The following is a 144,179-nucleotide window of genomic DNA, read 5'->3' as shown; positions in this document are numbered from 1 at the left end:
GTAATCATTGATTACCTAATAAAATCTAGAACCTTCTACGACATTCAGATTCAGAAGTCGCTTTATTAGCGGAGATTCAATGCGGTAAAAAAGTGGAACATAGTGGCTATTCTTTAAAAATGTCGAGAATTGTACTAGTCCAAAATATTGAGTGAAAATGTTCAAAACATTTATTAAAATTAGTTCATCATACGTTTTACGTAATTGTAAACATTTCTTATCAGAATATAGTTTTGAAATATTTGAAACAAATTTACTAATTATTTAATTAATGAATTAAATAGTTTCTTTATTAAAAAGTTGTTAAAGAAAAAGTTTTTCTTCTTTGTTTTCTAACCACACTGCTTTAGACTAAAATCTTTTAAGATATTCAGAAGTTGAATTATTTGCGGTGATTAAGTGCGCCTGCATGCTAAAAAGGTACAATTTTGCCCTGAATCGCGGAACTATTGTGCTTTGATACTCAGACCTGCATGACAAAAAGGGAACAACCGTTTCTCACGCGTGCAATCGCGCTCAAGGGGTATGGTAGGATATGCCAATTGCATATCATTTCTGATAATAACTTGTCTACGCTTGTTCCAACGTTCTGCTTGTTGATTTGATTTTTGACCTATGTCTACTGCTAGGCCTAAACAGTAAACATCATCGGCCTGGTCGTATAGCTTAATACACTTATTGTGTAATTACAAACTATGGCATATATGTATGCAAGCCTCTTGATTTATATAAGGATTATAATATCATAATTGATAATGACAAAAGCCCAATAATAAGGATGAATTTAAATTTTCCGGCAAGATCCGGCACAGTACGGCAAGTTCCGGCAACCTTATATTTGCCCTTCGTAACAACCGGTTCCGGTCCGGCAAAATCCGGCTAACCGGATAATAGATCGATATCCGGAAAAATCCGGTCCGGCAGCCAAAAGCCCATTCCGGTCGGTTCCTATTCCTGTAGGTCACAACACCATCATCTCCACCCTGACCTGGGTTCCTGTAGGCCGTCACCACACCATCTCCTCTTCTGTTCCTTACAAATGACACGTCAGCGTATATTGGTTCTTCCCCAGCTTCCAGACTGCGTGTATTGTTTACAAAATCTATATCAGCATACGTTCCCTCTTCCTCAATTTTAACACTGTGTTGTTCAATAGATTTTCCTCCATGTCTGTTCTTAACAAACGTTACAGCAGCATATATGTCACCTTCCTCATTGCTAAGATTGTGGGGCTCTTTAGATATCTGTTCAGGTCTGTCCAGGCGCGCACAAAGGCCTTCGTTGTCATCAGTTGAGGGTCCAGGCTCATTTGATTGAATTGTCGAGAACAGAGCGTTTTGGTTTGCCTCCTGTTCTGAACTTCTCTATCAACCCCTTCTGTGTCTTCTAAGGCGTGGACAGGCTGTGTGTTTACTGTGGAGACAGAATGTTGCTTGTTGACATTGGCATGGACTGGTTCTTGGTCTTGGTCCCTGTTACTGTGGTTGACTTCTCCTCCTTCAGGTATATCTTCTTCTTTATTTCTGTCTCCTCGCAATTTGAAAATAACGGCAGCCACCAGTAGAAGCAGCAGCAGCCCGCCTCCACCTGCCCCAGTTATCAAAGGAGTACTGTTTCTCCCAATGCTTTCACTTCCTTGTTCTGGTTTCCTGCATCGGTTTGCAGTACTTGTTGTGTTGTCAGTACAGTCCTTGCTCCCATCTTTTAAGCACGTTTGTAATGCTCAATATCTGGCTTGCAATATATTCCACAATCGTCTCTGACATAATCTTCCCTGTACTTTTCGCAATCCTGTCCTATCTTTTTGTTTTTACACTCATCACAATTTCTTCCATTCTTCTGTTTTTAACCTTGAGTAGCTGATCTAAATCGCTGGGCTGATGAAACTGGATTTAGTGCTGTATCACTGGGGACGTGATGTGATTTTGCTAGCGCTATTAAAGTCACAATTCAGACGGCGTTAATATTCGACCCGCTCACTGTCCCAAATATAACGACAAAACCCCCCAGGCGACATCACCTGCAAATTACAAATCAGCATGCTGAGTTTCGGGTCGTCCCTAACAATAACAACAATACTGGGACGAGCAGTGCGGATCATCAGGATATTCACAGCCACTAATGTGACGATTGAGAGTTTTCTGGTGTCCTTGAAGCATCAGGCGGTGTTCATATCGGGGATTGTGTTGACTCAGACGGGACTTGCTATCCTCGCAACTTCTGGGTTAGTGATACTGTACTTTGAGAAGATAGTGCCTTTTATTAGTCTGTTCCAAACTATTTATTTAGATACATGTAATCGCGACGAAATCTTTAAATTGAGTGAGAGTTCCCTGCATGATAGTGGGACAAACTCACGTTGATATGTTACTAATGCACTTAGATCGAAATATTGCGCGCTTTTAAAATTCAGATGATAAACTAACATATTAAAATGGGGTATTCTTTTTTAATTCCACTACTTCCAGGATGGGCCTGGATACTCGAGTTGATTTTGACGAGAGAACCCGACTGCAGCAGCTGGAACAACCCAAAGTACACGCGGTGTGTCAGAGCCCTGATAGGACTTTCGTGTTTGTGTTTCTAGCTGGGTTCCTTGGTCTGTGTGTGATTACAAGCGTGATTTCCTTTCAGGTGTGATTTCAATTTACGAACAGCAAAATCAAGCAACCGCTAGGGTTGCCGGGGACAGATATTTATGCATATCGATCGTATCACCGTCTTTTAGAGCAGTTATTTATAGTGAATACAAAGCTCTTAACCTGACCTTTTTTCTAAGGTCGTCCCTGTTTATAAGCTTGATGACAGCAGACCAAAAGAGCTAGTTACCGATCGATATTTACAAACCGAGTATCGGAAGTTAATTAACGACTGCGCTTTAAATGGTGTTTTATTTTTAACAGGGAAATTTTATTGTGACTTCTGAGCTAAAGATCTGGTAGAGGAGTAAGAAAAAAAATACAAAATTTTGCTCTTAAATATATCCTTTAATATTCCCTTCTTTCCCCACTCCCCACTAGGCACGGAAACTACCAACGAACTACAACGAAGTAACTTACACCTACTTTACAGTCTTCACCATGGATACCATCCTTGTAGCGTATCTCTCCATATTGTACACAGCTGACCATGCTCACAATACTATGGTTACAACCGCTATTGTCACTCTTATAACAGGTAGGGTATAGCTAGAATTGCAACTTAGTCTGTCGTATCTGTTTTATTTTATAAATTTGTTACACCAACAACCACCAAATGTTGGAAATTATTGAATTTATGGGATCCGAGTGTCTATCAATAATTTTGAGTGATAAACATTTAGATAACATGACAATCCTGACAGGTTACCTGATTCTGTTCATGCTCTTCTTCAACAAAGTCTACATAATCTACTTCTCCCCGGACCAGAACAAAATCCACAACATCCCGGAGTCTCCGACTCTCAAGTTTAAGAGGCACAGAAGGGAAAGCACCCGACTTGTACCTGCTCTGGTTTCTACTCTCAGTGTTAGGACACTTGATATCAACCCTCCTCTTAGTCTCCGGCAGTAAACATGCTTATGAGATTCATTATGTCCCTTTTATTAACAGTGTTAAGCTGAATGATTGATGCAATTGATGTTTACAGTTTACAAGATTATTTTATAATCGGGTTCGTTTTCGTTTTATATATTACTGGAAAGCCCGTGGTCACTGGGAAGAAACTAATATGTGATAGAGTTAAAGCATTACCAAATACATCGTTTGAGGCAACGAAAAGTTCACAATTTTGCTTTAAAAGTACGTTAATAGTGCGTGGTGCTTTAAAGTACGTTAAGTGCGTACTAACCAACTATGAAGATAGGTAGGTGAGGCACCGCATATCAATATGATTATGATGCATCTCATCCAATTTGTAAGTGGGTGGTCTTCCGTACAGAGAGAGGGAAAGTTTTAAATCGTTCTGCCGAATCTGGACGATTTTGTTATATCCTGGTATCCTAGATATTGTCTGTTAAGCTGACATTAAGGCTTACTATATAATATGTCATGTTATTCAATTTCATTCTCTGCCATGACAGGGAATGACCGAACATTTTTTTAATTACAGATTCCAGCGGATTCCGAATCATCAGCGATAAGCGGCCAAAATTCCGGAATTAAAAAATTGAACACATTGCATTAATAATAATCGTCAAACAGAAGTTAACAAACTAAAAATTATAAAACAAATCTATCTATAAACATTCATTTACTACAATTCCTATGTGAACGCTAAATAAAAACCGTTAAAACAATAATCTAATTGGTATAAAACCAATTTATTTATAGTCCCAACACAAAATCAGTTGAGTTCTAAAATTTTAGTTCATTTGAGAGTCATATGTACAATGCAAAGTCGTATATCTACATTTCAGATTCATAATATGATCAACTCTGGTAATGCCCATTTGTCACATTTATGACAAAAAATGCTTTATTTTTTGTCACACTTTAGCGATTTTATTTATTGTGACATTATAGCTATTGCTGTTATGTCGCATTCCATAATCTGATCGTTTTCATAACGATAAATTAGAATCCAAATGCAGCCAAGGCATTCCTGGGAGTTTCCAAGGAAAATTAGTTTAATTAACAAACTCCAGTGCCAGTTATCTCTGTCGTCTGCCAGTAATGACGGTATGCATTGGGCTGACTTGTGGGGTTACCGGAGGACTCTGAAACTTTGGGTCGTTAGATTTAATGGTGAGTAGAAGGGTCTGAGACATTGAGAGTATCGAGATGACCTCCGTGAAGCTTTTACTGCCGACACTGTGTCCGTTCACGTTCAGCACTTCATCTCCAACCTGGAAAATAAGAAGTTTAGATTAAAAATTAGATTGCCTTGCCGTCATAGTTTAGCCTACATGACAAAAAGACGTCCTTTAGAAATCAGTTCAAGTTTGAAACCATTTGGCATTTAGACCCCAATTATACTTCAGCCATAATAATGACACGAATTTGGAGACACTAATATCCTTACTTACCGCTATAAGACCAGTAAAGAGTTTGTCAGTAAGACCATGTCCGAACCCGCTGATAAAAACCCGGAGTTTATTATCTTGTATTGTAGGGGATATCTGGAAACCAAAGTACCCATCGTAGGGTCGGTACAGTTCTATCACTTTCACCTGGACAATGTCAGGAGTTAATCGAGGTGTTAATGATCACAATGATCACAATGATCACAATGATCACAATGATCACAATGATCACAATGATCACAATGATCACAATGATCACAATGATCACAATGATCACAATGATCACAATGATCACAATGATCACAATGATCGCAATGATTACTATTTAGTTGTGAGTGGTTCAGAAGTATAATGATTTCCAGGCTCCCAATTCATATTGGAAACCGAAACCTTTTGAGCTACCCTTTGAAACCCCCGAACATACATTTAATTGCCTGGAAGTGGAATGTAATAACACAAACGCTACTTAAAGAACAAATAATCACAACACAAACTGTTCCGTACCTTGCCAGTAGTACTGTAGATAATCTTGCCAATACATCTGAAGTTATCCGGATCGCTGACAGGGGTCTTCAGTCTCTTCTTGCTTTGTTTGTAGTACGGTACACTGGTGTAGTCAGGCTGTACTTCTGTTAGTTTCTGGGACTTCATGTTCGGGAGTAACGCGTCTGAGGTTTCGTTTTGCGCCTGCAAAGTCTGACGTCATGTTAAGTTATGTAGCAATATAACTTATGTAATTAATTTAAGTTATGTAAGTGATTTAGAAGGCTGGGGTATTTTGGAAGGTGGTGCAAGTAATAGTATTGGTGTACGTGGTGCAGCTGTGATAATTCACTGTGCAGGTGACCTGGAAACAGCAGTTACGAGGCAGATAGTTTGGGCAAATGATTACAAAATGATTGCACGAGTTGAACATATTGTAATGTTTATCAAACTTGTGTTGTCTCTCCGTATTATACGGTTAGGAAATAGTAATGGATTGGGAACTTTCTGAAGTTTTGATAGTGCAGGTGTAAGTGACCGGGTAACTGATTTAATAATTACAGTCCACGTGCATAGTTGGTGCATAGTAGGTTAGTAGCAGGTTTTAGTGATATAGATTTGTATGTTGCCTGCAGTGGTACAGAGATGATATTAAAATTAGTTTGACAAGTCCTGATACACGTGGTTAATATGGGTTACAAATTACAAAATGATTGCAATTTCAGTTGAAGTTTACAAAACTCGCAATATCTTTATAACGCGATTACTTAGTTAATTAGATTAATTAGTTATTTCACCTTGACGAGATGTTTGAGAATAAGTTTGTGAAGGTTGGTAGGATCTTTAGAGTCTTCAAACAGATCAGGAAGGTTGGACTCCAGCACGGAGAGTTGATCAGAGTACATGTCTAACAGCACATTCTTCTCGTGAGCCACGTCTATAAACTGCATCGGGTTGTTCATCATTTGTTGTTGTTGGATGGGTTCAGCTTCTGGTCTGGGGTAGAGACTACTTTATATTAGAGACAGTCGTGATTAGAGAGAGTTTTTTTGGGAGTTTGAATTTTAATTTCCTTTACCTAATATCCTTTAGTTTTAAATATATTTTCTGATGTAAATTGGAGTATTAACCCTTTATTAGGTACTGAAGATGTTTTTTACATCTAATGTTATACAAATTTTGTTGGAACTTTTTAACTCATTCGTTGTCTAACTGTGGGAACTATTGATTTTTGATCAGTGGTGATTAGTGAGTAGTTTAGTTGTATTAGTTTAATTATATTAGAGTACGTTTATCTGCTTCTCAAGGAAGAGAAGTGTCGAAATAATTGTTAGTGCTGTGGTTTTAATGGGGCCGGTAAAATTTACTAAGCTAGTTTATCCGTAACTGGTATATTCCAGTTCGAATAGATTAGAAATAACGTACCTGTTATAAATCATGCAAGTCATACAATTAATCTAATCGCTATTAGTTTACATTTACACATTTGTTTGGTTGTATTTTTAAGTGCTCCCTTATCAGTTATTTGTTGCTAAATCGCGATAAGCGAACGCGTGCTATTGTACATTTATTGTACATTGCTTGTATAAAACTCAAATAGTGTGTGTAACTGACATTTAAAGGTTCAATATGCAAGACAAGGAAAACCTGAAATCAGTAAGCGATGATGCTAAGAAACGTGTACTTGGAAGCCTACTTAACAAAGCTGATGCCCCCAGCAAGAAGGTTCTCAGTGTGTATAGTTTCAGTGCAAGTTATAAGACCAATCTGAAAGATATGAAATCACTCACCGCAGTTCAACTAGAACCCTGTGCAATATTTCTAGGTTTTAATGTCAGAGATGGTGTGAAGAAACTGTACACGAATAAACAGACTCTATGTGATAGAATGATTCTCAAGATCGAGTCCTTGTTCGACATAGAATGCGAGGACTGTAACGATGTGTACTGTAATGAACTGGGAAAAGAACCGCTCTTAAGATGCCGGCTATGCTTACAGGGCTCCCACGATTGTGAAGCCATGGCCGAAAAAGCCAAGACCTTCAACGACCTCATTCAGAAAGGACTGCTTCCTTTAGGAGGATCTTGGCTCTGCTACGAATGTTCAAAAAAGAACGAAACACGCTCACTTCAACCTCCCCAGAAACCTACCAAGAAAAGGAACACAGATAGTATAACAGATCTATCCACTATTAAAGAGGTTGAATCTGAGGTAAAGGGCGAGGGAAACGACGATGAAGATGAAGATGAGGATGAGGATGAAGACAGGGAAAGCCCTAGAAGAGGTAGACATAATGATACCGAAAATAACCCCCAGATTTGCCGGGAATACACTATGAGGAAGTGTCCCCACGGCCTCACTGGCAAACGTCTCATTGGTGGTAAGAAATGCTCATACCAGCACCCCATCAGGTGCCGCTTTTACTCCAATTTCGGAGACGACAAACGCAGAGGATGCAGGAATGGGAAGAAATGCACTTTTTTCCACCCTAAACTGTGCCGTAATTCAGTTGCGAATCACGTATGTTTAAACAGCGATTGTGGCTTCCATCATCTTAAAGGAACGGCCAGAAAGACTGTTGGAAACGTGAATCTCACTGACAGAAATCGCCTGCCTCAGCAGCAGCAGCCCAAAGATAGGAGAAAAATAGAATTCAACACGAACAGAAGTTCCTGGCCGCCTCCTGGTGGTTATGATGTGGACAGAATGGGTAGTCTAAACTCCCTCAACACCCCCTACCCACCCACTGTTGAATATCAGAAACCCCTCAGACAACGTAAAGACAGTACATCTGAGAGGGATAGTGCTTTTTTAGAGAAGCTCATGGAAAACATGAAAAACGGAATTATAACCCAGATGAACTCCAAAATGGAGGAACTTCGAGGGCAAATTCCAGCCCTTGTCCAAGAGACACAACGGAGCCAGCTGGACCCGAGATCACGCCAAACATCCTCTCAGCAAATCTCGACACAGTTCCCACCACCAGCACAGTTCTCAGCCCAAGTGCCACTCCCAAACCAGCCAATGCGGATGCCGATGCCACTAAACTTCATTCCCAACTATCAAGGATCTTGCTACTGAATGCTCGGTCCATCTCCCCAGCCGCAACCAGCACTGTAAAATGGAAGATTCCATTCATCCAAGACCACATACTTGACGACCTAGGAAGACCCCCGGTCCCTATTCTCGCTATCACTGAATCATGGTTGAAGCCATATATCAGTGATGCTCAAATAGCTATAGATGGGTACAACAGTCTTAGAGCAGACCGTCATAGTCGAAAAGGTGGTGGTTGTGTGCTTTACGTTGAAAACTCGCTGCTAGTATCAGATACTGTAAATTTTAGTGACAAACACTGCAGTATGCTGCATTGTTTCATAGACTCTATGAACGCCCTTGTCTCCGTGATATACCGCCCACCAGATGCTCCTCCCGGATCCTTCAAAGCAGTCCTGGACCAGGTGCAGGAGAAACTAAATAACTTGACATCGAACGATAGATCACCTGACATCTACATTATGGGGGATTTCAACCTCCCAAATATAGATTGGGACTCTTGCCAAGCTTTACCTGGTCAACCGCTTTGTGACCAGCAAGCTTGTTCCGAACTAATTGATTTCATGGAGAGAAATTTCTTGACACAAATGATCTGTAAGCCCACGAGAAATAACAACACCATCGATCTCGTCCTCACAAATAAACCACAGGACACAGTTGAGACAAATATCTCCGAATGCCAACTATCTGACCACAGGCTAGTCGAGCTCGTTCTCGGACATAACCCGCTCTGCCCAAAAGAACATACTCCTATATCTTTCGACAGAAACTCTTTTCGGGCGACTGATTTTCATAGAGCAGATTTTGAAGCAATGAACGATCGTTTAGAAGCTGTTAACTGGATCTCTTTGAGAGAACTCTGTTATGAAGATGAAGATGGAAGTGCCTTTCTGGAGCTGATACGCCTAACTGTCCTCCAGATAACCCTCCTAAACTCGCCTTCTAAAGACCCTACTGGATCTGGCCCTTCCCGCCCCCGTAGAAGTCGCCAAGTCCGTGAAAAATACACAATGAAGAGGAAAAGAAGAAAACTCAATGCCCAAATAAGTGCACTTACTCAAAACAACCCAACTTCGAGAAAAATCGAAAAGCTGAAAACCGAAGTGAATCTTCTGACCTTCGAAATAAGTGAACTTGTGATCAAGCAACTTAACGAAAAAGAAGTTAAAGCTGTAAGTACAATAAAGACGAACCCAAGATTCTTTTATTCTTACGCTAAACGATTTGCAAAGGTAAAATCATCCGTCGCCCCAATTAGAGATAAAAACGGAACTCTGAAAATGGACCCAGCGGAAAAAGCAGAAATTCTCCAGACTCAATATGTCACAGTCTTCAGCAACCCAAATTCTGCAAATGTTGAAGAATGCCTCGCCGGATTAGATCCTCATCCAAAAGAAGATCTCAACACATTCACCTTCACAGCAGACGACATATCAGATGCCATAAAGGAACTGGACCCGTATGCCTCCACCCCTGATGGTGAGATCCCGGCCAAGATCCTAACTAAATGTCGAAGGACAATCGCTGAACCAATTTATCTACTCTGGAAACGCTCATTTGATAACGGAGTCATACCATCTGGCATGAAGACACAGTACATCACGCCTGTGTTCAAGAAAGGAGACCGAACATCTGCCGCTAACTATCGCCCTGTCTCGATAACCTCTCACATTATTAAGATATTTGAGAGAGTGGTCAGAAATCATCTTGTGGAACATATGGAGTCAAACAGCTTTCTCTCCCCCCATCAGCATGGATTCCGCAAGAAAAGAAGCTGCTTAACTCAACTAATAGACCACGTAGATAACATCCTGAAAACTCTCAACGACGGCAACGAGGTTGATGTTATATACCTTGATTATGCCAAAGCGTTCGATAAGGTAGATCATCAAATATTACTTGCAAAGGCAAAACGCTATGGAATAAAAGGAAAGACTCTGCAATGGCTGACTGAATTCCTGAAGGATCGCCTGCAAACTGTGGTCGTGGAAGGAACAAAATCATCCTTTCAGCTAGTAATCAGTGGGGTACCCCAAGGAACAGTATTGGGACCCATTCTTTTCATTCTATACATTGACGACCAACTTGATACATTGGTTACCGCTCTGGGAAAGGTGTTTGCTGACGACACCAAGCTCATTGGAAAAATCATGGACTTAGCTACCAAAAGCCTACTTCAAGACGACCTCCTAAATGTAATCGCTTGGGCCCTGAAGAACAACATGCAACTAAATGAGGCCAAATTCGAAATATTAAATTACAGCTTGAACAATTCATTACTGTTAAGAGAATTGCCCTTCACCAGTCAATATTCCTGTTACAATTTAACAAATGGAAGAACTATTGACCCAGCCAAAACTGTGAGGGACCTAGGGGTTCTCCTGTCAAATGACTGCTCCTGGTCTTCTCACATACAGCAGATGGCTAAAACAGCAAGGACGATGACGTCATGGGTCCTTAGCGTATTCAGATATAGGTCACGCTTCCTCATGCTCACACTCTACAAAACCATGGTGAGAAGCAAACTCGAATACTGCTGCCCGGTGTGGAACCCTGACAAGATCAGCGATATAGAAGCTATTGAAAGCATCCAACGACACTACACTCGTCGAATCAGTGGCTGCCAGAACCTTGATTACTGGGAACGCCTGCAGAACCTGAATCTTCTCTCATTACAGAGACGCAGAGAACGATACATCATAATCCATACATGGAAGATGATGAATGGATTAGCTCCGAACGACATCAACATGCAGTTCAAGGAAAGCTCCCGACACGGTGTAAAGGCCACTGTGCATGCATTTAACAAAAAGGCACAATGCTCAATCTCGACCCATTATGAAAACTCTTTTGGAGTAAAAGCAGCCAAACTATGGAACCTGCTCCCCAAGGAAGTTAACACAATCCAAGTCTTGGAAACTTTCAAATCCTCCCTTGCTAAATTCCTGAAAGGCTTCCCGGACACCCCGCCCACAAAAGGGTATACCGCCATCACAAATAATTCTCTTCTGGAATGGACTCTACAAAAAGATCTAAGCCAGGAGTGATTGGAGGACGTACTTGATACTGTTGTCCAGAAGCGATCCCTGCCGAACCTACCTAAAGTAACCTAAAGTAACCTATTCAGACAATCCGGATAAATTCGCTGTTCTCTTTAATTAAGCTTCGAAAATAAACGACCAAGTGGCACCAGGCTTTTTGTTTTGGCAGCAATCATGACATTATAAAACAGAGTTCATACTTAGTTTCAGAAATAAACGACCAGATGCCATAAAGTTACAATAAGATTTAATAATAAAGCACAATTATATCTTGAAAAGATGTCCAAACTGTCTCCACCCAGCTTGTCTCCGCCAACAAAAGCAACAATTAATCAGTACTAACCCGTGGGATCCGGGCTGATATCGCTGTGGTACAGACTGGACTGGGTTTCTAGGGTTACCAGGGTTACCAGGGTTACCAGGGTTTCGGATGCTTCCATTCTTACCGGGTAGCGTGCTATCCAGGTTCGGGTTGTAGTAGTTACACAAACTGAGGGGGTCATTATTTTACCATTAATACCATAACTGCCAAATTAGGAGAGGTAACTTCACAAACGAACATTTCAAGTGTCAAGTGATCTACTTGAATTACCACTATACAAGGCATCTGCCTGATTAAACACGTCTAAATAGCCAACCTTTGGTCGCCTGTCAGGTTATCTGATAAGAATTCAACCTGTGCTCCATTACATTGGCGGAGCGTCTCGGACCAGCACATGTCAGTAGGTTATAACACTTATATGAACCGTCATGATTTATGAGCATAATATTATTTTCTACGCACCTGCTATTTTTTTGCGCATCAGTCAGCTGATCGGTAGTCATTTTGGGTTCTTTCTTTATCTTGAGCTTGGCTACTGCTGCGTCGATGTCGAAGTGATAGCCTCTGACTTTGCCATTGACTGGTTTTGCTTCGACTTTTCTCTCTGAACTCACAGTGCTACTCGTTTCGAGAGGACACCTGAAATGACGAAGTTACAGATTTAACACCTTTCATCAAATAAATTGCGACGCTAAAAAATATGCAGTATACTTTACTGTCCCATTGAATTGCGTAGGGCCCTTTGAGCTTTGATGATTAATTTCACAAATTTAATACCTAAGTATATTCTTGACTACATGACGTGCATGATCGCCTTTCATTCGTGGAGTGCGCGTGATTTGTGGGACCACTTCTGGTCAACGTATATACTCGTATTTGAGACTTAGTTTTATTTATTTGTCGTTCTAAAGGTCGGCTGAAAAATAGGTTGAAAGGAGAATATTCTCCACTTGATGAATCTAAAGAATTTTAACAATGTTTGACGTAGTTCCAACCTGCCGTCGCTCCTAACATTGTCCTCCACGGAGGTGGTGTTACTCCCAGAGTCTAACCTAGCGTGGTTTATCGTCTCTCGTAACCAGTTGTGAACGTCACGTGGTATAGGGGACGAGGGTGCTGCTTCCTCTGAGGAAACGTACTAGTTAGTGCCAGTGGTATGGGGTTGTCAGTGGTTAACGACTAGACTAAAGTAGAAACCAGCTCATATAAATCCATTACATTGATCTTAGATCTTTAACATTTCTAGAAACTTAACACAAAGTGCTGGATATTGGACAATGTTTGTATCGTTAACATCATGTACAAAATCTTTAGCCAATGTTAACTACATGTTGGTGACAGTTACGAAGTCATTTCCATAATCCTCTTCCGTTTTTAGTACCTTTCCTGTATCCAGGTTCAGTTATCCTAGTGAGCTCATCCTCAGGATCACTTGAATCAGAACAACTGTCTACGTGTAGAGACACCATGCCTCCTTTAGAGCGAGTATCTGAGATGTGAGCTTGGTCAGTATATTTTGGAGGACTTCACCGCTTTGACGCACCGCGCAACTTAAATCATACTTACTTCGCATCGAAGACGAGATCTTGCAGAGCAACGATCTGGAAGAGTTGACATAGTCAATCAAGGTCAGTATTACTTATAAATTACCTTGTAAGCAGCTTTTAGTTGTATGTAGCATCCCTCTCTGCGCCGAATATTTGATTAATTTAATAACTATTGTATTTGTACTACAGATTGTAGTAACAACTAAGTATTATCAACTAAGCGTGAGGTCCACTGATCAAACAGTCCGTGACTGAGATAGATTGCTCTTCTTCACGAGGTCTCCAACCAGTTTGAGTTTGTCACGTGTTAAATCACCTCATAACAGTGATCTACTTGTGATATAACTCTACTTGTAATATAACTCTACTTGTAATATAACTCTACTTGTGATATAACTCTACTTGTGATATAACTCTACTTGTGATATAACTCTACTTGTGATATAACTCTACTTGTGATATAACTCTACTTGTGATATAACTCTACTTGTAATATAACTCCCGATATTGTGTCAAGGTCCTTTATCCTAATATTATTGCTTGTTGGACGTTGATATATTTAAAATATTAGTAATGTTATTACCATCAAAAGTTATAATTGTTACATGCCTTGTTCATTAACACTGAGTGGGGTCTTACGTGGTTCCGTTATATTTGAGATTTAATTTAACTAGTACTAAATATTTGTATTAATACTACAAAATATTTGTATTATTATTTAACACTAGTGTAACCCGGCCTACGGCCGGGATTTCACTGCCGCAGTTAAAAAGGGTAGGAGTAATTACCCGCTGAGTCAAAACCCGCATTAGGTGACCCAATAGTTTCTTAAACAATAATCTCATAATCAGTTATTTCTTGTGGATAATTAAGTCATTATTAGCCATGAGGCACCACACTCCATGATCATAAGGTCTGAACACCGAGTATTACACCTCATCACTCCCGTCTTGAACCGCTTTCTATTTTTATTTAAATCGTTATAGAAATTAACCCTTGTTAACTCCGCACCACACCCGCATATTATATTTGAAAACACGCATAACATTGTCGTATGAACTCTCTCTCTCTCTCTCTCTCTGCAGTCCAAACAGACCCCAAACACTAACAGTCCCCCCTCCCCTAATAAGCTTAAGGTATAACATTACAGCGAATCTTCCAGGCTAATCCAATTATGACGCTACTTAAATGCAGCTATAACATATTACACAGTAATGAGAGAGAGAGAGCAAGCCCCGTAACTCTTGCCGTTCTGCTCACGCAATTTTATGTAACATTTGTGGTACAAAACCATCAATTAAACCACTTACCATCGGCCGATTTAAAAAAAAAATTCCTATGGGCTTCATCAGAGTTTTGTCGACACTATACCGAAAAAATCAGTCCCGTAACTCTTACCGTTTTCTTTGTATAACCGACCGGAAATTACACACGGACAGACAGACAGACAGACACACACACACACACACACACATTCTGGTGTTATTAAGGTGATTATGGTTTATGTGTCCTACTGAAAAACCGACAGCAAGGTCAAATTAACAGTGATTGGTTATCAATGAATTGGACAAATCAAACTAATGCGAGCTCTACAATCTAATTGGGCTCAAATTGTGGCCAATTTTTTGTAGCCTATCGTCTAAAAACTTAATTTCTACATTTCTCACCGAAGTTTTTATCTTGAAGCTTTGCGACGTTTTCGTAAACTTGATCCGTTTTGATGGGAACTCTAGGCGGGACGTGTGGTGGCTGATAAGGGTAGCTAGGTGCATCAGGTCTTTTCATTGGATCTGATCTATCAAGTGGGTCCGATCTGTCGAGTTTATCCCGATCAGATCTATCTAGTGGATCAGATCTTTCGAGTGGATTATATCTGCTTTGTCCATCAGATCTATTCAGTAGATCGGGTCGAGTAAGATCTTGTCTGCTGCGTTGATAATTCGGACTCTGCAGAATAAGAATTATTATTTACATACTGTGATCTGACTCCCAATACAGTTATCAAATTATTGTTATTATAGGATATTAAATATTCGTCTTAATTTAAACGCAGTTGAGATCCCTCTTAATTTCTGTCATACTGGATAAGAATAATGTTTACTAACCAATGCGGGATTACTTCGCATGTGATCCTCATCACATCTTCGTCTAACGTTGCGCCTATCCAAACTTCCGTACAATCTCCCGTTCTGCTGTTCCGGCCCTCGTGAGTACCGCTGAGAAAGGTACAAACTGGTCAAATTCAATACGTTGTGGAATATAACTTTAATGGCACAACTTTACAAAAGGACCTAAAATGTCCATCAATCAGCCGAGGCATAGAATGGTATTTGGACCCAAATTTTCTATACTTCAGAGAAAACGCTTCTTCAAAACTTACCTCACGCGGGGACATGTTGGAGTAGTGATCAAGATCTGATGCCATAGAGTTAGATTTGTTGTAGACTGGTTGTCTAGGATCCCCTTGCCGTGGTGTCCCGTACGACAGAGGTCTGGAGTATTCTCTACCGCCACTGCTCGGGGGTCTCTGACTGTTCATCTGTATGTGACTTATCAAGGATTCAATAGGATACATTTCAAATAAAATAGGTTTTAATGAGATTTAATATAGAGCCTGACCACTGAAATTTAAGTAGATCTTCCATTGCAAACCGAACTAACTAGTTTCAATCTCCCACCTTTCTGAGAGAAGTAGGGGTTGGTGGGAATACGGTCTCTGCTTCCTGCTGTGAAGACCGATGTCTGGATCTCTCCGAAACCCTGATGATCGCGAATATTAAAACATCAGTCATTAATGAATAATGAAATATACGTTTGCTTGCTAATACCGTCAAAGAATTGGTTTTGAAAATAAAAGAATTAATCAATAAGATAAAAGGTTAACACAACTAACGTAGGACTGGAAGGTATGCTGCCGTGAGGTCTACTCCCACTCCTCCCACTTTGTCTCTGTCTCTCCTGCCTATCAGTTCCCTCATATCTCTCTGAACCGTATGCATCAGGCTGTCTCTGTCTGTCTTGTCTCTCAACCACTTCACACCGAGACCTGTCTCCGGACGATTCAGGACTTCTCCCCTGATCATTTACCACCCTCCTGCCCGAGTTTGGAGTTCTAGGTGTAACATTAGGAGATCGTCTGGAATTATCGTCGAAACTAGCTCTGCCGTGAGCTCCCCTGTTAGGTGTGACTGGTTGTTGTGAGGGTGGAGGTTGGTAGCTGTTCCGACCGAATCCTAACCTACGAATCTCCTGAGTGCTCTTACGGACATTTTCCTGGGCTTGGTTCATGTCTTGCAGTTGAGGCGAATTCTTTGCTCGTACGGGAGGCACCGGTTCCTTCTGGGCGCTAGGGTTAGAAGATTTAGATTTGGAGGAATCAGAGCAGTCTCCGCTAGATCTCACACTAAGTTGAGCATAACCGGCAGAGTTAGCAGGTGAGATTGATCTGTTGCTTCCGCTCTTCCCGTACATAAACGGAGAGGATCTTAACGTTTTCGAGCTAGAACTCTCACGGTCACTGTTATCCGACTTCCCGGATATGTCCGATCTCCTGTTTTCCGGATCAGATTTCCCGGACACCTCGGATCTTGATTTAACACGTGAGCGTCCGACAGTTGATCGAGAGGAGCTATTAGAACTGACCAGACTGACTGGAGTAGCTCGTGAGGGGGTGGGGACTGTTGTCATCTCTGTGTTCTGAGGTTGGGGTTCCAGAGTTTCTAGAACTTTCCGACCGAGCTGCACTTTGTAGGACAGCTTTCCGCTGTAAGTCGAGTTGTTTGCGGGTCTTATCATCCGCTCCAACAGGTGGAACACGCTGAGCAAGTGCTTGGGAAGCTCCGATTGGCAGTGGAGTTCTGTGTCCACGGTCAACCTCTCTGGTGGGTGCAGCTCCGGGAACAATTCCGCTACTGATCCTTACCACTTCACTTTCACCGTCACTGAAAAGTGAGGTGACGGAATACTTTCTTCGATAAACAATCATAACAACACTAACCTTACTCTGTTATTACTTATTATGATATCTGCGACTATGCGACTATGATATTTTCCCACAGAAAAGAAAGGTGATAATGAAACGATTACTCGCCAGCTAGAGCGAAGTCGTGTTTAAAGATGATATCATGACAGGTACAAAATGCTTTTATAATCACAAGGAGTTGTGGATAAGGCCTCGCCCTGAATACAGACGGTTTCTTAGTTATGTTCCTGAGGTATGTTGGTTTCTGGAAAGTGCTGAGGACGTAATGAATTTTTCTCAGACTAGTTCTTTGAATATTTTTAGCTTAATTTTGCTGTAAGCAGCTTCTAATGCATAGGTAAATCATAAACTGTGGTTCCGGTGGGTAACAGTAAAATCTTTTATCATCGTGGCTGCTCCTAGTTACCTGGTGGCAGCATCGTCAGGATCGTCAACATAAAGACTGATAGCATTCTCACTAGGCGCCACTTCTTCTTTATCTGCTGCTCCTGAGGGAGAGTCAGGTTTAATGTTTATCACATTATATAAATGATTTTCTGCGACTGATGTTTCGGAAACTGATGCTACCACTGAGATTTTAAATTCATAATATAATGTAAAATAAGTGTAAGACCATTGACCAAACATTATGACACACTTGTTAATATTCACCAGGCCATTATTATACAATTTATCACGCGACACACGTTAATCACACATGTTAATGTTACTGTGTAATCCATCATGCCATGAATTTGCTGAAGGATAATTTGTTGCCCACGTGCCACTTGGGAGCGCGCATGTCATGTCAAATGTAATTTAGTTTCTAACCCTTATCTTCCGTTTGTTTCAAAATATCACTATCGTTGCATAGACGAATTCTTCCCGGTCGGTAAATCTTATCTATTGGGAATTGTTTGTGTCTTTTATCGAATTCGTTACTTTAAATATAATTGTAAGCCGTTTAATCGTTTACATAATATCAATTTTTCTTAATATTCAGTTTTGACAACAGATAGAAAACCTGATGTTATATATTGTATTTTAATAAACATAGCCACGAATTTATTAGATTGACCAAATTACAAAGCAGGAGCAGTTACATTATACCAAAGTTTAAAGATTGTTTCCCTGACGAGTTTAATTCAGCCAACTCATACGTTTGTTATGTTTTTTCTGCTCCCATACCGAATTTACCTAGTCCTGAAGACTACCATGAATACTTGCAGTAAACTGAGTCGAGTGATTAAGATTGAATGTCGGCTTTGTTTCATGATACGACGTTTAACACTTTTAAGTAATTCATCGATTAACAAGACCAAAACGTTAAAACAGTCAGAAAGATAGTTGAAATTGCTTCTTTGCCATTCTTATGTTTCTCAGTACGTTGAGATTGTTGACTACTATGGATGTGTTTTTTTTATTTCTCGAAAACTTCAAGTTTTAAAATATTTGTCATGCCACTCGGTTGCAGGATGTTATGATCATGTGTCAATTTGGTACGTGTTTCCACACGGCCGGCGTTGCCGTATAAAGTGGCATAAAACATCTGTGGCGCTGTATGCTGTAGCTTCTCTCGGTCCTAACAGTGATAGATAATAATAATTACAACTGCAACTGAAGCGCATCAATATAGCGACACTACTACACTACTACTACTACAATAGATCCAGCTGATAAGAAGGAGCGATATGTAGCCCGGGCTTAGTAAGGGTTTGTTCACCACAAGTTTCACTAAAGGTTCCACCGGCACCAGTGGATAGCTGCGGTCCTTATACCACTTGATAACGGTTTATCAGAGATGTGAGGCTTCTTATCCCTCTAGAGTAATCAAATGACCCCGAGTCTTGCACTGTCCTTATTTTGGATGCCGCCAGGTTTGAGATCACTTATTTTCGGTGGTATCGTTAAATGTGGTTTGAACGCATAACTGATGGCTGTAAAATTCCTTAATTAATAGCCCTTGGGTCTTGAAAGATTTTTCAAAAACAAAGGATTAATTTTGGCAGACGGCAATTCTATTCCACATAATCAGTTGTGAAAATTAATGGGACGAAGACATCTGCGGCAGTTCTATCACCTCTAGCTCTTTGCAGGTTACTGAGTAAATTGCTTAGCGACTGAAGACATCTGATGATGTCTATGGCTCTGGAACTGTGCAGAGTCCCAATACAATTCATTAAAACATTTTCGCTCGATTTAACAACGGTTATCTTTATTCTCACTTTTAGCAGGATAAAAATGCTATATTTCATTTAATATGCTTTGCATATTACTTATACAGGTGTTAAAATAAAAGCTTCTAAGGTTTCAAGGTATGGGGCAATATTTATCACAACTCCCACGAAATGATTTCACAGAATTGTGCTCGTCTGCCGAAGAAAAGAATTCTCAGCAAAGTTAAACAATGTTTAACTTTGATGAGAATTCTTTTGCACATCTATTGTTTTTGCTATAAGATTGTAACAGCTGCATTGTATGTAAAGAATGTGGTAATTGTCTTGAAATAACTCTGGCGAAACTGCTGAAACAGTGTGATTCATACTTCTTGCTCAATTCTCACCGTTATTGTTTGTTGATAACCGTGAACCAGCACAGAAAATTTGCTGTGTTCACCTCTCTTTCTTATATTGTTCTGTAATTTCTATGGTTGCGAAGTTAATTTTAAAGAAGATTAAATAACTTAAGTTATCAAGGAATGGCCCAATCTTAACCGTCTTCAACAACTCTCGTGAGGCCGACAAGAATCTGAAAAGAATTTTTCGAAGTTTAACTATGACATGACTCCATATTATGCACTTTTATTAATGCACTTTTATCGTCGTTGATGTATGCTCATATCTTTCGCGACCTGTTTCGAAAGAATAAAATAAGTGCACCGGAATATATCTGTTAAAATAGTTTCACAACTTGCCCACGCGATGCACGAATTTCCCAGCATTCTCTCACAGATTTCCACCATAATCAGTGATTTGTACCGTTGTACGTTCCAGGTTCTTGTGAACTTAGCTATCTTTGGGTACGGCCATGAATGTACGAAAACTTCACAGTTTCACTGTAGGAAACAAACTATTTTGGGTGTTTATCATTCCATCACATCAGCAACATGTCACCATGCAGATTCTTTCAATTTTTCAGTTAATACTAATAGCTTGGTCTGTTCAAATCTTTTCATTTCTTTCTAAGAAACGTGTTGATTAACTAGCAGGTCTGTTAGATTTCAATATTTTAATTATTTTACAGATTGACAATAACTGATACCAAGTTAGTTTTGTGATGCCTTTAAACCGAGCTCTCGGTCGAAGTGGCTCAATAGTCAATAACTATAAGTCATTGATAAAGTTTATACTTTATTCTCCAAGTCTTTCATACCTTTATATTCCTCTAAATGCTAGTTTGTCAATATTTTATAAATGAGTTTGTTAATATTTTAATTTGTTACAGTCTATTAACGAGACCTGTTATATTAATACAAATGTGACATGCTAGGTATCTGAATTGTTAATAGTACTGAGATAAAACGTGCTGATACCTAATTGTTATCTGTCTTCAGGTACATGGAAAATGTGTTGAGCTCTCGTGTGCGCTGCTAAACTTGTAATTATATTGTTCTCGGAGAGTTTATTATCATAAGTAATAAGTTCCCCTTTGCTACCTGTCAGTTATGTTAGTTAATTTATAAACATTTGCATATATAATCTATATGCTTGGTGTATACCGAGTGGTAAATCTTATCTATTGGGAATTGTTTGTGTCTTTTATCGAATTCGTTACTTTAAATATAATTGTAAGCCGTTTAATCGTTTACATAATATCAATTTTTCTTAATATTCAGTTTTGACAACAGATAGAAAACCTGATGTTATATATTGTATTTTAATAAACATAGCCACGAATTTATTAGATTGACCAAATTACAAAGCAGGAGCAGTTACATTATACCAAAGTTTAAAGATTGTTTCCCTGACGAGTTTAATTCAGCCAACTCATACGTTTGTTATGTTTTTTCTGCTCCCATACCGAATTTACCTAGTCCTGAAGACTACCATGAATACTTGCAGTAAACTGAGTCGAGTGATTAAGATTGAATGTCGGCTTTGTTTCATGATACGACGTTTAACACTTTTAAGTAATTCATCGATTAACAAGACCAAAACGTTAAAACAGTCAGAAAGATAGTTGAAATTGCTTCTTTGCCATTCTTATGTTTCTCAGTACGTTGAGATTGTTGACTACTATGGATGTGTTTTTTTTATTTCTCGAAAACTTCAAGTTTTAAAATATTTGTCATGCCACTCGGTTGCAGGATGTTATGATCATGTGTCAATTTGGTACGTGTTTCCACACGGCCGGCGTTGCCGTATAAAGTGGCATAAAACATCTGTGGCGCTGTATGCTGTAGCTTCTCTCGGTCCTAACAGTGATAGATAATAATAATTACAACTGCAACTGAAGCGCATCAATATAGCGACACTACTACACTACTACTACTACAATAGATCCAGCTGATAAGAAGGAGCGATATGTAGCCCGGGCTTAGTAAGGGTTTGTTCACCACAAGTTTCACTAAAGGTTCCACCGGCACCAGTGGATAGCTGCGGTCCTTATACCACTTGATAACGGTTTATCAGAGATGTGAGGCTTCTTATCCCTCTAGAGTAATCAAATGACCCCGAGTCTTGCACTGTCCTTATTTTGGATGCCGCCAGGTTTGAGATCACTTATTTTCGGTGGTATCGTTAAATGTGGTTTGAACGCATAACTGATGGCTGTAAAATTCCTTAATTAATAGCCCTTGGGTCTTGAAAGATTTTTCAAAAACAAAGGATTAATTTTGGCAGACGGCAATTCTATTCCACATAATCAGTTGTGAAAATTAATGGGACGAAGACATCTGCGGCAGTTCTATCACCTCTAGCTCTTTGCAGGTTACTGAGTAAATTGCTTAGCGACTGAAGACATCTGATGATGTCTATGGCTCTGGAACTGTGCAGAGTCCCAATACAATTCATTAAAACATTTTCGCTCGATTTAACAACGGTTATCTTTATTCTCACTTTTAGCAGGATAAAAATGCTATATTTCATTTAATATGCTTTGCATATTACTTATACAGGTGTTAAAATAAAAGCTTCTAAGGTTTCAAGGTATGGGGCAATATTTATCACAACTCCCACGAAATGATTTCACAGAATTGTGCTCGTCTGCCGAAGAAAAGAATTCTCAGCAAAGTTAAACAATGTTTAACTTTGATGAGAATTCTTTTGCACATCTATTGTTTTTGCTATAAGATTGTAACAGCTGCATTGTATGTAAAGAATGTGGTAATTGTCTTGAAATAACTCTGGCGAAACTGCTGAAACAGTGTGATTCATACTTCTTGCTCAATTCTCACCGTTATTGTTTGTTGATAACCGTGAACCAGCACAGAAAATTTGCTGTGTTCACCTCTCTTTCTTATATTGTTCTGTAATTTCTATGGTTGCGAAGTTAATTTTAAAGAAGATTAAATAACTTAAGTTATCAAGGAATGGCCCAATCTTAACCGTCTTCAACAACTCTCGTGAGGCCGACAAGAATCTGAAAAGAATTTTTCGAAGTTTAACTATGACATGACTCCATATTATGCACTTTTATTAATGCACTTTTATCGTCGTTGATGTATGCTCATATCTTTCGCGACCTGTTTCGAAAGAATAAAATAAGTGCACCGGAATATATCTGTTAAAATAGTTTCACAACTTGCCCACGCGATGCACGAATTTCCCAGCATTCTCTCACAGATTTCCACCATAATCAGTGATTTGTACCGTTGTACGTTCCAGGTTCTTGTGAACTTTCTTTGGGTATCTTTGGGTACGGCCATGAATGTACGAAAACTTCACAGTTTCACTGTAGGAAACAAACTATTTTGGGTGTTTATCATTCCATCACATCAGCAACATGTCACCATGCAGATTCTTTCAATTTTTCAGTTAATACTAATAGCTTGGTCTGTTCAAATCTTTTCATTTCTTTCTAAGAAACGTGTTGATTAACTAGCAGGTCTGTTAGATTTCAATATTTTAATTATTTTACAGATTGACAATAACTGATACCAAGTTAGTTTTGTGATGCCTTTAAACCGAGCTCTCGGTCGAAGTGGCTCAATAGTCAATAACTATAAGTCATTGATAAAGTTTATACTTTATTCTCCAAGTCTTTCATACCTTTATATTCCTCTAAATGCTAGTTTGTCAATATTTTATAAATGAGTTTGTTAATATTTTAATTTGTTACAGTCTATTAACGAGACCTGTTATATTAATACAAATGTGACATGCTAGGTATCTGAATTGTTAATAGTACTGAGATAAAACGTGCTGATACCTAATTGTTATCTGTCTTCAGGTACATGGAAAATGTGTTGAGCTCTCGTGTGCGCTGCTAAACTTGTAATTATATTGTTCTCGGAGAGTTTATTATCATAAGTAATAAGTTCCCCTTTGCTACCTGTCAGTTATGTTAGTTAATTTATAAACATTTGCATATATAATCTATATGCTTGGTGTATACCGAGTGGTACCGACTATACGTAATGCCGACTAAGGAGTAAGGACGCTACATTGAGCTGAAGGAGAACTAACTGCTTATATCGTAACTCATTAGTCATTACTGCTTATCACAACTTGCGCCAGCTAGCATTATCATAATATAGCATTATGCGATTGGAGAAGGTAATGAACAGATTCTCAGATTACTTGCCGACGCTAAGCACAACAATAGAAGGTGTTACCACTTTCCACCTTAACGTCTCCTCGAACAGGTTTCCGATTAACTCTGTGACGAGCACTGCTATAATATTAGAGCTTTTCATTAATGTGTTCCAGGTTCTTGAAGATTCAGCAATTTTAGGAGCTAGGTACGGCCTTGCATCCAGTAACACTTCATAACATCACTCCAGAATAGTGTTTGGGTTTCTCTAATTCTATCTAGAGAGTTTACTAAGCTTTTTTAAGTAATCTTTTCCTATTTTATCAAGGAACAAGGAACATACTAGTTTAATGGCAGGCAGCTATATAGCAGATGACCATAATCAAATGAAGGCATCCTGTGCACGAGTTAGACAATGAAGCACGTTTACTGTTACGTTTTTCCACGCTTTATTTTTTCGTTAGTATTCGATCATGGTTTCTTGGCTCGTGTTTGCACTGAAGATTCGCGGCAAGCCGGCCTCTTTAGTATTATTGTTGATAAATAGTTGATGAATGACTGGTTATTTATCATAAGTAATTATAGTTGTATATCATATGAATATCTTTTGTTGCAGCTAATGAACTTTATATCTTGAATAGAAAGCAATCTTAAAGTACATCAGAACGATACGTCATATACCGAGTTGATTGAAAGTGCTAATTACGCCAAACTCGTACTTGATCTGTACGCGAAGCGGCGAATGATATGCTTTTGCATTATTTTTGCGTATTCTTTTGTTTGTATTCTTTTGTGTTTGCATATGGTCACTTTTTCGAAATCTCTGTATTGGTCATTCAGCCAGACCAAATTTAACCCGAAAAACTATTAACAATTGATAAATATTTGATGTTTAGTTTAGTTGGAGAAATAACCATTTTATTCGGTCTCAAACCAACCACCTACCTTTATCTATTTTGTAGTTGTTACTAAAGTTCATCCCAAAAGCCCTCTGAGTCCCAGACTTGTTTTTAGCAGCTTTAAACCGGTCCCTACTCTTTACAACCTCTGATCTGGGAGTGAGGGGAGGTTGTGGGGAGTAAGAGGGGGAGTGAGGGGTTGCTTGCGGAGATGGGGTGTTGCGGAATGCTTGCGGAGGTGGAGGAGGGGAGGGGGAGCAGAAAACTACTGGTGGTAGTTGTTGTTGTGTTGGTTCAGCAGGTGGAACATCCGGGGTCTCTAGTCCTGGAGGGGGGTTGTAGATGGTTAAAGGGGTTAAATTAAATCTGACTTTATGGTAGGTTTGGTCCAGTAAGACCTTGAAAGCAAACATGCCAGCACATTCTCACTAAGTTCCTACTGATAAGTAGTACGAACTACGAAATTAAATTCGAACGGACGGTATGATAGTGGAGTTTATAAAGCTATAAAACATTCCATGAATATGTGTTTCGTACCAGTACTACTTAAGCTTCCCAAACTACTGATCCCATCATCTTCGTCCAGTAACTCATCATCTGTTCCATCAAGTGTGTCATCAAATTCACTCAGTATCACATCACCTGAAACAGAGATATATGTTAAGAGTTACAGATATCAGATATTGGTGGTCGACGCGTCCCTAACCGTAAAGGCCCCTACCCTTACGATGACCATATAAAAACGAATTTGCACTGCAGACTCAGTAGAACGTAGTCCAATCTAGTACGTGACCCGACTTAGTACGTGACCCAACTTAGTACGTGACCCGACTTAGTACGTGACCCGACTTAGTACGTGACCCGACTTAGTACGTGACCCAACTTAGTACGTGACCCGACTTAGTACGTGACCAAACTTAGTACGTGGCCCGACTTAGTACTATGCGACGTTCCTTTTTATTTAAATTTTTTGTGTTTAAAATCTAAGATCCTTATTCACCCGAGTCTTATTTGAACTTTAAGGAATTTAAGTACAATCATCATGTAATTTCCCTGTATTTATTTGGGTTGTACGCTGTTTCACTTCTTTATCCGCTATCAAAGTTTGATTGTTAAATGTTAACCATGATCTAAGTTTCCTTTTGATAGAGTCTACAATAATAAGAGACATAACTTGGAATTTCATGTGCAATCAATCTTCTAATCTCAAAGGAGTTGCTTGAGTCAGGAGCCACAATACTTTGCATAATCATAAGAGAGTAGAGACATCATTACCTTAATTATCTCTGGTATTCTAACCACTGCAACTGTTCTGTTTAACTATATATGTATATAAGTGATTGATTTTGGACACGAAGGGAAACACACAAATTTGGCTTGGAAACTTCGTTTATTACATCGCTAGAGCCTACAAAAAAGAAATAAATTAGTCAGATAAAATCAATCATAATACTCAGTCAAAGAGATTCAAAAATTTATAAAAAGGTCATGATTAGAGAATATCATGAAAGTCGATCAGAAATTGGAATACGATAAAATTGTTTCACTGATAGCGTGGTAGATAAAATTTATAAAGGAAAATGACGCAAAATTGGCACAAAATTGTTAAAATTAATTAATTACAGATATTGGTAAAAACCACAAAAAAACTACCTTTTAATTTCCATCCTATTTAAACCCCAAACATTAGTTCTAAACTTTGCACAAAATCTAGCCTCTTCCCTATCTAATAGGGAAGGTTTAGTCTTTTTCACAATCCCGAATTTGAAACAGTCAAAACTGAAAGTGTCCTTGTGTACATCGTAACAATGCATTGATAAGGCTGAGTGCTCGTAGAGGGCACGGTCGTCAATGTTGAACTTGTTCCGGTGCCCATTGAGCCTAATGTGGAATGGAGTCAACGTCTGCCCAAAGTAAGTGTCCTCAGATCCCTCAATAGCCCTACACTGCTGGCATTGTGCAACGTAAATAATGTGCTTATCTTTGCACGTGAGGGATTCGTCTAGATTAAGCTCCATGCCGTTGACCATGATCTTAGAGTCAAGATCGAACAATACCGGGCAAGTCTTGCATCCAGGGGCTGAGCACTTCTGTGATGTTTTTTGGGGACATTCAGCCTTATTTCCAAGTTGTCGATTCACTACCCTGTTTCCGATTGAAGGATGTTTTCGTGTGGCAAATATCACACGTATATCTCCACATATCCTCCTGATGTCCGGTCCAAGTTCGTGAATCAACTTCTTCAGCTGAATGTTGTCCGAAGAGTGTTGTACTGAAAAGACTAAGTTATCAGCGTTCTCACTCTCCTTAGACCTGTTGGCTCCGTGGGTGTTCTCCAGTACTCTGACAACTGCTCTCGGCTCGATCTCCTCTAACTTAACGCTGTTATGTCCGCTTTTAGATAAATCTGCTTTCAGCTCCATTAAGTCTTCTACACAGGTTGAGTCTTGCGAGTTCCTTTCTATGATTCGTATCATCTGGGAAAACGCCACAGATTCGAATACATGGTGAGGATGAAAGCTATCCGTTCGCAAGTAATTCCTAGCATCTGTCTCCTTTCTGTAGAGTCTATATTGGATCTGGTTGTAAGTATCCAAGGTTAGAGTGATGTCAAGGAAATTAACAGTTTTACCGATTTGTTGGTCAGCAAATCTGATTCCAAATGGTTCTGCCAGTTTGTTCAGTTGCTCCACGAATAGATTGAACTGTCGGACTGTTCCTAACCACACCCCAAGTACATCATCAATAAATCTCCTCCAGAGGTCTATCAAACTCCAGTTTTTCATCTTTCCTTTGATCTGTTTAAACAATAGCCAATGCATCGTCACATCTGCCACTTGTCTTGAGATACAATTTCCCGTCGGGATACCCTCCTTGTTAATGTATCCCTCTCCCTGATAAGTGACAAAGGACTCCCGGAAAATCAGGTCAGTGAACTCATGCAAAGCCGCTTTTAGCTCTTGTGAGAAGTTGGTATCACTATTGAGGGCATCCTCAAGAGCAGTAAGCGCTAGTTCAGGCCTGATGCTAGGATATAATGCTGCCACGTCTAGAGTAAAGAGCTGCAAGTTTCTAGAAGCGCCCTTTAGCGTCTCCTTGTTGTAGCTGTTGATCTGAGAAATAATGTCTGGGGTATCCAAGATGAACTCCTCCTCACAGTATGTATATAAGTAGTAGCTTAGTAGAGTGCAGCAGTGATCAGCATAACAATTCGACTGCGAGTGACCAATGTTCATGCCACATGGGTTCCTTTGTGTAGTGATACACCTACAGTATACCCCAGGCGAAGCTAGTGATCTAAGTTTGTCTGACAGTGCCAAAACCTACATTTCTCTAAATGGCTCCCCACCAATTAATGAATAAGAGGTTCGTGTATAATAGCGTGACAAGTCTAACATTTAGTTGGCACAATGCCAGAACAACCCTGGCACATTGCCAGTCTAACCCTTTTATCAGTATCACCAACCTGTATCATTAGTTCCACTGGTCGTTAGTTCGCTGTTGTATGTTATATCCCGCTCTGATATATCCTGATCTTCTGCAGGTTCTGTCATCTCCGATATTATTGACAACCTGGTGAGGGGAGAGTCAGAATGGATGGAAAAGAGTGAAGGTGACGGTTTAGATTCTTTGATGAATTTATTAAATCACCGCTCATCTTAGGCTCGTTTATGGTTGATACAAGATTGCTATACCTTGATGATAGTCGCATAAGGATCTCCTCCTCTATTGACCTCGTTACAGGAGGTTTGGTGTTGTGGTTAGCGTTGTAAGGTGGCGGGGTACCTGAAATAGGTCTCTGTTTAAATTATAACGACTGGCGTATCGAGAAATCTTACCCACTGATATTTTAAACAACCCTTTAATACTAAGTTTTTTGTCCGGTTTTGGGTTTTGTTATGTATCACTTGTTTATTTCCATTTGGGTTCGGTGTAATTTAACATTTAAATTACTTTAAAATGGAGAGCAATCGCCGTGATGTTAAATTTCGGAGGATCAAATGTCGTAGAGCTATCAATGGAGCCTCGTACTGACATTGTCTAGATTAATTATTGTAAAAAACTGCCGATACCACTCATGACATGATCTAACTTGGCATCATTCCAATAAACTCTTTCTTCAGAAATCTGGCCGACAGCTTCTAATATTCCACCAACACACATTAAGTTACTACTGTTGGTATCACGGACGTTCAGGTAATTTGATGAAGGATCAGAGGTAACTGGAAACCTTGCTAGTCCCGCCTTCTATATCTAGTTAATAATGTAATAGCTAAATTGCTGATCAAAACAAACCATTGAAGTTTCTGTTATGGTTTACGCTAACACTTGCTTCCTCTCACAAGGTGGCCGCTAAATCTACATTTTGCATAATGTTAGGTCACTGTCTCCAATGGAGCGGGTTCAACTAAGACTGCGCATAATGGTGTTCATTATGCCCATGGTTCTATAATATGTAGTTCTATAACGATTATTCGGCCATCAACCCATATAAGATGGGCTTGAATATCTAGACATTGACATAATCTATCAGTTCCGGCGAAACATCCACCAACTTGGTACACGTTTGTTTGCTCGGATAATTTTAAGCGATGTTCGGCATTAAATGCCAGCAAAAAAGTGGGCTATAACCGGAAATTAAGAGCCCGACAGTCTTTAATGTGGTTCCAGGATATGAATAACCATTGTCGTTATACCAAGAATTACCCAACAATACATTGTTTGGGTGTTACACAGAAATGTCTACTCATTAACTCATGGTTACACGTGTAATACGGAGAGTAGACACCCTGTATAGTCTCAGTACTTGTTGTGTGGGTACTAAGGGTTTGAGAGCTTGATCCACCTCTCATCATTACAATAACTCGTTGTTGTAAATACATATGTTAGTATGATGTTTAAGTATGTAAGTATTCGCTCATTGCTTGGATGAGCTTCTAACTCTTTAGGTTTGAGATCTGTTCATTGTGATAACTAGAGTCTAGCTGGATTAGTAGGTACATAATATTATGTTAGTCACAGTTTAGTATAGAAGTATAGACAATAAATATCCTGCTTGCCGTGTAATTTTGGTTGTTAGAAGTCTTACCTTTGCTTGAAGATTGAGATGTCTTCTTTAGTGCCATTTTTGTCAACTGTTGTTTCAACTGAGGTAGAAATATTGTTAATAAGTTTTACAATAAACATTATCCCCATTTAGTTGCTTAATATCGGCATGATAGATATGATAAATATTGGTGAAAGGTGGTCAAATTTGTTAAAACTTCTCAAATATTTGATTATTTGGTTCTCTTAATTTGATGACATAACAGTATAAAACCATAAAAGTTTTCATAATACTATAAGTTCTACTGTAGGTGTGGACATTTCTAAATCTTTGCTAGCACGGTGCTACAAAATATATTAACGGAGAGGCCGCGACAAAATTGACAGAAACATGACTATGCTAATATTCTGTAATATTTCACAAAATAAGTTATTTTTCTCATGTCATGCCTGTTTTCGAGTGGCCCTCGTAGGCGTCGTGTAGAGCACTGAAGAACTCCTCTTTGAGGCGATTAAATAAATAAAATATATTTATTAAACCAGCTGTGCTATATATAATGGTTTAATAAACACCACATAATGGTTTGATAACTTCTTATATCCTGGAGACAGTTTTATAGCCATTATCTGACCCCTCACCTGGTGATTCTAAACGAGTTGACTTGGAATAATATTCATTTCACAAGCTCGCATATTGTCACGGTCTCAACTCATTGAAGCATGAAAACACCGCTTTACAAGAGCTCAAGCTTCTACGCGCCTGCACCTATTTGGGTCGTTTCTTTAGAGAATTCTTTAGAAAAATCCCGTGTTACAATATTACCTTTGTTTGGATAGTTTATATCTAGTTCCTTTCACTGTTCACACTGTATACAGTAAAGGCTGCTTGTTGCTTTGTTTGTTTACTTTAACATATATTTAGTAGGGGTCATCACAGCTCTGAGCGTTATATAATTATTAATTTGTGGATCATTTTGCAATTTTCAGCCTCGTCATTGCTTTTAATTGCATAAAATTGCATTATTATGAACGTCACAGTTCTATTATCAGTAATTATTGCAACAGTTCTAGCTCCGGGCGGTTCCTAATTATAACTTACAGCTCCTTTGCAAATATTTCTTTATCGTATAATACCAACGTGGGCATACGTTGGCCTTAATAGCTCAGTCACTGAGTGCCCAATTGAAATAATTCTTTCTGGTATGACTTACTACCACCACTGGTTCAAGGAATTTGTCAAATCAATAAATATTAGAGTTCATTTTTTTCAAATGAAGGTTCATTTTTGCATTTATTTGATAGTTTTGATAGTCGAATCGAGCTAAATTTTATTGAATTGTGTTTGGCCATTCGAATTACGTTTGTTCTGAAAAAATTAGAACTGTAGCTTCTCAGATGACAGAGATATGAAGCATAACGAGTTTATTCATAACGTGTGATCAGGTGATTGGTTTACCTAATCACGTGATTAGGTGACCCCTGTTAACCACCCCGTTAAACATTATGGGAATTGTTAAGGGTGCCCAATTAAGGTGTCGTGTCACGGTGTCACATAATCACCCAGTCAATGTTGTTAACGAGATACAGAAAATGCTTGATAACTTCGTCATTTCTAATCCGTTTTGCCTCATGTTTTCAGATCATATGCAACATTTAATAATCTACCGTCTCTGAAAGAAATAGGCGTTCAGCATGTTCAGAGAAAATAATATAGGTGTTTTAATATTGAATGGGCGTAGTCTAAAATATTCGAATTTCCAAATTTTGACGACGAAATCCTCGAACCAGTAAGTACAGTATGCCATCTGCAAAGCAACAGCTCTCAAATATAAAACACAGCGGAGCTATTAAGGCCAACGTATGCCCACTGACTTTTGGCCCACCCTGTATGTTTAACAACACATATATTTATATCATTTAAGTTTCTAAATTTGTATCGATATTGTATCAAGTTGGTTATTTTATTTCATGGAGTGAATATTATTGAGAAAGAACTAAGAAAAGTTAAAGTTGAACGCAATTTTTGATGCAATCTACTACACGAAATAGTACAGATTACCTGTAAAATTCCTTTAAAATAATGGCCTAGTTACTCTAATTCTGGTATGTAATCGGCCCTAGTGCATACCTGAAACCTTAACTATTAGAGTTAAAGGCTGACGGAAAATATTCGAGTCTTACATATACATTTGTATAAAGGTTTATATTTTATTTTTTATAAAAGTTTATATTTTATTTTTACCGATACCATAATATCCTAGACTTTGGTTTTAATTTGAAGAAATATTGTGTAAAAACGCACTGTTCACAATTTTGATATTTAATGAATCGCCAAAATTTTCCCACGTTTTGAATTTTGATGACAATTCGGAAATTGTTCATGTTGGGAAACCGGCAAAATTTATTTGCATTTTTCGATATCACACCTTTTGCAGTACCACTTTCCACCTCTCAACAGTAAACACTGACACATGTTTATGTAATGCGCTCGGGAATGTTGGTTGTATATCTGATACAAAATACAAATTTGATTTAGCCATGGATGCAAAGATACAGAAATAAATTATTCTGAAGTCTCCGCGGTACTGGTCATCAAAGTAGAGTTAGTTAAATCAAGAACTAAGCAGCATACCACTTCATCTAACATCACCAAATAAGATACGAAATAAGGATTAGTAACAGTGAATATACTAATATAGGCTATAGCTCGGACCTGCTGGAGCTGTTGTGTAGTTAGGGGTGCGGGTTCTGCTGTCTTCTCCTTCTTCTCCTTCTTTTCTCCTGACTGATCTTTACTCTGGTTTATCTCTTCCACCATACTCTGAAACATTGGAGTGTTAGACGCAGGGTTTACTTATCTGGTTATCTTTGCTAATAGTTTAGTTAAGAGTCTATCTAATAGTTTAGTAAAGAGTCTAGCTAATAGTTTAGTTAAGAGTCTAGCTAATAGTTTAGTTAAGAGTCTAGCTAATAGTTTAGTTAAGAGTCTAGCTAATAGTTTAGTAAAGAGTCTAGCTAATAGTTTAGTTAAGAGTCTAGCTAATAGTTTAGTAAAGAGTCTAGCTAATAGTTTAGTAAAGAGTCTAGCTAATAGTTTAGTTAAGAGTCTAGCTAATAGTTTAGTAAAGAGTCTAGGTAATAGTTTAGTTAAGAGTCTAGCTAATAGTTTAGTTAAGAGTCTAGCTAATAGTTTAGTTACGAGTCTAGCTAATAGTTTAGTTAAGAGTCTAGCTAATAGTTTGGCTAATTACCGACACTCGTTAAGGCAACAAATTAACAATGGGCTATTTGCTGCTACAATTAAATACATGATTACAGACGCTAAGCAGAAATTATTATTCTTGCGGCACAGGTAGACTGACAGTTTTATAAGAGAACTGGAATATTTCATCAACCTGACAGAAAATATATGGCCATAAGTACCGAGTTTCTAAATTTTACTTCAACAATTTCTTTGAACGAGCAGAAGTGTTAATTTTTCGAAGTTTGTTCCAATGAAATAGTTTCACAACTAGATAAGCAAGGTGGTCGACGTGGTCATCGGAACTGCAAGTGTTGAACCTGTCACTATATTTAATACGGGTGTTGATTATGCGGGGATACTGGTGTATTCTTTGAACCTAACCCGAGTCTATCAGCTGTATCAGGTCGCTACCATCCAGCCGTTTTAAAGTGTTATTGAATTAAAACCGGGCTTATTCATGACTGAGAGTTTCACCTGACTACAGTCCTCGTTATCATAGACTGGCAGACAGCAGGAGCAGTCATGTGACCTGTCATGTGACCTGTTATCAAGTTGCTGCACACTTATAGGGTGTTTCTCATCTTAATCACCGGTATTTGAGTGTCAGGAGTCACACTCCCATTTCACTACTTAGATAGGTTACAGTTGAGAAAAGTGATCGTGGAGTTCGTTTCATTGCTTGCAATTGGCTGTTTGATTGTTCATTTTCCAAATTTATTGTTTATGATCGCAGTCGTGGTTATCAGTTGAGGTTTGCTGATTGCTCCGCACTTTTCAATATCATATGTATAAGTAGCTGCACTTTCACTTCACTGCTTACAGTCATGATTGTGGAGCTAATCCCATTTGGGAATCGTTAGTAAATGAAGCTACTTCATTGTCTATTTCCTAACGTCATGTTGACCACAGAAACAGTGAAGGCAATCAAATTAGGGATGTTATTGCTAAACGCAATCATAGATTGGAAAAAGTACAGTCTACCTTTACAGTTACTCAGTTAGCTGATGTCATTACTTCTAACCTGTATCAGAAGTAGAGCTTGTGGGTCCAGTTGGGCTAGAGAGTCCATGAGACTCGCCTTAACATCCCCCTCCCCACCACCAACACCAACACTCCCAGCATTTGGGGAGGACTTGCTTTTCTCACTCTTAGAGCGAGTTCCGGACTTTTTAGTTGGTGATTTCTCACTGTCCGACTTTGAGGGTGTTTTTGGTAAAGACTTTTCGCTGTGTTCCATCTCGAATTTTTCCTCGCACGGGTTCGGTTGTTCCTCTATTCTGAAAGATGTGAGCGTTAAGGTAATATTCTGTAGTTAATAATAATTTAAGTTAAGGAGTTATCTCTATTGATGCAGCTCTGAGCTAACGGTATGTAACCAAACATCTTGAAGAATTTTCTTGCTGAACTATTTCTTTTTCTGAATTGCCTTTGTTCGTTTAAACACGGGTTACTATTTTTAATTAAAACTATTTGTACCCGCATAATTATTGTTTCGTGCTAAATACGGTAATTTTTGTTACGCTTTATATTGTTAGATGCTAGACCACTTTTACTATTTCGGAACTAAGTCTTATCTACGCAAAATATTTCTCCTATATAACCTTATCCCACATCAGACCTCTCATATCCTCAGTTTGTCCCAACTTCCATAGCTACATAGTACATACAGACAACTTCCTCTAGCAACAAACTGTGAGTACGTGGTAATGTGATATATGCCGCCGCTGTAATGAATGCCTGTAGTGTTTCCGGGCTATGTGAAACTTCATTGTTGCAGTTAGAAGAGAACAATGTGTTTAGTAGTCTAGCCCAGCCATTAACAAAATACTAAAATACAGTAGCTATCAATAGATTTAATTAACATCTTTTGTAATATGTCATCTCTGGGAACGCATATTTCGACACTGACAGATATTTCGATATTTGTTGAGAGCGAGTTAGAATTACATCAGTCGACAATAGCATTCCTGGTTTTCGTTCTTCCGTTCTGCATTTTCAAGATATGAGGGCTGACTTCTTGATAGACCCAACGGGTTACCTAAGCTATCAGTTAACAATCAGCAGATCTTCATAAGGCAGCACTGATTATAAAAACTACCAATTTAAACACTGGAGAGTTAACCATCCTTCAACACCGGATTTAAAGATTAAGGATTTTTGCACAACACGATAAAGTTTAGCTTACTCCATTTATTAGCAGTTCTAGTTCGTTGGTTCTGGAAAGATAATTTTAGTTCACTAGCAAATATTCAGTTCCTTTACTCCTACTCGAATTTAGGGTAAATTTTCCCAATAGAATATTTGCGTACTTCACAATTTTATTTTATTTGAGCATTATTATCACATAATATGAAGAGGTCAGAATAATATTTCCACAATTTTTAGTACATTTGAATCATAAGAATAGCCTAAAAACTGTTTTGTATCCTTAATATAGCTGTAGCTACTAAAAAACAAATTTTAAGCCTTGTGACCAATTTATAACCAGTAAGATGTAAAGCATTTGGTCACGTGACATATCACAGGATTCTTTGAACAAATGATTTACATTCTGTTGAATCACCACCACTTCTTTGCAAATCACAAAAGCAATAGGAAGGGACCAGACAACAGCAGACAAATGTTTCTTCAGTTGCGTAGACCAAGCTTAGATAGAACATTCTGTAAAACATGGCTAGAGTAACTTACCCTTATTGGTAATGAAGGAAATACCAATATGGAAAAGTAACCTTCGGAGGACCAGGAGTTCTGGAAATTCTAAGAACATATCGTCCCGTTCCTTTCTACTTCTCACTTCAGCAGTAATTGTAAAGTTCCCTCACCAAAAGATACCCCCACAGTTCCCACGTCTATCTTAATTAGCATGTTCATTGTTCTGATAATGAATACTCATCAGAGCATTGCGCAATCTTCATGAGGATGTAAGTAATTTGGCAGTGAACAATAATATAACATTGCTGTAATGAATGTATTATCTCACAATAAGAGAGCTATATAAGAGTATATACTGATAGTGGAGCTGATATAAGATAAGAGTGTTATTATTGGTAATGGAGCGGTGGGTAATGCCGGTTAATAGCCGGTTAATAGCCGGCTAAGAGCCGGCTAATAGCCGGTTAATAGCCGGTCGGCATCTACTTGCCGGAGCTGTATGTAGTCTTATTTGTTGTTTACTTTTGCTGACTTGTCCCACTTTTAGTATTTTAGATTAATATTACCAGATCAGTGGTTCAAATAGTCTTAGAGTCATTCAAGGTATTTCGTGCAAGTTGCAATTAATAAGTATGTTTATTGCAAGAAATACCAATATAGTTAGAATAAGTTATATTTGGAGGCCCAGAAAGTTCTTTAAGAAATATTACGCAACTCAATCCAATGTCGTTCTGAAGTTTTTAATTGGATTGCAGAAGTTGAAGGTAAGATTTCGCACGTGCACTAAGCACTTAAGATTCAGTTACGCTAATGAACTGATAATGATGGTGATTATATAAATATTCAATAGCATGAGTATATTATAGCTCGCCAGCTGCCCTGCTTATTTAATTAATTGTAAATGTATAGGCGGCACCCTCAGTTATATGGTCTAACAATTGTCTGCTTATTCTCAGTTATCAGACATTCGTTTTCTTTGTGTGCTTATTGCATGCGGAGTGTGTTATTGCATGCGGAGTACAGTCTAAGAGTCTATCTTAATTTAGATTAACTTATTGTAAACTTAGTTTATACCATGATAACGCAAATAATGAATTAATAAACATATTTTCTGTAAAGTTATTTTAGGGTAATTAATTCACAAGCCTCATTAAACGTTCTCATTATTAATATAAATAAACTAATTAATAATAAACTTGTTATAAATATTAAATACCTAATATTCTTTTCTGTAGCTGAAGAAAGTATGCTCTTTTTGTACAGCTCGACTTTCCTTGGCTTGCAGATGCCCTGAAAGGTGGGAAATTAATTATTAATTAAAGACTTAATTAAGGTAACTTTCAGAATTACATCAAAAGGCGGTTTGATTGTAGTTGGTCGCGTTTCTTTTTCTGTTTTGTATCATGATAAAAATAACTTCGTAAGATGCCAGATGGTTCACACTTCACTGGCCCTTTTCAATAAGAGTTATTAGTTACCACCTGGAAAGCACGGTACTTGAAATTAATACTTAACCACGTGAAGCTGTTTTGTATCTTAGTGAGAGAGCCAGACAGACATTTTGTTCGATTTTATTGACGTCTGTACGTGAGCTGTATGCTTTTGATCGCGAAATTGGTTTGCAAAACTTATTCTTGAATATAGAAATGTTTAACATTTGGATATTGGGACTGGGTCCGTTTATTTATTTATTAGCAGACTTTTTGCCTTTCTGTGTAATTATAAACGTGCGCTAACTTGATACTGAAAGCAATTTCTGAGTACGAATGAGTAATTTGAACGTTTTTAATCGCACCAACAGCCAGATAATGCGTTACAATTATAACAACGACATGATAAATATGTCGTAGTTACTCATACTGAATTATACGCAGCTGGTCTGCGCTAAATCATTTCGTGTTATCTTTCCAAGTTCCAGACCGTTTAAAACACCCTGGTTTCAACTTTAATTCTAATTTATCAGACTTAAAGTAAAACCGCTGAGGAAAATTACTAACTTTCAAGATCAGATCGTTAAACATCTTCTTACGAAATTGCTTTACATCTTTACGTAACATGAATTAAACTACGGCAACCAGAATTACAACCAGGTGAAAGTTACACTTACAAAATTAACCTTGCTTAACCACCATCACGCAATTATTATTAAAAGGCAAAAACCAGAACCAGGTGAAAATTACAAAATTAAACCTTATCACTAGAAGGAGCAGGTGCTACTGGTTGCTCGGATCTGAAGTGATCCGTGCTCCCCACTGTTGAACTGGATACACTGAATCCAGCACTCGTTTTAGTTGCACTCGTTTTAGTTGCACTCGTTTTAGTTGCACTTGTTTTAGTTGCACTCGTCTTGTTGTCAGGCGAGGTTAGAAGACTGTTTCTTCCGTTTATCCGCTGTCTTTGTTCTATTCTAAAAAGGAAGGCTTGTTTGAGCATGGGTAGTGGGTAGCTGCTAGGTAAGAACTTTATTGTGTGTATTCATGTTTAATGTTTATTTAATGATTTGTTGAGCAAGGTTTTAAATGTAGCAGTCGAACACACATTCTAATTATTATCAACAGTCACGGACACTGAATTATCTTTGTTACCTGCTATTAAGAGACTCGAGAACACTAACTGGTTTGAAGTTAGCAGATCGACCGGACCCGAGGTCCGTCATGCTCTTCGTTGCTCGGGAGGGACCTGCGGAGATACGAGTGTCATTTGCGGGTCATGTGACATCCCCTTTTCTTTCTAGAATAATATTATGTTTCTTGAGTTACAAATCTCTTCAATTGCAGCAATGATCACACCGTTAAAACATGTATTTGTTGCTAAATTTGTTGATTTAAAACGTTTCACCTAGTTCACGGTTAACTTCAGCTTGAGTAAGCGCAAAAAAGTCTAATGAACGCCGCATGAAACTGAGAAATAAAACCAAACCAATTATCTCGTGTTTAGATACTAACTCAGCTCTTAGGTGTCGGCTAATATAAAGTTAAGATATTTATCTTTAATAGACGAATAACGTCGGTTAAAACTCAGATCTTTATCAGACGAATAACTGCAGGATACTAAGGAACACCCCTGATTACACGTTACTCTGTGATAGAATTATAGTGGGCCGATTATCATTAGGTGGTTTTATTCTTGCTCCGGACAAAAAACAATATGGTATAAGTTGAAACTTTGCGAGTCGGACGGTCAGGATCAAAGCGAATAGGTGACCACCTCGTTGATGGATATGTATTGTGACTGTATGGTCGTTATTCAATTATTAGCTGGTACGATACGATGGTCATGGTACGACAATCACAGGATCCCTTAGAATTTGCCGGGGTATTTTGTTTAATTTTTGGGATTTGGCCAGTTATAAAATCTGTCAACCAGGAATGAAACATCGAAACTAATCATAACTAAAACTTTCTAAGAATTGGAACTTACATCGTGGATCTATTTCAAACAAAACAATTCAAAACTAAGTTAGTAAAACTAAGAGTAAGCTGTACAAATCTCCAGTGTGTCATTATAAAGCACGTAGTACTGACATTAACCTATTTCAATTGAATATGACAGCACGTGCTGCCCACGTGTTCAGTTTCCATGGTAACGTGACCAGTTTCCAGCCCTCTGACAGGACCTCACCCCCCGAAAATTAGATTTTAGCTGGACCAGAGTACAAAGTGCCACCTGAGAGCGGAGTTAGGTCTTGTTACTCTACCCGGAACTCTCCACCAATGACAGATCGCCCAGGGAAACCGGGATCCAATCAGAGCAGAGCGTTTTATCACGTGACCACAAAAGATACAGAACCTTGGTGGGGTTTTACTCCAAGTTGCATGGTGGGTAATTGGATGGATCCTGGATATCAATCCATGCCATGTGATTGAATCTCTTGAAACTTACCAACCACCCACTTTCCCACTATCTCACTAACTAGTGATCTAGTCTTCTTCCTGTAACTAAAGACTTATTTCCGGAGATTACACAACCTGCAACCAGTGGCAGTCAGCGTAACACGATATCTGGATACAAATGACGGGGTCTGACTGGTGGTAGTCTACCAGATAGTTAAGGTACTTAACAAGGACCACTACCGGTTAGTTAAGGTACCTAACAAGGACCACTACCGGTTAGTTCCTAATCGTAATGGTTCCCCGCTGTGCAACTCTCTGGCTCTGAGCACGATCATAGGTTCAATGGTGCCAATTATTTATTATTACCAAGTCGCGTTATACATACGTTGCATAGTACTGACGAAGAATAAACAATGCTAATTGAATATATGAATGCAGTCGGGGAGCTCGTGCGGAGATCGAGAAATGGAGGATTGTATGTGCCGATAGATAAGTCCATAAACCTAACAATGCACTGTTGACTGATAACACTTAATTCAAAGTTGTTGCTTACATTTTGTGAAGCCTATAGTTAATACAACGGTCTTAATGGGTTTGTAGACCTCTAAAGAGATCGTAACTTACCAAGTGACCATCATTAGATTATCAGAACACAGTTTTCACAACACAAAACAAGAGAAACAAACTGGAAACAGGATCCTATCTCTGAAAAATATCTGTCCTTGTCCGGGCGTGAGTAATCAAGGTCACGTGATCACCAATCGACCAATCACAAGTCACGTGATAAACAATTGACCAATCACAGCTGTTTAAATTGTCACGTGGTCTCTGACAGATTGGCCCCGGTAGCGCAATTGCCATGCAGTGTCATACTAGCAGGATCATTTTGCAGTGTAATTTTCTGCTCCGATTCAAGCTGGACACAAAGGTTTCGTGATTTGTCAAGCAATCCAGCAGATAAAATTTGAAGACCATCGCCGTCATAGATTAGGAAAATTGTGATTAGCGAACAAAATCTGAGGGAAAATTTTACTGTTGTCTATTATTGTTTATGACGTAGCACGTATAAGCTGATTAGCTGATTAGGAAGCAGAGTACACTCTCTAATACTATAACCATCAGAAGAAAAACATCTCTAAGAAAAATACAGTTGCTCTTAAAGAATACAATTCCGGGTTCCAAGTCGTAATCCAAGACTCCTTTAACATTCATCCCAGTTAATCGGGAGATTAATGATCTTCAAATTCCTCCAAAATACCTCATTTCCTAATTCCAATGAGCGGGATTTCGAGAGCCTTATACAATTATACATGTACTTTGAAGGTAACCCTTTTCATTTCTTATCTCTTCAAGATGATATTTTGCAAGCTTTTCGCCAGATTCGCAAGAAATGCTTGCTTGTTTGGGAAATCCCCGCCGCATTAAAATTGTTTTCCAGACCATTTGATTGTTTTGATGAACAGAACCGCCAAGCTAGTATATCGACTGGGCGACCCGGCGACTGCAACATGGGATACACTGATTGTTTGAAGGATAAACATAATGAAACAATTTTTGTAATTTAATGAATCCTTTTATTTCATTCTAACACCATATTCTATGGCTCACATGATATGTCCGATTTTTTGAATGTTGCATCAAGTTGCTTTTCACGTGAGAGATAAACAATTGACTGCCAATTAGAAAGGTTCCGGATCTATTTAGAATAGACTGGTACTGTGATAACTTTCAATTTTCATTCAAGAGATGTCTGCAGAACCCATTATTTTAGTTTTTAAAGTCTGTTTCTCAGACATTGCTCTAGTCTCTACTTTAGGTGTTCTGTTTCCGTCTTATCGTAATGGCGGAACTTTCCATTTTTAAGGGAAGGAATGGATAGTGATGTCAAGTTCATTCCTAATAATAAGACTGGCGTAGTGTCCTCAAGGATTTATGAACAAAACATTTTAGGGTTTCAAGCTAATTAATTAATCACACCAGTTATTTACAAACTGTTAATGTTAATTTACTTTTCCCGGAAGCATGGCTTATCTTCGATATTTCAATCTGATATTCTTATCTAAATCATATTATGCTTGACATTAAATGTTAACGACATCTTTATAATCACTGTACTGGTCGATTTGGCAAGGTATCAATGAAATGCATGATCGAAACAGTAAGAAAGTGTTGCCAGATCGACAGCTGGCTAGATCGAGCAATATCCTCACTACCAGTCCTAGATATCATACATTGTAGGCTTTCTAACGCGTGTGGCGTTGGTCAGTGGTCACATCTAGCAAATGTTGAATAATTTTTTTTAAAATAATACTATAATAGTGGCTTCTTCATATAAATATAATTTACGATCATGATCATATATTTTTCAAAAAATCTAAAAGTAATCATTAGTTCAAAATTGGGAAAAATGTTCATCCGCATGAACGTTTCTTGGAAAATTATCCCCAGCTCTATGCTTCGGTAATGGTACTTTTGTGGCTAAAGACATGATTTTCAAAGACAATAATTACGGCAAAAAGGAGAGGAAATTGTCCATTACGATTTTTCAAGTCGAGGCTCGGAAAATTAACTCGCTTAGTTTCTCACCTCACTCCTAGAATTGTGCTCTGCAGGAGATTATTTTCTCAGCACCTGATGTTCAACTTTTCAACTCTTGGACTAACAAATATTTGTAATTGTATTCCAATTGGTTTTAAAGAGTACTATATTCTCGAAACGATCATCATAAGCGTTTGCATTTTCCAGTGGACACATGACTCGGATGTTCGTTTACCTTTCTTATATTTTAATTTATTTGGTAAATCTGTGGAAGTTTGTACTACAAAAGTTCAAATGTCTGCTTTTCGTTCAAGTGCACGTGTTGTTTAATCAATTCGCAGTTACCGATTTAATATGTATTTGCGATCTATATTAATGCCCCTGATATAGGCGAGTTTGGGCCCAAGCTCACATATCAATATTTATCTAAAATATATCAATTAGGGTTTATTATGGCTTCTAAAGTTCTAAGATACCGTATCTTACTATATATAAAGCGAAACGATATAGGTCGTCGAAAAGTGTTTCGATAATTTAACAAAATTAGCAAAAAAATGTTTTTAAATTTAGAAAAAGATCGCGGTTCGGTCCCGGTGAAAATTCGGCATTTTAGCCGGGACAAATCTCTATAAGTCATCTCTATAAGTCATATCTTAGTATATAAGTGTATATATATAAAGCGAGACGATATATAGGTATAAGTATATAATTGTGGGTGGCGTCGTCTGCTTACAGTGCTCAATCGGCAAGCCGAGAGCTAGATACAAAATGAAACGACCGGTTGAGTCAGAGAAATGTTTCAATCATGATACAAAACCATGATATCATCAGTGACAACTGTTGTCACTGATGATATCATGGTTTTGTATCATGATTGAAACATTTGTCTGACTCAACCGGTCGTTTCATTTTGGTATAAGTATATATATATATATATCAGGGCATCAACTTTAACACGACTTTCCGCAAAAACTGTAAAAATATACAACTTAAACTTTTTTGACTGGTTCAAAATGCTTTAATGGCCTTCAAATCAGCACGGACAAATAAAAATTGGCCAAGGAATATGAATTTTAGTGCCCGAAATTTGGACCCCGAAGTGGTGTCAAGAACGCGAATTAAATAGGTAATAATTATTTTATTCTCTTGAGTTTTGACACCGCTTTAGGGTTAGACGGGTTCCTGCTAGTCTTTATAATCACAGTACTGGACGATTTGGCAGAGTATCAACGAAAGGCCGAAAAAAGTAGGTTTTCGTCAGAGTTTAGCTTACCGTTCAGAATTCCACGGCCATTAGTTATTTCGGACAGGTAATGCACAAATTATTCAAAAAATAAACAGTCAACTAGAAAAACTCGCTCAATATCATACGAATAGTCCAGTTCATCGCTATAAGTTCATGAACGGTGTTTTAAAAACTTACATATTTTTAAAACTTGTTTGGAATGAACACATGTGAGTAATATGACATGTGAGATAAACAAGTGTTATTGTAATTCATGCTAGATATGAGATTTTAATTTCAAGAAACGAGTATATGTCACACATTAATAATCAGCGGTTGATTTGCTTGGACAATGTTTTATTGGACTAAAACAGGAGTATTTTTAGCCTTATAAACCACGAAACCCAACCCTATTGTTTATGTGCTACCAATACCTGAATACCGATCATTATAACTTTATAATTGAGGAATGAGGCTTATCAATTCATGTAGTGATCAAACTAATGATGCAAGGCAAGGTTTTCATGGTCCTGCATAGTCGAAACAGTAAGAAAGTGTTGCCAGATCGACAGCTGGCTAGATCGAGCAATATCCTTACTATCAGTTCTAGATACCATACATTGTAGGCTTTCTAACGCGTGTGTTAGACTAATCAGGTGCACTTACTTTAGGTCTTTAGTTTTAAAGCTGAATAAAACATGAGTCAGTTGGTTAAACAATAAACCAAACTATTTCACTAATGAACCAAACTCTTGAACTAATGAACCAAACTATTGAAGTATTGAACTCTCATGCTAGACTATATGTTTACTAATCATATTCGGATCCCTAGCAGCCACCTCATACCGGATAGCTCGGTAGTATTTAGGATATTTCATTAGCCGTTTGGTCATGTGACCTGGATATCGGGATCTGATTTGACGAGCGTGCATTTAATTAGGAGATTGTCATGGTAACGCATAAAATTGGACAATCAGCTGACATCCTAGAAAAGTAGATTAAACGCCTACTGAAGGGTGGCGTTGCTCATTATTATTTCCATCGTATTCAGGTTTTACGAGTTAACTAATGAAATTTGGCAAAAAAACCCAATTCACATAATCTATAAAATCTAAAAAAGTAATTGGTGACGACTAATGACGGGTAGGTTCTACGCAAAGACCCAATAATATCTAAATTAATAACACCCCTTATAAGTGTAATTAAGGTAGATTACTGAGCTTTAAAAGTATGCAACACACCTGTCTCAAGTAGGTTCTTTTGCTTGCCAAACTTAGCATGCTACTTACTAGTTTTACTAAATGACGTCAATTATACCCGTTTAATTTCTATTTTTTGACTTCAGTGTACCTTTTGTTTAACCTGTAGCCCCCAGCAATTTGAGTAGCCTTTAGTTATTAAAATGTTTAATCATTAACAAGTTCATTCGTTATTGTACTCACCGAACCTCTCCCGATCTGCAAACATTTCTGTAGACCCATACTTTGGGGGTGGTTTGGTCATTGCCTGTGGGTGTACAATGTGGTTTAGTTTTACAGTATTTATAAATACTGCAATTTACTTCGTTAATCACAGTATTCAATTATGTGGGTAATTTATTATCATGAGTTCTATGTGATATTTATTATGTAGTAGGTTTCTTACCGACCAACAATTCCCAAGGATGCGATATTCAATGAGCAAATTAAAGTTAAAGCTTTCAGTCTGCAAGAGCTTTGCCACCGATATTCATTTATGAAGATTCTTCGTTGAAAAAAGATTCTTTTGTTGTATGTTGTTTATTAGATTGTAGACCTATTATGAAAATATATCCTAGTCCATAGAGTTATTTGATGAACTAGACTTTTGGGAGAGCGTGTGTAGCATTCTTTTGTAAGATGGGACAATTTATCAAGTTGCCATTACTTTATTTGGTTTCATGTTCGCTCAAAACCACAAGAGATGTGAATTTACATTTTATCTATTCTATTGTCCACCATATGTCTGGTCACTAGCCATTAGCCAACTGTTTATTCATTGAATCAGTGTTCCTTTCAGTCATGCTTTATAGACACAATATGCAGAATGGTTTGAGACATTGGGCACGGGACGTTCATTGTGTACTTTAAATCAAGTCAGTCAAATTCAGCAGCAGAACACAGAATGAGGTGAAAAATCGGGATGCATACTACAAAACCCATCCAACCGAAAACAATGAACATTTCTCAATCAAACAGTTACTAACTTAATAGTTATTAGTTACTACTCTACTCGAAACTATCTGCACTCCTCATTCTCCACTGCGTGCTGATTGGCCACTGACTATCGGCTGTTCCTAATTGCTTGGCTATGATTGGCTAATATTCTCCACGTGGTCAGTTTCCGGGCTCCTGATTGGCCAGTGAGTGGGTGGGGTGAGTTTGTAGTAAAGTAATAACTAGGTGGGGAGAAATTGCAGCTGTAGGGCTGCTTGTGGGAGAAAGTAACCTGCTTGTTGAATGGAAATGGTTCACACTCTGTTGATTGCAAAGTTGCAACAACATCCAAGATAAATTTATTCACCCAGTTTTGATGACGAATCTCTGGGTTTTCTGATCGGCCACCTACTAGTACCACTACCAGGTTATAATATAATGTTTAATTAACCTATTGCTTTCCCAAAGCTTCCTGGAAGTCGGTGGTATTCGGGGTGCCGATCAATAAGCCAAATTAAGGTGCCGGGGAAGTGTAGGGCTGCTTGTGGGAGAGAAAGAAGTGTTGCTTGCTTCCTACACTCGTGGGAAGTGTTGGTAGGAGAAACTGATCCAATGCCCCTTTTCCGCCATGGATGAAAACACTTAGGTATGCAACCTGCAATCCAAAGGTGATCACAGTCCTAACAAAAGACTGAAAGCCGATCGGTTAGATACTAGACATGTTCACTGGTTATTCTAATTGTAATTGTCCAATTACAAAGACAATTGATCAAGACGGCATATACCTTAGAATTTATTAGAGTCTGTTGTAAATGTAGTGTGAATATCGTGGTCTGCTACTTGAGTACTTACCATACTACTTGAGTACCAGACTTGACTACTTACCATACTACTTCAGTACCAATCTCCCAATTACCAATCTCTCTGTCATTACTTATCTCTGTCTACTTACCATGACCGTATATTGTGACCTCTACACTATGAGATGTGTGGTTTACTACTTTTACAACAAGGCTACGTCACTCCCGGTGGTGGGATGACCTGAGGTACTTATCTCCTATTCAGTAATCCTAAGCCACTCTGTGCCATGGCACTTTACTAGTATACTAGCAGCTAGTAGTCCTACGAGCCAGGGACTGGTATCACCAGCCGAAGCTACTATTACTACTATTATAAATCTTTATTAAGCAGCTCACCAAAACCAGGACAATTAGCTGGTGTAGAGTCCACTAGTTCTATAATCTATACTCTGCAGCCAGGGGTTGGTTATGAAATGAGTGCTTCATGTTAAGCTCTGAGAACTGCTTGTGCGTGCGCCACTGTGAACTGCGAACTTATTGAACTACGTCAAACTTGTTCTCAAAGGACAGTACCGCTAATAATAACGTTACTCAAAATATTGAACAACATTACTAAGTTACTAGCAGATCTAATAATTAGAGTTGAATTCACAGTACATTGGATAGTGTCACGACTCCGTGTTGTAGGTGTAACTCCGCCAAGGCCTACTCTCGTTCGGCAGTGCACAAACACAAACTTATTTGATACAGTTTGATAAAGGTACAATAATGATACTCAAGTTCCGTGTGGTCATGAGGTGTCTTTATAAGTTAATAAGAGCCTTGCTAATTGCTATTATAGTTCTTAACTCCGTAGCAGCGAATATTCTTCTCGGTTCCCACGACAACTTAGCCCAGACGACATCATTGATTGTTTTTAAGCTTGTCTAGTCATTCACTGTTGATTACATGTGTTCTGCTTCACGAAACATAGGATGGTTTATAGTCTGATGAGGCTGCTTATGTTTGCTTTATATCTGCTTCATGTTTGTAAGTTAACCTTGTCTAGAGGTCTAGTGAATCTCATTGGGTATTAATTATGTGAGTTCTGTGAAACATGAAACACTATAATTTGATGATGCTGGAGACTTTAGACTCCATTGGCCTGCTTAGTGCTTATTGATTGATGGTTTACTCTTTGTATGCTGATCTTCAGCTTTGAAGAAGAACGGCACAGTTGGTTTTGTATAACTTTTCTTTTGGTCGAGTTATTTTTTTTTTCTGATTCGAAATTGTGGTATTTTCAAAAGATAACTGTGCCAAGAGCAACTTGACTTTCTCGTACCCACTTTAAGGATCCGCCATAAAAGCGTCCTATAGGACGTACAATGGCACTCTGACTCAGATTATCAAAACTTACAGTAGAAAATGCGATGGTCATCATTCTTCTCCTCTATTCACAGATCAATCTTCATTAGGTTATAAAACCAATTTATGAAAGCCGATTGCAATTATCAAAACTGACGTTAAACTGTCAATGTGTTAATACTTAACGCACTACAGGTACAGCACAAACTCACAATGCAAATTTATCAATGATTTCGCAACAGTTCCACAATTCACTTTATACAGCAGCTGACAATTGGCAAACTTGATAGTATCCAGCATGAAATCATAAAATTGCTACAATCAAAACTTGACCCTGACGTCGCATGACAGGTTTCCATGGTCACATGACACGTTTCCATGGTCACGTGACACAGATTCAGCTGACAAGCAACCTCTCCTAGATGTAAAAGTAGAGTCTGTCATGATCTGTAGTGCATGTCAGGGGCCGTTAAATTTCAAATTTTCGAACATTAGTTTCAAATTCTATTTGCTAACCTCATTGTAACCAGAGAACTATATAGTGAAACATGCTGTGTTGGATATTTGATCTTCTTGTTTTTCATTACGCGTTAAAGAAAATATATGTTGGAGAATTCGAATTCGAAAAATTCGTAAATCTAGGATTATGAGTTAATGTGATTACCACGAGTTACAGCTGTGTCCGATGAACAATAATTATCGGTGGGACACTATCCTGTGCACTAAAACCGATCAGCCGGCGAGGAACAATTGCACAGATAGCATTAGGCTCAAAGAAGCCTATTACTTAATTATTGGTAGGGCGTTATCGTACTGATAATAAATAATAATTACCCAGAAAGAAAGAGTATCAGTAAGAAACTATACCAAAATCACAATCTAATTTACACGTTTACCATAGAAATCAGAAAAGGTATGATGCTGATTGAAGCACATTGTCTTGCCCCTGCAAGATTCCAAGAAGCACAAATAAGCACAAATAATGAAGCATATTATCAGTAGAACAGTCCTAAGACAGTGGGACACAGCCCCAAACTCCACCGTTAGGATCACATACAGGCAGCTCTCTTAGCACCGGCACTACCTTACATACAGATATTTCAAACCTGCCCTGATTGCCTCAATAGTTATCACGTGGTAGAGATACTGAGCTCTGATTGGTCAGTAGGAAGTGTGCTAATCAAATGTAGTGCCGCTAATCAAATGTAGTGCCGCTATAAGCTTTTCCGCTGCGCAGACAGGCGTGCTGCAGGGCTCAGGTCACCTCCATCAGCAGAGTGTAGTGTCTCTAGGCTGCAATTAGAATCCTTGTTCTTGTCAATTAGCATACATTTCGGGTCAGGAAGATTGAAAAAGTAGAAACCAACGTCCTCATGCTGATTGCATCCCGAAAATATGAAGGAAATTGCCGCCTTATAAGTTTAAAAAGAAATTGCAATACTAGCGCAGAGTTGAGAAAGCAACAATAAATGGACCAATTAACCACTCAGTAAAGTAAGAGTGCAGCTAGTAGAAATCTCAGCTCGTGAGAAAAGTAGGACACACCACCAATAAGAGACAGGTTGGGGTAGGCAATAGTGCGTAAAGTAAATTAGATGAAATATTCTGCATAGTTTGTAGTTTGGACCGATGTGTGTCAGACTCTAGTGGCAGACAAAATGTATTTGAAAGGTGCAGAGTTAAAGACATAACTGTAAGCTTTTGAGCGAGGAGCAGCAGTTTGTCAGCTCTTGAAGTCTGATAAAATATGAAACAAAGGCTTTTTTGAAGACCCATCAATCTTCATTTATTTTCACAATTTTCAAAAGGCTTTTTTCTTTTGTGAACGTTTAGTGAATAATTTTTTGTCAATGTCAATGTTACTCAAGAGAATCTACGAAAGCAATAACAACAATAATCAAAACACTAATCGTCCCAATGACCGGCGAAGAGCAGTTTGTCTGTTAAGTGTTAATATCTTAATATAAAGGAAGCGTAACCTGACGGTCCGCCGAATTCAGGCATCAAAACACTAATCTTCCCGATAACCAGAAACCTGGTGGCCGGTACTATAATGAGAAACCGTAATGACCTCATGTTGGTTAACAGATAATACGTTGTCTACGTCAGAAGTGAGTATATCTATTATGATATCCAGATATTGACAATACTGTAACAAATATCTCCTTGGAAACTGACAAGATAAGTGATGGCCGGTCAATAATTGATTTCTTTGACACATTGAAATCATCAAATGATTTTAACGTGAAAACAATAAAGCGGTTCGTAGAATCTAATACACCTGGACTCCAATCGTCACTAAAACCAATCGTCATGTGCCCTACTATACTGCCCTTTCACCATAATAATTACATGAAGACAAGTCTGAACTGAGAACAGAGTAGCAATAGTCTTAACGTCACTAAGGCTCCGTGCATCACAGAACTCAGGCGGTTCTGTTGAAAGTTTGTGGTGCAGATTATTAAAAATACAACAAATTTCATCTAATTTGCGAGGACTTTATAAGATTACTGGTAGCCCCGCATGTCACAACAATCCGAACAGCTGTTAATCTGGACCACAGACCACATTTCCACCAATTCTCGTACATCATGTACTACATCATCTAAATCCTGCAACCACTGTACCGGCTATAAGCCGGCTTATAGCCGGCTACAATTTTTATAGCCGGCTATAAGCCGGCTTATAGCCGGTTAGTAGCCGCTTACATTTGTTGTTGAGCGACGGCTATTAGCCGGTTATAAGCCTGCTATTAGCCGTTTTGGTATTAAAAGTGGTTATAAGCCGGTTATAAGATATTAACTCAACTACATCGTACTGAACGATAGTCAGGAGCCGGCTATAAGAAATTCAGTGAAAACGGCTATTAGCCGGTTATAAGCCGGCTATTAGCCGTTTAGGTATCGAAAGTGGTTATAAGCCGGTTATAAGATATTAACTCAGTTCAGTACGATGAAGTTGAGTTAATATCTTATAACCGGCTTATAACCACTTTCGATACCTAAACGGCTAATAGCCGGCTTATAACCGGCTAATAGCCGTTTTCACTGAATTTCTTATAGCCGATACCTAAACGGCTAATAGCCGGCTTATAACCGGCTAATAGCCGTCGCTCAACAACAAATACCCTGAACGAAACTTAGCAAGGCAGACTAACTAGACTAAAACTGGGAACACTGAACACTGAACAGACTGACAGGTCCATACCAAAAACCACGCGTGCTAGCTTGACCACGCGTCCTAGCAACCAACGACTCCTCAGCTCCACCAATGAGTGGTTTTAAGGGCACCGCACCTCACTTGTAGACGTTAAGTCTGGCAGACCAATCTCAGGAATATAGAAGGAACATAGAGGGACTATAGAGGGTATTATACGGTCCGCTGCGCTCGTAACAGGCATAAACTGGATTGTGGGGGTACTATTAACCTCATAATCATACACAGTGCAGTGATGGGTGATATGCGGGGGAAGTGAGAGGTGGAAATCTCATTCTCTTGTGATTGGAAATCTTCTCAATTGGGGGAGCTGGAAATCTGCTGCTTAAAGTGGGGGTTGCGAGTGCACTTTTGGTATATAATGACTTGTTATAAGATTAAGTGTGGATGAGTGGTACCCTTATCTTATTATTGATATATAACTCAATTCTGTTAACAGAGAATCCCTTTGTCAGAAGACGAAGGCACATATATTTGAATATGTACGAAATATTCTCATATGATTCTTAATAGTAATGCTCAAATTACTAACCTACAAATATGCCACCTTATTCACGGCACCTGCGTGATTTTCTGCGAAATCAAGTTTTATCTCTGCTAAAAACTTCTAGCAGTTCGGCCGCTCAAAGACTTGATTCCAACAGCAGATAAACAGCTAGTCTGTTGGAGCGTGCTATAACAGAGTCTAGCACAGAGTTGCTTCCAAGGACACCGACTAGAGTAGTTCAGGATCATTGGTTTACAGATTACTATCGCGGATTATAGTTGATGTGAAAGGTTAACCATCGTTAGGTGTATAATAGCATTAGATGGTTTTGTGGTTAAGGACAATAGGAACGGACATTGGACAAATGAGGGCAGGACAGATCTAAGTTAGCTAGCTATTCATTAGATAAGAAAATCGTTGATAAGAAATTGGTTGTTTTCGATTTTTGTTTCAAGCTGGTGTTTGAACAATGTCTGGAGACTGGAGATCTAGATATCCTTCGTGTTGTATCTAGATACAGAGAGGAGTACCTGGAGGATAATTGCTGGGCTAATCTGTCACAAAAGTACGCTGAATTGTACCTATACAGCTCTACAGGCTGCAACCGACATCAACCATACCTACATTGATTTAGTCAGGTCAGTTCACTTTGAGCGGTTTTCTTTTCTGTTGCTTATCTTGCTGTAACTATATAGCTTTCATAGGACACATAGAACATTTTTCGATCTGATTCGTTTCTCCAATTTTTAATGTACCAATTGACTGAACGTTTTTAGGAAATAGTCAATAAATAAAAGACACGTAATATCTAACTTAATAAGTATTAGATGTTTTATTACACTGAGTATAACTTGTTACAGGAATGTAGCTACTACCATCTAATTTTGTGACGAACGGACACAAAATCTAAACCCACCTACCGCGATCTCCAAAATCCACGTTTTTCTGCAAAAACGTCCATTCGTAACCTTAAACCTTTCTCTATCGCCTTTTTACAAAAGGGCGTGAATGGAAAAAATATCAATAAATAAACCGAATACAGTCTAACCGGCATGCAAATTATCCGGATGATCTACCTAAATCAGCTACACAACAAATAGGCCCTCTGAGTCTGAGAGTCACTATGAGAAGTTTCATCTCCGGAGACAGTTGCTGAAGACTAACTGGATTATTGCTTCTATATATGGCTGTAAGATCTTCTGCTGAAGAACAGAATATGTTGACGTAAGTTTTGTATATGGTCACCAGGTCATATTGTCTTTTCTGTCGAATATAGGGTGAATAAAATATCGCCTGATCTAAAACTTTGAGTTGGGATTTCTTGCAAAAAGCTGTTTTCTCCATAACACCAATCATAACATCTACCTTGCCGGGTTGTGTCAGCCACATCAAGGCTATACAAAACACATCATCACTCTTCGAACAAGCTGACTTGAAGAACCCGTCCCTCAGAACTGAAATGTTCTCCCTGGATACATCCCCTTTGCAGAGTAGTATCTGGATCACATCATCCAGCGACGTTTCTAGACAGTTGTTTATCTTGTTCTGGAATTCCTGGCTATGAGATGCCATCCACGATTTAACCTCTCTGATAATGGAATTAATGATTCCTCCAAGAGTGTCTTGCCTGTTCGGTTTCGGACAAAATATCTTCTGTAACAACTGAAACCCCTGCGGGATATTAATTATTTATTTTTGGGTGAAGTTTGCCTTCCATTGACATGATTAAGTTTTGCTTCATGGATCTTCCGACAGTTTCCCTTTAAGAATTATTCAGCTAATATATTTACCCATTTGATAAGTTTGACATCTGGACCGTCACTGTCTTTTCCTATCATCCAGTCAGAGGACCCTGTACAGATGTAAGCCCGCATCAAACTAACTCCCTCGTCAAAATCTATCGTCAAATCCTTTAATTTGCTTAGCCTGAAATAGTTGAATTTAATCGACACAATTGCCCAATAGCAATGGCAGATAAATGTTTGTGGAGACATTTTGTGCTAATGAAAAATCCAATATGGTGAAAAAAATACCTGTTCGAATTGGTTATCCCTAGAATCATCACGAATAGTAGTGCTATTTGACAACAACGTTTCATTTTTATCCTATTGCGAAACAAAAGAACTAACGAAAGAGAACTTCAGCTGATAACTTATAGCGACAATTACGTCCAGGACGATATTTGTAATGATTTGAGTACCAGGTGCCAAAAAATCAAACACTGCAGTGTACGTGGCCGAGTAGTGCTAATTCTGTTTTATGAGTGAACTTCGAACTATGATTTGCGCAATTATTCTGCACCAGGTGTTTCTGAGAAATGCGAACGGTTATCGATTACCATCATCAAACTGCCTGAAAAATAATCTAAGTGCCCTCCTATTTTCGCAGATCTTAATCCAGTCTGAAAAGTGTACGTATTTGGCACAGATAACTGGGAATATAGTTTGAAGACAATTCTTACAACTTAAAGGGATGAATTTATTTTTAATTTTGATTTATGTCAGTACTAATAAAACACGTAAGGGTAGTAAAATAAAATGTATAAATATTTTATACCTAAACGTATATCTTATTTACAAAAACATCATGTTTAAACTTGCAACTGCAACTGTCATTAAATATGATACTGCGTTTTAAACTCTAAGCCAACTCTCATATGATTCTTAATAGTAATGCCCAAATTACTGTCCTTCAAATATGCCACGTTATTCACGGCACCTGCGTGATTTTCTGCGAAATCAAATTGTATCTCTGCTAAAAACGTCTAGCAGTTCGGCCGCTCAAAGACTTGATTCCAACAGCAGATGAACAGCTAGACTGTTGGAGCGTGCTATAACAGAGTCTACTGTCTAGCACAGAGTTGCTTCCAAGGACACCGACTACAGAGCAGTTCAGGATCATTGGTTTACAGATTACTATCGCGGATTATAGTTGATGTAAAAGGTTAACCATCGTTAGGTGTATAATAGCATTAGATGGTTTTGTGGTTAAGGACAATAGGAACAGACAAATGAGGGTGCAGGTTGAAGGACAGATCTAAGTTAGCTAGTTATTTATTAGACGGATCATTGCTCACCTGTTGATCCAGATTCACTGTTGATAATACTCAACCCAGATGGGTTCAGCTGTGATTAAGTGATTTGCACCTCATAGAATCTCAGTTAGTTCGAGCTCCATGTGTAACCATTTCAAGGGGTTGAGCCTGTCCTGCATCTTCTTTTAGGAAGACGCTGGTCCGTGCTGTCCCCTGGTAATGGTGAGACCATTGTCTCAAAATTCATAGATATAGAGGTCAAACAGAACGTAAAAGATATGCTGAAAATGAAGCTGGTTTTAACAAATATACATATATATATTTTTATAATTACTGTGATTGAAAGCCCTCATAAGGGGAGTGTCTCTAATATGGACTAATTAATTACATACTCAATTACTCACAGTCAGTTTTAAAATTCATAAAGGGCACCTCTGAAAATACAACTTCTAGAAAAAGTAGAAAACCTCTAGAAAAGCCTTTGTTTTTTAGTTAATTTGTTCTTGTGTGGAACTAGATGTGAAGTTTTTGAGTCCTAGGGCTGTTCCTTGTACTCGTGGTCATGAGTAATGACAAATGAACGTAGATAAGATGCAGTTTCTTTTCATTTATAATACTGTTATGTTAGGATACGGTGTGTAACATATTTATTAATTAATATAAATTATTTAACTTGAGATTTGTTTGGAGAGGCGAATCATACACAGTTAGTCGGCTAGTTAGATATTCTGTTCATTGGCTCATAGAAGGTCATGTGATCATCTTACTTAACTATGATTAGCCTTATCTTTCTCCCACATCCAGTTGAGATATTCTGAGTAACAAGGCAGCAGCCTCTCCGGCCATTCTCAGATAAATTGTTTTATAATGTTTACTAGTAATAAAACCACGTGTGCGAATGAGAGAGTGAGAGATTGCTTACTTAGCCTCTGTTTGGCACGTTGCTTTATCTTGCTTTATCTTGCTTTATCTTGCTTTATCTTTCTGTATCTTGCTTTATCTTGCTTAGTTAGCTGTACATAGGTGTTGATGCCACTATCCATCATTTTTGATATGCATCGTATTTATGATAATAGTCAAGCGATTGCTCTTGTTATTAAGAGATTCTAGTCAATCACAAATGTATCTCAACCATGTGTCAGTAATTTCGAAATAAAGCGGCCCCGGTATACCACTAGGTCGCATCCACCTTTTTTAATTTAGTTTCATTTGTTCTATTTAACTGAAAATACATTAGCACCTTTTCCTATATTACAAAACATCTGAAAGGATTTATTCCAAGATGTTGAAAGATTGGGTTGAGAAGAAATGCACAGCACTTGATTTATTTTTATCGGGGAAGATTTAAATATTTCGGTGTCTTTCCAACTTTTCACTTTGCAAATTTCCGGTTATGTGTGATTGACACCCCCGCAAAATCGACCAAAATTGTGCTATAGTACTTAATGGAATTTTTGGGACTAACCTCACTGTTTAATTAACCACTCTTTGGCAATTATTTTCCTAGACTCTTCTTATTCACAGGATTCTCGAAACAATACAAACATTTTTAGTGTACAACCAGATCACGAGATTCTGCCTAGAATCAGTTGTACAACATACCCTTTTGCCGTTTTTCATCTAGATTCTAGTACCTATTGATGTCAGAAACTCAGAAGGTCAATTCGATTGCCCCGCTCCTTGAAGTCTGACTATGTACGTGGTATTTAGTGGGAGGTGGCACTAGCACTGGGTGGCACCAGCAGTGCCACTTCATTTAATCTTTACCTTTCGACTAGATGTAGCTGAAAATCTTTGTTGAAGTACCGAACAGATCTAAGCGTTCCTTAATCTAAACCTAAAGTCTTAGAAAGGCACAGAATCACTCCTTTGTCAGAGCAACTGTCAAAGAAACGCATTGCGTAATGCTGATGTCGTAATCTCTGTATTTCTATTTTAAATCGAACGTGTATCCTGCTCGCTGCATCTGGAAATTCCCACCAGTTCTTCAATTATTTAAATTAATTACGCAATTTAACCCCACATTGTGGCTTATTTAACACCACTTTGTGTGGCTCATGAAATCATGAACCATGGTACTGTTATCATAGTAACCCAACGCCCCTCCTAATTATCGAATATCGATGTACTCGTCATTCTTCTACGCCATATTGCCATGTTGGTTTGCAGGAGCCTAACATCTTTACACAAGATAAGGATTAAACATAATTATGCTATTATTTATTTTACTTTTAGTTGCTTTTCCAGATGTCGCCATAATGTTGGTTTGGGTGTTTTGTCTCGGAGTTTAGCATTATCTTTTCTCGTCAGTATTCTTTGCCAGTTTATCATGATGGTTTGGGTCCTTTAGTTTTACGTTATTTTTAGCATATCATTTATAAACATTATTGTACTGTTTAATGTTGAATGATAGTTGCTTCGCTTAACTTACAGTTACACTGTCACAAATTATGAGTTATTACGTTAATATTAAACATAAGGCGACAGTGAATCTGTTTGTTACTTTTATTATATATTAAATAGGAATTAGAGTTGTATTTTTTAAGATGCTTTTTCAGATGTTAGTCGCTTGTATTAACTATAGGTTTTAATCCCCTTTGAACAAGTACCTTTGTACCTGTCCAACTTATTTTATTACTTTTATTACTATAAAGAAGATTAAGATTTAATGGCTTCGGAAGGCTTTGATGCTTCAGTTGAAGAGTAGTTGATGCTTTTTCAGATGCTGCCGTAATAGTCTAATGGTCTATAATTTTAACATCAGCTGCTTACTGATAATGGAAATATAAACCGACAGCTTCGTCTATTAACTTATATGAATTATAAATTAGGATGTCAGCTGCACCCCAAATATTGAATTAGGCTCAAATTATACAAACTATAAAAGATAAAGGTACAATCAAACAATTTTATTTAGAGTGATTATTTTTACCTTTACATGACCTTTCACAGTTTGCAAATCGCATGGGAATAGTTTTGAGTAGATTTTGTTACAACTGAGTAGAATGTAGATATGCGAATAAATGAAATGATAACATTCAATTGTCTCGTCCTAGATACACGTATGAAGTTTCAGAGGCACCTCGTGATTCGGATTTTAAACATTAAATTGTACTCTCCCATTTCTGCGTATCACACATAAGTAGACGATAAAAACGAACTTTTTAACATCACTTAAATTTAACAATTGATAACCACTGCTTTCCTTGTTAAGTCATTATTTCTCGAAAGATACAGTATCACGAGTATGTGATTTATTGATTGCTAATGATATTTTCTATTGGTTACAAATCCTCCGATCAACGTAAGATCCCATGATTAATGATTAGCCATGAGTTATGCTCGTTAAGTTGCTGTAATCATATCAGTTACTGTGTGATACTTCCTTTCGTTCAACAAGCTGAAATCCTACAACACACAATCCGGTATGATCATTAATCGTGCTAATTATGATACTTAACAATTTTAGAGTAAGCTGAGAACTGTGATTTTAAGTTGCACTGTATTGTATGGTGACTCCTTCTCATTTCTAATTGCACTCTTCTGAATTTGATCTTAATGAGGATGGTCTCCAATCTTAGTCGACCAATTTTAAACCAGACCTTGTTTATGCTTGTAAACTCTAATTTCATATTTATTAAGAATTTTAGAGCTATTTTTTGATGATTAAGAATGTTTCATCATTGCAATGACGCTAGTTTGAGGATTGGTCAAGGTCATGATGAGAATGACCATGAGTAAATCTGAACCTCGTTATGAGACCTTATTTATGCTTGTAAGTCTAACGACGGTCAAGTACCCAGAAAATCACGGAGTATTCTCAGAAGTATTATGTAATTATTAACAACTCCCTAGTATACTCATACTTGCCTGATCTTGTAATATTCAAATTGACCACTCCTGCACGAGTAATGAATCCACCACGTGACAGACAAGACATCTGTAAATACAAGCTGCCGAATCAAATCCTGCTTCCCCTAATACACATATGTAACAAAAGACCTGCTGAATAATTCATCCGGAGGTAGCTGGGATTTTTAGTTCCGCCTGTATTAGTAGTTCTACTAGTATATAAGAAGATCAGTATCGCTCTGGTCAGAGAAAGAAGGGGTTAATGTAGGGGATTAGTAATAGTTGGAGATCTATTCTTTACAAGGTGGGTAAATTAGTCTGGAGTGGGTTATCTGTGTGAGACTGTGTGGTGGGTAATCTGTGTGAGACTGTGTGGTTGGTAATCTGTGTTTACCCACTTTAGACTCATTCGAGAAAGGGGCAGCCTTGATTCACAGCATACACTTTGTGTACAGTGTACAGGGAGTTAGTAACTGTGTTGTTTAGTATTATTATAGGTCGTGTGCTTTTGACGAGTAGTCTTGCAATGTGGACGTGATTGTTTTCTTTAACTTATGTTTAGTTGATGTTAGAAATTGTCATGCCATTGTATGAGACATGATGAGGTTGTAGCTCTGATCCGATATCATCATTTGAGGTTTATTTTACACTTTTGACCAAATGGATCGTTAATTGGGATAATCAAACTTTTAAGTGAATAAACGTTTAAAATAGCTAATGACGCGTTAGTCATTTATCTGAATATCAATCCACACGTACAATAATTAATAGATAAATTGATTTATCATTTCAGCCCATCTACAGAGTAAGTAAGTAGTATTACCATTGGCTTACAAGAATATACAATTAGGTTACAAACAATGAAATTCACCGTAAGTCAAGGAGACAAACCTTACATCTACAGATTGAATAATTGAGAATTTAATCAACATCGAATCATTGATTTATATTTATTTGAATATTGGTCATTTTATTTGTACAGGCTCCGTATTTGAAAAAGTTCTGACCATTACAGATACACTATTCTAGATTTTCATAAGCAAAAGTATTAACTTTAGATAGTAAAACTGTTAAATCTATTCCTCGTGTTGTGTGAACTTGACTCCTGGTTCTGGTAAAACATTACTAGTTTTATCAAGCACATCTTTTTTTTAAGAGTTCGAGAAGAATACACTCCAGCGCTAGTTTCCACTGCTTACTACCTTATTTACAGCGAGTTTCAGGTGCGCTTTCTATCACATACATTATAATACTACCATTTTGATCTCGTGTAAGTGATGGGTATATTGATTGTGAGAGCAGACAGATTTTGTGTTTCTTTGATATCTATCGACTGTTAACCCGTCTTAATTTCGTGATTATTTTACACCTCCAAGTATGAAGCACGACGCGTCAAATAAATTAACAATCATTATCACCTTCATACCATTCCGTTCTTGATACGCTCACGAGTGTTTTATCACGTACCCTCAGATATTTTGGGTGAAATAGCCTTCTTTTGAAGTTTACAGGTATCAATTTTCTAACTCGGTTAGTCAGCTCGTATTTTATCAAAGTGTTGTTAAATATTGCTATTTCAAATGAAAACAACCCGATTCGAAGTGACAAATTTTTCATAATTCGGGTGCTAATATTTTTCATTATGACAATTAAAAAATTATTCTGTGTCTACATTTTCTATGCTTTCCTAATGTGATCATGATTTACTAGAACCCCAATCTTTTAATATAAACAGTGAAATACCGCTATCATAAGCCGACATGATCTCACACAAATGACACTTATCTTAGGGCCTGTCGTGATATCATGGATCGCTTAGGTTCCACCAGGATCTGGTAGTCCTCATAATTCTGCGGCCTCTATGTTTCGTCATCTCGCACAACTCTTTAAGAATCTTGTGGATTTGGCATGTGAAAATTTGCAGCCTTCCAGACATTGATTGGGTTAACGAGGTGTCGTACGTCACCTCAAGATCGGGTGACAGGGGGCTGACCAGGCCAGAACCCAATTGATTGGGTCTTAGGTCACGTGATTATGAGCCTGAGGTCACGTGACTATGACGTCACCAGACCTTCCTCTCCGTTTCCCGCTCATTGGACCAGGTGAGCTTGCATGCATGTGAATGTGGGTGTAAGTATAGCTGTACTGTAGTTTATACCTAATTAAACCCCTATAGAAACCGAAAATTTATTTTCTGGCAGAAAGCTAGAAATTTACCAAAATATCGTCATTGTTTTAAATTTATTTTGATGACCATTCCTGACCTAAAATCGCACGAGAAATCGATTAAACTTGGTTTCAGAACTCAACAATGCTTCCTTATGTCTTAAAATCCATGTTTTATCAATACAATCAACATCTCGATCATGTAGTTAAACTTATTACTTAACGGATTCAAGTATAGTTACGCGGTAGACAAACTAAAACAAAATTAGGTTTATAACCTGCCAGGACGTGCGCCGAGTTAAACTTGTCGAAGGTAATATTTTACGAGTATCATCCGTTAAAGACAAAACACCAGTTTAATTGTCCTTTTGTCTGAACCATATGGTTAAGTGCAAGCTGTATACAATACTTTAAAAAATCATATCAACGAATCGTATCAAAGTCCATCATCAGTTAGTAACAGAGTAGAGATCAGAGCAGAACGAAGGAACATGCTTGCTTGCGGGAATCTTTTCTGAAATATTGTCGACAGGTTAAAATCAATTGCATTTCCGTTACTTGGGTGTGGGATATAAAGCATTATATGGTTGTTAAAAGCCTACATAATACTCTTTAGTTAATATGGCTAATGTTTAGCATTATTTATAATCCATTATAATGATTGATGTGATCTGAAATTAAGTTAAGCTACAGACGTTTTTTGTGACAATACAAGAAATAATGGTTGAGCTCCTGCCTGTGAGCCACTTAGGAAATACAGTATATCTGATTTATTGTACCTTCACTTCTTCTGCTTTTTCGTTTGCTGTCTGTGCTCTGCGACAGCAATTTGTTGCCCAGACTTCCTATCCTCCCCTACCACCTTCTTACCACAGGTTGACATAAGAGCCACTTATATCATAATCATTAATGCATCTTTAACTATAATAATATATAGATAACCAGAAGTACAGAAAAACAAAGCATTTTTAATAGTAAATATTCAAGTAAGAAATGAAGATTTTTAGAAGTTTAGCATATCAATATAATTCCTCACAAATAAAGACTTTAATGTCAAGGTTCTTAATATATTGTTGAAGTTCAAATTCAATTACCCTGTAGTACACTTCTATTATGTACCTAGCCAGCACCTCGATCTTATGCTGGTGGCTAGGTTCGGGGGTGGACATGTGATAGCGGAGTATTCTCGAGGCCATCGTCAGCCACCTCGCGTGGCACAACGGCCCTATCTTGTTACTAGTAGATGCTGGATCAGCGTATCCTAATGAAACGAAAAAATTCTTTAGAAGTTAAAGAAAGACTGAATTTCAATCACAGGTCCCTCAAAAATATAAATGTTTATTGTAATTGTGATTATGAATATGATTTTATGTCATAACATTCGTACCGTCCATGCAGGATATACAGAGTCTGTATAAATGTTTCCTGTCCTCGCTCATTGTTGCGAGAACGGTGTCAGGGAGCCTCGGAAAACCGTTGCACGGAATTCTCTGAAATGTAACGGGATTGCTGATCATAGGCTACCTACCGTTCTTCATTTGTACTTATAACGACAGGCTGGAGGTCTTCTGTCGTCAACCGGGATTCCTCTGCTACGATCCCACTGCCTTGCTGGGATTCCACTGCTTCGCTGAAATGTATATATCTCAAATTGCAGCAATGAATTCAGTGTAAAAAGGAGTATTATATTACCTTACTTGTTAGAATCCTTACAGTAAATAAAGTATAGAAAATCTCTGAAGATCACGACCAAGGCCAAGGGAAACCAATGGAACGTGGGAGCCAAATATGGAACTAATCGAGGTGTACACAGTGGGGTATAGTTGGCAAGTGTGAATAATAAACCCCATGTACAGGAAAAGTAAACAAACCTATATAATATTTGTGTCGCTTATAATGTAGACGATCGCCTGTCTGTACAGTACATAGTAAACTACACATTACACACTACACACCCTGCACCATGTTCATCGTTTTAGTTGTACTAGTACATTATAACAATGTGTGTGCAGCATGTAGTGTATTTTGTACTTTACAGACAGTCGATTGTCTGCATTAAACAAGTTATTGCACCTTGCATACATCCCGACATATTACATAATCATTATTCCTATATACCGCTGAATGGGAGTGAGAATTACAAACCTCGGGTCAGAAAACTTCCCAAGGACCGAGAATCTTTTGTTCAATTCATCCTGGAAGTCGGCGTACGGTGTATTGTTGACTTTACAATTACGGATCTTCTTCATGGTTGCATGAAGTTTCTTCAGTTTTCTAAAAGTAAAAGATGAATGAATAAAAACCTCCGAAATAAGTGTTACATCATAAACAAACAAAGTCCGTAATTTGCTGATACGTGTTCTATACTCACACTTGCTCCCTCAACTTCTGTCTTAATCTACGGATATCGAACGAATTGTAACAAAAAGAATAAAAAATTCACGTGTAAAGTTGCAAGTAATAATATATCTAATAGCTTGATCATATATTCAGCGACAATATTTACAAGGGAAATTGAAACTACATACTTGAAGATGTTGGCTTTACTGTTAAGATTCAGCATAAAATTGAACAAGTTCCTCAGCCACCAAGGTCAGAATTCTGTTAATCTGTACCTTCGGTTGCTGGTCACTGCTAAGAAGTAATAATTGAAGCACTCTCCTAGTCGAAGGAATCGTTTGAGGTAACTCAAGTGGCTCTCCAATAAGGGAGGAAAACTTCATTTTTGAATGGAAAATTGTAACGAATTGAAAATGTAACGATTAAAATAATGCTTGCATTTCTTGCGTCATTTAGCAGCCTTTTTAGCGTAATCTTGATTAAAACTGCTGCCATTGGTCGATATATTCTATCAGTAGAATAAGCTGTTGCAATTGGCCACATATTGTTAACTAATGCACCCTACTAACGCGTGTCTTACTCCGCAAAACCATCCAAAAGCTATACACTAATCCTACCTAATCTTACAGTCAGCTCTAATGGCTATTCTACACTCAAACTAGAACATTCTAAAAGATCAATTATTACGCTGAAACCCTGCTGTGTACAGCTTATTGGCCACTGTGTATGTGCTAGTAGTCATATATGTGTGAAAAGATGCCGATAATACTTCCAGATTAATTACGAAAATTGAAATAACAGACACTTAAAAAAAGCTGCCCAACTGAAATTGCACAAATTGCAATACAACTGCCACATAACACGAGGTTTTTATACATATAAGTTTATTTAACGGGTGATACTCGTAAAATATTTGTTCCAAATATAACCTTCGACGAGTTTAACTCGGCGCAGGTCCTGGTAGGTTATAAACTTACAATTTTGTTTTAGTTTGTCTACCGCGTAACTATACTTGAATCCGTTAAGTAATAAGTTTAACTACATGATCGAGATGTTGATTGTATTGATAAAACATGGATTTTAAGACATAAGGAAGCATTGTTGAGTTCTGAAACCAAGTTTAATCGATTTCTCGTGCGATTTTAGGTCAGGAATGGTCATCAAAATAAATTTAAAACAATGACGATATTTTGGTAGATTTCTAGCTTTCTGCCAGAAAATAAATTTTCGGTTTCTATAGGGGTTTAATTAGGTATAAACTACCGTACAGCTATACTTACACCCACATTCACATGCATGCAAGCTCACCTGGTCCAATGAGCGGGAAACGGAGAGGAAGGTCTGGTGACGTCATAGTCACGTGACCTCAGGCTCATAATCACGTGACCTAAGACCCAATCAATTGGGTTCTGGCCTGGTCAGCCCCCTGTCACCCGATCTTGAGGTGACGTACGGCACCTCGTTAACCCAATCAATGTCTGGAAGGCTGCAAATTTTCACATGCCAAATCCACAAGATTCTTAAAGAGTTGTGCGAGATGACGAAACATAGAGGCCGCAGAATTATGAGGACTACCAGATCCTGGTGGAACCTAAGCGATCCATGATATCACGACAGGCCCTACACTTATCTGCTAGAACATTCTGCCGGATCTATGTTAAACTGATCAACAACTTCCCTAATCCCGTTTAGCGATATAACCCGGTCATTCCTGGTTGGTATGTGTTTACGTAGTTGAGTTTAGAGCTCAGGACTGAAATTGAGTTTCGGTTGCACTTGTAAGAAAGCAATGTATATTTCTCTTAATGTATCGAATTATTGAGATGGTTACATCATCTGACGCTGTAAGACATCAAAAAATTCCAAATAAATTCTACTCTTTGTGTTTTTTATATTTCTTTGTTTTGCGTTGATTTGACTGTTTTGAATAGTTTGCCGGTTTATCCACGCCAAATTTTGTAATGCAGACGTTACAATGCCATTGTCTAGTTTCTACCATTACCAGACGTGAATTAGTGCAACAAATTATCTTCTATTAAGAGCAATTATTTACAATTTGTAATTACTTGTAATAACCGTTTATAATTGCTCGATAACATCCAGTTGGCAGTTACCATGTCATTTTGATTACTCTGCTGCAAATACCGTTGTTAATTTTGATTATTGTGTCAGTTATTACCGTTAATTTTTGTTCAGACATCTGCATCGTTCAGCTGTCTGTTGAATAATTAGAGCAATCGGCAATTAACACATAACACTTTGGTTATCTGTTATGACCTGTGCTACATTGAGGAAAGCTGCAGTTATTTAATTTTGGTTTTACTTCTCCAGATCTTGTTGTATCTGCTCGAGACTGTTAACAAAATCTAACAGTAACAGCGGCTGACCTGGTATGAGCGTTTATCTTGATAAGATAACATCCGGGCACAGTGCTGTTCTAGTTTGATTTATTGTGTCGGATATTATCGTTTAATTTTCCGTCGCTTAAGAGTATGATTATTGATTAACTGTTTAAAATATTTTCTGAGCCTTTAGTTCACCTATCAACATTTACATGCTATTTAAAAACTCTCGTCCGTCCAGAAATTGTTATTTGAAAAGTTTTGGCCTGTTAAAAGGCGACAGGATGCTATTTTCCAGGATGTCATTAATTTTAGATATTATCACTCTTCAGTCTTCCCCAAATAACCCCACTTCTCATTTAGCTACAAACCATGACATGATGAGTTCTCCCTCCCACAGAACTCCCATCACCTAGACACCCGTCTCCATAGTAACCGTCACCTAGTAACGCTCACCTAGCAATACAATGACCCAGTTTGTGGTGGCTGAGTCCCTAAACAAAAGTATAGACTACCCGATAGTTGAAGAGGTGTTATCTGTGGGGTATTACAGTATACTAATGTTCCTCGCTACCTTCGGTACGTTCTATTTTATAATAAATAAACTAAGTAAAATTGTATACAGCAATTTATCGGTAAATATTACATTTTACCAAGTAGTCGCTTTCAATTATGAATTAACTAACAATAGGCTACTTTAGTTTATATAATATTTTTACCACTTAATACTTTATTTTATATAATGTTTATGTATATATTATATATATTTATAAATTATGAAAACTAATTTTAATCTGTCCGCAAAGTAACACTAACTTTTAGCTGAGGTTTATCAAGACATACCTCCCAGGCAACATCTTCATAATCTACGCCACCATGAAAGTGCGCGCCCGATCACACGACGCCATGACAATACTCCTGATAAGAGTACTGGCTTTTAACGATCTGCTGGGTGGCCTGATCCTGTACCCTAACTTTATACTGCTGCTTAGCAAGGGGTACTTCCCTTTCAATGCTACGGTTAGTCGGGGAATATCGGAACTTTATTGCATACTTGTAGTAGGAACTTTAAGTAGGTATTTTATTAATTTGTAATTTTAGTTGGTATTTTGTAACACTTTTAAACACGTATAGTAAAGCAGAATTTCACTTCTCAACAGTCAAATGTATACAACACAACATAGGCCCATGTAGTAACACTTATTCTCCTCAGTACTGTATAGTGTTGGGTATATTCGAGATCTACTGTCCTCTCTGTTCAACCCTTCTTGTAATGGCACTCGTTCTTACCAAGGTTAGTCAAATCTGCTGACCAATTTTGTTGTTGGTGATCACATTTTGTAACAATTACTAGCCTTAATCCGGTCGGTATAGCTTCCGGTTTTCCTATATAGAAATATAGAAACCTTGTTATACTTACTTTAGGTACTTTAGGTTGGTTTGGCAGGGATTGCTTCTGGACAACAGTAACTAGTACGTCCTCCATTCATTCCTGGTTCAGATCTTTCTGTAGATTCCATTCCAGGAGTGAGTTGTTGGTGATGGCGGTGTATCCTTTGGTTGGCGGGGTATCGGGAAACGTCTCCAAAAATCGAGCAAGTAATACCTTGAAGGGTCCTAGAGCAGTTAAAATGTTCACTTGTCGTGGGAGGAGGTTCCATAGTCTCGCTGCATTCACTCCAAAGGAATTCTCGTAATGAGTGGCCACTGATCGTTGCGATTTGTTGTTCAGTGGTGGGACTATGGCTTTTATGCCATGTCGAGCGTTTTCCTTGAATACCATGTTGATGTCATTTGGAGCAAGGTCGTTTGCCATCTTCCATGTATGGATCAGGATGTATCGCTCTCTCCGCCTCTGCAGGGAGAGCAGGTTCAGCTTCTTAAGACGGTCCCAATAGTCCAATTGCTGACAACCTATGATACGGCGAGTGTAGTTCCTCTGAACATTTTCGATTGCTTCTATATCGGTGATTTTGCTGGGGTTCCAGACCGGGCAACAGTATTCTAGCCTGCTCCTCACCATTGTTTTGAAAAGGGTGAGCATCAGGAAATGTGATCTGTCACTGAAGACACTGAAAACCCACGATGCCATTTTCTTAGCAGTTTTCAGCATCTGATGGATATGGGGCGTCCATGAGCAGTCATTTGAGAGGAGTACTCCAAGGTCTCTGACTGTTTGCGTTGGTTCGATAATTTCCCCGTTTGTTGAGCTGTAGCTGTAGTCTTCGTTGGAGAAGGGAAGTTCTCTCAATAGCAGGGATTTATTCAGCTTGTAGTTGATAACTTCAAATTTGGTTTCGTTTAGCTGCATGTTATTTTGCAGGGCCCATTTGATGACATTAAACAGATCTTCTTGAAGCAAACACCTTGCTACTAAATCAGTAATTTTGCTTATAAGCTTCGTGTCATCAGCAAAGACCTTTCCAAGGGCAGTTAATAACGTGTCCAGTTGGTCATCTATATACAGAATAAACAAGATTGGACCTAACACAGTTATTGTGTCAAAAAAGTGAAAATATATTACAACAATAATCCTATTTCACAACAATAATCCTATTTCAGGTAGCAATGATTCGGAACCCCTTCCTCTCAATGGGAAATGCGAGGAAGATATTCCTGGTGTTACCCCCACTTTATATCCTGGGACTTATCGCACCTATGGGAGTCTTCTTTAATATGGGCAATTACATGTTCAGTCCTGAGAGGGGGACTTGCACTTATCGGGTTAGTGTTTTGCATTTTATGTTATTTTATTTTTGCTAAGATTATGTTTGCGTTTCATTGCTCAACAGCTGTTCGAAGGATCAAATTTAAGATATGTTATTTTATAAGATGTTACTCTATTTTACAGTCGATAATACCTTACTAGTTCATTTATCTTAGTTCCCAAAAATTTTAGTGATGAAAAGCGAGGTTTTATTGATACAAACTTTGATAACTTCATAATGTTGTTTTTGTGTATACTTTATAGTACATACTTCATACCGATGTTGTTATCTAAAATCGTTAAATTTCAGTTTTACCCCGATCTACTAAAAGAGAAGATATTCATAATGAGCTGCACGACACTATTTGTTATCATCCCCCTCTGTGTAATAATCAGTATGAGTGTCTACATCTTGCGTTTCATGCGCAGAATGAGGAACAAATCAATATCTGTTTTGGATAAAAACACTCAGGTCAGTCAAATTTCAAACACAAGGAAATGTTTTTACACGTTTTGATTGATTTTAGCTGAGGCTCGAGTGAATTGGCAGCCTTTTTATTTTATGCTGTTTTTGTTGAATGCTGTTGTTGTGTGTATTTCATCCAACACACATTCTATAAAATATTATTCATATGTCTCATTTTATTTTCTATTGTAATTGTTAAAAGTTATGATATAGGATAGACCAGTTAGACCTTCCTTGAAGGGCAAAGGCAAAAAGTACAAACTTTTTACGGTATGTTTAAATGTAAAGAATGCCACAGTTGCATTAAACCAATCATTGATAAGAACCAGTGTTTAACCAGATAGGGACCATTACCATATTATTATTATTACGCAACATCACGTAATATTACGTTAAAGTGAGCGTAATTACAATAAGGTCAATATACGGGGTAGCTTTAAGCATTTACTGCTAGTGTAATTTCTACAGGTGTGGGTTACGGAGGAGTTAATAATTGGCAAAACGTAATATTATATTATATTATTTGGACGCACTTATAATATGTTAATGATTCCTAAGTCTGGTATTCACTGGTTGTCTTTAAGGCTAAAAAGTGCTAGACGCTAGTAGGCAATGCATTATTGAAAGTAAGCAGCATAAACTATAAGCTGTGCTTAAAGTTACGTGTACTGAATGAACTGGAATACTCAGAACAGCATATTGTATGTGAATAATGTTTTCATTGAAGTTGGCGGTCGAAAGACCACCTCATTTTGCTTTCTGCATTCAAAATACGCATCATAAATAAGGAAGAATGGTAACTTCCAATATTTTCAATATTTCACTATATATTTATTTATATTAATTGTATTATGCACTGTGCGGATGTGATATTGAATGCATTGCATTACAAATTGAAAATAGTTTTTGAATGCCGAGTTAAAACTTTGATCAGTTTCCTTACTAAAATTGATGACTACTCAAAAGTCACTCACCAACGATCCAACACAGCAACCCTTATATTCCCATGTTCCGCTAGGTAAAACGAGCAAACGACAAGATACTAAAATCAGTGGTAGTAGTTCTCCTCGTGGTTATTGCATATGTTATTTGTTGGAGTATGTTCTTCTGTGTTACTACTGTTGCTTTCTTGATTGGGGGCGAGGACACTCTACCAAGGTTAGTAGATAATTTGGGAGTAGTAAAACAGTTAAAAGAGCTAGTGAAGATATGAAACCATCTTGTCTGTTCTAACATTTTCTATTTTATCGTGATCCATGATCACAATATTATGCTAAAGTTGAACTTTAGAGTTCAGACACATTTGTAATATATGAGGTACTGTATTAAGCCACATAACCAGTAATTCCCACTCTCCCAGGCAAGTTCTACTGTGGCAGAAAGCCCTACTAATGACGAACAATGCAGTAAATCCCATGGTTTATGTTTGCGGAAACAAAAAACTCCAGTTGGTCCTCCAACAAGTCATATTCCGCATTCGAGGACTGCAAATTGAAAAGGACTTTGGCCAATCTACCGTCATACTCGACACTAAACCAACGTTTCATCAGATTGAGAGTAGAATGACGGTTATGAACACCCGGTCAAACGCAAAAGCTTGTAAACTACCAAGGGCAACGTCTGAATTCTCCTCCGTGGGGAGGATTAAGTCTACAGCTTCTGTCGGATCCCCAAGTATGGGTCGTGTTAGATGTTCGACTACGAATTTACCAGTTGCTGGCAAGGAAACCAGGCGGGTTAAACGAAAGTGTACTAACCGGACGGTGATTGTTCCTGTAGGGGAAGAGTGCGTGCTCAATATTGAAAGGGAAGAGTGTGATGTATTAAGGGAAGAGTGTGATGTATTAAGTGAAAAGTCAGAAATATTTATGGAGGAGCCAGAAAAATTGACGGAGGAGCCAGAAAAATTGACTGAGAAATCAGAAATATTGACAGAAGGGTCAGATGTAGTCACGCAATCTGAAACCACTGAAAAATCTGACGTTGTATGTGTTCCAAATGGGATTGGGCCCGCTCATAGAAACGATATCAGCAGTGATGTGATAACGGAAGAGAGTTCTATTATTCCGTGTTATTCCGATGTGATCCCAAGTGAGGGTTCCCAAGACGGGGCATATGTTGCGCTGGACGACGAGCAGGTTCTGGTTAAGAAGAAAGGTTCAGAAACTGAGAATATCAAATCCAAAAACAAGGATATTGAACCTGAAAATATCAAATTCAAAAACAAGGATATTGAACCTGAAAATATCAAATTCAAAAACAAGAATATTGAATCTGATTACAACTGCAGTAAAGACATCATATTATCCAGTGATCCAACTGATCAAATTATTTTTACAAATACCATGAAGGGGCTAAATGAAGAAGAGTCAGGAAAAGTTAATGGGTCGATTTTGATGGATAGTTTGTAGCATCTCTGTTCTACTTCTCTACCAAGTGAAGTCTTGTTAAAAGTTTTGTAATGCAATTGTGATTTCTTTCAAAACTAAGCTGAAACCTTACATACACATTCTTACATTTTTGTAATCCAATCGTGATTCACTATCTTCAATCTTACAGATTGGAGCTTAAAGACCTTACATACATTTTTAAACGCGTCCACTTTTTTAAGTTACAGAAGATATGAAATGTTTTGAAGAAAGATTTCTGCTGGAAATTTTTTTTGATATGATATTTTCTAATGTTTATTATTTATTAAGACTTTTATACAAGTTGAAAAAGAAACACTATTTTTGTTGAATGTTTTACAAATATTACATTGAAAATATTTACAAGTTTGGGCAAATTCATCACTATAAGCGCTACAAATTTCAAAGGCGTTTCATCGAGCAATGCAGCCTATTATATACAAAATACAAGAAAATATCATGCCCCATTTAACTTGCTTTTCAACGAACTGAGTCTGTCCGGAGCTGAAAGTCCAGCTTTGAAGTTATCAAAAAGAGTTCTAATAGTTGCTTTACAGCATGAAGGGGAGATCAATGTTCTTTTCGCCCGTTCCGAAGTAAGCACTGCCAAACTTCTTTGTTCCTGGGACGTGGTAGAAGGAGTATCTGAAACATTTTTGGTTTTAGAATTTATATTCTTCATACTTGGTTCATATCCGTTAACTTTAATAGGTTAGCACTTAGCACTTGGTTATTTTATCTTATCCACACTAGGTATTGGTGGGTAAAGGAGAAAAGTTTGGAGATTTTGTAAAACTGGAACTGTTATGGACACACTATCAAGATCTGATTAATATTTAGAAGGCCTAGTGTACAATATTCAATCGCAACTAAAATACATCATTGGGGGGGGGGGGCCGGGGGGGCCGGGGGGGGGCTGACCATATTAAAGGATATTAAAATATATAGGTTTTCCCGATTTAGGGGCGGGATATACTTGAATATTATATATTTTAATATACCTATATCCCTATCTTTTCGGAGGCCTAAATCAAAAATAGCTGTCCACAATAAGTTTGAAATGCAATTATCAATCGATTCCGAAAATTTCATGCGAAAATTATTTCAATTTTAATGAAGTTATTTTGGCTAGTATCCCGAACCGAGATAATATGTGTAATTTTGTTCATGAAGGTATTTTTACTTAGTATCCACTATTCAACAGATATTGATTATTGAGCTATATCTTTCGCATAAAGTTAGTTCATTCAAAAATGTTGAAATTTTATGGAATTTTGGGCAAAAGCTTTCAAATTTGGTGCATATGCCAAAATATGGTTTTAAGCTCATAACTCAGCCATTTTTTGACCAAACTGGATGTAAATTCATGTACTACTCCAAAAACAGGCCTATCTTGCAAATCTAAATGTAGAATCACAATGCTGGCAAGCATTACCGTCGCCCTTATATTCACAATACTATTTACCCCCTATACTAGTATATCCCCTTTATTGTTTTCCAGGCATTAAGGGGGCCGGGGGGGGGGGTCTTCATCAAAATTCTCTCGAAATTGAAGTTTTGTAGTTGTTTCTGATGGAGGGGAGTGATATCTATCAGCTGTTTTTGGTCCCATGGAAAAATATTGTTCCTAGCCGAAAATATTGCCGGTCAAAGGTCAGCGCTTATGTGTAATTGTATTGTGCGAGCGATTTTCAATCGCGCGCCCTGAAAATCGAGTCTAAAAATCTATCTTCTCCTACATTTTTTGAGCAATCACCCTGAAACTTTCAGGATATGTTCTAAGGACCATTTAGAAGAGAAAAATGTAGGAGAAGATAGATTTTTAGACTCGATTTTCAGGGCGCGCGATTGAAAATCGCTCGCACAATACAATTACACATAAGCGCTGACCTTTGACCGGCAATATTTTCGGCTAGGAACAATATTTTTCCATGGGACCAAAAACAGCTGATAGATATCACTCCCCTCCATCAGAAACAACTACAAAGTCAATTTCGAGAGAATTTTGATGAAGACCCCCCGGCCCCCTTAAGACTCATCGAAAGTAGTTCAGCAGGTATATTTAAGTTCAAAACATTCTAATTCAATGTTAAAGATGACAGGAATAAGAAATAGTTATGTGCATGTTATATACGCGCCAGCATGTTATACGAAATTAGGTAAAAAACCCAAAATCGCCATATTCAGGTGCCTTAAAAACCATGTTAAAATTGAGTTAGAGATCTGAAACTTTGCAGGGCGTCTAGACCTTGTCCAAATCGACTGTAAAAAAATTTCATGTTTCAGGAGTATCGGGAAGTGGGTTTTCTGGAACCCCTGTTTTACAACAGATTGTCGTGAAGTATATATATATATATCGTCCCATTAGGGACGATAGGGTCGTTTACGACCCACCTTTTCTAGAGGCTATAGAGGACAAACCATAATACTAAACGCAACGAATCTTTCGCACATATGCTCAAAATTTATTGGGCTACATTATTGACTTTCCAGTCGAGACCCAATTAATTACTAACAACTAAATAATTAGGCTAATTAGTCGTCATAATTGGAAAATATTTCACTTTACTTCTTGCCTTGATTGGGACATTAAAACTTTATGTAGGCTTATTTTGTTGAGGACAAAATAGTTGCGGGCAACGATTTCCTTGAGACATATGAAAAGCCCGTGATAATCAGATGTTCACAAACAGAGCTAGAAGCTGTTTACTAACTGCGGTCGCATACGACCCACTCGTCCGGGTCGCAAACGACCCATCGCGGTTTTTCGGCTTTAACTTCTGAAACAAAGACGTTAGGATAAAATAAAAACTGTAGCATAAGTTAAAAACATATGGTCAATACTGTGTAACTCTAACCTTTTAAAAATAAAGAATTTGGGTCATTAACGACCCACTCGGCTCACTTGCTTATTACTACATATGTCCATGTAACTTCTTGAATTCAGCCTAAAGCATGACATCATAAGTTCAAAATCGCCTCTCAGCAAGTGATAATCATCATAAACTGCGAAAAATCGGTTAAATGGGTCATTAGCGACCCACTAGGACCACAAAATTGATTAATTAAATATAATGTTGTCAAACTTTTACAAATATTAGTATAAAAACATGTTATATCTTGGTCATTACTCCTGTACGTTGATTTAACTTTTAAAATCGATCAACTGGGTCAATAACGACCCACTCGGAAGTTGAACCACCTCATCAATTATTATCAGTATCATGCTGTTCCACCATCAAGAAAGACACTCGTAGGTCCTAATTCCACGCAAACCACGGGTGGCTGACTACTAGCCCTTCTGAGATCCAGGGCCAACTGAAGGGCCGTCATCACTCATCAAAGAGCTGCGAGAATAACACTACTGCATATGCCTGGAGTTGCGTCCTGACTATAATACTATACATACATGTTACATGGCGAGATCTCCATCCAAAAGGATTAGTCTGCGTCGACTGCGTCATTACTTTGTATTATACAACTTCGGCGGGTAACATTTCTCCATCCCTTTCGGTCTGCAGCTAATCTTCTCATACAATCAATCGTGAGTCCATTACGATCCAATCTCTGCTCAGCATCCTCAATGAATACATCATTTAAGCTCTTCCTAGGCCTGCCTCTTGATCTCTTCCCATGCTTGGGTTTCCATTCAAGTAAATAGTTGGGCAACCGATCTTCAGGCATTCTACTGACATGTCCAAACCAACGCAGCCGTTTTGTTGTTATTATGTCAGCAAGGGCAGTTATTGATGCCCTTCTTAAAACATCCTCATTACTTACTCGATGGAACCACCTCACTCTCAGGATTCTTCTTAAGCAGTACTGATGAAAAGACTCCAATCTTCTTGTCTGCACTTGAGTCGTGTTCCATATCTCACATCCATAGGTCAGAATGGTAAGAACAGCTGCGATGTAGATTCGCACTTTGTTGTTAATGCTTATGTTCTTATTCTTCCAAATGTTGTTGAGTTGGTTAAGGGGGCCGGGGGGGGTCTTCATCAAAATTCTCTCGAAATTGATTTTATAGTTGTTTCTGATAGAGGGGAGTAATATCTATCAGCTGCTTTTGGTCTCATGGAAAAATATTGTTCCTAGCCGAAATTATCGCTGGTCAAAGGTCAGCGCTCATGTGTAATTGTATTGCGCGAGCGATTTTCAATCGCGCGTCCTGAAAATCGAGTCTAAAAATCTATCTTCTCCTACATTTTTTGAGCAATCACCCTGAAACTTTCAGGATATGTTCTAAGGATCATTTAGAAGAGAAGTATCGAGCCGAATTTTGAGATAGGCCTCAGAAAATTTTTTATTCGATTTTGAAAATCTTGGACCTCATTTTTTGACGATTTTTCCAGGTCCAAGATTTTCAAAATCGATTTAAAAATTTTCTGAGGCCTATCTCAAAATTCGGCTCGATACTTCTCTTCTAAATGATCCCTAGAACATATCCTGAAAGTTTTAGGGTGATTGCTCAAAATATGTAGGAGAAGATAGATTTTTAGACTCGATTTTCAGGACGCGCGATTGAAAATCGCTCGCGCAATACAATTACCCATGAGCGCTGACCTTTGACCAGCGATAATTTCGGCTAGGAACAATATTTTTCCATGGGACCAAAAGCAGCTGATAGATATCACTTCCCTCTATCAGAAACAACTATAAAATCAATTTCGAGAGAATTTTGATGAAGACCCCCCCCGGCCCCCTTAAAAGCTCCGGTTGCTTTTCCAATCCTGACACTTATTTCTTTATCAATCTTGCCATCTGATGTAATTTTGGCACCCAAATAGGTGAATTGAGTGACCTGCTTTGCAGAGTTTCCATCGACAGTTATATCTATGGTCCTATTCTCTGGGAGTGGGTGCTGCGATGTATCTTTCCCAATGACCATGATCTCTGTTTTCTTTGCGTTCATCTTTAAACCCCCAAGTCCACAGTATTTCGCAATATTGTCCGTAGTTTCTTGCAGTCCTTCAACAGTGTCATCCATTCCTGCGATGTCATCAGCATAGTCAAGATCAATGACACATTTTTCCGGTTGTCTGGAACTTTGTCTGTACTGAAGTGTAAAACCACGGGATATATTCTTAAACTTCTCTGCAAGTTCTAATCCCCAGTTAAGTACAAGATTAAAAATAGGGGGCCCTTGCACATCACCTTGTCCAGTCCCCGAATCGACATCAAACCATCTTGTCAATTCTCCATTGACACGAACTGCACTTTCAGTTGCTCTAAAGAACGCTTTGAAAACATTGATATATTTTGTCGGAAGACCATAATGTTCAAAAGCTTTCCAAATAAAGTCACGATTGATTGAATCAAAAGCAGCTTTAAAATCAATAAAGTTTATGTACAAAGGGACGTTGAATTCTATACAATTGTGTATTATACAATGAAGTGAGTACAGCTGATCTATACAAGAACGGTTTCTCCTGAAACCACACTGATTCTCTCTGAGTAATTTTTCAAGCCCATTACTCAGTCTTTTTAACAACACAATTTGGAATAACTTTGATATAGTTGAGCGTAAAGTTATACCTCTGTTATTGTTGCAATATGTGAGGTCCCCTTTCTTTGGGATGATGGTGATTATTCCTTTTCTCCAATCATTAGGAATATCCTCACTTTTCCACACAGTTTCAAAAATATCCTTTAACCAAGGCAGAAGTCCAGGAGAACCGTACTTTAACTGCTCATTTGAAATTTCATCAATTCCAGCACTCTTGTAGTTCTTCAACTTCTTGATAGCTTCCTCAATTTCAAACAAGGACGGTGGTTCATCATCATTACTAAGGTATTCAAAAGAAAGTAACTTTTCATCCTGATCCAATATAGCTGCATTTGCTGCTGGCGTCAAGAGTTCTTCAAAATATTCGGCCCAGCGATGTGATTGAGCTTCGGGATCTGATATAAGCGTCCCATTCTTATCCCGCACTGCCGCAGATCTGTTTACCCTCTTGTTTGTTAGGGATTTTATTTTCTGCCAAACATCTCTTTGTTGACCCTGCTTGGCAGCATCTTCTAATTCCTCAGCTATTCTAACAGCCCAAGCATTATCATCTCTTTTACAGTTCTGCCTAACAAGACCGTTAATCCGCGAGTACTTAGCACGGTTCTCAGCAGTACTGGGTTTCTTTTTAATCTCCCCTCGTTCTTTTAGGAGATTCTTAGTATCCCTTGAGAGATGTTCTGTTCTCTTTTTCCGGCCCCTTTCACCCAGAACTTCAAATGAAACATCAGTTATTATATCTCTTAAATTTTGCCACTGTTCTTCTAAAGGAGAGTTTTCATGCTCCTGATCGTTGTTATAGTACTCTTCAGCTATTCTGTTACTATATTCCTGGCTCTTAGATCTATCACGCAGGTGCTCTAAAACAGGCTGTCTTACACGCTTCTTTCTTTTCTGAGGACACTTAAGTTTAATAGATACATATCCTCTAACCAGATAGTGAGTAGTATTTATATCTGCTCCTCTCATGCTCCTGACATCAAGCAAAGAATGGCTCCATCTCGTCGAAATACACATATGGTCAATTTGAGTGACGGTGTTACCATTTGGGGATCTCCATGTTGTCTTGTGGATATCCTTGTGTTCAAAGAGTGTGCCTCCAATCGTCAGCTGGTGCATAGTACAGAAATCTAGCATCCGTTTTCCGTTATCATTTGATTCTGTGTGATATGAGTGTTTTCCTATAACACCAGGGTGAGCATCAGTATCCCTTCCAACACGAGCATTAAAATCTCCTAAAACTATTTTTATATCATGAGCAGGTAGTCCCGATTGAACATCATTCAATTCCTTGTAGAATGAGTCTTTTAAACTGATTTCTGCATCCTCAGTTGGAGCATACACAACTGTAACACTAATGTTGATGTGTTTGCTATGTAAACGGGCAGTCATAACCCGTCCTGATACAGGGGTGTATGATATGAGAGTATTCTTCATCTTTTTGGAAAGAACAACACCAACTCCTTCTCTCCGTACTCCATCGCTCCTGCCAGAATAAACCAAAACAGCACCATTGCTCAAAGTCTGAGTTCCTGATCCAATAATATATAATACTATGGTGCGTGGAAATCTGTACCGAAAGGACCGTGGCCGTGCCGCAAAAGAAAAGGAATCGGCCCTCGTTCCTAACTTGCTAGGTAATAGCCATGCTGTTGTTGTTGCTTATTAGATTCTGTTACCTTTTTCGTCAATTTCGAATCTTGGTAAACGACCTGCTACAACCCACCGCTTGAGACCCAGGGTCCCACGGTGATCAGATCATGTCACTCAAGGAAAATCCCCTGAACGAAGTATACGAGATATCATGTAACCTTGGGTAAATACTGAAAGACGAGTGGTCAAATTGCATATTCTAATCCAACATGCCAATATGTTTTTTTTCATTCCTAGAAAGTACGAGAATAACTAAACAACTGCTGCATTCAGATGGCTACATCTACAGCTCTGTGAAGAAGGACAAGGAAAAAGCCCCCCCCCCCCCCCCCCCCCCCCCCCCCCCCCATTTGGCTGGTGGTGCTGCAACCTGCAATCTCTCAGACAACTACCTCGTTTTGGGTAACAAACCCCGCAAAAACGAGGCAGCTTTCAAAACGAAAACAAGTATTACGTAATCGGCCGAGAGGGAGGGGAGTTTCCAAATGATTAAGCTTGTGTAATTTTGACATAATAGCTATGTGGTGGGGGGGGGGGCGTAAAAATTGTCCAATAAGTGATTACGTAATATATGAACGGCCCCTAAGAAGTAAAGAAAGGGAGCTGCGAAGAGAGTAGATGCAGCCATCTGAAATCTGAATCCATCAGTTGTATAGTTCTTCTTGGACGTTCTAGGAATCGGGAAAAGATAGGCATGTTGTTTGCTGTCTCACGACATTACGGTCGTGTACTAACAGCTGATAAACTCACCTACCTATCAATCCAATTCTGCCCATTATTCGTCAGTCATTGGGTGACGTGATCTGCAGATTACCGTGAGACTCCAGATCTCAGAAGGGCTAGTAGTCAGCCACCCGTGGTTTGCGTGGAATTAAGACCTACGAGTGTCTTTATTGATGGTAGAACAACATGATACTGATAATTAATGTCGTGGTTCAACTTCCGAGTGGGTCGTTATTGACCCAGTTGATCGATTTTAAAATTTAAATCAACGTACAGGAGTAATGACCAAGATATAACATGTTTTTATACTAATATTTGTGAAAGTTTGACAACATTATATTTAATTAATCAATTTTGTGGTCTTAGTGGGTCGCTAATGACCCATTTAACCGATTTTTCGCAGTTTATGATGATTATCACTTGCTGAGAGGCGCTTTTCAACTTATGATGTCATGCTTTAGGCCGAATTCAAGAAGTTACATGGACATATGTAGTAATAAGCAAGTGAGCCGAGTGGGTCGTTAATGACCCAAATTCTTTATTTTTAAAAAGTTAGAGTCACACAGTATTGACCATATGTTTTTAACTTATGCTTTTAATTTTATTTTATCCTAACGTCTTTGTTTCAGAAGTTAAAGCCGAAAAACCGTGATGGGTCGTTTGCGACCCGGACGAGTGGGTCGTATGCGACCATAGCTGTATCTTTTAAAGTAAACGAGATACAGATTAGCTTTTTTGGATATCTCATTTTTGCTGTAAAGTGACCTAGTGTGTTAAACGGCATCAAAATCGGCAAACTTTAAAACTCGTCGTCCCTAATGGGTTATATATGATGTATAGACGCTTTTGCAGTCAATTATAGCCTACATTTAAGTGTCCGTAGATTCAAAAGTATAAAAGATAAAGTCATTTCGAACCACAGGTTTTAAAGATAATTGTTTATACTTTAGTTTGAATTATATCAAAAAATAATTTATCTTCATCATCATCACTTGATGACGTCATCAAATTAAGTGTTTTTAAAACTTGATTTTTGACAAAATAATAACTTTTCAAATCGATTTTAAACCATTAAGGAGTAATTTTATTCAAAATCTGAGGACATTTTTGTCTTAGATAATTGTTCAAGCATTCTGAAAATCTACCGGAAAAGTTTCTTACTTTGCTCCTTCATAAAGATATTCGCTATTGAAGTAAGTGCTTTTTTGAGAATAATTTTATAAAAACACAAAAGTTGTGAATTAGTATTCTCTGGTGTTGGGCCATCTGTTGGGTTGTGGAGCTCAATTGTGCTTTTTAAAGGTCTAAATTGTGTTATAGGCTAGTTTTAAAGTTGAAAATCGAAAAGTTGCACACGTGGGGACACGCCCAAATTGATAGAAAATTGCTAAAATTACTGAAAATTGCTGTTTTCACCATTTTTATCAACTTTGGAGTCCCGTTGTGATCCAAGTTCTATATGAAATCTTCTGAAACTTTGCATGCTTATTAAACTATATATAAAATACTGCTATGCAAAAATTTACGGTGATTTATCATTGTATGCGCACGCAACGTCCACTCAAAGTTTGCACGTGCGAAAGGTGAGAATTTTGCTCATTCGTGATTTCGAATATATTCTGCTTTCCCACGATATTTAAATGGCATTATATATGAATTAAATGCCAACTTGAATGAGTAAAAAGTGCCATATCCAGTCTGTTATCGACAGATATACCTACCTGAACACAAGGAAATGTTTTCAAAGGTAAAATTTCGAAATCGTTGAAATTACCCCCTTATTAATGAAGTTTCGACTGTGTAAATTATCTTGACATTATAATCAAAAAGAGATGATATTTGACCAAAACCCATAATCATGGGTTGAGTGTACCGCTGCCAGTGTCTCTCTTTTCCAAACAAAAGGAAATGATATTAATTTGAGAAACCGTCCGCTAATGCAAATTGATACCGAGAATGAAATCGGTCGCTCGCTTTTCCCATTCATTCACGGCTTACGAATTGTAATAAAGCTTATTAAATGGGAAAAGCGAGCGACCGATTTCATTCTCGGTATCAATTTGCATTAGCGGACGGTTTCTCAAATTAATATCATTTCCTTTTGTTTGGAAAAGAGAGACACTGGCAGCGGTACACTCTACCCATGATTATGGGTTTTGGTCAAATATAGCTATACTAATTTTGGGTATATTAGAGTATATCAAAGTATATTAAAATGTAGGTTTTTTCCCGATTTGAGGGCGGGGATATACTTTAATATACTTTAATATGATTATGGTCAGCCCCCATCATTTGTTTCTTCAGGTCAGTCCGATCATGAGCAATGTAGATGTCTAGTGCAGAATCGAGGTAGACATCTAAATTTTCTGAGGTTCACTCACCCGAGCCACAGAAGACTTTTGAGGATGATGAGACCACCTCCTCTCTCGGGGTGAAGTGCCCAGCAACCTTTCGGCAGATCGTGTTCAATGTGCTCCAGAAAATCTATGCTTTGGTCTAGAGTTGCCTGAAAGAGGTCAGTAGATTAGCATTGATTATAATGAAGGCAATTTAAACAGTAGAATCCAAGTAACTGTGCGCTAAATTTGAGAAAGCTAGATTATTCACATTTGAAGATTTGACGATGGTAGCCTATTTAGGATATTCAACAATATCCTATTAAAATTTAGTAACCTTGGCTAGAAGTTTGATCTTGTCTGTGTTAGGTGTATTTCTGAAATGGAAGTAAGAGGAAAGTTTCTTGCAGTCTAGATTGTTCAATCCCTCGAAACTGCGGTTTGAAACGATTTTGCTGGTAGCAGTTTTCACGTAAGAACCTCGTGGCACAATGTGGACTTCTCTGTCGATCTCATCGATGACTGCTGCCAATCTGTCTTCTTCTTTTACCAAAACCTGGGAAGATAGATGAAATAAGTTCGCTATGTCGCGTCGTGAAGCTTTGCAATCCGGACTCCGGGAAATGGCAATTTTGATGAAATATATGATGAATATTATATGAAGAAAATACATACAGAAACAAAATGTGAACACATTATTACAGCTTAAACCACGTTCATCTTGGTCTACAGATTTCCAAAGATGTTTATCAGGGAAGATGTAAGAGCACCCAAAGAACCGATGGGCCTAGTTTTTAAAGGTAAGATGCTCCAAAGTGGTTGTGCCCTGTAGAGAAAAAAAGTTCTAGAGAATTTATTTCGGTAAGAACCATTATTTTCAAAACCAGAAGGTTGACTGCATCTATAGGTTAGATGGAGATTAAACAATTGAATAGCTTTCAAGGTAACAAAACGGTAGCCGGGAACCACCTTGATAAGTAGAGAAATACTCTTGTAAGGAGGCATGCATAAGATTGTAAAAGAATTTTTGAGAGAAGACTTTAAGGAAAGTGGCAGTATCTACCTGTCTAATTTTCTGGTTTGTATATAATTCTGTTGAGTAACTAATATCGTCTTCAGATTGGATCCATGTTATGGCTTGTTTCTGGAGACTCTCGAGTTTATTTGACATAGAAATGGTGGTCGGACGCCAAATGATAGAGCAATTATAAAATTAATTTCGGACTAAAGCTCTATGGCATTTATGACCGGAATCAAAACGTCCATTTACTAATGACTAACGACACCAAGTTTCTGACAAGCGTCATTATATATTCTATTACGTTGGAGGTTTCAATTTAGTTCAGGGGAATCATGAACACCAATGCCCTTCTCGGAATCCACATGTTTCAAGGTTAACTGCCTCATTATCATTAAGTGCCCTATCTATTAATAATTATGAATATTAATTCTGAACAATAATTCTGAATGAGTGCGCGGCGCAATATTTGCTGGTCCTTAGCGACCGTTGCTATGGAAAGCAAGCGCAAATGTTGTATGCAAAAACTTTTTATGATTACGAGTTTCAGCGCGCTCCACGAATAGGAATTATCACAGTAACCAAATTGATTAACGGTCGATAACGTAACACAACAAGGATTGACAGGCAAGATACTTCACTAAAAAGGCTTCTTCAAAGTTCACTCACAGTATTGGTTTCTTCTTCTGCTTCTTCACCTTCTCCGACAACCTTGACATCAATATATTCGTACTCATAAGTCGGGTCACCGATGAAACGGCCACTGAGACTGCGACACATTTGGGCTCGAGAGTCAGCCAGGATTGGTAGCAAGCACCACTTCATGCAGTCCAGACTGAAATCAAAAATATAATAGGGAGTATTAAACTATTAACGCAAAAGACAAAAAGATCTCAAAACTTATGAAAATCCTTTCAGAATCAGTAAATCCTATAAGCTCGACTGGTAAGACTGACTGAAAAAATCAAGATTTAAATCAATTACCTGTACAGGAATTTTCGGTCCTGGAGTTCGTTTCCCTTTCCGATTCCGGATGCAATGAAGTACGATTCCTTGATTCCAACAATCTTACCCCAGAAGTGCACCTCGTGGAATTTCTGAGCATTTTGCAGCATAACAAGGGATGTCTGAAGTGCTGCCTTTTGTTCGGTGCTCAGTAGGATGCCAGTACTGGCAAGGTACTCAATGGAGAGTGTCAGTCCTTCGCTATTCATGGCTACTTTTCTGATAAGATAATATGATAACACGGTTTACTAACAACGAGACAACGATTTTGAGTTTCACTGATGGAATATGTCTATTTAAAATGTAGAGTCATCAGACATAATCTGAAGTCAATGAATATATGAATTAGTCAAGAGAAATTAATGCTACTAGGAAAGGATTGACAAAAATAATTGAACACTAAAATCAATGGTCGTAATTTTTAAAGGAAAATACAAGATAAATTTACAATCAAAAACACAATTCACAAATAATATTCAATTTTCAGAAACACAAAATGTTTTCGCAACGATTTCCATTGTTTGTGTATCGGTTTGAAAATCCTTTCAACAATGAAATAGCTAAAAATCGTCTTTAGGTAGAGCTATATTATTAAAACACATGCAAATTAAAACGTTGAAGAAACAAACTGAATTCTGATAGGGGTTTAAGGAATGCCACGCTTCAGCTGTCCTATCGCTCCACGTATTATACCTCTGGAATTTTGAATAATTATCCCCTTACCAATGCCATGCTGTCAAAACGTAAACTCTCAATGATTCACACTTTGCCCTACTAGACTAGTAAGCATACCTCAAATGCTAGTAAGCATAGTCCAGTTCATGCTCATTAAAACTGAGTTCCTGACTCCACTGATACAACTGACTCGCCTCATTTTCCCACTCCTCTTCATCGGACATTGTCACGTTCAACTCAGGGAAATAACTCGGCCCTGATTCCTCCTTCGTGTAAAACGTTGTGTTACCGTTACCGGTAGAGAAATCTTCCTGGCCAGCGTACATTTTGCGCATCTTCGCTACACGTCGCCGCGCTTGCTGAGATTGTCTGGCTGACTGGGATCCGGTTGCTCTTTTCTGTTTGTACTCCAACAAACGTTTGAGACAGTCATTTTGGGCTGGCTGAGAAAAGGGCATTATTCTGATGGGAAGTGAGGGGTATATTTCACGGATTCGGTCTGATCGCTTTCCATTGTTGATGTAATCAACAACATCATAAAGAACGTCTTTCCGGGACAAATTCTCCAGAGTAAGCTCCCGCCACTGGTTGTGTCTTCCACCAAGATAAGAAGGCATTTCATCTTCGTGAGCTTGCAACATCATGTAGTCTCTGAGTGTAGCCACATCAAAGTCGTCAGTTATCGCTGACTTTTGAGACGCATCTTTTATTAACTGATCATAGTACTTACGATTTCCCATCAGTTTCAGAGCATCCCTCGCTGCCTCTGAGTCAGCTCGTATCATTTTCTTGCCACTGATATATTTGGAAGTAGAGCTTCCAACACGTACAAACACTTTAAACATGACTGTTGGAGGAAATTCCTCTCCTCCAAAACGAAATCTCACTTTAGCACTGATTGTAGGATCGTTAAGAACAGATGCTTCATTAGGGTTCAACTTTTTCAGCACCTCGTTTGTAACCGAGTTCTCTGCACTACAAATGGAACGTTTCAGAACTTTAAACATGCGCCGGTCCCGGAAGGAACACCAGGCACGCTCGATGGCGCGGACGGAGTGTTGCCGCTGGATATTGTACTGGGTATCATCAGTTATCTGTGAGTTGTAATCGTCTTCATCATCCATCTTGGGAGAAGTAATTAGAGTATTAGAAAATAACAATTCCTTCTCATTCATTAGTGTAGTTTTATTGTGTCTGGAGAAGTGGAGATGTTCTCACTCAATCTTAATCGCTAATTTTAATTAATAAATCTATGTTATTTCCACGAAAGCCCTTATATATTAGTTTTGGGGCTTGGTCTCATCAACTTACAATAATGAACAGCTCGCATAAAATCTTATGCCTAATTCATCATAGGCAATTATCATTATAATACAAATTTCAAGTACAAATTAGATCTTTAATTCCGTACGAAAAGGGTTAAAATTTACGATATTTGCACTTGAGCTTTAGTTAATAATATTGGGCGAAGAATAGACTTCATATTACTGCAAATTTAACCCCAATTATTTTCGGTTTTGCCATCACATCTTATGAAGTTAAATAATGATTCTATGCATCTAAATATTGGTAGCTCAAAATGTAACGTCATCCATCATCATTGTTTTAGTGGTAATAATGTCTTTTAACCACTTCTCCCTGAAAACTGATTTTCCAGGCGTATGGATGAGTCGCTGGGCTTCTAATACGTAGAATAAATCAGCGTCTTTCTTGCTGGTGTCAATAGTGAAGTAAACAGCTGCAGTGGCAGATGGGATTGGCTTCCGTCGTGTAGGGATGCTCCATTTGACTCTGAAAATAAGATTTCAATTGCCAGTTACATAACTCAACTAGTAACTACAGAGACTGAATCTGTGCTACCGGTTTAATCAAACTGCTGAAATGATAAAAATGAAAGTTCAACAAACCTGAATTGTAGTTGAGACTCCGTTTTCTCCAAGAAGTCTATACAATAAAGCCAGCACTCATTGACATCCCACTTCTTTACTATTTCATCAACTATTCCGATCCCTGATTCTTCGTTTACAGTGCTGGATGCTACCATTCTATTTCAGTTCATTCCTACAAAAGTGCATAAATTATTGAAATATAAAACTTTTAAAACCGATTATTTGACACCTAAAACATTAACTATGCTTGATAATAAGTGGTTTACAACCGCGTTCTGAATCTACCAACGAACTCTTGAGACAAAATCAGATCAAACCACCGCCTATATATAAACACTAGTGTAACCCGTGCCTTCGGCCGGGACTTTACTGTCACAGTTGCAATGTAAAAGTATACAACCGCATTATATATTTGATATCACGCATAATGCTGTCTTATGAAAGTATGAAAACTCCCTACAGTTGAAACAAAGCGGCCGCAAGAGTGAGCTTTAAGCTTATAGTATTACGTGGGGCTAAACTAATTACGGTACATGTTATCCTCCTCGTTCTCTCTCCCATCCATTTATGTCACATTTCTGGAACAAAATCATCAATTAAACCACTTACCAACGGCCGATTTTTTAAAAATTTGCTTATGGGCTTCATCAGAGTTTTTTCGGCACTATACCGAAAAACCCAGTCCCGTAACTATTACCGTTTTTTTGTATAACCGTTCGGAAATTACACACAGACACACAGACACACAGACATTCTGGTGTTATTAAGTTGATAATCTCAATTTTTCCAGAAGTCTTTTAAAACACATTTTTACCGAAAGTCAATAAAATATGTCCAGGTTTGAACAGTTTGTGTAGATAACTTTGAAAAACTCCTGGGGATGCGTCTTCGGAAAAGTCCTGGTAGGATTTTTCTGATAGCTTAATAACTACACACTGGTTACTGTAAGGAACTATATATTGGAAAAGAAACCTTCATACAATATAAGGTGGTTGGTGAGGATTGGGGCCCATTAACAACACATTCACCCTGAATAGTCCATCTTCTAACTAAAAATTAAATATTTTTAGAAAAAGCAAATATCAAGAAATTTTATAGCTAAATATTAGAATACAAACAGTGAACTTGATCTGATTTTAACTCCAAACTTTTCCCAAACTTCAAAATACTTTCAATTTGCTTATGCATTTAGCAGTAAGTTTTGTCTTGTCCGTTTGAAACTTCTACAATTTTTTTTAAAACCGTTCTAGCTATTATTAAAAAGATGAAATATAATTAACTGGCAAATCAAAATTCTGCACCACTAAGTCTTAGGGATGTTATTGCCAAAAACAGGATAGTTAATGAAATCAAAAGTACAATCGTATGTTTAAAAGGTCACAGATTTGGTTGTATAGATAACATAAAACTGAATCTAATTGCATAAAATCATAAGAAATTGTTTATTTATATTATACACATTTAGTAGATGGTTAATTTAAACTGTATCAATACAAATTTAAGTAAGTCAATGAACACACAATATTTAATGGCGAATAAAATAATATTCAGATTTCTTTTTAAACTGTTCAAATCCTTTTATGGCACGAAAAGACTGACAAGTGTTCACGAGTGTCATTCAAATAAAGATTCCCATCTTTGTCAATAAATCGAGCATAAAATACCTCATTTCGGACTGTGTAATTTAGTTTCTCACGGAAAATTTTACCTGAGTACAATCCAGTAACCAAATTTACTGAGTAGTCACATCCTTTTTCTCTTCCAACTGATTCGCCTTGCTTTACCAATTCAGTTCCAAGACCTTTAACTCGAGCATCTTTTGAAGTACAAACACAAACATCACAGAGTATTTTCTGGCAACCAAACTCATCAAACAAAGTCCACACATCATAGTCGAGCTCACTAAGTAAGGCATCAAAAACTTTACACGACTTTCGAAGGACTGGTTTCCTTAATATCTTAGCTATTCTACCCATACAGGGAAGACAGCACATTAATAATCTTTCAAAATTCTTCTTGAACCCATCATCTTTATCATAAATTTCTGTAAGTCTCACACCAATTATTTTTCCAGAGGAGTCGGTTGCCATTACACAAGACCCTCCATTTATTGCTTCACCAATCAAACTATCCATAAAACTGTTCCGCGTAATACCGATTGACCTTAAAAGTGGCTCATCTGGAAAAAAGTTTATGGCCATAAGTTGTAAAACTTCCTCAGTTCTGTCTGGAGTTATTACACTGAACTGGATCCCAGCCTCAGCAAAGACAGACATCAGTAATTAGTATAATACTTCAGTTCACTTATTTCATCTTTCTAGTGACAGGTACATGAAAGTGTAATCCTGAAACATAATGTAAATTTATAGAATACTTACTCTGCTTTAATTTTAATTAAGCATAATGTAATCAAAACCAATCCCACTTATTGTAACTAAATAAGTTCAGTAAGGGATCATCACTTTTTCCTTTTCATGATTAGATATCGGAGCTTCAAAAGTTTAAAGCTTAAATTTGTAGACTCAACGTCAGACAATAATTATTCTTAAATTTATTAATCAAAGCAAATCTATCAAAAGATGGAAACCCAGAGCGCATTTATTGTATTGAAGCATACAACCATAAACATTGGCTAACCTTTTAAACTGTGGCTAACCTTTTAAACTGTGATTCAAAACCTAAAGCTAAACTAAAACTCAACTGGGCTCTCCTTTGTCACCAAACTAAACCAATAAGTAATTTAAGATTATTATATTTTTCTATATTTGTATACTGTAATTAGTATATTGACGTAGTGGATGGTTGAGGGGGTTTCAAGCACAGGTCACTCTCAAATCCTAAAGATAAGCAGTGGCCTTCGGCACTTGAAACCTCTTCAAACCTCCCCTGATTTATTTATTATTGATATTGTTTGATTGTGCCGTAAAAATAAATATTTGTTTTATTAAAATATTTGTTTTATTATTTCAGCTTAGCTTATTGATTGTATCAGACAATTTGTTCATATTACAATACTTACAAATTCACACAAGGTTAATGATTGCTGATCACACAAAATTGGCAAATTTTTTTACAGGTCAAGTTCCTGATGGGAGGGATAATTTGACAATTGCGAAATCATGCTGATAAAAGATAAACGTTTAACAAGTTACTCAATAAAGAGACTATTTTAAACGGATCTGTAAATGATAGTCATTTTTGGTATGTTTCGGACGAAGTATTAGGAAAGATTGAGGGATTAAATTATGCTACTAATAAAGAGAAGCACAATGAATATCTTGTGTGTAATCCTCATGTTGCTAAAAAACGCTTTGTCAACTTATATAGTAGTGGAAAGTATGTAAATTAGATTCATTTTAACTTGGTTGTCTAGGCCAATAGATTTAAGATAATTTTCTAAACTTTAATAGATATATTTTTGATGATGTGTGATGATGTTTGTGTCATTATATTTTGATTTGATTTGATTTGATTTGGTGTGAGCAATAACGCATAGCAAGCACACCACTTTGTACAGCTGTAACAATCATTCGATCAGTTGCTCATAAAACTCTGATACACGTTAAAGGAGAGAACAACAAAACATGTGCAGCGTTCTAGCTCCTCAAAAGATGTTTATTTCTATTGTTCACCCCAAATGAGTGCTTCACCAATTTCTAGAACAATTTCATTTGTCACGCTAGCCCTGGCAAGCCAACAAGCAATGCATGCACATGCATGCACAGGGTGAGAATCCTTGTCAGGTTTTGCTGGTTCTTCCAGGGCTTATGTCTGTCCGCATTGCACCTCGCGAGGCAGCATTAGTGTCAATAAAAGAATCTTACTTCTATACTCTTTATGCGGTATATGGACAGCTCCTCTAGAGAACCTATACCTGCAACATGCTGCCGTGGGCTTTTCACGACTTCCAATATACCTATCTTAGGATAGAGGCCAGCTAATCGGCTTAGTAGATAGCCCTAAACCGGACAACCGGACCATGACTTAACAAGATCAATGGGACAGCTTAACCTGAACACGATAAGGCATCACTCGGCGTAGGGCGCCGAGAAAGTCTTGTATCCAAAGCTACACTCTTCTCTCGCACGTGCAAAGCTTTATCTATCCTATTCACGATCACGTGACAAGCAACTCACGCATTCACATGCAACTCCACCAGACACACCTCACACCATCTTTTTCTGAACCTCATCAACACACCAGCGATCTGCCCAGCACCACCTTTGGTAATAAACTAAGGAGTATGTCAATGGGGCGAGATCAGTCTCTTTTCATAGTCACACAGGATCTATGGTAGTCAATCTTCGGAGGGGCGCCCCCACTCAACTGCCATTGCTCTTACAATAGTACCAGATGTATCTCTGCATTACCGGGATAGTGGCGCAAACATCCAAGCCTCAGTAGGACTCTTTGGTATTATTGAGTCGCTTGCTCTTTCGAGTCAAGTCAGTAGGTGCTGCACCAAAAAAAATGTATTATATAACTTTGTTCAAATCAAAAATAAAACATTTAAATGAACATCTTAAAGATCTGATAAGTAGCCAGAAAAAAAAGAAATACTGATACACAAGCTATAACAACTTCTTCCATCCGACTCTATCAGAGGCTAAAAGTCTTAAATTGTACAAATCGTCTGTATTTACAAATGGAATGTTCCTACTACCTAAATCAAATTTAATAGTCCTAAGCAAGTTCGACTGGTGTCTGCCTACTATACTCTACCCTTTTTAGTACTCTGACTCTACTGCAAAGTGTAATGCAAGCTGTGCAGGTGAGTTGTTATCACTGCGAAGGACATGTCCGAGCATCCTCCATCTTGCACATGCAACACGCTCACTGAGTGGAACCACTTCACATCTCTTGTAAAGGGTGTCGTTTTTGATTATATTAGGGTAAGTCATTCTGATGATTTGCCTCAGATGCTTTCTGTGGCAAATATCCAGTTTACTCAAACCAAAAAAAAACAAAAAAAACAACAATGCATGCTCTTTAAAAGAGTTTTCTTTTTTTCAATATAGCTAGTAAGAGGGTGTATTTGGTATTATAGTGTATTTGGTATTATTGCGAGCACATGTGTGATATGTAAAAATGTATAGCAAGCAAATTTAACATTTATATAGTGTATTACAAGCAGCTGAAACTTAACTGTCATGACAATATAATAACATTAAAATTATATACATAACTGGAATATCGTTTTAGTACTTATTATATTAGATTTTGAATATGCTACAAGTTGGACCCGTTGTCACTCCAAGCAATCAACCAGGGCTCCAAAATGCTTTCACATCACCTGGGTCATTTTACCAACTGTGCTAATGAGATCGTGACGGTGTGGTCACATCTACTTCAATTATTGATTATGTACCAGCTAGCTGCGAGCATACGCATTTCTTGCTCTAAGGTCAATTTATGATAGCATGCTACTATTTAGCGCCAAAATAGTGAAACAAATTTTAGTGAAACAAATTTAAAATTTTATCCTTTATTTTACAATCATAATATAATAATATTTATAAGCCTCCGTTTTGAAAGTTTTAAATTTTAATATATTCACATTTCTATTTAAAATTCAATTTAATGTATAAGTCAATAACTGGCCGCCAAAGCCGCGCATTCTTAAAAACATGATTAAATTGTTTATGATTATACGACAAATAGAAATAAATTTAAAATTATCCGTGGTTTTTTAAAAAAAATAAATTATAATCTTACCTAAATCCAAAGCCAGCTTTGTAAAATTTACTTTTAGATCAAAATATATCGTCAATTCTAAATATTTACAATGCAACATTTCATTAATTTACATACAAGCGTACTCCAGCCCCTGCACGCATCCGTTCTTATGCGGCGCGGCTCAAGCCGCGCACGCACGTATTATTTTATACTTTTTGCTTTCTAATAAATATCGTGTCAATGTGCACGTCTAAATGTTCATGCTTTGTGTAAACCGAATCCAATTGAGATTAGTGACAAGGATAAGGACCCAAGTGCCTGTACAGCTTTTTCGGACCCCTATGGACCACTACTCTTGAATTCGCTCTACAACTATTGAACATTTATAACTGTTATATAATACAGGGTGGGCCAAAAGTCAGTACCCATACGTTGGGTCTTATATCTCCGCTGTGTTTTATATTTGAGAGTTGTTGCTTTGCAGATGGTATACTGTACCTACTTGTTCGAGGATTCCGTCGCCAAAATTTGAAAATTCGAATATTTTAGACCACGCCCATTCAATATTAAAACACCTATATTGTTCTCTCTGAACATGCTGGACGCCTAATTTTTTTCAGAGACGGTAGATTATTAAATGTTGCATCTGATCTGATGAAATGATGTGAAACGGATTTGAAATGACGAAGTTATCAAGCATTTTGTGTATCTCGTTAACAAAATTGACTGGGTGATTATGTGACACCGTGACAAGACACCTTAATTGGGCAGCCTTAACGATTCCCATAATGTTTAATGGGTTGGTTAACGGGGTGACCTTATCACGTGATTAGGTAAGCCAATCACCTGATCACACGTAATGAATAAATTCGTTATGCTTCGTATCTCGGTGATCTAAAAAGCTACAGCTCTCATTTTTTCAGGACAAACGTAATTCGAATTGCCAAACACTTTTCAATAAAATTTGGCTCGATCCGACTATCCAAACTATCAAATAAATGCGAAAATGAACCTTAATTTTGTTTAAATGAACACGAATATTTTTCGATTTGACAAATTCCTCGAACCAGTGGTGGTAGTAAGTCATACCAGAAAGAATTATTTCAATTGGGCACTCAGTGACTGAGCTATTAAGGCCAACGTATGGGTACTGACTTTTGGCCCACCCTGTATATAACGACATTTGACAATTATTATCATTAATCTATAATCTAGCTGTCTTGCTGAGGGGGAGGAGTAAACGCTTCACAAACTAAAGTGCTTACAACATACAAAATTTAAAACCATCAACACGGTTATAGTTCATATCAAGGGCCAATTTGGTATACCTCTATTTCGTTGTAATATCTAGTATATCTTCACATCTTAATACTATAATGAAATACAATAGGATACATGTTTCGAGAAAGAAAGGTTGGTCCGATTATTAACAAAAGTAAACAAAAGTCCATCAGGGACTCCACGGAGTCGAAAAAGGTACCCGGCTGCTGTCTGGTGCTGCTAGGCATTTATTGATCAAGATGTTTTATTGTATTGGTTTTTGATGATTCTATTGTTCGTGACTTATCAAGTTCTAAGTGGGGGTATAAAGTGCTGCTTAAGATACTTCGTCATCTCATGTCCAGTATAATGAATAAGATAATAATAATAATAATAAAATTTGGTAGCTTAAACACAAACTCTAAGCCCAGTGGATAAACCACAAAACTTATGCTCTATTGTGTGAAACAAAGATACTAGATCAAGATAACTATTAACTATCAAGGAGTGTATGCATAGGACATAAACAGTTTTGGAACGAAGGTGACATGCTTATGAAGCGAGCTAACAGTCTAAATGCTAATAAGTTCAAAAAGATCATGACATTAGGTTGCATCCTAAACAGTTTAAGCAAATAAAATAAAGTTATATTGTCAATTAATCGCTCAAGCCATAACTTTTCTTAAACAGGTAAGTTTTTAATAATGTTTTGAACAGATCAACATCAGAACAAGTCTTAATTTCAATTGGTAGTTGGTTCCAGATTTTCGGAGCAACAGTCTGAAACGCTCTTGGGTGCGATCTTGCAGATCCGACAGGTAGGTGTAAGGAGGAAGTTCTTCTGCTACTCGAACTAACAAATGTTACTAGATCACACAGATATGCAGGAGCAACACCATTGACTGCTTTGAAAATCAGTAAACATAACTTAAACTCAATCCTTTCCTTCACCTTGAGCCAATGAAGGGATTTGAGCTTCTCCTCGACTGAGTCTCTCTTCTTTAATCCAAAAACCAGACGGCATGCTCGGTTCTGAATGTTCTGCAGCTGCGCAATTGAGGCTTGACTACAACCATAGTAAAGCGCATTGCAGTAGTCAAGCGATGAGATTACAATTGCTTGAGTCAGTGTTCCCATCTGTTTGGTTGTGAGGAATGTTTTCATCTTAGCAAGGTCTCTTAGTTTCAGAAAACACGATGTTTTAAGTTGCTTGATTTGCTCACCAAAGTTTAGTTGAGAGTCGAGACGAAATCCGAGGTTCTTTGCAACAGGTGACAGCCTGACACACGTCTCAGAGTTAACAAACACGCCCCCTATAGACAGCTGCTGGAGAACAAGCGGTGTCCCAAAAACAAGAATCTCAGTTTTTCCTGCATTGAGCTGTAGATAATGTTTTTTCATCCAGTCATTAATTTCTTGGAAACATTTGGGAACATCGTTGATAAGGACGGTGGGCTCCTCGTTTGGCTTGAAACTTTTATACAGCTGATGATCGTCGGCGTAACCCTGGATGGAGAAGTTCAAATCATGTGCTGCTGAGTACAAAGAGCGAATGTAGATGTTGAACAGGACCGGACCCAGCACAGAGCCCTGTGGGACTCCAAACTTAATCACTATCTCATAAGATTCCTCATTTCCAACTTTAATCGTTTGACATCTACCTGTGAGGAAGCTGCTGAACCATTTCCAAGCTGTCCCTGTTATTCCCAACTCATTTCTGAGGATGTTCAGTAGTTTGCAGTGGTCAACTGTATCAAAAGCTGCACTGAGATCTAGGAGAAGAACAACAGTTGCCTTGCTTTCTGTAGATGCAATGAGCAGATCGTTAACAACTCTCACAAGCAGAGTCTCGGTGCTGTGTTTTGATTTGTATCCAGACTGCTGTGGGATGTTCAGGTTGTTGTTTTCTAGATGTTCATTTAGACGCCTGAGCACTACTCTTTCTATCAACTTGCCTACAAAACTGAGGTTAGATATTGGTCTGTAATTCTTGAGATTATCACTATCTAATCCCTGGCCCTTGATCAGGGGTGTGATATGAGCTAGTTTAGCGCCATCAATACTACCAGAAGATAATGAAGCATTTACTATGTCAACTAAGACAGGTAGTAGAACCTCAAGGTTTTCTTTAAAGATGTTTGCAGGTAGAGGGTCGATTGAAGAAGACTTGATCTCAGATGCCTTGATTATCTCTTCTAGTTCTTCTATAGTAGTTGGAGAGAACTCAGCTAGTTTTTCTCCGCAGTAAGAGGGCGTTTGATCGTCAGACTCCACATGATCAAAGTTATTACGTATTGCCTTTATTTTCTCCTGGAAATATACGTTAAAGTTTTCGACTGTGTCCTTGAGAGACTCCGACGAAGGCAACACAATGCTTTTATCCCGATCAAGAAAGGTGTCCACAAATCTAAAAAGACTCTTAGAAGAATAGGAATGCTTTATGAATTCGACTTTGAAAAACTCATGTTTCTTCCTGTCTGAGAGTTCTGTGCACTGCTCTCTGATTGATTCATAGTGTGTCTTGTCAGTTAAAGATCCGGAGATTTTCCACTTTGTCTCGGCTTTTCTTCTTTGGCTTCTAAGTGCTTTATATTCACCATCGAACCAAGGGGCAGACTTACGTTCTTTGATTTCCTTTGTGAGGAGAGGAGCATGGTTATTCAGCACAGTTAGGCACTTAGAGTTGTATAGGCTGATGCGGCTTTCAAATGACGGCATTTCAGCTTGTGATAGACCCTCAGGATCCATTACAGTAACCAATTCCTCAGCAAGATTATCCGCAAAACAATTTTTGTCAATTTCTTTGACATTTCTGAATGTGATAACTTTTTTCTTGTTGAGATTGCTTGCAACTGTTTTTGTGAGGCTAAAAGTAACCGGGAAATGGTCACAGTTTGGGAACATTTCCGAGGTGTGCGAGTCTACTGTGACACTCTTTGGATTGACTATCTGATGGGAGGAGATTACAACATCCAGAATATGTCCTTTGTTGTGAGTTGGATCTCTCACGTATTGATGCAGTCCATAGCTGGCCAATACTTCAGTCAGTTTGGCCGTGTTTCTTGATTTATGTTCATCCAAATGAATATTAAGATCACCACAGATTAAAAACTTCTTGTATTTCATGAATATGTTCCCAATAAACTCATCCAAATCTTCAAAAAATACATCAGTCAATGACCCTGGTCGGTAAACACAAGCACAGAGGACAGTATCACCCGATGAGTCCCGAAATTTGCCTAAAACTGCTTCAAACGTATCTCCACACTTATCAAACACAGGAGTAATGTTCAAATCACTTGAATTGTAAATAATTCCAACTCCTCCGCCTCTGCATTTAGCGGAGTCTTTCCTGATGTAGTGAATCAAGTTATAGCCGTAAGACTTGATGGTAGCAGTAACATCATTCTTCATGCTGGTGAGCCAAGTCTCAGTGACAAAAAGGACAGAGATTCTTTGGTCGATTATAGATTCCATGATTGGTTGAATCTTATTATTGAGAGATCTCACATTCCAGCAACAGCCAAGAATCTCTGTCGGAGAGGATTTCAGACCACTGCTTACAAGTTTTTTGAACTGTAGTAATTGATAGTTTTGCGGAGATGCTGCTGTTCAGCAACATAAGCTGGACATGTCCTATCAAATGCTGTGTGTGTGTTTCTTTCATCCCGATACTTGCCCTTAGAGCAGTTAATGCAGCATGGGATAGGACTATTAGTTTTCTTTTCTGGACAATCTTCTGACGTATGATTCTTGGAACAATAACCACAAATAGCTTTTTCTGATTCACACTCTGACCTGTAGTGTCCAAAACCTTGGCATTTGTTGCATCGTTTTACATGAAATTGATCATAAACTTTGCAACTAAACGAACTGATGTATAGCCGATCTCCCTGTTGTTCTATGATTTTCCTAATATTGTTACTAACTCGTATAGTAGCTTGATGCTTGCTGCTGTTTTTGATCTGAGGTTTAACTTTTAGTACGGAAAATGTTTCACCCTGGGATTTTAATGCCTTAATGTTGGGGTGAGCTTGAAGGAGCAGGTCTTCTAGATCTTCTTCAGAATAATTATCAGCAAGGTTAGCAACAGAGATTGTGGGCAAACGTTCTGGTGGCTGGTGCGTTTTTATTTCTGGAAGTTGCTGGGATACCTTCTTGACAAGATTTTCCCTGTCAGCCGTTGTCGGACACACAACCACAATTTCCCCTTTCTTGTTGACATACCGTTTGTCAGCATGAATGGCGTTGTCTTTGATGATTTTGTCAACATCTTTGCGATCTTGATCTTGATTTTCTGGTGTTTTGCTGGACATGATTAATACAGAGCGATATGAAGGGGCAACTGGTGCTGGAGATGAAGGAGAAGAAATGTCAGTTATGTCCGGAGATGTTTTCATATTCACAACTTTCATAAGTAAACCCTTCATGTCCTCCATAGATTGGGTCAGATTATCTACTCGCCTGTCAATCAGGTCGACTTTACTTTCGGCACTGACTGCGGAGTTCTGTTCAGAGTGTGTCTTGCAGACATTACACACAAACGTAAAAGTCCCAAATCTGGAACTGTTAACACCCTTGGTTGCGTTTCTGTCGGAATATGCTTTGAAGAAAGTGCGAGGACAGATTACATCAGTATTAATCCTATCTTTATCAGCATCTCGACAAACAGCATGAAATGACGATTTACACAAAAAGCAGGTAAGAGCAGTGTCATTGGCTTGAGCATCATTACAGGTGTTACAAGTGCCGTCTTTGATGTAGGCAAACTGGTATTGAAGAGTGTTACCTTGTCGCTGTTGAGTACTTTCAGAGGATGTGGATGAGTTCAGGAAAGGTGTGAAACGTTGCGGGGATAACATATCTTCGCTAACATTCCCGTCATTCTTTGGCGTAACATCCTGTAACGAGATTGAGGACCTGTTACCCTCATCATCAACACCACCTTCTCCGATCATTGCGCACTTCTTTTACAAAGTGAAACAGTGCAAATCAGCAGAGTCAGTAGAGAATCAAAATTGAGTTCGGGGTCCTCAATAAATGTAATAGATTTGTAGTGTTGTAATTAGTTTTAAAAAAAAAAGATAGTAAACAATATAGTTTCAGTAGTTGACCCATTCAGTTAAGTCCGTCATAACTCACAATTGTTTAGTCATCTGTCAATTGTCAAAGTCGTTGTGTGTTTAGTCGCTGAGTTAGCAGTAAGATAAGTTGTTACGCGCGCGCGTTTAATCCCGTCGACGTGAGATGTGACAATGACAAATGAAAACGCTACAGAATTATTGTTTTCGCGCGTTACATAGAATTTACTAGTGTGTAATACTGGTTAACACTGGGTGTACACTGAGTGTAAGTCGCTAAGTTTCATATACAAGCCGAATATTTCTAATTTTGAGTGTATCGTGAGCATGTTTTACAGTGCAATTCTTCGGTACTAGTGTGTTTGTGTGTATATATAAATATATCATCTGTGGAGTATGGTGTGTGGACTGTGGTAAATAATGTGTTTAGTTGGAGTGCAGTGGTTGCATGTATGAGGAAAGATAAGTGGTTATTTTAGTAACTCACATTAATCAAAACTTGAGCTTATTCGTGGCAAAATTAAGCTCACACCAATCAAGTGTATCATGCTTGAATTGCAATTCTTGTAAAGCAATTTTCAATGTATTCTTAAACCCGTTTGTCGGAGTATTAAAACTTATCTTACTTGATGTTTGTCGACAGCTGTTCCACATGTAGGATGATTGGTAGATGAATTGTGAGGATGGTTGTGATGTGATGAAATAATCCTCTCGTCGTGGTGACCTGTTAAATGATGAGTACAGTGATAATGGTTCCTCTAACTTATTAATTTTGAATAGTTCTAAGAGACAAGTGTACTTATACAGGTTGTGAACAGTTAACAATTTCTGATTCTTAAACAAGGGCTTAGAGTGTTCTTTTTTGTAAAAGTCCACACCTAGTCTTTGCTCACCAAATGGTCGTGTCCGGGCACAAGTTCTAAATTTTTCTAAGTAAGCTTCTTTATCCCCAAATAGAATTCTTATACACTTTTTCTGTGTTTTAAAGAGAGGTTCGAGTCGGTTGTCCCAAATGTGATTCGAATAAAGTATGGTATAAATCCTTATAATACTGTTTAGGGACAATGTGTCGTATTCTGCATAACTTACCTACTTCACATTTAAGTTTTGAGTTAAGTGACCGTGTGTGAGTTTTCCAATTAAGTTGATCATCGATAATGACACCTAGAAATTTAGCTTCTTGGACTTTTTTAATGACAACATTGTTCAAAGTTAATATGTTCTCGTCATTTTCTACTTCCTCTTTGGCACGTGACGGTCTAAAGTGGATAAAACAGCATTTCTTAATGTTAATATGTAATAAGTTTAGTTTCATATACTTATAAACAGATGCTAAAACTTCATTTCCCTTTTCGTACAGTCCTCTGACACATGTTTCTTCAATAAATATGTTAGTGTCATCGGCAAATAGTATAAACGTTCCTATAATTGATGAGTTTCGGATGTCATTTATGTAGATGATAAACAGCAGGGGACCTAAACAGGACCCTTGGGGCACTCCGTAGACAACGGGCAGTTTCTCAGAGTCTTCACCTAATACTGAGACATACTGGTATCTATTCGACAGGTAACTTGCTATAAGGTTGTTTGCATTTCCACGGATCCCATAATTTTCTAACTTATGCAGTAACTTTTCATGTGAGATTGTATCAAAAGCTTTGCTAAGATCAATAAATATTCCAAGTACGTGTTGTTTTTTCTTGAGACGTGATTCTATGTGGTTAACTGAGTAATTTAAAGCATAACTAGTCGAATGATTTTTACGGAATCCGTACTGGTTTTCATACAAGGAATTCTGTGAATGAAAGAAGCTATATAATCTGTTGAATATAATTTTTTCAAATATTTTACCAAATACTGCAAGTGTCGACACAGGTCTATAATTTTCAAGGAGTTCCTGGTTATCTTTCTTGTAAATTGGACTAATCCTTCCAATCTTAAGGTCATCAGGGAATATGCCATCTTTCATACATTCATTGTACAGTACAGTAAGTAGAGGAGTGACTATTTTTGAGGACTGTTTTACAACATGAATAGGAATATCACTTGCCTTACCGTTCTTAAGTTCAGATATGATTTTGCTAACCTCGTCTGTTGTGCAGTCATGCATGTAAATGCTGGAGGTGTTTGAGAGCGGTAAATAGTCATAGAAACTAGGTAGATTGTTTATGTTCATTTGACCAAGTTCATTGTAAGCAGTATTTAGGTCAGAGGCCAATGATACGAAATACTTATTGAATTCGTTTGCTATGATCCTCCTGTTCGTTATCTTAACGTTGTCTATGGTGAACAGCGGCTTTATTTCACGCCGCCGTTTTCCTCTTATACTATTAATTAGTTCCCAGGTCTTTTTACTATTCCCGCTATTTTCTGCAAATTTACCAGAGAAGTAATCTGTTTTCACTGTTTGACGTGTTTTCTTTAGGACTTTTCTGTATTCTTTGTAGATAAGGTAGCGACTACGTTTTAGTGAGCATTCAGGGCACTGGCAAATCCCGCCCTTGTTATCAGTTTCCCCGAGTTTACATTTTCTATTTCTTATCTCAACCCAATTTTCGTACAGTTTATGCTGATCATTAATTGAGCAAATGAGACCGGGAGTAACTAATATAGAAGAAAAAACAGGAAGTTGTCGTCTGTTGTAAAATAAATAAAATATCTAGAATATAAATTAGAATATAAAATAACATTCAGTCAATGTGTCGTCAATAAACTGTACAATTATCAAATGTTAAAACTGGGTGATACAGTCACCAAAAAAAAATACTAAGTATGATAAGTTAATAAATTAAATGTGGTCTATAAAACTACCACTAAGTATAATAGGTCAATAAATTAAAAGTGGTTTATAAAACTACCACTGTGGGAACCCCTTCTCCAGTTAAAACATGTCAGTCATGTGCAAAATCAATCAGAATGGTAAGGTGGTAAAAAAGGGAATATCTTTTCGATACATCAATTATATATGCCTCAGATTTAAAAGAATTAGAAGTTACTTAGTTATCGGCGACTATGATTGCAGTGTAAAATTTGTCATATGAATTGTCGACGGTATAATTAGGGTCTGTTGTTATAGATGATAGTAGCTGTTTCTTATACGAATCACTAAAGCTTTTAACATCGGGCAGATTTCGTAGATCTGTTGGAACATTATTCCAACATTTTGCCCCCAAGTATTGAAAGTTTTTATGTGATGTTGATCTATTGACATAAAGGTTGCAGCTTTCGCCGCTCCTACTACCTCCTGATATGTAACTAAATTTGTTCATAAAGTTTGTAGGACAATTGTCATGGATGATTCTAAACATATAATTTGACAGATGGAGTTGTCGTCTAAGATGGAGTGGTAACCATTTCATGTCTCTATAGACATTAAGGCTGCTCTCTGTTTTTGGAACGTTGAGAGCTATTTTGGCTACCTTTTTGTACAGAGTGTCAAGTTCAGCAAGTTTTGTCTTGCCAGCTCTACAATAGATCGTGTCTAAATAATCGAATTGTGGCAACATGAGTGCATTGGCAAACATTTTCCTATATTTAATGGGTAGCAGTGCTTTACTTCTATACATGGCACCAATTCTCTTCATGACCTTCCTAATGATATAATCTACATGGCTTTTGAAGTTTAATTTACTATCTAGAATGAGGCCAAGATATTTTGTCTCTTTGCACTCCTTGATTGTGAAAGTTACCTCATTACAATCAATGGTTATTTCATCATGTTGGTCAACAGAATCAAACAATAGGAATTCAGTCTTCTTTTCATTGAGTGATAATTTATTAACACTGAGCCATTTAAAGATTGTCATAAGTTCTATTTTCATGTTTATAAATGTGCTTCTGCAGGTTTGATCAAAGAATAGTGCACCATCATCTGCAAATAGAAAGGGCTTAGATAGGTTACAGGCATAAATGATGTCATTTATGAAGATACTAAATAATATAGGCCCAATGATGCTTCCTTGTGGTACACCACTCAGAACTTCTAAAAATGAGCTTAGATTGCCATTGATCCTAGTGCATTGATATCTACAAGATAAGAAGTTCTTAAACCAGGTTAAAGCAATGCCACCAATTCCATAATATGCCAATTTTTGAAGCAATATTTCATGATTCACTGTGTCAAAGGCCTTCTTAAGATCAAGAAAGATGATTCCTGGTTTATAAGACTTAGATTTACTCATATATATTTCGTCCATCAGATCGTACATCAGATAAGTTGTGGAGTGATTTTTCCGAAAGCCATATTGATGCCGGATGAAAAGTTTGTTCTCTTCCATGTAATCAGTGAGTTGCTTGCCGACAAAGTATTCTATAAGTTTTCCTACAAGTGGAAGGATGGATATTGGCCTGTAATTATTAGGATCATCTTTCATTCCTGCCTTATGGATGGGAGTTACTCTAGCTTTTTTACAAAGGGTTGGTACAACACCTGTATTAAGGCTCAGATTGACAAGCACTAAGCACCAAGCTTTTAAGTTCTAACTCACTATGTGACACTACTTATAACGTAAGCAAGATTTGCAACTATTACACCAAGCAATATTATATTTATACCAAGCATAGCAGACGAACACATCCACATTCGTTACGCTTTACACTCAAGTCACAGCAAACTAAAACGGTAAATTATAAATGAGTGTACAACTAAAGGCCGGTACACGCGCAGTGTCAAACCGCACGTGCGTACTCAGATAGGACTAGAGGCGCCAAGGGCCAGCTAGTAAAATGTCTTCTACTACATCATACATTCTTTTTAATTGTGTCCATATCGGGTTTCAAACAAGTCAAAACAAAATAGCAGTTTGTGGTTTAGTTAGCGAGCAAATAAAAGGGTGCGCGCGCACGTTGGTCTTAACACATAAGTGACGTCACAGCCCAAAATTGCTATCAGCCAATAGGAGCGCGGCGTGATATTGCACGAATTATCGATTTCACAGTCCGGCGTATTTTTTGATTCTACACACTTTCACAGGACTTAAACACGAATATTTGGAAGTAAATTCTAAGGTCCCCTCATCCTTTAACGGACAAAATCCTTTACTGAACAATATTTCTTCATATTTTTGTACATTTTTGTATCTTTATCATGAAGATCGATATTAAAGTCTCCAGCTAGATAACTAAACTTCGGCATGTGATCAAGAAGGTTAGAAAGTTCAACTAGAGCTTGGGAAATACAGCCACTTGGTGGACGATACAAAACACCTACATTAACAGGTTGATCTTCGTTACTTAATGATAAGACAAGTATTTCTAGATGTTCTGTGACTTGTGATATATTTTCAATTACTGTAGCATTTAATCTATCGTCAACATAAAGGGCTACTCCAGTGCCCTTTTGTTTGTTAGGTGCTGTGTCCTGATAGTAACTATTATAACCGTCGAGCTGAAATAGGTTGCTTAATTCTTTCCCAGTGTTGGTTTCAGCTAGGCCTATTACGGAGAATTTTGTTTTGTACCTACAGGTTTCAATGGCAAGGTTGTCAAAATTTGATTTATTTCCATCAATATTTTGAAAGAGAATAGATGATTGTTTCTTTACTTGGTTGCAGAGAATATTGGTAAGGTCAGATGCAGTGTATGAGTTACAATTATTTAAAGTATTCGAGATTTTGGTTGTGTATTCGTCTAGGTTGTTGTCGTCGTTGTCATTGTCAGTGAGTAGTTTAAATGGGTTGTATTTAACCTTGTCTAAATGGATACAACGAGTACAGTAAAACTCATTGGATTGGCTATTTGTATTGGATTTGCGATAGCATTTATGGTGCATTATGCAGTCACAGTGGAAACATTCAACTATTGTTTGGCCGATGACTATGTTCTTAGAACAGACAAGACATACCTCCTTAATGAGGGGAGTCATGTGGTTGGTAGCCATCCGCGTGACCCTGACTAGCAGCAGCAGGAACAACAGGACCAGTTTCTCTTCCAGCAGTCACATCCCTGAAGGATCTACCGTCTACCTTTGTGGACCTCCTCTTCCTTTTGTCGATACCACCGTTAATCCTGAGAAGAACAGTGTTACGAATAAATTGACCTAACTTTGCTAGTCCCCTCCAGTTGAGGTGAAGGAAGTCTGGTTTTTGGTGTTTGTTGAGGTCGCGAGAGAGAGAGCGGTCAAGTAGACCATCTCTATCACAGAACTCATCAAATCCATCCACATAACTGACACCAAAATTGGACGGGAGCAGCCTATGTCGAATCAAACTGTTAAAATATATAAGTTTTCTATTTAAGTCAGCACGTTTAGAGGGAATTGCTGGACAAACAAAAACATGTATACACGGATTGACAGATTGTATCTGTGCAATCTTTGAAGCTAATGCATTATAAATAATTTCAATGTCATGTTGGTTCTTGACGTCTTCGTTTTTGAGGTCGTTGACCCCGCACAATATTACACAGTTTCTATACCCCAACGTGACATAAGGATCTATATTATCAATGACCGGAGCGAAGATGCGTTTGCCAGGTAACCACTTGCCGAATGACTTAGCAGGATCAGTACCAAATTTCAAGCCTCCAGTGTTTGAATCCCCGATGATGCATGTGGCATTTCTGTTCAACGAATTCACGGATCTAAGTGTGATGCTGTAACGTAGCCCTTCTATATCACCTGCATCAATACGATGGTCGAACAGTGCTTGGCTATGACGTGTCATAACATACAAGGACCGTGGGTCACATTGCTGCTTGTGCTTATCAGTGCCTGTGTGAGAGTCAGAGAAAGAAACCTGACATGCAGAACCAAGTGAGACAGTGAATATTTTAGACTCTGGATGGATGGTAGCCTCGTCATCAGAGTGTCTAGGCAGCTTGCTGTCTATTCCTTCAAACCGATTTACTAAGCAGCTGTTGATCTGAGGTAGATCACCCTGGCAGAACTCATTATTGATTTTGTCAATGAGTTCCTTGAGAACCGATGGTATTGCCTGTGGCTTTTCAGATGACTTCGAACCTGGGTAATCATACCTTTCCCCATATGTTAGGCAGGAGCGGTCGTTCTCAACTTTGAAGTGACTGCTGTCCTTAACAAAAAGTTCTCCTAAATCATTTGCTGTTTGCTGATCAATGTAGTCATCTTTGAACATTTCCACAGGTTTCTGCTCATGATTGGGTAGCTGCACAGGGACTGTAGGGACTGGAGAACGAAGGTGCTGAGTAGGAGGTCCTGGATGCAATGGGGTGGGAGGAATGCAGGGGCCAGGATTGTGCAATGGCTGTAATGAGTCTAAGGATTGTTTCAATTCACTTATGCCTGCAGCTGCAGTGTGCTCATTGGCACAGAGAACAGTGAGCTGTTCAGAGATGTCCTTCAGAAACTGCTCAGATGAAGCTGAGGGTGAGGATGGTTCTGTAGATGGTCTGGATGACAGAAGTTTCAGGTCCTTCTGAAGTTCGGCAATATTAGTATTGATTGATTCTAATGATTTGTCATGAAGCTTTATTTCATTATTTAGCCCATTAAGGGAGTTCTCTTTAAGAAGCAGGTGTTGAAGGTGAACGTCGAACTGGGAGAGAGTGTCAAGGTTCCTAGAGAACTGTTCGAAGTCAAATTTTTCAAGAGCTGAGCCTGCTGAGCTTGCTGATGCCACGAGTGCACTGACAGTTTCAAGATTCTTAACAGCTGTAGATGCTTCAAAATCTGAGTTGGCCTGTTGCAAAGCCCTTGTGTTCCTGCAGCTGTAACAAAATTCACCTCTCAGTTTCTTCAGTGTTGATACTGGTGCCACGAAGCAGTATGGGCACAGCCATTCTACCATGGAGTTGATAGCTGACCTCGTTATACCCTTCATAGACAGGCAGTCCACATGCCACTCTTGATGACACTTAGAACAGTCAATGAGGTAAACTTTACCGTTAAAAGAGCGTTGACATGGACATTCCTTCTTGTCCCTATGTTTCCTGTTTTCCTGATCTTCATTGTCCACTGTAGATTCAGCTAAAATGTTGCGAGACAAGCTATTAGATGTTTTAGGAGTACCTGAATTCTTCCTAGTATTTGTCGTCATTCTCAAATCAAATATAAGTAATACTGACCAAATAGATCCGACTTGGGGTCGGCTCCCGTTAAGTGTTTTGTTTTGGAGGGGATTAGGACTTCAGAGTTGATGACCCTAGTAAAGTGTAGATGACCCTAATAGAGTGTAGATGACCCTTAGCTTAGTACGCCCCTTCGAGGGGAGTTGTAACATACCATTCCTGAACACTCAATAAATGTAATAGATTTGTAGTGTTGTAATTAGTTTAAAATTGGATATTAATTACTCGGATGTACATATTTATTGATTGATTGTGTTATAAAATGGTGATAAATAATAAAATTGTCTTTTCTCTTTCTCAAGTTATAAAAAGTGATGTTGAAGTTTCGGTTTTGGGATTTTCAGATTTGGTTTTTTGAACCTATTTGCACCCATATGGTTAGGCTTAAAATATTGGTGGTCAATTCGATTTCAGATTCTGAACATTCTGTACTAACTTTAGAGAAATAAAACGGCGAAACAGTAATAAACAAAAATGTTTAAGCAAACACAACAGTAGCTCCATAGGCTTTTGAAGAATTCTAATTAAATCAGTGGCAGAAACATAGGCCAAATCATAAAGTTCATGGAAGAGTTTTGACTGAAAAAACAATAAACTCATTCTGGAGAACCATAGCTAATATTAGAGAAACCACTGCACATGATCCGACTGATGATATAAATTGAAAGCATATGTTGTTAAATAACATCTAAATGTGTAAGAAAGACTTTTACCCTGCTGCAAAATGGTGCTATACCTTAAAAATTGGAGTGTACTGTAAAAAATTTCGAAATAACGGCTCTAAAACAATTATCAATAAAAGAAAGTAAAAATTACAACTACGTTCAACTGTGCCAAACCATATAATGTGTTGATAACATATCGGGGTGATATTTTATAATTTAGTAAGCAAATAGCGGCACAGTAGTGAAACAAATTTTAGTGAAACAAAATGACACGGTTTATTAATACATTATATGCTCGATGGCTTTTAATGATTCATTTTTAATTTTAAAACTTCACTTTACTTTAAATAAATACAACAAACAAATATACATTTAATGTATCCTTTAAATCTCAATGCGCGGCGCTCTTTTCGAGCTTCTCGTATTGAGGATATATATATTACGTATTGGGGAGAGGAGTAAATAATAAACTAGCAAATTAGATACAATTTTTCTTTGATTGACGCTGTCAACCCTTGCGAATTAACAAAGCAACGATCTAGTCAGCTATCATTTTTACTGGGCGGCGCTCAGCCTGTCATTCCACCTAATCTTTATGTTTATGAACATGATAGCCTGAGATCGGTCCCAGGTAATTATCATTTTTACTTCGATGCAAAGTAAGAATAATAATTTGCGCGGCGCGTCGAAACGGCAAAGTCCTCCAATATTTTTTATGGTTGTTTCTGTCTCGGTTGTCAGTATGACAAAATTTAATTCGTATTATTGAGGGAACTCAGGAAACGTTCAGCAACGTTTTTGTTTTGTGAAACTAAAGTTATTTCCCCAGGCCCAGTGATTTGCACTTTTACTAAATCACTCGCCCAAATTTTAAGAAAATTAATTTTAGTGAAAAGGCCCTTTGGGTATGAAATTGATCATAATCGGTGTATTTTTGGACGCTTATTACGAATCACTCCATCATGACGTAGGGTAAAAATTTGTAGCGCGATGCACTACTGGGTCGCGCCGCGTATTTTCTCGCAACCACCGTATGCAGATCGGCGAGATGCGAAGGATTGACATCGCGTCGTGAATTGAGGTAAAATTGAAAATGCTTCCCTGGAGAGTTATGGGCAAAAAACCGTTTTGCTCACGTGACAGGCTAGTAAAACATTTGTAGCGCAATGCGTTACTGTGCCGCACCGCGCACTCAATGAGGCTACTCACAGCTTCTCTGTGCTAAATCGAGCTGGCTGCTTGAAGATTGGAATGGTGGTATTTGAACTTGTCTGGTGGTTTGAACTTGTGCCGTCTGCGCAAAAATGATACAGCACGCTCAAATTCCATTGGATTTATGTGAAATTACACATCATTGTTATGTCTCCTCTGGCAACCCCTCCGTATGATCGGAAACGTGATTGAGGCTCAAATGAGAAGAGGCTCTGCCAAAAGATCAAATATCCTCCCCTTTTAGTGCCCCTCCCTAAAATATAACAAGGTTCATAGAGACAAGTATTGTGTGATCCGATCTTATATTTATCTAAAAGAGCATTATGTTACAGGAAGGCTACCTTCACGCCACTGGTGTTCAGTACTACAGGAGGAATGGCAACTGATGCTTCACAGTTCCTAAAACATCTCGCTGAAAAGATCAGCCTAAAGAAAGGCCAACGGTATTGTGATGTGATGTCATTTGTCAGACGCAGACTGCGTTTTGATCTACTCAGAACCTGTATAATCTCTATCAGGGGGTACAGAGGTACCAGAACCCTTCCACCCATGGCAATAAGTGATTTGGACCGTAACCTGATCAACACTCTTAAACCCTGAAAGGTCATGGAGTGCTTGTTGGATGGGGGTCTAAACTGCTTTTTGTTGTGATGTGATTTAGTGGATTTTTTTTATATTATTACAAGTGGATTTTATATATATTATTACAAAGGGTTTTATTTTTACCTCAGTTTTTAAATTTGTACCATTTTTACAGAATTTTTTATATAGGGTCATTGCTATATTATGTGTATATATGTGTATACTGTTTGAAACAATTTATCATGTGTATATTGTTTGAATATTTTCTTTTTTGAACAAAATTATGTTACAGGAATGTACATTGATATGCATGTTAATTAACAGATTGGATATGCAAATTAAACTATACATATATATATATATATGTGTCTTTGCCGAGGCTGGGATACAGTTCAGTGTAATAACTCCTGACCAAACTGAGGAAGTTTTACAACTTATGGCCATAAACTTTTTTCCAGATGAGCCACTTTTAAGGTCAATTGGTATTAAGCAGAACAGTTTCATGGACAGTTTTTTTAGTGATGCAATTAAGGGTGGATCTTGTGTTATGGCAACTGACTCCTCCGGACAAATAATTGGTGTAAGGCTTACAGAAATCGTTGATAGGGACTCTTGGTTCAAGAAGTTTATAGATAGATCCCTAACACGGTTTCTGCCCAGTTTAGCTAGAATAGCTAAAGTATTAAATAAGCCAGTCCTTCAAAAAGCATGCGAAGTTTTTGATGCCTTAATGACTGAGCTCAAGTATGATGTGTGGCCTTTGTTTAATGAGTTCGGTTGCCAGAAAATACTCAGTGATGTGGGTCTCTGTACTGCAAAGGAGGCACGAGTTAAAGGTCTTGGAACTGAATTGGTAAAGCAAGCCGAATCAGTTGGAAGAGAGAAAGGATGTGACTTCTCAGTTAACATAGTCACTGGATTATACTCTGGTAAAGTTTTCCGCGAAAAGTGTAATTACACAGTCCGTAATGAGGTATTTTATGCTTGATTTATTGACAAAGATGGGAATCTTTATTTGAATGACACTCGTGAACACTTGTCAGTCTTTTCGTGCTACAAAACATTATCAGATTGATTATTTTGGAATAAGAATTAGAATTGGAGTGAAATTAAAGGTGATTTTAGTACCAATTAAAGATTATAACGTACATGATATTATTTCCATACTTACATTAATATAAATTTATATACATAATATGATGCACTAACCTATGCAATGTAAATACTAGGCCGTTTTTAGATTATAGAGATTTTTTTTATGTAATCAGTTAGATAGACCAGTTGTATTCGGTTTCATTTAAGCAATTTAATTTACCCATCTAAATACCGTATTGCTTGATTCAGTGTTCTCTCCTCAGATCATGTTCAATTTAAAAGTATATAATAATAGCTAATAATTCAACGATTATCAACCTGATCAGACCATTGCTCATCAATCATCATGTCATATGACACCATTCAAAACCCTGTAACTTCATTTGACACTATGTTACTAGTAGTTCTAACCTGGGTGTGGTCAGACCCATTTAACAGTGTATATTGATTAAATACAAGCACACTAGCTGCTAGCATACTTGTATCATTTAATTTTAAATCAAGTTTATTCGGATATAATATATGACATATGTACTGTATGTTTTTGGTCCAAAAAATCTTAATTGTACCATACATATTATGAAAAGTATACGTCATATATTGTATTGAGAGTGGGAGAGTGCCTGAGACACTTTAATACCACATTTGGGTCACAAAATGATCAATTTAACCACTTACCACCGACCAATTTAAAAATCCTTAATCATTTGGCTTGGTCAGAGTTTTGTCGAAACTATACTGAAAAAACCAGTCACATAACTCAAACCGTTTTCTTGAATAAGCCGCTCGGAAGTTACACACGAATGAACAAACAAACACACATCTTGAGATTATTTGTATAGATAGAAAGAACAATTACTTCTTATGTCAGCAAAATTACTATTTCCACAGACCATCTCACCCTCCCCATTAGCAAAAAGTCACATTAGCATTTCAGCAATTCCAAAACACTCATTTAATCTCTCCTTTAATATAATGTTTATCTAAATGAGCATTTATTACAGGATAGCAGTGATATTTACATGACATTGGCCAGATTGGAAATTAGTAAACTGAACTATTCTGATGGCTGTCTTTGCTGAGGCTGGAATTCAGTTCAGTGTAATAACTCCTGACAGAACAGCAGAAGTTTGCACAATTGTTGCCGAAAACTTCTTTACAGATGAACCAGTATTTAGGTCAATAGGCATCGAGCAAAACAGTATCACAGACAGCTTTATCGGTGATGTAATAAAGGGGGATCTTGTGTAATGGCAACAAACTCGTATGGAAAAATCATTGGTGTAAGGCTTACAGAAGTCATTGATAGAGGTTCTTGGTTCAGATGGATGTTTGATAAGGCCTTGAAGAATATCTTACCAAGTCTAGGCAGAATAGCTTGGCTATTAGGAAAACCAGTCCTTCAAAAGACATGTGAAGTTTTTTATGCCCTGGCCATTGAATTAAATTATAATGTGTGGCCCATGTTTGATGAGTTTGGTTGCCAGAAAATACTCTATGACGTTCTTGTTACAACTGCAAAAGATGCTCGAGTTAAAGGTCTTGGAACAGAATTGGTAAAGCAAGGTGAATCAGTTGGAAGAGAGAAAGGATGTGACTACTCAGTAAACATGGTCACTGGAATGTACTCTGGTAAAGTTTTCCGTGAAAAGTGTAATTACACTGTTCGTCAGGAGTTATTTTATGATCAATTTTTGGACAAAGATGGAAATCTTTATTTGAATGACACTCGTGAACACTTGTCAATTTTCACGTGCCACAAAAAGATTGCAGAATGAAAGGAAATTTGAAAGTGATTATATTACCCAATTAAAGGTTATTATGTAGATGATTTATTATTAGAACCAAGATTAGATTTATAATAATGTGTGCTATAAAAAAGTTCTATTAAGAAAAACAAAATACATAAATGTAATTAAGTTTGTATGTGACATAATGCTATAATTTGAATTAACTATTTTTAATCGTATTCAAACAAATTGATTATTCCTTCAGTTTTTAAGTTACCTTTACCACATGTTACTTTATTAGTTGACAGTTAGACTACGGGTAAATGCCTCACAGAATGGCTAGCCTCACAGAATGGCCAAATTTGTAAATGTTTTTGTAACTAATTTTTTATAAAAGACTGGTAGGTTTTGTGGATACCATTATATGAAACAAAAGTCTTCTGGCAACACTTCCTGTGGTGAAATCATTAACTAGGACCACATTTTCTGGCATAAATATGACTGTTTATGTAGAAATTTTGAGCACTGAAAAATTTGTTTTCAAATTTTTGAACTAAGTTTACATTTTGGTGAGAACTTCTGGCACCAGTATGACAGAAGATGTTCAAAGAATAGTATTCATCAAAAAAAACGAACATTGTTCAATATAGGAAGAAAAAAATGCTAAAATGGCTACACGCCTCACAAAATGGCCAAAATATGCCTCACAAAATTTGTTTTCAAATTTTTGAACTAAGTTTGCATTTTGGTGAGAACTTCTGGCACCAGTATGACAGAAGATCTGTTTAAAGAATAGTATTCATCAAACAAAACGAACATTTTTCAATTTAGGAAGAAACAAAATGTTAAAATGGCTAAACGCCTCACAAAATGGCCAAAATATGCCTCACAAAATGGCCAAAATTTAAAACTCCTTTTATTCAATGAAACCATAAGTCTAAAGTATTCACAAGCTATTTATTATACAATAACACCCCAGATGGAGTGTTTTTACAGCCGAATGAAGGTTATGAATCATGAAATCAGGGAATATGAACTACGCCACACAAAATGGCCATTTTTGGTGTAGGAAATTATGCCCTTTTTATTCAGTTCTAAGAAATTTCGCCTATATGGGGGTGTTAACAAGGCATATTAATACCAGCAGCATGCCTGAAACAAGAGCCAAAGGTTTTAGAAAAATAAAATTTTCTCGTTTTTTTTTTTTTTGCCATTTTGTCAGGCATTTTTTCTTTTTTGTAAAATAATTTTTCACAGCTCAGTTTTTTCGTGAGTTTTAGGTTATTACCCCATTCCTTAATAGGTTTTCTAAGAACGTGTGGTGATAGAAATTTAAAAAGTATCTCCATCAACAAAATTATAGAAATTCAGATTTGGCCATTCTGTGAGGCATGTTTTTTTCGAGGAAGATTTTCCGGCCAATTTTTCTCAAAGAAAAAATGGTTATGAGATTAAATGAACCCCCGGGAAGAAAAATATGAGTGTCAACTTAGCTTCTTATGAGATAAAAACTGGAATAAAGTGTGTTTTGTGACTTTGAGAGACCTTCCTTTTTTTTGGCCATTCTGTGAGGCAAATACCCGTACTCTATTTTATTTATTGCTCGTTCAAACAAGCTGCCCTAAAATGGTCGAGTTCCTCATTTTTAATTATCTGACTGCAGAAACAAAGCAAATTAACGTTGTCAGATTGATTGGGCCATTACTAAATACTCACCAAAATCTAATAATATCGTAATCTCACAACATCGATCCGACCTTGTACTTTGATCCTGAATTATCTGGATTCAAATCGGGAATATTCAGTGGTTGTATGTTTACCATTTGTATGCTTACATTTGATGTTTGTCTACTTAAGTGAGTTGCTTACTGCTTCACAACTTGAATATAAATATGCAATATTCTTAAAGTTTTGTTTGGTTTGGTAGTATTTTGTCCTTCTTTTAGCATAATTCGACAATGGAGAAACAAAGCAGCAGTAGTAGTGGTTGTGAAGAAATTAGTCAAAAACATCATTTTGGAGATGGAATTCGTGAAAAAACAGAAAATATTCTCCACAAAATAACTGATAACATTTTTGCATCTGCTGGGATTAAGTTTATTCGGATCGAACAGGAGCATACTGAGCTTATCATCCAATTCTTGAACACAAACTTTCTACCCTACGACCTTATCACAAAATCACATGGTGTTACAGAGGACAAAGTTTTCAACAGCACTGTTGAGATCTGTATAAGAGAGGGGATCTGTGTAATGGCCACTAATAAACACGGAGATGTGATTGGAGTACATTTGGCGAGCATCTACAGAAGGGGAGATTGGATAAAGAAGGTTGAAAGTAGCGTTTCTGTGGGGGCCATGTTTGATTGGAGCGCTGCAGCTAAGGCTCGTGAAGTCAATACCAAGCTGCTTAAACTGCTTGGTTACACTGTGTGGGGTTTGTTTGATGGACAGGACTGTCAGGTGGTAGCTGGTGATATCCTTATCTGCACCTCCAAGGAATCACCTTTTATTGGTCTAGGAACTGAGTTGGTGAGACATGGAGAAATAGCAGCTAGGGAGCATGAGTGTGATTTAGCTTTGTGTGTGACTACTGATAGTCACACTCAAAGTATATTGCGTGATTGTGGATACACGTTGAGGAGTGTTGTTGTGCTTTATGATTTTAGGGATGAAAACGGTGGCCTTTATCTAAAAGATGTGGATGAGGATGCAACGGCTAGAGTACTATGTAAAAATATTAGGTTGTAAAGTATCAGTGGAGATGAAGGATGTTAGCTATATTTTTGCCACTAGAATAAAGCGCAAATGATGAATAATTGTATTTTTCTAATGATGGATTTCAGCTTGATCTGATATGGGTTGAAATGCAAAAATGTTCAGTAAATCCCATGACAGCAATGCAAAGTGTCGATGTTGGAACATGTTGTGAGGTTACTATTTTACAAACAAATTTACTAACTGCATCATATTATATGTATTTTAAATGACCTATTCAAGTCTGTTGTAATTAAAAGTTTGGTTGACAGCATGCATGTTTCAGACGGTATTAATCTATTATATTAAAGTTTATGTTAATTGTTATGATATTCAAATTTGTAATGGTTTTACGTTTAGAACTTTAGTGTTAATTTTACGATATTCAAAATTTGTAACAGTAGTTTTTTAAGAACTTTAATGTGATATAAGGTATTTTCTATTGCATTGTATTTCAATATACAAATTAAGAAAATTTCAGTTACTTTCGATCCATCATTTCGTCTTCTTTCAACATCTTACCCTTTTAATTTAAAATTGAACTTACAAAATATGGAAAAGGGGCTCTTTTAGGTGTTCAGGAAAACATTTACAATGGTGTTTCTGAATTATAACAGCTAAATGAATCCATATAATCAATATCTAGATAATTTGCACAAATAATAACCTAGTCATGATTTTAAATTACCGTAATAACATAAGGCAGGGTCAAAAGCTTTACAAGCTATTTTTCATAAAAATACAACACAGCATATTTTACTGCATACTTTATCCTGTCATGCTTTCATGGTGGCTGGAGAAATACAATTATATAGCGTTTTTCTAATTAAAGTTAGAGCAGAGTTTGAGCAAAGTAAGTTAAAGGTCTTGGAACTGAATTGGTAAAGCAAGGTGACTGGTGAATCAGTCGGAAGAGAGAAAGGATGTGACTACTAACTCACTGAGTTGTGATTACTCTTAAATTACATAATTATGCTATTAATATTGTATAGAAAACTTGATTTTATTTATTCATTTATTTACTCAACTTAATTATATTAGATCGAGTAGACAAGGATTTGTTACATTACGATCAATCGGACTTTATTGAGCGATGTTTCAAGATTATTAACCAGAGTTGTTTTATTTCTGTGGGTGACTAAATGCAATTGTCTGGTTTGTAATCTGGTAATTTCTAGTCTTGTCATTTATGCACAATGACCTGTAATTCGTAGTACAGGATTGACTTGTTTTAGGACCTTTCCAAGATCTATAGAACTGCAACAAATTTGTTCTTACCCCTCAGAATATACTGATGTCTGTCTTTGCTGAGGCTGGAATTCAGTTCAGCATCATAACTCCAGACAGAACAGCGGAGGTTTGCACACTTGTTGGCCAACACTTCTTCACAGATGACCCAATATTTAGGTCAATAGGCATCGAGCAAAGCACTTACTTAGACAGCTGTTTCAGTGATGCTATAAAGGGAGGATCTTGTGTAATGGCAACAGACTCGTATGGAAAAATCATTGGCGTAAGGCTTACAGAAATCATTGATAGAGGCTCTTGGTTCAGATGGTTATATGATTTTGCCTTTGCGAGTTTCATTCCCAGTTTAGGTAGAATAGCTTGGCTATTAGGAAAACCAGTCCTCCAAAAGTCATGTGAAGTTATACCCGCACTGTACTGTCAGGTCAACTATGATGTGTGGCCCATGTTTGATGAGTTTGGTTGCCAGAAAATACTCTGTGACGTTCTTGTTTGTACTGCAAAGGAGGCACGAGGTAAAGGTATTGGAACTGAATTGGTAAAGCAAGGCGAATCAGTTGGAAGAGAGAAAGGATGTGACTACACAGTAAGTTTTGTCTCTGGATTGTACTCAGGTAAAATTTTCCGTGATAAATTAAATTACACAGTCCGAAATGAGGTATTCTATGATCAATTCTTGGACAAAGATGGAAATCTTTATTTGAATGACACTCGTGAACACTTGTCATTCTTCTCGTGCCACAAAAAGATTACAGAATGAAAAGCGATATTATAAGTTTTGTGTTATGAAAGAAGAAAATAAAAGAGAAAAATTAAGTGTCCCTTTTATTTGGTGGAAATTTGTTAAATAATGATTGATTTATTTTTACCTGCAAAATTTTTAGCTTTGCATGATTCATGAATGTATAATATTGCATGTAACTCCTTAACGTGCTATAACTCGATTAAATTATTTCTTATGAAAGAAGAAATAAAAGAGGGAAAAAAGAAAAAAAAATTGGGGAAATTACGTACATTTAATATTCATTTTTTGATATTAAAAATTTATAACAAAAATTTGATTGATGGTATTTTCTATAACACAACCAGTACACAATGGGCTTTGACAAATTTTATAAATAGGGAAAATGTTTTGATACATTCAAATTTGTAACGGTAGTAGGTATGTTTAATATTTAGAATTGTATAAAATTGCATACATAACTCCTCAATTTTATAACAGTAGGTTATTACAAATCATATGATTATTCTAAACTTGCTATTTCATCCCGATTAAATTATTTTTACTTGATTAATGTCTTGTAAATAAGTATTAAGTATGTTTAGTTGAATGACACTTGTCAGTTTTCACATGCGACAAAAGGATTTCTTAATGAAAAGCGGTATCAAAGCAAATTTAGGTTTTATGTTATGAACAAAGAAAAAGAGGAAAAAAAAGGATTAAAAATCAAGGGAAATTACATTTAATGACAATGTTCATTTTTGATATTCAAAATTTATGACAGTAGTTAATTACGAACTTTAATGTGATTAATGTGACTAAGGAATGTTGACTTTGATTGACGGTATTTTCTATTACTTTGTATTCCAATGGAAAATTCGAGACTCCTATCACAACCAGGGCACCATGAGCTTTGGCAGGTGCATCTTTTTTAAAGGGTTCAAAATGTTTTGATTTATTCAAATTTGTGACGGTAGTTGGTATAATGTTTAATGTTAAGAGCTTTATATAAAGTTTATTTTTTGATATTCAAAATTAATAACAGTAGTTGATTACGAACTTTAATGTGATTAAGGTAACAGAATGTTGACTTTGGTTGACGTTATTTTCTATTACATAATTATTTTTATTTTCATACATTGTGTTTTTAAATTTTAATTTAAAATAATTTTTTCAGTTTTTTCCAATCCACCATTTCGTCTCCTTTCAACATCTTAACCTTTAAATCTAAAAGAGCTTAAAAATTATTAAAAAGGGCCCAGTTTGTTAAGCCTAACTATCTTGGTGAGTAATCAGCAACAGTTTTCCTGGAACTTATTGTGGCAATGCAATCAAATGTTTACCTCAAATAACACTAAGTTTATGCGGAAGTTGAAATTGTCTTGTCCTACATACCTGATAACACCACTGTAGCATTACTGTAACACCACTGTAACATTACCGTAACACCACTGTAACACCACTGTAACATTACCGTAACACCACTGTAACATTACTGTTGCATTACTGTAACACCGTTGTAACACCTCCACTTCTCTAGCAATGTTGCAAGGAAGAAGGTCCATGGTTTCCATGACCGGAGAGCCACCACGTCGTAAAACCTCTCTAGTAGGAATAGCAGAGAACGATGGACACGGACATCAGATCCCGAACATGGCGAGAAGGATGTCCAGATCCATGATGAGTGATACTGGAAGTTCTATTAACAGTTTTAAGCGCTCCCTTGCTATGAAACCAAGACATGAGATGGTGAGTACGAACGATAAACAATGAAACTTCTCGATTTAATAGGACTAGTTTCAGAATTTAGTTTTAGTTTCAGTTATAGAATTTTAAAATTGTGGCTGTAGAAGGCTTGTCTTGTTCGATTCTTATCATGACATCATTGGTATTATAACGATTGGTCATCAAAGTTCTTCAGGCTTCTGCGTCTCTTTGAAATTCTTTTCCCACTGATGTGAATTATAATTTATTGGTGCTAATAGTATTTTAAATTTTCAGGAGAATTCCTATAGAACTGTGCCAATTGTTAAGTTCCCCAGTTCAGCTGTCAGTAAAAAGATACAAATCATCCTTGACTCAAGGCTCACAAATATGAAGTAATTCTCAACTGCAGCATAATAATATTAGTTAATTATCAGTTATTTAAGGGGGGGGGGGGGGGGGGGGGGGTTCACCCTGATTTTTTTGTGAAACTTGGTTTCGAGATACCAGTTGACCAACAAACTAGGACCGGTGACCGAACTTTTGAGGGGGTCCCGGACCCCAACAGCCAAACAGTGCCCGCGGGGCAACCACGCCCATATTTGGTCCAAATTAGGCCCAATTTAGCCAAATACCCTGAACATGACCAAAACCATGCTTTGGGGTGCTCTACTTGTAGCTACTAGTCTCCTGAACACACATATTAAGTTTTATCAAAATTGGATAAAAATTGGCCGAGTTATGGGATAAAAACCATATGCCCATATTTGGGCATACGCACCAAATCTGATCGATTTTGGTCCATAAATTGGTCAAATATCAATATTTTTGAATGAAACCAACTTAATAGGGAAGGTAAGCCTATACTACACATTCTCTATGATTATCAGCTCAATATCTACCTAACTGTGGATTCTGTATTCAAATAATCGCAAAAAATGAGCAAAATTGCCCATAGGTATCTCAGTTCGCGATATTTGCAAAACTGACTTCGCTCAAAACAATAGAACTCAATAGGGTTTCAATATTTTTTCATGAAATTTTCAGAATCAACGTAGAATTGTCTCATGACCTTAAAGCCTTAAGTTTTGGGACAGAATTTCGAGTTAGGCCCTTAAAAAAATTTGGCGGTCAAATTCTAAATTTAGCAGTGCAAATTTTGGAATTTGGCGGCCAAATTTTTTTAAAGGCCTAACTCAAAATTCTGTCCCAAAACTTAAAGTCATGAGACAATTCTACGTTGATTCTGAAAATTTCATGAAAAAATATTGAAACCCTATTGAGTTCTATTGTTTTGAGCGAAGTCAGTTTTGCAAATGTCGCGAACTGAGATATGGGCAATTTTGCTCATTTTTGCGGTTATTTGAACACAGAATCCACAGTTAGGTAGATATTGAGCTGATAATCATAGAGAATGTGTAGTATAGGCTTACCTTCCATATAAAGTTGGTTTCATTCAAAAATATTGATATTTGACCAATTTATGCATATGGGCCAAAATCGATCAAATTTGGTGCGTATGCCCAAATATGGGCATATGGTTTTTATCCCATAACTCGGCCAATTTTTATCCAATTTTGATAAAACTTAATATGTGTGTTCAGGAGACTAGTAGCTACAAGTAGAGCACCCCAAAGCATGGTTTTGGGCATGTTCAGGGTATTTGGCTAAATTGGGCCTAATTTGGACCAAATATGGGCGTGGTTGCCCCGCGGGCACTGTTTGGCTGTTGGGGTCCGGGACCCCCTCAAAAGTTCGGTCACTGGTCCTAGTTTGTTGGTCAACTGGTATCTCGAAACCAAGTTTCACAAAACAAATCAGGGTGAACCCCTTGCAAGGAAACGACCGCATTGAGAATTCATTGCCGAACCAAACCACGATTTACTGTTGCTGGTATCAAATTGCATGTTTTGTAATCTTAATTGAACATTCTAATGATTCAATTAGTCCAATTATTATCACTAATAATTTAATAGTCTAATGATAATCGATGATTATGAAATGGCAATTTTCTTCGATATTTCATTACAAGAGATTATTTAAAAAGTTAAAAATAACATCATTAAGCATTTAAAGATGCATTATCTTAAAGCTAGTCATGCTCAAATGACTTGAATATATATCTTGTTGGGGAATGTTTTCAATATTGAAGCGTGGTATAAATACAAGAATTTATTTACTATTTAAAGTTGTGTATCCTCTTAGCTACTCATTAACTTGGTTTTGTAGCCCCCCTTCTAACAGCCTAACAGATCCACCTAGGTACGACCACGACATTTGTAAATCTCTGAGTAACACAATGTCAGATGTTATTAAGGATGAGGTTAGAAGGGATATCAGGGACATTGAAAGGTACAAGCTCGTCTGCTGGGTAACCATCGGTCAGGTAATTCGTTAATTACTAATTAGTTAATTAATTGATTGGTTTATAATACAGGGTGGCCCATAAGTGACTACCCACACGCAACCTCTTAATAACTCACGTAATTCGTCTCCAAATTGCACCAAAATTTCAGAGATTATAGGTATGGGTCAAACTTAGATTTCCTGAAAGTTTCGTAAGCCACGCCCAATTACAGTGGGCGTGGCGTGACACTCCCTCTTTTTCACTATTGTCTTCATAAAATGAGAACGCTTTAAGCTAAGAACTCAAAATTTTTTGCACACATTTGGCTTGATAATTGAAAACGTTTTCCAAAAGTGTCAAGTTCCTTGGTTAAAATATGGCTGAGTTATGACCATTTTAAAATCCATCGGATATGTGATCCGAGCACTCAGTCAGTGATATTTGCACTCAATTAGTGATCTCGTCACCCAATCTGATCAAGAGTAAGGCGTTAGCGTGTATTAATGAGGTTCATTAGGCTTTGATTGGATACCGATGATGACTTTGCTATAAAGGAAAACACAAATTTTTAGGATAAATCAATAAATTGTCGTCCCCCAGCTGCAATCACCTTGAGGCACCGCTTCTTCACACTCCGACAAGCGTTCAAAAGTTTGTGTTTCTTTGTGATTCGGTTTGCCCGGTTAGAAAGGTCTTGCTTTAGGATTCCCTGAAGGGTTGTTCTGCTGATGTCTAAGGCAGGAGCTCGTTTCCGGGTGCCAATCTTAGGTGTGTCCATCACGTCACCAACAACCATCGTGATGGTTTCTACAGTCCTCGCAGTTCGTCTTCTGCCGACTCTTCGCCGATCGTGTGCAGAAAACGTAAACTTGATCTTGTGATGAATGTCAAAGCAGCTTTTCCGGCAAGGGGGTGGTCGGTTGAATTTCATCTGAAATTGTCGTTTAATCTGAGGGTAGAACTCCCCATTTTCTTTCTTCAGGTAGACGAACAATCGTTGTTCTGCAGTAAAGGGAGGATAGTGAACCATTTTCGATGATTCATGGTTCATTCCTTTTTATTGATTGTAAGGAACCTGTGACTAGCAGGGCTAACAAGCCCTGAAATGGTGACACCACCATAAATTCGTGTGATAGCGTTTTAGGTGCTGTCAGCTGTAAAGGCCGGCCCATAAGCAGGCTGCAACCAATCAAGCGGTGCATGTGAGCCAAACAGGCCATTAACCAAGTGACGAGATCACTGACTGAGTGCTCGGATCACGTATCCGATGAGTTTTGAAATGGTCATAACTTAGCCATATTTTAACCAATGAACTTGAAACTTTGAGAAAAGTTTTCAATTATCAAGCCAAATGTGTGCAAAAAATTTTGAGTTCTTAGCTTAAAGCGTTCTCATTTTATGAAGACAATAGTGAAAAAGAGGGAGTGTCACGCCACGCCCACTGTAATTGGGCGTGGCTTACGAAACTTTCAGGAAATCTAAGTTTGACCCATATCTATAATCTCTCAAATTTTGGTGCAATTTGGAGACGAATTACGTGAGTTATTAAGAGGTTGCGTGTGGGTAGTCACTTATGGGCCACCCTGTATAAGGCAATTATCCACTGACTTTATATGTGTTCCTTATTCAAGTGAAAAGTTGTGACTAACCCGAATTCAATGTCATAAAATTTCATTTGTCCCGGTTAAATCCATATTATATAATAAAGATCACAAGAGCACCAAAAATGCAGCAGAGCATGTTTAAAATGTTATAATTTTGTGAAAAACTGTAGACCCTTGTGTTCAGGTGAGTGGGCAGGATATCAGAGTGGTCAGCAGGTGTCTCTGGAGTCACCAGCACGACACTTGCTCCTCCGCAAGCTTCCGAAACAACGAGATATTTGCTGTCGCTACTTTATACGCTCTTTACTATGACGGCTGCTACGTTCATAGGACCGATTAGATGACATGAACTGACTCAAGGAAGATGACTGCTATTGGCAGATGGAAATTTATTAAATAAAAAGATTAATCTATTTTCATCTGCAAACTTTGGTAGTGCTTTAAAACTTTATTACACAGATTTTACAACTTTTTAATTTTCAGATTATGGCAGTGCCTGATTCATACATGTATAAAATTGCATGTAACTCCCCAATTTTTCATCAGAAAGTTATTATGATATATTATATAATTATTCTAAACTCGCGCTATACCCTGATTAAATTATTTTGACTACTCACTTGATTTAATTAATTTCTTGTGAATAAATAATAAATATGTTCAGTTATCACATTCTAATCTATGTATATTATATAATATAATAATGAAATGATCTTAAAGACATTAGCAAATAACACATGCACTTATAAATAAACTTGCACGTTTTCTAATAATCACAATATTTGATCACTAAAACAACTTAAATATTTGAAGTTTAAATGTAAATAAATGTATAAAGTAATTTTAACTCAACTCACCGATTTATTTCTTTTTGATTTTTCAGACGCACAGCATTATAATGATATAATTTAACGATGTATGAAACGATTTATAAGTAAGTAACAATTTTTGATTCTATCAAGTGCACTTAAATACAATATCAATTTCTAAACTTTAAAGATGTATATAATAATAGTATTACATATTTTATACACCAAACTGCATTTTTTTTCTTGTGTAATAACCGCAAAAATTATTACATATATAAATATGCCTACGTCTTAGACTTTACAAAAATAGAGTTCACGTTCCACTGTTTTCTTTGTTTACCTTGACGTGCCGAATTCTTCACATTACTGAGGTTTTAAAACAAGTAGTGTTTACGCACTGCAGCTGAGGTTATAGATGAGGAGTAAATCCAACCAGCGTGCGAGGTGAACAATGAACACTTAACAGCGAACACTTATCTTCACATCCGATCTCTTATTAAGTAATCCAATTAGAGGTACCACCCGTTTCACACAGAATTGAGTTTAGTCATTTTTCAATACAAGATTGGGTACGGGTTCTTAGGTTCTATAAATAAAAACAAACAAACAAGTAATCCAGTTAGATGTATGACTGTCTGTGGGAAGAGCGAGAAGGATTACATTTCTTCTGCATTCTATCTGGTTCTAGAACTTTCGCAACTTCTATCATGTCATTATATATCGTATAATATTATATAGTATTGTTAATTGTACCACCCCGTATTTTGTGTAATATAATGCCTGCACGTCTGTACTCTGCTGATTGGGAACTGTTACTTCTGGTTTTAAATGTCTATTATACATTCTTCCTCCTCAGGGTACTTCTGTTGTGCTCTGTTGTGTAATTGGAGGTGGTTCTGGCAACATGTTAGTGATATTATAAGAGGTTGTTTGAACAGTGTTTGTGAAATGTGCCCCCAATAAAATGTATATTCTACACTACACTACACTGCACTGTTCACGCTGTGGATCTAGATCGAATCATGTCTAGTGTTTTGTTGAATGAAATCTTCGCATGTAATGCATCTTAGTGGTTTCCGCCAGCTGCTGCAATCTCTACAAATTGCCATTCACAAAGTTCTAGATCTTTCCAATTCTTCATGTTTTAAAATATAGTGATATGCTGCAGTGATAAACTGCGAATGTTTGGTCTTTGTGATGATAACTTGATATTTTGTTGGTCGTGTGCGTTGAATTCCTAAACTTAATTGTATTCTGAGACACTGGTTGGCTCGCACAATCTTATCTTAAGTGGAAAATTGGATTAAATGTTTAAATATTTTTGAGGTTTACAGTTCAGGAACACACAGGGTGTTTCAAAAGTCTGGCGAGGCTGTTCTTTTTGGATAACATTCATCCATCTGCCTAAACTTCATACTGTAAAACGTTTAAATTGGTAGTTCTAAGGTTTAATGGTGCCTTTTCAAGTTTTTACGTTACCATAACCATTGACCACCATAGCAACCGCAATCAACTTTCTGTACCGTTTTAAATTGTGATTGTTTTTGGTATGTTACATGACAATGCACTAATATTCTGAACTCAAGTTGAATTCTTAAACTTAATTGTATTCTGTACTTTGTTTACTTCTAATTTCTAAATAAGCACGTTCTAGAAGACAATTTTTGGCTCGCACATTTTTATCTTGCAAATTAGATTAAATATTTTGGGGGTTTATAACAGTTCAGGAACGATAATTTCTAATTACCGTTTATTATTAATATTGTATGATGTATCTGTGTGTTAGTGGCTTCTCAACTCAAGTTCAAAGATTGCGTAAACTTGAACTATTTACTCGCAGGTTTGCTTCATATCAAATGTATCTCCCTGACACTGGCAGTCGATGTAGATTGAACAATCACTTACTATTATTTCTGTTTAAGTAGCTATAGCAAAGAAATATTTAATATATAATAGGAAAGAATTTAAATTATAATTAACAAAGTTACTGTTCCTAATTTATAGTTTCACCACTTCATACTGTTGTAGCTAAAGGAAAGATGGCACTCTCATCTCTTAGACAAGCTATAAACCTGGTTCCTAGGGTTCTCTCCCCTTTGGTCGCTAACCAACGCTTCCGTAAGTACCCTACACTAGGTATCCCTACACCTACATTATTATTATTATTTTAAATACCCTCCTAGTTAGCCTTAACAATCACCATAAGTTAAAATGCCATTATCCGGTATTAAAGATTATTAGTTGAAAGTGTACGTGTCAAAACCCCCGCCGTAAATAAGATAAATTAAAGTTGGAGATATCGAATTAAGATATCATTACACGTATTTATAAAAACTTCGAAATCAACGTAAGGCAAGTACGTGTTTAAAGCTTACATATCACTGAATTAGTCGCATGGCCCACCGAAAGAGGCATCAGTCAGCTCATAGTAACACAGTTCATAACATCTACAGCTACGTTCCCTTGAGTAACACAGTTCATAACATCTACACTTTCTACAGCTACGTTCCCTTGAGTAACACAGTTCATAACATCTACACTTTCTACAGCTACGTTCCCTTGAGTAACACAGTTCATAACATCTACAGTTACGTTCCCTTGAGTAACACAGTTCATAACATCTACAGCTACGTTCCCTTGAGTAACACAGTTCATAACATCTAAAGCTACGTTCCCTTGAGTAACACAGTTCATAACATCTACAGCTACGTTCCCTTGAGTAACACAGTTCATAACATCTACAGTTACGTTCCCTTGAGTAACACAGTTCATAACATCTACAGCTACGTTCCCTTGAGTAACACAGTTCATAACATCTACAGCTACGTTCCCTTGAGTAACACAGTTCATAACATCTAAAGCTACGTTCCCTTGAGTAACACAGTTCATAACATCATAACATCTAAAGCTACGTTCCCTTGAGTAACACAGTTCATAACATCTACAGCTACGTTCCCTTGAGTAACACAGTTCATAACATCTACAGCTACGTTCCCTTGGGTAACACAGTTCATAACATCTACAGCTACGTTCCCTTGAGTAACACAGTTCATAACATCTACAGCTACGTTCCCTTGGGAGATATAACAATTTAAAACTTCCAAACCCAGTTAACTTCTTAGTGCACGTTATTAGCAAGCTACCATCTTTTACCTAATACCTATCGTAATACATGTAATATCCAGATGGGGACATTGTTTATGAGTTGCATTTTTGTGATGTTTCTGATGAAAATTTACTTGAAAAGAGCATTCTCCCTTGTCGCAATACATGGAATCACTAGAAATGTTCATCACAAACTAGTTTAGTACTTAACAACATGTTACCCCGTACCTAACACGATATAACAACATTGCAGTGAGCGACATACCACTGACTAACACATAACAACATTGCAGTGAGCGACAGACCGCTGACTAACACATAACAACATTGCAGTGAGCGACAGACCGAAGATCAAAGTAGATAACCCAGTGGTGGAGCTGGATGGAGATGAGATGACCAGGATCATCTGGCAGATGATCAAAGATAAGCTCATCTTTCCTTATCTTGAGCTCGATTGCAAGGTGGGAGAATTTACATCGTTTATAAACGATGGTTTAGATATAAATATTCTAAACTTCAGTTTTAACAGTTTAATTTGGATAACAGCAGCTGTTAGGCTGTCCTCTAACACTGTCCTCTAACACTGTCCTCTAACACTGTCCTCTAACACTGTCCTCTAACACTGTCCTCTAACACTGTCCTCTAACACTGTCCTCTAACACTGTCCTCTAACACTGTCCTCTAACACTGTCCTCTAACACTGTCCTCTAACACTGTCCTCTAACACTGTTCTCTAACACTGTCCTCTAACACTGTCCTCTAACACTGTCCTCTCACACTGTCCTCTAACACTGTCCTCTAACAATGTCCTCTAACACTGTCCTCTAACACTGTCCTCTAACACTGTCCTCTAACACTGTCCTCTAATACTGTCCTCCAACACTGTCCCCTAACACTGTCCTCTAACAGTGTACCTTGTTATTCTTTTTGGGGTAGTTTATCAAATAATACCGTGAAATATCCCACATTGCCTCCTTAGGTTAACAAATGACAACCTAACTAACCCCTCCTCTCAGTATTACGATCTTGGTATGGAGTACCGTGACGAGACAAACGATCAGGTGACACACGACGCAGCCGCTGCCATACTGAAGTACAATGTCGGTATCAAGTGTGCTACCATCACACCTGATGAGGAGAGAGTCGAGGGTAGGTTCTAATTTCATGACTGTGGATGTGTTGAAAGTATTCAACAGCCCAAATCTTTTTGTTAATGTGTAGGATCCTTGTCCACTGTGAAGGGACTCCTCGCTTCCAATATTTGTAACCCTTCTTGGGATGAACCACGATAAAGCTGAACTCGTCACACTGTACAGAAAATCACCTCAATAACTTACAAAGCCTCTAACCTTCCTCTCTGTCCCAGAGTTCAAGCTCAAGAAGATGTGGCTGTCCCCCAACGGTACTCTAAGGAACATTCTAGGAGGAACTGTGTTCCGTGAGCCTATCCTCTGCGAGAACGTGCCTAGACTAGTACCGGGGTGGACTAGACCTATTGTTATTGGCAGACATGCTTATGGTGACCAGGTAACATTGTTTTACGTTTCTTATTAATTTAATAATGTAGAATACAGGCAACGTTTTTTTGTAGTCTAAATATTGTATTCGCTAAAATCTTTGTCAATTTAAAACATTCGGAACATTTCTAGATCTTGCCATTTTGAAGTGTGCGAGCTTGTTAAGAACTTTCGGGGTTATCCAGAATTTGTCACTTTTACAATTTCACGTCACGTGCTTATTTCTTCCTAATAATACCATCTCGACCTATCCACTTTCTAATTGCATCGTCAGATTGGTCTAATCATCGTTCTAACACTGTTTGGTGTTCTTTCATATGAATAACCAAACTTACCCTGTTACATGCTAGATCATCTTAAGATGGATTTAATTACGTCCCTGACGCAGTTTGTTTCACCTTTTACACTGAAGCTGACAGTGTAATTACAGAATTACTATCCGTTCAAAGTTCTTACTTTTAGACATAAGCTGAATTATAGTACTACTATACCGGATTACTACACTTACTTTACTTAACTACATTACTTACTCCTAGTTAAAACTGTAGCTTGTTGAAGTTTCTGACGCGCTATGAGCAATGAACAGGATATTACAGATTACATTGTACATTCTAACGCTAAGTTCTGCTGCCCAAACATCACAGTTATTGTTCAGTGGTATGTAGATCGTTGAAATGAATGTATGGTATGCGATGTGATGATCATGAATCGTAATCCTAGTAAACAAGTACATAGACCGCCACTAGACGCTTGTAAGCAAGTATCTAGACCGCCACTAGACGCTTCAGCTAGACAAATGACTGGGAATCAGTCCAAGAAAATCACAATTGTTAAATTGAGCAATAATTATTATCACAAATCTATAATTGATAACTATGCAGTTCATTATTGATTGCCTGATCAATCACCTCAGACGTTCAAAATTAGCAAAAGCTAATGCTTTGTACAAAGATATGCAGTAATTACATAATATTCCATGAATAAGAGATTGATACGCACATATTGTTACATACGTCATTAAACTGATTATCCTCAACACCAGCACTCCAGCATGTTTTAATTCCTCCCGCTATAGTAATTGTTAGAAATCTATTGAAAGAAAAACCCCCATACACGAGAAACAGTTTCTTGTTTAGGGTTTTTTCTTCTTATAGTTTTCAAACAATTATTATAGTGTATAGGATTAAAATATGCTGGTGTTTCTTACTCAAAAACTAGATAAATGACATGAGGACTGAGGATGTTTCTCTTGTTGTGGTTCAGTGTAAGTGTAACTAAGGTAACTAAGGAGATAATAATATTATAATATAACATGCAATAACTCTAACGCTAATTCCCTGAAAATGTGTGTTTGTATCGCTAGGTTACTAATATGTTGCTAGGTTACTAATAATGGGGATGTGTGAGGGGTGAAAATAAGTATCATGGTAACTTCAGTGTTAGGTTACACAAGTTGGACAGAGTTGCTAGATTCTCTTTCCAGTAACTAATTTAGGAGGCGTTAATAAGATGCTCCTTGGGAAGTTTCAAGTTAAGGTGTGTACTGTGTAACAGTTACAATGTATAAAATACAATGTACTGAGAGTTCAGGAAGATGGTTGTTGTTTAAGGTATGTAGTGTGTATCATGAGCAGGTATGTACTATGTATTGACTCTTAGAGAGCTACTCCCGAAGGTATTTTACTTTATGATCATGTATAGTTTGTATACACTATACATACCATGTACAAATATCACATTACTTTACTCAACTGGACTCAAAGCCTCTTGTTATATTAATGTTTTTACTCCTATAGTTTATACTAGCCGATTGTTGAAGGGTTTTAAGTATAATAGTGGCTGTCACAATATGGCTTACGTACAATGAATACAATAACTGTGTTAACTACACAACTTAATGTAATTTACATCTCTTTGGAGGTCAGCCAATAAGACGCAGAGTATTACCCACGTGATAGAATGTTATTAGGAAATATGTTGGTATAGTGGTACAGGCTCCCAACTGATGTTTCCGCATAGCAGAAGGTTCTATATGTTTAGAGACTCCTGTATAATATAATGCTCCTTTAGAATGTTAAATGTACTATGTACGTTCAATGAAGATTGTATAGAACAATACACTAAACAAAAAAATGGTCTGGCACCATGCAAACCTTTCTATATCACAACTGTCAACACCTACCAGCTCTACTCATAATAACATATATCTTACCCACATCTTGCATATATCTTGCATATCCTAAATGTGTCCAGCACTCCAATTATTGTTTGGAATATTCTGACTCAAACGCCCATTATGTTTTTATACTAAATTGCACTATTACAGATGCAATTTAACGGTCTGATGGTTTGCGTTAAACAATGTTAAACTATCTAACGCTTCATCTTGTCACATCGTGTGTTAAACTCATTTGACCTTTTTGACCGTCAAATGTTCAACAAACGTCCTTATCTTAACCTCTTTTACCTCAGTACTTGGCCTCACAAAAACCTAACCTCACTCAACCTCCTCAGTACAAAGCAACAGATTTCGTAGTGCCAGGACCCGGAACACTGACCATGGCATTCCAGCCTGCTGATGGTGGGGAGCCAGTTGAGTGGACGGTGAAGGAATTTGCAGGTAAAGAGGGAGGCAGAGGCGGCTGTGGTATGGGAATGTTCAACACTACTGAGGTATGTGTGATTGCTATCTCAAGAATTCTAACAAATATCAGATTGATTTATTCTAACAAATGATAAGTAGTCTGTTCTGTTTGTTGAAAGTTAAATTTTACTATTTTCCTTACTCACCACAGTTTACTATCGTGTTCATTTTAGTTTTTGGGAGTTTATAATTACTTGAGGCATATAGGGTAAAGCACATAATTTTGTCATTTTTTGGCAATTTTCCGACTGCCTGATATAAACCATGGGTTTTAACCTCGTCTGAAATTCCGATTTAGATGAAACCTCCACCATGTTATAGTAGACAGTCTAGGCAAGTTCTAACACAAAAATGATCGAAATTGCTGGGGTTGAAGATGTTCATAAAAATTATTTTGAAAAAATGACAAAATTAGGTGACTTTACTTAATTTTGTCACCCCGAACCTAATTTTGTCACTTGAAGATTGTGCAAAAAGTAACCGTTTCTCGGTATTTTAGACTACCTGGATGCATCATTCGAGCGCTTTTTTACCAACATTGACCTCAAAAATCCCAAAGATATGATGTTTTCATAGTTTTGTAGCTTGATGAAAAGATGACACTTTTTGGGTATCTAATCTTAGAAAATAGCCCCCAAATGCCCCTGAAACCACTGGCATCTTGAAAACTTTCTATGAAGCATGAATCAATATTGGTTACTGATTCACGAAACTATATTTACCAATAGCTCTTTAAAGCCCAGAATTACAGTATATTTCTCGGCGAAAATATGCTATTATAAGTGTTTAAATGCTATTATAAGTGCCTTATACATATCCTATGGGCAAAAAAACTTCAGAATAGTTGTATAAGGCCATTTTCAACACAATCTGTGATTTACAAGAAATTTGAGAAAGGTCGATTTTTTTGACAAAATTAGGTACTTTTGGCAAAATCGAACCTAATTTTGTCACCCTCTGTAACTTGAACAATAATTGCGCTAGAGACTTGAAAATTTGTACGTATACTTCTGCTGTAGAAGATATTTGAAATATGCAATGGCATGAAGCTAGCTCAATTACTTTTGAAAAAGCAATAAATCAAAATTTTGAAAATTCCTTAAGAAAACTTTAAGGATCTTATTTATTTTTCGGGTTAACAGTTTCGCCTTCATTTTTGACACAGATGCAAAAGAGCTAGAAACTTAAACTTTGTAGGAGCAGTTTCAGCAAAGTCTAAGCTTTCTTTTTATACACAAACCTTTTTTTTCAAGCTGAAATTCCGAGCCGAGGCAGTTTTTCAGAGCAAAATGACAAAATTAGGTACCCTGACAAAATTACGTGCCTTACCCTATGCAACAAGGCAAATATTCAACTAATGTTTTTTCAGGCAATCGAAGATTTTGCTCACAGTTGTTTCCAATATGCCATAATGAAGGAGTGGCCCCTGTATATGAGTACTAAGAATACCATCTTAAAACGATACGATGGTAAATTTAAGGATATCTTCGAGGAGATCTTCCAATCGTAAGTTTTCTGATGTCTGTCTTTTCGTATCTATATTCTATGTAGAAAGGTACATTTTGTTTGCCTTGCTGACATATTTTGAGACTGTGGGATACTGAAGGGAAAGGAAGCAGTTCTAACGAGCTCTTCTCAAACACAAGGATATATCTTGTGAATTCGGCTAGTATATATGAAACATTTGTCATGGAGTTGTAGAGGGAGTTATGTGCCTCGCCGGGCTAAAGTAGTGGATGACCTTGCTGTACGACAAGTTAAACAAGTATCTGAAACTACTAGGTTCCGTACAGAATCAACTCAGCACCCGTGTCAATATGTTCATTATATGCAAGCCTCTTGATTTATATTTAATCTAAAATCTATCAACTGAGATTTAAAATTCCCAATCCTTACATTCTGCTACATTTTTCAGGGACTACAAAACTAAATTTGATGATCTAGGAATATGGTACGAACACAGGCTTATTGACGATATGGTAGCGCAGGTATTAAAGAGTGACGGTGGGTTCGTGTGGGCTTGTAAGAATTACGATGGTGATGTTCAGTCAGACACTGTCGCTCAGGGTAGGTCTTGTTTGTATTATAAGTTGTGTGTAACTCGCTGTTAGGTTTTCATAATAGTTCGGTTAATATTCAGAGTCGTTGACAAAGATTTGTTTTTTGGTCCGGCCGCGTAGCAGCAACTCTGTTGTGTTGACATCGATATACTCATCCCGTCCGGCGCGAAAACCAAACGTATTTTGTATGATGAAAGCTGATCACCTTCCTCAAACTGTTGATGCGCGGCGCTATTAATTATATATATGTAGTTTAATATATCTATACGCCAAATTTAACTTGGAAATGAACCACGTCTTGTATTAAAAGCAGTCAGACAATAACCAGGCGTGTGTCCAATGGGGAATTCGTGAATTTAAATTCAAATTACGTTATAAACTATTTCGCACAATCTTTCTTCCGGCACTTCATCATATCGTATCTGGTTAACGGTTTGTAGAATTCATTCCTGATAAGCTCAGAACATTTATTTCAAAACGATTTCGCGGCTGTGTCCTATGAAATTTGTCTATGAAACTTCAGTTATTACTCAATTTCCTGAGGTAATGAAGGCCATGTTTGGATTATGAAGTTTCCGAATAATTCGATTGATATTTGGTCCCGCAAATCGTATCGATTCAAAATTCGTTCCTTATCCGCAAATGCTGATATTTCAGAAGTTTGAACCGAACTCATGCTGAAATGTGTTCAACAAAAAATGTGGCAACTTTTCTAAGACCGTTTCCTGCAGAATCCCTAACTCGGATTTGCGCACTGAACCTTGCTTCGTGATACTAACCATATTGATCCGCTACATATCCACTTAATTTAATTAGCGAGTGAACCACATGTTGATATTAATCCGAAAATAACCGATATTTTCTATTTTTGCGATAAATGTAAGTGACGATTGAAATTTGAATCATGTTCGCAACTATAGATAACTATATTCAATATTTATGGAATATGGATCAACGTGATCATAATTTGGACATTGACATTTTTAAAATCTGAAGTGATTCCCGTCCATTGTCACTATCACTTGTTGCCAAATTAGAAGATATTCAAATCAAAATAAATATTTATTTTCTTAAGAGAGGCTGGGCCTGGTGGCCCAAGAGAGAATAGCATGAGGATGCTCTGCCTGCCTCTGGGATAAGAAATGTGTATGTACTATGTACGAATTAACATTGCAAGAAAATTATGATACCATTCATTGTTAGATGATGTGCTCGATACAAAAGTTGTTGAAGTGTCCGTAATTATTTTGCTTCAAAACATGCGACTGGAGTGGCTCTGTAAATTATTCTTAACGAATTTATAGCATGGGTCCCATTTATAGCATGGGATATATACAATATACATATATAGGTAATTTCCCAAAAATTCTGTAGCGTCACTCCTCGGATGGTAAGTGGCAGTGAGATGTTAGTCTGACGCAATTATAACGTCGCAAATCGCAATATTATGTGAATAGTCTTTAGTAAAATATGTGGCACAAATTCAAACATCCCGGGCGGGAATTCTCATATTATCACGCCATTGTAATATTATGAAAATTCTTTTGGGCACTCACCCAGCAAGATTAATCATTGAAAAGGGGAGTGAAAATGTTTACAGTGGAATTTTTGGGAGCCATTGTCGATGTGTGTTAGTGTGTACTAGATACAATAAAATGGTTTATGCACCTTGCTGAACTAGCCTTAGATGTTGAGATGCTAGAAAAGTAGAAAGACGGTACGTGCTAGGTAGCATAGATATAACGTAATGAAGTTGCTGTTCTAACTAGGCGGTACTTCTTCTGATTAGATTCTCAGAAATTTATATCGAGAAGTTTTGTGGAGTGCCCTGTAAACTCTATAATAGAATATTATAATAGCACACTGGAACATTTCAAGCTGTACACTCACATTATCTGACACACCCTCATAGGTAGATCGGTCTGAGAAATCTGCCATTTGTACACTTTTTTGCGATGTAACATTCTCAGTAAAATCTTTTGAAATATTTCTTTATTGATCGATAGAACGATGCGGTCAATCAACTAACTTTGCAGAAAAATTAAATACAAATTCTTCCAGCTTCAAAATTTGATGAAACATACAACTTTAGTACGAGGTTTCGAATCCCCCACGAGGAATCAAACACAGAAGCGAAATTGAACAAACTTTGTTAACCAATTTTCTAGCAATTCATCTAATTCTGAAACCGATATCTTCGTCTGGTTTTGAGGAATAATCGTAATAAAACCAGCTCAACAACACATGGATTCCCTGGAATAGCGTACCAAATTATTTGAAATATCTTCCGCTTCCGCATTAAATATTTGTTCAGACCTACAACTTATGATAGTTTACAGTACACTAAAGGTATCCGAATATTCTCGAAATCACACCGATATTCAAGCACCCTAATTTATTAATTTCCCTGCAATTCCGTTAACTCCGAACCAAGATATTTGTGTCTGATTCACCTAAAAACCCGTCCAACAGGTTACGGATCTCTGGGACTGATGACAAGTGTACTGATCTGTCCTGATGGTAAGACTATAGAGGCGGAGGCGGCGCACGGCACTGTTACCAGGCATTACAGGGAGCATCAAAAGGTTAGGTTTCAATAAGTTATTTGAGATTTATAAATAGTTCAATAGTACCAGGCACTCCTAAGATTATGTAACAATTTGAATTAAATTCTTAAATATGGTGTTAACTTTTGATGTTCAGGAATGTCTTTTTCCGTTACTGAAATATTTTGTCCGGAAATCATTCTCCTATGAGGCGACTTGCCTCATATTATGAGGTGAGCCTTAACTTATAAAACACGAATCTACACACTGTAAAGACGAGGGTAATAGCGGAGGGCAACATTTGTTGACACGTGGCAAATAATCTCAGTATCGGTGTTTGCTACGTGTCAGTATAAAACTACACCCCGCTATTACGCAATAACTATGCTATATAATACTATGTTTATCAGACATAATAAGCGCTCTAAACTTTGATTTTATCCAGAATTTCTAACCCCTAATACTCCTTCAGGGTAACCCAACAAGTACCAACCCTATCGCTAGTATCTTCGCCTGGACTCGCGGTCTCATACACCGAGCTAAACTTGACGGAAACGACGAGTTGCACAAGTATGTATACACCAGGCTCTCTATATTATTCAATTGTAGAACCAGTCAAACTAGATTCCAGTATAACATCACGTCACGTACAAGTGGTACAACTTTACCTGTGATTTGGAGTAGGATGAAAAAATGCGTGATATGAGATTATCACTACGCCTCTCACAATCGTACATATTGCAATGTTTTCAGTATTTTCCTATCCGGATGTAAAATATTACGATTACACATGACTTTGAATAAGGGCCCGCTCTACTCCAGGAATGTGCTATTTATTTAATTATCGAACAAGAATATAGTTCAAACATTGCAGCACCTATTCACTGTCACGTACCACGCTATTTCTACTAAATACTAATACTATTCATCATAGTTTATCAATCTATTTCTCTAGTTACTACTATTCGATTCAAGTCGTATCTTTCTCCCAAAATACCAACCCTTATTATTATCGTACAATATCCGGAGGGTAATATCTTATTATTATCGGACCATTCTTTACCGGCTTCGTAGTCAGCAGACATGTTACACCTTAATTCCAGTATCGATAACATGGTAAAAATTAAGTTAATGATAGAATAAAAATGATTCAATACTTGTAGTATTGTTCTAGATCGTTCTCGCGGTGACGGGTGATCTTATTAATATAATAATATAGAATATTCTCACACAACCCTGAACCCTGATCAATGGTATCATCAAAACACCGCTAAGATACCGATGTAACAAGTGCTTCTACTCCGTGTTGTTTAATCACGGAGTTTAATATATATAATTTAGCGGAGTTAAAGTCTGCTTGCATGCTTACAATGTGTGATCCAGCCTCAAGATGCCTACTTATGTTACTTATGTTAGACCTCGAACTGCATCCTAATTCCTAAACCGAAGTGTAAAAAAATTGTGTTATTAGACTTGTTATCTGGGAGCTTGATAGAGGCTGGAACTAGTCTGCTTTATAAGGATGCCGGGGTGAAAACCAAAAGGAGCATGGTCCAGAGTGTTTTAAGAATCAGTTTTAAGAATTGATTTCAAATTTGTCGCTGGGAGAATACATTATCGCATGATTCGTGTATCATTTTTAAAAGCTGATTTACATCCGAATGATGATGGTTAGTGGTTACTGCCCGTGTACCTTACCTCAATAAAATTGGACCAACATTTAGCAGTCTCTTACTCCGCTGAGACGAGTTATATTCAAGTCTGTATTAATAACTAAGTTATAATGTTTTTCCACACGTACTAGAATATTTTCACTACACACTGCTCTATTGTTATGATGTTGATGTAACAATTATATTCAAGTGCGGACCAGAACGCCGCTAACTATTGTTATGGTTGGCATTGTGAGAACTCTGCTCGCATAATATCAATAATAATAACAATTTCTGATAAAACTGAGTACTTTATATTTGATTGAACAGTATGGCTCCCACAATCCATACTACAACACACAATTGGGCTGAGTGACAAATATAATGAAACCTGACATGATCCGACATAAACCATTTTATTTGGACCTCCAATGGATTAATTTTAAAGTCAACTAAGTTATAAAAACTCTTATACATCCAAGTACACACTCAATACATACCTGCTACTAACGTAATACCTTGGGAATTGCCATAAACTAAAACCCATCGACATGATCCAATATTAGCTACCAAATCTGACATCAATAAATGAAATTGTTTCTATAATAAATGAAATTGTTGGTACAATAAACAAACATTTTGGTACAATTAATTAAATTGCTGGTACAGGTATAAAGTATAAACCTCCCTTTCTCTCAGGTTTTCTGTAGCACTAGAAGATGCATGTGTTAACACAGTTGACAGCGGCACCATGACCAAGGACCTTGCTGGCTGTATACACGGCATGAAGAACGTTAAGCTCGGAGAACACTACGTGAACACGGAGGACTTCCTTGACGCTATCAAAGTCAACTTGGACGGTTCTCTCTAAACTATTCACGATGAACTTGTTGTATGTGACAGCGACGGAGTCGACATTTAGTCGAGTCATGTTTTACAGTGTGGGCCTGGGAGCTACTAGAAGTTTAGAACTCTTAGGGTGAATATCTTCGATCAGATTTGCTGGGGTTTTGCTCAATTTTCCGCAGATTTTGGTCGAGATCTAGATGATCGATTATTATTATTTCGCTTTCCAATGTCATTATTGTTTCAAGCCTGTACATAGCCCCTGAACGAGAAGCTCTTTGTTAATCGTTGGCTTTTGTTATGGTCTTTTAGGAGCTCAATTTTTTAATTTTTAAAGCTGTTTTCCTGTTCATCCCTCTTTTACCTATTTATTTGAACCCGGTAACTCAACTGGTTATATTTGTGAGTCTCATTTAGAAACTGAAGAATCGAATAACTTCGAATTTAAGAAAAATAAAATTGAATCATGATTTAAGTGCAAACATATTTCAAGATGTAATTTTTGCAAAATAAATTCCAATCGATCGGTGGTATGAATTATTAGCGTGGCCGTGAGTGGATAAGGTGGCAACACTAATTCTCTCACCAAATCAGTGTCTGGTAATGTTGAATGCAGTAAACTAATTTTAATATTCATGAAAATTTTGAGAATCTTTGAAGTTTGGTTATCTTTAAAAATCTGTCTGTATGTCATGATATGTAGAACTTTTAAATATTCCATCGTTCCTGTTACAGCTTAAAGTGTACCCTGGGACCTCCTTTTAACAAAGAACTTTGTTCTTCAGTATTGCATGAACTGCTCTTATCCCCATTACATCCATTGCCATGACAACTGCAAGCATCCCCGTGCGCTTGTGAGGGTTCTTCCGGGAGTTGCACGTGCTGATTCGCGCGAGCTATTGCTTCCAGGTCTATACTAGTGGTGCTGTCCACCCTGGACTGTCTCTGTAAGAGTCTTGGCCTTCTTGCGGCGATCCTATCTGATGCTTGGATTCTTCCTGCCGGAATTATTTGGAATTATAAGTATTACATTTCAGACTTAAAGGTGATTAATCATAAGTCACAATTAAGAGCGGAGTTTCAGCATATATGCCACATTGATAAATATAAGCTAACCGGTTTGTAATAATGTACGACAAGATAATGATTAAAAGCCGGCATTTTTAATCAAGTTCCTCCTTTTCTTAGAGTTTTTAAGGACATGCAACGGAACAATTTCAGTTGTCGCTGGATTCCTAAAATTCTCACAATTCCTCAAGTTGTTTATTCTCAATCTCCGTATGCAGTATATGGGGTGACTCAAGTGTTTTCTTGCCTTATTATCAATCTCCGTATGCTGGTATGCAGTATATGGGGCGACTATCACACGATCCGGAGCTATAAGTGCACAATGTTACACTCTTTCCAAGGTCACAAAGGTCCTCATAGAATTTACAAAATATAAGAATATGCCGGTGAACACAATGCTCTGACTCAGGCTACATAGTTCCTAACTGCTCCGACACGTTTAACGCTATGTGTATTATGTTATAAATTTATATAAACAAATTAGATTATATTGATCCGCGTTATATAAATATATTTAAGTCTGGGTTGGTGCTGGATCACCTGATCAGTGACCTGTGCGTTTATTTTTGATATGCTGATTTGTGATTTTGAGCGCTGCATTCGAATCTAGTGTCAGTGATTATCATGGAATTTATTAGTTCAGTGCCTCTGTATAAAAGTCACGAACAGGCGATGTCGCTGTCGTTTTACAGTTTCACTTTCATTTAGAGTTAGACAATGCACCCCTTTATTCTATTTCGTGCTCATCAATTTCGAGAATATGCTAATTAAATTTATAAAGTAAAAACTTTATTAAGTCAGACTCCATGTCCGTTCAATGAGATTCGTGCGTCCATAAGCATGATTAAGATAATAATAGTAATTATAATCATCAAGACGGAGTCATTCCTAATCCTAATCCTTTTAGTTTTCATTCGTCTATTTTATTTGTTGTTTGTGAGTGTTAATTTCTCAATACAATAATAACGGTAAGAGTAAGACTAACTGTTTAATCTTTATGAGTGCCTCAACAATGCGGGACTATTAGAACTTGTAACTATTGTTCGCCCATATTTCCAGTACTGTTATATTCATTAAACTATGTGAAGACACTATTACTAATGCATAACATTGCAAGTGTTTTGGAGTTTTCTTTAGTTGACCGTGTGGGCCGAGGCGTTGTACTTGTGGTATAACAGTGCAATATTAAATACTGACTCTTTATAGTATGGTGTATTATATATTGCCCAAGCCCCAAACTGATTCCATATGTGCACTGATTCCGCGTAATTATAGTTGAATTATATTTCATAATATGATGTATTTTACAGCTCGCTATGTAATCAGAGCGGTTGTTGTTATATTAAACTCTATTACTATACCCTAGAGCCCCAAATAGAACGTCGCTATTTGAGTATTTTGGATCCTAATTAAATAGAGGTCTGATTTAGCATTTCCCTAATTTTTATAAAAAGTTAGGCGTTTAACTTTAAGCTAAGTGCCACGTGGTCCATAAAAAAGTTATATTGGAATTCCACAGAAGCAATCGAACTCATTTAAACTCATTCATACTATTGAAATTACTCGAAAGTTGTATCCGAGCAGTTTGATTCGATCCCCCACGGTTGCTGCAAATGTTGGTCTGCATCAAATCCGTGACTCTGATTACTTACCTGCTACTGATCATAACACTACTGTTTCACTTGACTGATCATGACGTTTTCTATTCCGAGTTTGAGTGGCAAATATTTTAAATTACATTCAATTTAGGACATGTAGCTTTGCAGTCAAGTGTAAGTTAATCATGATTTGATTTGTTCGATTATACACCTGTGAAGTGAGTGTGAACGTATCGCTGGTGATCCTAAAGTCTGGCCATTACTTACTATTTTGGATTGATCCAAATCTGTGATAGACATTTGAAGCAGTGAGTGTAACTGTAACTGCATCTTTAACTATACTCTACTTCAAAGAAATTGTTACAGAAATTACATATCTTTTCTCGTTTTGTAATATAAATAATCCACTAAATGAGTTGTTTCGGAACTGTACCTCTAGCTGGAGCGAATCCGTCCCCCGGTTGTTTAATAAAAGCAGTGTAGTTCCTCAGAGCCACAATCTTCAGAGAGGCACTAACTCGTGATATCAACCGCTCAACACCATGGTGAGTCAAGTTGCTCACCTTTTTACCATTTATTTGTAGGATTGTGTCACCAACTTTCAACATTTTGCTCTCTGCAGCCCTTCCGCCTGTAATAGCACAATGTTAAGAGTTACTGAATTAAATTTATAGTTGTTATTGCTTATCTCATGCAGACTTCTGGCCACAAAAATAAGGTGGGAAGAGAGGCGCCTATTTCTTGCTTTACTGCTTGTTTGTTATTCTTAAAATACATTTCTCAATAAAATGTAACTTCCAACCAAGCTTATGAAACCAGCTTATAAGAAGCCATCGCATTTAGTTCTACTGTGCAGTGCGTAGTCAATAGTCATTGGTCAAGGGTGGACCAGAATTCTTGCAGTAGACAGCATGGCTATAAAATTGTCTAACATATCCTATTTTTACATTAAGTTCAATCGCATCACTTGCAGTTCAATATGTAATAACGATCAAAGACCGGTTCAACTTCACGTACTAGAATGATATGAGTACCTACTGTCTAATTAGAACAAACACTGCATCACGTGATGATTTACCTTTAGTCTAGTTTGACCTCATCAGATTAAGTACTAGCAATGTGCCCCAAAGTACCCCGTTTAGTTGATGTTTCGCTAACAAATGTACAGAGCGAAAACAGGGACTCCGGACTACATCATTTATTATGCAGACTACGAACATTATTGATTAGCAATTAGATAACGTCAATAGCACGGTATAACGTGAATAGGGGTACCCAACTTTTTTGCGTCAAATGTCTCTAAACCCTGGGACTTTAAGTATTATAACTATTTGATATTATATTGAGAACTTCGAGGGGGTCGGGGGATGACCTTAGCATGCATCAGATTCAAATTTCATTTTTGCTTCCTTGATCAGAGGCACATATTAGGTGCGATGGGTGCGGGATCGCACAATTTACCGTTTTCCGCACATTTCCGCATAATTTATTGTTTTCCGCACATTTTGTAATTTTCTGCTTATTTCCGCATAATCTAGCATTTTCCGCGTAATTTCGCATAATTTTGAAATTTTTGCGTTACGATTTTCGAGTGTAAAAACCAAAATATGTTAAAAGTCGGGCCCTTTTAGGACCGTGACTCAGGCCCTTTTAGGACCGTGACCCAGGCCCTTTTGGAACTCATACATAGGCCACGTGACCCAGTTACCACGTGACCCAGGCCCTTTCGGGACCCTGACCCAGGCCCTTTCGGGACCGTGACCCAGGCCCTTTTGGAACTCATACCTAGGCCACGTGACCCTGTTACCACGTGACCCAGGCCCTTTCGGGACCCTGACCCAGGCCCTTTCGGGACCGTGACCCAGGCCCTTTCGGGACCGTGACCCAGGCCCTTTCGGGACCATGACCCAGGCCGTTATGGAACCCTCGTTGTTACCGTACTTCGATCATACCTGCAGCACTTTTTATTGGGTAATGAGCTCTATTCGTTGTAGCGTTGGCTTTATAGTGGGCTTAATGGATCTTGGATCAAATGGTTTACAAGTACTGACGATTGCAATGCCAACAAGCGTGTCACATATTTGCGATCACGCATGGGATCTGATCGACTCTATCAAGAGGCATCTTCAAATAACTGTCTCCTGATCTCTACCAGATAAAGTCACTGTTCTCAGATAACTGAATCTCAATATAGGTTCAATCATGGTCTTAGTGAAGAACTACACCCTCAGTAACACATAAGCACATAAACAGACCTATTTTTGATAAGAGCGGCGGTTATACGTTTAGAATTTCCAAAGTCCTTCAGAAAATGCAAAAGAAAACCGCACAATTCCCGCACAAATTTCGAAAAAATCGTCGCACATTTGCCGCATAATTGGTAAAAATTTACCGCACCTTATCGCACATTTTACCTTTATAGTCGGGTGCGGTACCGCATAATTTCGATTTTTTTACCGCACCTAATATGTGCCTCTGTCCTTGATATCTAGAAATTCTTTTTCTTAGCTGATGATCACCTCATCCGATATACGGTAAAGGTATTGTTATTTTTTGTTAATTTTGCTACATTCTATATTACTTATAGATTCCCACAATTTCTAAATTCCTTCATTTCCAAGAATTCTTTTTAACGAAATTACGGCGGGCAAAGATATTTGTATTCTTAATTCGGTGCTTAGATCAGAAAAGCTGTCATGTAACTCTAATAAATGTAACGATGTTGTTAGGATTATCTTTAAAATAATCACGCTCATGATAATGATTCAATCCAACAATCATCACTAACATAAGCTAACATTGGGGCGGCAGTGTTTGAATATTGTGCCGGTTCACGAATTCCGGCAGGGTGCTAACTTGTTTAACTAGTTTTCACGACCGAATTTCGCGACTCCAGACTCAGGATCCCAGAAAAATAAAGTTAATTTGTTCTGTGTTTCAAGTTTTCATGAGAATTTATGCAAGATAGGTAGGTTACGAAACGAAACGAATTCCACAGTATTTACTACCCCGCAGTCCCCGCTACTATGCGGCAAAGATATTGCATAAGGTTAATTGAGTATAGAAAATGAATAGGTCTTGCTTGAACTTGAAGAGTGTACCTGGTTTTATGAAGGAAACTTTAATCTCTTGCCCGTACTCCCTGCCCCCGGATATTCTGAAGCCCCAGGGTGGTCCGTCCTTTATCTGTAACTGATACTCAAACTCTATTCCGTCACCAGAGCTAGACGAGCTCCAGGATCTGTTATACATGCTCTTCATCATAACGCTGTGGTGTGAACAAGACATTTTAGGAGGACTTGTGTGCTTTTGTTTGTGTTTTGGCCGGTTTGGACTTTGGTTTGGGTGTTGTTAACATTTTTGGGAGGTTAAACTTAAAGGAATTTCAATTAGGAAAGGAATGGGTTTTTGTCTAACTAACTAACTAAACTAAAGCAAAAGTTTTTGTTCGTGCTGAACCATTAATTGATCATGGTAACAAATAAACGCTAACAATATAAATAATGCAGCACTGTAAAAGCCAAAGTTTGACAATAAGAACTAGAATTGGATTACAACTTTTGAAAGATCTGTTGTGGAATTATAAATATAACGCTGTGGTCCTACAATTCATGTTCAGAACTTGGTAACATGAATACAAAAGCTCCAATGCCTGTCTCCTACGATACTATACGATAATATTAAGGTTCGTTTGACGCAAAATGTCCACTGTAATCGTCGTTTTATTGAGGTCCTTTGTCCACTTTTGTAATTAATTGTGTGCTCTAATGACAGATTCGATTCCTCATGACACCTCATCTTTGTATTTCAAGCTGTTCTGTAACTGTTCTTCAGGGGATCTTCATATATCATGACGTCACTTATCTCACTGATTACGCAATTAAATGTATTAGCTTTCTAATTGCTTTGTAACTGCAAATTAGTTAATTATAATTTGATTAGTGAAATGCAACAAAAAATTAACCAATTATCATAATTTCTTATTTTTATAAAATAGTACCAATCTATAGAAGTCTAAAACTAAAAGTAAAATTTAACAAGTGCATCACAATTTACTGTCACAGAATTTATTGTAGTCAGCACTCAGCGCTGTAGCTTTTCAAAAATGTTCCAAAATTAAAAATATTTCACATTATTCAAATAACATTACCGGTTATAATAACGTTGAAACTGTTATGTTATGATGATTCTTAATTCTTAGCTAAGTTAAGAATAAGATTATTGAATCGTTCCTATTGATATGAATATGATCGCAATTGTGACGACTTGACCATAAGTGATAAGACATAAAGCATATAACAAAGTATTAACCATAGGCATAGCATAATAGTATCATTTATGATTTATGAATATGATCTCGCCAGATCACTTTCAGTTGTAAGCTTAACGGGTGATACTCGTAAAAGATTTGTTTCAAATATAATACAAGACCGTCGACGAGTCCAACTCGGCGCGCGTCTTGGTGGGTTATAAACATACAAGTAAATTTTTATCTCATCAATGCCTTTTTATACATATCCTATTTGAATTTGATCCAGTCTACATGTTTTTACAAATATTTGAAATTTCAAGATTTTGCATCATCAAATAACTTCCTTATCAGTATTATAAAGATACGTCACATAATTAAGAATTGTAGTAGAGTTATCATGATCTGATAAGTTGATAGCATTCCCCAAATACTATTCCGTGCTACGTGTTTAGGATGTCGGTTTTGTTGATAAGGCGTGCAGAATCGAAAATGCTGGAATCTTTTAGATCCTATAGCTAGATTGTACGTGACACCCTATAGTGGTAATACTAATATTATTTCAGGTTTTCTCGGTCTCTTCTTCTGCAATAGTATCTTAATCAGTCTACCGCTGGAGCTTGCTACCGACATGGATAAATTAATTACTCAGAGGCTTGCATAACTTAGTCCT

The 144,179-nt window shown here is 37.5% G+C and overlaps 8 protein-coding genes across 15 annotated transcripts in view; 4 read left to right on the top strand and 4 right to left on the bottom strand.

Moving 5' to 3' along the window:
* Positions 1-3,647, top strand: part of LOC134818483 (metabotropic glutamate receptor 8-like) — a 33,867-nt gene extending 30,220 nt beyond the window's left edge. The window contains exons 12-15 of the mRNA XM_063828070.1: positions 2,011-2,224; positions 2,469-2,634; positions 3,021-3,177; positions 3,344-3,647. Of these exons, the coding sequence (XP_063684140.1) occupies positions 2,011-2,224; positions 2,469-2,634; positions 3,021-3,177; positions 3,344-3,552 (746 nt within the window). The 3' untranslated portion in view covers positions 3,553-3,647. The remainder of the gene's footprint in view (positions 1-2,010; positions 2,225-2,468; positions 2,635-3,020; positions 3,178-3,343) is intronic.
* A 488-nt stretch (positions 3,648-4,135) lies between these two features.
* Positions 4,136-45,052, bottom strand: LOC134817939 (uncharacterized). Of its 7 annotated transcripts, none has more exons than XM_063827319.1 (25): positions 44,987-45,052; positions 38,534-38,627; positions 38,139-38,355; positions 37,165-37,238; positions 34,318-34,573; positions 32,766-32,873; positions 30,096-30,153; positions 28,702-28,792; positions 28,473-28,579; positions 25,544-25,648; positions 25,053-25,331; positions 17,842-17,923; positions 16,347-17,394; positions 16,132-16,213; positions 15,834-15,992; positions 15,559-15,669; positions 15,121-15,400; positions 13,288-13,395; positions 12,902-13,031; positions 12,369-12,545; positions 11,928-12,074; positions 6,284-6,482; positions 5,508-5,690; positions 5,007-5,150; positions 4,136-4,826 (listed from the first exon to the last, which is right to left on the bottom strand). In XM_063827319.1, the coding sequence occupies exons 13-25, from the start codon at positions 17,246-17,248 to the stop codon at positions 4,632-4,634; spliced, it is 2,817 nt and encodes a 938-aa protein (XP_063683389.1). In that variant the 5' UTR covers positions 17,249-17,394; positions 17,842-17,923; positions 25,053-25,331; positions 25,544-25,648; positions 28,473-28,579; positions 28,702-28,792; positions 30,096-30,153; positions 32,766-32,873; positions 34,318-34,573; positions 37,165-37,238; positions 38,139-38,355; positions 38,534-38,627; positions 44,987-45,052; the 3' UTR covers positions 4,136-4,631. The 7 variants fall into 7 exon arrangements, 6 of the variants coding, with proteins under 6 accessions (XP_063683389.1, XP_063683388.1, XP_063683387.1 ...); XM_063827318.1 differs by lacking the exon at positions 44,987-45,052 and adding an exon at positions 40,406-40,488; XM_063827317.1 differs by lacking the exon at positions 44,987-45,052 and adding an exon at positions 39,369-39,498.
* Positions 45,053-65,659: 20,607 nt separating this feature from the next.
* LOC134818133 (melanopsin-A-like) lies at positions 65,660-71,190 on the top strand. Of its 2 annotated transcripts, XM_063827565.1 has the most exons (8): positions 65,660-65,881; positions 66,153-66,322; positions 66,516-66,596; positions 67,865-68,026; positions 68,320-68,481; positions 68,689-68,745; positions 69,494-69,633; positions 69,836-71,190. In XM_063827565.1, exons 1-8 carry the CDS (start codon positions 65,770-65,772, stop codon positions 70,884-70,886), a joined length of 1,935 nt encoding a protein of 644 aa, XP_063683635.1. In that variant the 5' UTR covers positions 65,660-65,769; the 3' UTR covers positions 70,887-71,190. The 2 variants fall into 2 exon arrangements, with proteins under 2 accessions (XP_063683635.1, XP_063683636.1); XM_063827566.1 differs by lacking the exon at positions 68,689-68,745.
* A 14-nt stretch (positions 71,191-71,204) lies between these two features.
* On the bottom strand, positions 71,205-83,339 carry LOC134818132 (radial spoke head protein 9 homolog). The gene is made up of 5 exons (XM_063827564.1): positions 83,104-83,339; positions 82,789-82,954; positions 81,439-81,657; positions 81,147-81,271; positions 71,205-71,528 (listed from the first exon to the last, which is right to left on the bottom strand). Exons 1-5 carry the CDS (start codon positions 83,331-83,333, stop codon positions 71,435-71,437), a joined length of 834 nt encoding a protein of 277 aa, XP_063683634.1. The 5' UTR covers positions 83,334-83,339; the 3' UTR covers positions 71,205-71,434.
* A 151-nt stretch (positions 83,340-83,490) lies between these two features.
* LOC134817775 (uncharacterized protein CXorf58 homolog) lies at positions 83,491-136,330 on the bottom strand. The gene is made up of 2 exons (XM_063827099.1): positions 136,326-136,330; positions 83,491-84,923 (listed from the first exon to the last, which is right to left on the bottom strand). Exon 2 carries the CDS (start codon positions 84,921-84,923, stop codon positions 83,925-83,927), a length of 999 nt encoding a protein of 332 aa, XP_063683169.1. The 5' UTR covers positions 136,326-136,330; the 3' UTR covers positions 83,491-83,924.
* Positions 85,129-97,686, bottom strand: LOC134817776 (A-kinase anchor protein 14-like). Its single transcript, XM_063827100.1, has 3 exons — positions 97,659-97,686; positions 85,707-85,862; positions 85,129-85,590 (listed from the first exon to the last, which is right to left on the bottom strand). The coding sequence occupies exons 2-3, from the start codon at positions 85,841-85,843 to the stop codon at positions 85,374-85,376; spliced, it is 354 nt and encodes a 117-aa protein (XP_063683170.1). The 5' UTR covers positions 85,844-85,862; positions 97,659-97,686; the 3' UTR covers positions 85,129-85,373.
* LOC134818194 (dynein light chain Tctex-type 5-like) lies at positions 117,293-122,447 on the top strand. The gene is made up of 4 exons (XM_063827636.1): positions 117,293-117,506; positions 117,759-117,856; positions 119,724-119,847; positions 121,597-122,447. Exons 1-4 carry the CDS (start codon positions 117,300-117,302, stop codon positions 121,750-121,752), a joined length of 585 nt encoding a protein of 194 aa, XP_063683706.1. The 5' UTR covers positions 117,293-117,299; the 3' UTR covers positions 121,753-122,447.
* LOC134817774 (isocitrate dehydrogenase [NADP], mitochondrial-like) lies at positions 124,254-136,990 on the top strand. Its single transcript, XM_063827098.1, has 10 exons — positions 124,254-124,339; positions 125,660-125,787; positions 126,343-126,475; positions 126,693-126,853; positions 129,358-129,516; positions 130,857-130,993; positions 131,403-131,554; positions 134,020-134,132; positions 134,566-134,663; positions 136,445-136,990. The coding sequence occupies exons 1-10, from the start codon at positions 124,261-124,263 to the stop codon at positions 136,614-136,616; spliced, it is 1,332 nt and encodes a 443-aa protein (XP_063683168.1). The 5' UTR covers positions 124,254-124,260; the 3' UTR covers positions 136,617-136,990.
* The last annotated feature ends 7,189 nt before the right edge of the window (positions 136,991-144,179 follow it).

The sequence above is a fragment of the Bolinopsis microptera genome, chromosome 7 (assembly GCF_026151205.1).
Source record: "Bolinopsis microptera isolate Bmic1 chromosome 7, MBARI_Bmic_1.0, whole genome shotgun sequence".
NCBI lineage: Eukaryota > Metazoa > Ctenophora > Tentaculata > Lobata > Bolinopsidae > Bolinopsis > Bolinopsis microptera.
This window is presented reverse-complemented; position numbering and strand designations above follow the sequence as displayed.

Excerpts from the sequence above, each read along its gene's own strand:
- LOC134817939 (XM_063827313.1), bottom strand. The coding sequence starts at position 17,248 with ATGATAAGACCCGCAAACAACTCGACTTACAGCGGAAAGCTGTCCTAC. Across the intron at positions 13,032-13,287 it reads TGAACCTGGATACAGGAAAG|AGGAAGCAGCACCCTCGTCC; the intron begins GTACTAAAAACG and ends ACGTTTCCTCAG. Across the intron at positions 12,546-12,901 it reads AATGTTAGGAGCGACGGCAG|GTGTCCTCTCGAAACGAGTA; the intron begins GTTGGAACTACG and ends TCGTCATTTCAG.
- LOC134818133 (XM_063827565.1), top strand. The coding sequence starts at position 65,770 with ATGACCCAGTTTGTGGTGGCTGAGTCCCTAAACAAAAGTATAGACTAC. Across the intron at positions 66,597-67,864 it reads TGGCACTCGTTCTTACCAAG|GTAGCAATGATTCGGAACCC; the intron begins GTTAGTCAAATC and ends ATCCTATTTCAG. Across the intron at positions 68,746-69,493 it reads AAAAGTACAAACTTTTTACG|GTAAAACGAGCAAACGACAA; the intron begins GTATGTTTAAAT and ends ATGTTCCGCTAG.
- LOC134818132 (XM_063827564.1), bottom strand. The coding sequence starts at position 83,333 with ATGAATAGCGAAGGACTGACACTCTCCATTGAGTACCTTGCCAGTACT. Across the intron at positions 82,955-83,103 it reads GACCGAAAATTCCTGTACAG|TCTGGACTGCATGAAGTGGT; the intron begins GTAATTGATTTA and ends TTTTGATTTCAG. Across the intron at positions 81,272-81,438 it reads AGATCAAACTTCTAGCCAAG|GCAACTCTAGACCAAAGCAT; the intron begins GTTACTAAATTT and ends GACCTCTTTCAG.
- LOC134817775 (XM_063827099.1), bottom strand. The coding sequence starts at position 84,923 with ATGGATGATGAAGACGATTACAACTCACAGATAACTGATGATACCCAG.
- LOC134817776 (XM_063827100.1), bottom strand. The coding sequence starts at position 85,843 with ATGGTAGCATCCAGCACTGTAAACGAAGAATCAGGGATCGGAATAGTT. Across the intron at positions 85,591-85,706 it reads GAGTCTCAACTACAATTCAG|AGTCAAATGGAGCATCCCTA; the intron begins GTTTGTTGAACT and ends TCTTATTTTCAG.
- LOC134818194 (XM_063827636.1), top strand. The coding sequence starts at position 117,300 with ATGTTGCAAGGAAGAAGGTCCATGGTTTCCATGACCGGAGAGCCACCA. Across the intron at positions 117,507-117,758 it reads TGAAACCAAGACATGAGATG|GAGAATTCCTATAGAACTGT; the intron begins GTGAGTACGAAC and ends TTAAATTTTCAG. Across the intron at positions 117,857-119,723 it reads TCAAGGCTCACAAATATGAA|GTACGACCACGACATTTGTA; the intron begins GTAATTCTCAAC and ends AGATCCACCTAG.
- LOC134817774 (XM_063827098.1), top strand. The coding sequence starts at position 124,261 with ATGGCACTCTCATCTCTTAGACAAGCTATAAACCTGGTTCCTAGGGTT. Across the intron at positions 129,517-130,856 it reads GAATGTTCAACACTACTGAG|GCAATCGAAGATTTTGCTCA; the intron begins GTATGTGTGATT and ends ATGTTTTTTCAG. Across the intron at positions 134,133-134,565 it reads ATTACAGGGAGCATCAAAAG|GGTAACCCAACAAGTACCAA; the intron begins GTTAGGTTTCAA and ends ATACTCCTTCAG.